Genomic DNA, 121,896 nt, shown 5'->3' with positions numbered 1-121,896 from the left:
ACCAAAAAAGTAAAGGACCTATTCTCAGAAAATTACAGGTACCTGAGAAAAGAAATAGAGGAAGATATAAAAAGTGGAAGCATATACTTTGTTCATGGATTGGAAGAATTAACATCATTAAAATGTCCATACTACCCAAAGCAATCTATTGATCCAATGCAATCCCCATCAAAATACTAACAACATATTTCACAGAACTAGAACAAATATTTCAAAAGTTCATATGGAATCAAAAAAGACCACAAACAGCTACACCAATCTTAAAAAAACAAAAATACAAAGTAGGAGGGATCACTACACCCGATATTAGGTTATACTACAAAGCCAGAGTACTCAAAACTGCCTGGTAGTGGCACAAGAACAGGCATATAAATTAAGAGAACAGAACAGCAAACCCAGAAATTTACCCAAGACATTATGCTAAAGTAATATTTGACAAAGTTGGCAAGAGCATACAATGAAATATAGACAGCCTCTTCAATAAATGGTTTTGCAAAAATTGGACAACTACATGCAAAAAATTGAAGCTAGACCACCAACTTACACCATACACAAGAACAAACTCAAAATGGATAAAAGACTTAAATGTGATTTGAAAATCTATAAAAATCCTAGAAGAAAATGCAGGCAACAAAATTTCAGACATCACATGCAGCAGAATTTTCATTGACACAAGTACTAAGGCAATAGAAACAAAGGAAAATAAAAATGAACACATGAGACTACATCAAACTAAAAAGCTTCTTCAAAGCAAAAGAAACAAGCATCAAAATGGAAAGAGAATCCACTCTATGGGAGAGCATAATTGCCAATGATACATCAGATAAGGGGTTAATTTCCAAAATATGTAGAATACTCATACTACTCAACAAAAGAAAGACAAAGAACCCAATTAAAAAATAGGCAAAGGACCTAAATAGACACCTCTCCAAACAGGACACACAAATGGACAAGAGACATACAAAGAAATGCTCAACATCAGTAATCATCAGAGAGATCCAAATTAAAACAACTATGAGGCATCACCTCACACCTGTCAGAATGGTTGCCATCAACAAATCATCAAACAAGTGTTGGCAAGGGTGTGGAGAAAAGGGGACTCTAGTACACTGCTGGTGGGAATGCAGACTGTTGCAGCCACGATGGAAAAAAAATAAGTGGTTTTCTTCAAAAATTAAAAACTGATCTGCTATTTGACCCACTGATTTCACTTCTAGGCATATATCCTAAGAGGCCTAACACACCAATAAGAAAGAATGAATATACCCCTATGTTTATAGCAGCACTATTTACAATAAATAGCTAAGATCTGGAAACAGCCCAAGTGTCCATCAGTAGATGAGTGGATAAAAAAAGCTGTGGTACATATACACCATGGAACACTATGTAGGTGTAAGAAAGAGAGATCTCTTATTTTTTAGGATGACATGGAGGGACCTGGAGAGCATTATGCTAATGGAAATAAGCCAATCAGAGAAACAAAAATGCCACATGAGCTTACTTATTTGTAAAATAGAATGAACAAAATAGATCCAGAGACATAGAAAGGAGTACGGTTCAGACTGGCAAACCTCAGAGCAGGGGGGCTGGGAAGGAATGGATGAGAGAAATCAAAGAACATATATGCACATATGCATAACCAATGGACATAAATAGCAATGCAGGAAGGGGAGGGGTAGGAGGTGGATGTCCGGGGGGGGGGGGGATGAACATCTGTAACAAAAATAAATTAACAAAAATCGCAAAACATTTTTAAGGTCATTTTCAAAAAATGATTATGTACAACTAGTGAATAAACACTAGAAAAATTGTTCAACATAATCACAGAAATGTACATTAAAACTACATGAGATATCAGTACACACACACCAGAGTGGCTGAAATGAACATGACTGACACCACCAAATGTTGACCAGAATGAGAAACAACTGGAACTCACAGTGCTGGTGGGGTATAAAATGTTACAATCACTCTGGAAAATGTCCAGTAGTTTCTTATAAAAGTAAACATACACTTAACCTATGACCCAGCAATTTCTTTCCAAGAGTAATAGAAACAAATGCTCACCAAAACAACTTCTACAAATATGTTCATAGTAGCTTTATTTGTGTCTAAAAACTGGAAATGGCCTAGGTGTCCATCAACAGGGGAATGAATAAACAAACAATGGCATATCTATAGAATGAAATGCTGCTCAGCCATAAAAAAAAAAAAAAAAAATCGACACACACCATAGATGGATCCCAAATACACAATGCTGAAAAAAGTCTCAGAAAAGAGCACATAGTTTGAAAAACAGAAACTTATATATTACTGGGAGAAGTCAGAAGAACAGTAGTTGCCCAGGGAACTGGAATGGGGAAGCAGGGATTGACTGGGAAGGAGCATGAGGGAATCTTCTGGGGTGAAAATGTTATCTCAATAAGCCTGAGTTTCACATATATAATTTTTCAAAATGCACTGAATCAAACACTTAAGATTTGTGCATTTCATTGCATGTACACTTTATCTCAAAAGGAAAAAAATAACCTTTAACAAGTACTGAACTCTAACAATATGGATGCTGAAATGTTTAGGGGTAAGAGGTGTACTTAAGTTCACCTTTTTTGCCCTGTATTAAAAAATAAGGATGTATTGATGGATATGTGAAAATGCAAGTTAGTAAACTGTTAATTGTGGAATCTTGGTGGTGGATATATAAATATTGCAAAATTATTTCCACTTTCTATGTTTAAAATTTTTCACAGTGAGAAGGCAAGCCAGGTGCAGCCCCTTAAGCAGTGCAGAGATCCAGCCCTTGGCTTTTGTAATTCCCTTACATCCACCAATCGCCTAAACTACAGCAGAAGTAGAAAGCCCCAAATACCTGGAGTCTTATGTATAAAAAGGGAGCTGGAACCCGGGCTCAAGGCTCAGGGCCCAGCATTAGGAGGTGAATCCACTGGGGCAGCACCAGTGCACATCAAAGAGTCCTTTTCTAATCCTCCAAGTGTGTGCGTGTCTCTTCCTGCTGACCAAATTTCTGCCACATTTTGGTACATTGGCTGGGAAGCGGACAGCCGCGCTGGCCCCTTGAGCTACCGTTGTCGTTGTCGGAAGCCAGTGGGAAGGAGCCACTAATTTTGGGCCACCAAGACAGAAAGAAAGGCGTGCCATTGGTGATTTTACTGGACCCTGATCCTTGCTGGGCCTGACTTTAGTCGGCCTCCACTGCACTCCAATGGACTCTGGGAAGATAGAAAAGCCTGCCAGGACATTGGATCTCTAAGTGTCCTTGGGGTGGGGACCAAGGCCCAAGTTCAGGCCTGCCTCTAAGGCAAAAGGGAAGCTGGATCACCTCCCAAGTGGCACAGACAGCTGCACAGGATAGGGAATTCCTGGGTGGAAGTGTAAATGCTGTGTGATTGTGTATGTGAGTGATTGTGCTCCACAATGCCTGTTACGAAGCCTGTGTGAGTCCCAACCTGTGCAGCCGTGGCGACCTCATAAGGCTAAGGGCAGTATCAGGTTCTTGGGAATATTTGTCTCCACCGGCAAGCCTGATCTGAGTCAGGGGCTCCTACTGACCTGCCAATGCCAAGAGGTGCCTACGTTCCCCAAGGGGAGTGGCCAGGTGGACAAAACAAGAGTTTCCTCATTTGTCTCATGACAACATTCACTGGGAGATTTGCTTAACCACCTTTGATATCATTAAGGGGAAATGTTCCTCTAAACCCACTGTTTTGGAATGTATGATAAAGAATTTTAACAAGGAATTATCAAGAGATTATGGGGTCAAATTGACCCCCAGAAAATTGTGCATTAGACCCTCTGAAGGCACCCTTGATGTCCCCACAGTCCAGGTCGTGTATAAGGTAGTCACCGGAAACTCCAGCCATTTGACCAATTTCCCTACAAAGACCAGTGGTAGAAAAATAGCCCAAATCAAGCCTCCTTGGGTCCAATTCTGTTACTAGTCAGGGAGAGTGTAAGGTCCTCATGGCACAAGGTTAAAGGAAGACTTCATGGCAAATTTAGCGGCCTCCTATATTGCAAGGGAATTCAGAAGAGGCCCCTCCACTGCCATTGCCATACACCCTGCTACCTAAGAATGGGGAACCTCACCTGCCCGACAGCCCAGCTCCACCCATCTCTCCCCCACAACCAGCCACTGTGTCACTGGTTCCAGGGTCACCAGAGCCAGTGTGAAGATGTCTCAGGTCAGTAACCCAGGGACCAAAACCCCCAGCAACAATGAAGTTACCACTGCAGGAGACAAGGGGTCCACAGAGAATGGGCCTTGACAGGACCCTACAAGAAAGGGGAGCAGTCTTCCAGACTAATCACCCCACCTGGGTCAGCTGTAGTGGACTGTCACAGAAGCCAGAAAGTGGCTCCAGACCCTGGTGCCAGCTGAACATCTAGACATAGAAGCCTGGGCATGAGAGGCCTTACCTGATGGAGAGGGCACGAGAAGACAGACAAAGGCACCTTGGCAAAGCCAGAGTTTGGGGTGGAAAACAGAGGTAGCGAGAGACAAAGACACAGGAGAGGAGGGTTTGCAGGAGTGAGGCCACTAGGCACCTCTCCCAAGCCAAGGGGCAAGTTTTCTCCATCTCATCTGAAGGTCCCCAGCCCCTCTCAAACTCTGCCTCTGATCCTGGTGCTTGTTCGAGCCCCAGACTAGAGACGAGCTTTCCACAAAACCAGGGTGTGAAGGATGTGGTGCTCAGATGGCTTCAATCCCTGTCAGCTTTAGCATCCTGCCATGTCCTAGCTGGACCCATATCCCAGGAGGGCCTGGATGAACAGCTGGCTGTAGGGAGCCCAACCCCGTCTGCTGCTCCTCACTGTGATCTTCCCTGCCTGGGCTAGTGTGGCTGCTCCTGTTACTGCTGGCCTCTCTCCTTCCCTCAGCCTGGCTAGTGTGGCTCAGTGGTTCAGCATCGACCCATGAACCAAGAAGTTTGATTCCCAGTCACGGCACATGCCCAGGTTGTAAGCCCCATCCCCAATGGGGAGCATGCAGGCAGCGAAAAAATGAATGCCCCAAATGCCAGCGAGAAAAACGAGGAACTTCTGCTCCACCCAGTCACTATAAGCCAGACTTAGCTTTCAAGATCACCCAAGAAAACAAAGGCTAGGGGCCAAAATAAAACAGGTAGTCTGTGCTATTCCGGTTCCCACTTTCTGTCAACAGATTCAAGAATTCCTGGGAGCAGCAGGGTTCTATCAAATATGGATACCCAGATTTTCTGAACTGGCAGAACCCTTATATGAGGCCCTAAAAGAAGAAAGGGCACTCCATGTCTGGGGCCCCAATCAAGAGAAAGCATTTACAATTATAAAGACCAAGCTCATGGAGGCACCAGCCTTAGGACTTCCAGATATATTACTGAACTTCAACTTGTTCGTGCATGAAAAAAACATAATAGCCCTGGGAGTCCTAACACAGGAATTTGGGCCTTGGAAGAGACCTGTAGATTACCTTTCAAAGCAAATTTACCTGGTTGAGGCAGGCTGGTCGGCACCCTCCCCCAGGAGGAGGAGATAGTGTTTCCAGAGAAACTCAACAGCAGCATCCTGCCTGGTTTTAACATCCCTGCTAGGCTGTGGTACCTTTTGCCTGCCTTGGGGGAGACACTGCTGCTAGAGTTGGGGCAAGACCCTGGCATGTGGGTCAAGGGGCTGACAGTGCAGTACCTGGGCCAGGCGCCTGAGCTGCTGGGTGGGGCAAAGCTGGGCATCTACCTCACTGGCACCATCAAAGGAGATCCAGAGTCAGTGGCATCTCTTCACTGGAATGAGGGAGCCCTGTTAGGGGTGCTGCAGTATCGGGGGACCAAACTCCACATCCAGCCCCCGGAAGGAGGCACCCTTAATTCTGCAGGGGGCACTTGGGCTCACATCCTACACCAGAAGAGTGCCTCCAGCGGCCAGGGCCCCATGTGTAGCATCAAGACTCCTCCTGGGAACCCCAGGCCCAGCCCCCGAAGAGCCAAGCACTTTGCTTCCCTGAGTAGATTCGTGAAGACCCTGGAGGTAGCAGTTGACAAGATGGCAGCATTTCACAGCACACTGCTGAAGCACTACCTGCTCATGGTCAAGCATCCAAGCATCCACAACCCTGTCAGCTTGGTGTGACTTGGCTAGTGGTTCTAGGGCCAGGAGAGGAAGGGCCTCAGGTGAGACCCAGTGCCGCCCAGACCCTACACAGCTTCTGTGCCTGGCAACAAAAACTCAACACCCCTAAGGACTCAAACCCAAATCACTTTGCTGTTTACCCATCAGGACCTGTGTGGGGTCTCTACCTGTGGCACCCTGGGCATGGCTGACGTGAGCACCATGTGTGACCTCGCTCAGAGCTGTGCTACATGTGTTGGTCTGAACGGGCCTGGGAGCGCCTCTCGTCATGTCATGGCTCCTGTGATGACTCACATGGATCCCAAGGAGCTCTGGCCCCCTGCAGTGCCCACTTTATCTCAAACTTCCTGGACAATGGCCACAGGCACTGTTTCTTAGACAAGCCAGAGGCTCCCCAGCATCTGCCTACAACTTTCCCTGGCAAAGTCTATGATGCAGACCACCAGTGCCAGCTGACCTTTGGGCCTGATTCACAATACTGTCTGCAGCTGCTACCACCCTGTGCTGCCCTCTGGTGCTCTGGGCATCTCAGTGGTCATGCCATGTGCCAAACCAATCATTCACTGTGGGCCGATGACACCCCATGTAGGCCTTCACAGGCCTGCACGGGTGGCCGCTGGCTCCATGTGGACCAGCTCCAGGGCTTTAAGATCCCATAGGCTGGTGGCTGGGGTCCTTAGGGATGCTGGGGCAACTGCTCTCTGAGCTGTGGGGGCAGTGTGCAGTTCTCCGCCTGGGACAGCACACGGCCTAGAAAGAAAAATGGGCACAACAGAGGGAGGAAATATAATGAAGAATGGTGGATACTCCCAGCCACAGAATCTACATGACAGAATAATTAACCCATCACTTAGCCCTCCAACATGAACTCACCCATCTGTAAAAAATAAACACCACCACCCTAGAAGCTTTATTAAGCCAGTACTACCTGATTGCTCGACTTCCATCCCTCTGTGCCTCAGTCTCACAGCGCTGTCTCCTCTGTGTTCAAAATAATGCCAGACAATGCCCCACCAGGATCCAGCGCTGCGGCCAAGCACCCTTTGAAGATCTAGAGGTAGACTTCTTAGAAATGGGACCCAATGGAGGAAATAAATATCTCCTGGTTTTCATCTGTACTTTCTTGGGCTAGGTTGAAGCTTACTCTACACGTATGAAAAAGGCAAGAGAACCAAAGCTCTACTAAGAGACATCATCCCGAGATATGGAATACCACTGACAATGGCCCAGCCTTTGTAGCAGAAATAGTACAGCAAGTAGTAAAACTTTAGGCATCCAATGGAATTTGCACACGGTCTATCGGCCGTAGAGCTCAGGAAAAGTAGAACATGTGAATCAGACCCCTAGGCAGAATATGGAAAAACTATGTCAAGAAACCAACCTGCCCTGGACTGATATACTGCCCCTAGCTCTCCTGCGAGTATGCTGTACCCCTAGGGCAAAGATAGGGTTCCCTTCTTTTGAAATCTCATACGGGAGACCTCCCGCACTGACTAGAAAAAAAAAACATTCTTGAGGTACATAAGTGGGTAACCGATAGAATACCCATTTCCCTGGGAATAACTGTATACCCCCACAGACCAAGGGACAAGTTTGGATAAAAGACTGAAAAAGGGAACCCCTCAAACCAACCTGGAAAGGGCGACAACTCAAGATTGCAGGTCTGAATACCTGGGTGAAGGCAGCTCACCTGCCACATGACAACCAACCTGCTTGGAGACTGACCACCAGCCAGGACAATCCTCTGCAGGTCACCCTTAAGAGGACAGTGAAACCCACTGATTGGTCTATGGTAAGCGCCTGAGGACTCTGCCAGTAGAATGGATGGTCATCACCTGCTGGACTGATCCCAGCACTGGACTCTGTATCCTTAGTAGCCTTACAGGATCAAATAGACTCCTTAGAAGCAATAGTATTACAAAATAGAAGGGGGTTATACCTACTGACTGCTGAAAAGGGTGAAGTATACCTCTTCTTAAACGAGGAATGTTGCTTTTATGTTAATCAGGAATAGTTAGAGACACGACCCAGCAGTTAAAGAAACAAATTACAAAAGACAGGAATTTTCAGCATCTTGAAATTCCTGGAGTAACATATGGAACTGGGCATCTTGGGTACTTCCATTAGCTGGTCCTCTCTTAATGGTTTTTATAGTGCTCCTGTTTGGCCCTTGTATTCTCAACATGCTAAACCGTTTCATTTCCTCTCAATTAGAAACAATAAAGCTCCAAATGATGTTTCAAATAAGGACCCCCAACTACTCTCCTCTGGATGGTGAAGAACTCTAGTTGCTGCATCCCTCCCCTTCAATGCCCCTATTCAGCAGGAAGCAGAGAGATCTTAGCCTCTCTTCTTCAAGCAGGCACTAGGGGAATTCTCTGTCCAAGAAGTTCTCTAAGTCTGAAGCTGAGAATCAAGAGGCAGGGATGGGGGGGGGATGAGAAGGCAAGCCAGGTGCAGCCCCTTAAGCAGTGCAGAGACCCCACCCTTGGTTTATGTAATTCCCTTACATCCACCAACTGCCTAAACTACAGCATAAATAGAAAGCCCCAAATACCGGAGGCTTATGTATAAAAAGGGAGCTGGAACCCAGGCTCGGGGCTCAGCCTGTGGAGGTGACTCCACTGGGACAGCGCTAGTGCACATCAAACAGCCCTTTTCTAATCTTCAGAGCTTGTGCATCTGTCTCCTCCCACCGACCAAATTTCTGCCACAACGATAGTAACACACTGAAAAAAAATAAGCATGGTGTAACGCAAAAGAACTAGGCTAACAAAAGCAAATCTGTACCATGCTTCAAAACAACTAGGAGGAAAACTTCTTGGGTAGTTGAAGCTGTTTCGGCAGATCTAAAGGAATGAAAGAAAATTAAAACAAAATTTTAGTGAAGCAAGCATGAAAAAAACCCTAAATATAATTTTTTTTTGTTTTTAAGGGCCATACATGTGGTAGAACTTTTTATAAATTTTATTGTGGTAAGAACCCTTACATGAGATCTACCTTTTAAGATTTTGTTTTTATCCTCACCCGAGGACATTTTCCCATTTTTAAGGAGAGAGAAACATTGACGTGAAAGGGACACATCGAGTGGCTGCCACCCGCACGACCCAACCAGGGCCAGGGACAAACTGCAACTGAGGTATGTGCCCTTAGCGGGAACCGAACCCAGGTCTCTCTGGATCTCAGGCCGACGCTCTAACCGCTGAGCTAAACCTACCAGGGTTAAGATTTGTAAGTATACAATACAGTACTGTTGTCTACAGGCACAATGTTGTACAGCTGAGTTCTACAACTTATTCACATCTTGCATAATTAAAATTTATCAAGATGAAAATAGTCACTTTGATCTGGCTAATATAGTAGCAAGGAAATAGTTTTTTTTTTTTTTCTATAATTTTAGTACCCCAATATCAGGATACTTTTTTTCTACAATTCTGCAAAAGATTTGAAAAACCAGTATTATATAGTTTGGAAAAAAGCTATAAGGTTTGCAAGAAAAGATTTACTAGTTGATTAAGTGAAGGTACTAACCACCCATATAACACCAATAAATCACTACTATTAATCAATAATATTTGGCCAAAATCTTAACATTTTTATTCGTTGACTGGACTGAATTAATAATAAATGATTTGGTTTAACCTTAGTATTGTTGAATCAACTCCATCCCCAAATGTTTAGCCAGTGGCAAGAGCCACCTACGGGGGGGGGGGGGGGGGGCAAGAAAAAAAAACAATAAATACCTGTTTAACAGTAATTTACTGATTTCCAAGCTTCCCTCTGGCGGCCATAAAAAGAAAATTCAACTCAAATGCGGTGGTGATTATTAGGGAAACAGTGAAGTAGTAAAACCTAAAATTATTCATTTACCTTAATTAGTTTCAACTACGAGTAAATTTCATGGTTTAATAAAATTTAGTTTTACATGTAGAGAATATTCTTGAGAATTACAGAATTTTAAGAATCAGTTGCCTATATTATAGGCTTTCTAAACCTCCAGATATCTTAACAAGTTACCTATGGACCCTTTGAGATGTTGTAACGTGTCAGCAAGATAACCAGAGACACACAGCCGAATTATAAAGGAGCACTTTATTACACTGGTGGGTTGGGGGGCTCTCCCCAAATCCCAGCCCCGGGCTTCCTTTGTTCTTTACTTATATAGGAACAAAAAAACAGAAAAAACTACATTCAAAGCAAAAAAAAATCTACATTCCTCCTGGTTCCACTTAATTGGTGCAGGAGCTGATACAGAATGCTCTAGAGGAGAAGGGGAGGGGGTCAGTTGCAGGGGTCAGGGCAATCATTAATCTCTTTCTTTTTATGGTCCCTCCAAATTCCCCAAGGCCATCATTAACCCCTTATCTTTATGGTTCCTCTGGGTGTCAGTCCTAGGTTTTTTTAGAAAACTGCTCGGGTTTTTACATGCAGGAATAACTGATCAGAATGGAGTTTCATTTTAAAATAGTCCAGTTCAGAGACAGCCTCTATAAAACCTTGTGTTTAATTCTTTCCAGGATTCAAAACTTTAAAAAAAAACCTGCACTCTTACTAACTTCATAAACAAACATTTACTCTACAGATGGCCAGTTACAAATGGAGTTTTTAACTATATTGAAAATTTTCACACAAAAAAATAGAATAGCATAATGAATCCAAGTTTCAACAGTTATAAAATTCAAGTTATTAACATGCAGCTAATCTTTCATTTATAAACCTCACACCCCCTCCCAGATTATTCTGAGGCATAATACCCAGGTTTTTCATTCTAATGCAGTTTTATTCCCACAGTAGTTAAGTACCTAAAGTCCGGTCCAACTGAAGCTTCCTGAACCTACATCTCGCCACACATCCCTGAAACTGCCTTTGATAATTGAGGCAGGGGAAGACAAGTGTTCTGAATCAAGTTGCTCCAACTGAAGCTTACCATTCTAGGTAAGATGGAGAGAAACAAGAGGTTGTCTTTTGCTATATTAATTCTCCTGAATTCTTAGTTATAAATGGAAATGTAAATGGCTCTGCAAAGAGGTTTCATGTAAAATAAATAAAGTCTGTCCCAGATTTAAAGTATAGATTAGATTAAGTACACACACCACTCTTCTCCAATGGACTATTTCAATATTCATGGAGATTTATGTTTGAATTAAGTTCTGAATGTCTGGTGTTCACATAAAAATCCTGGTTTGTTTTTACTTTTATTTCCAATGCTAATTAAAAGGTTATGCCTTGATTATAGGCTGCAAAGAAATGAAGGATGTTTTAAATGCACAGGTATTGAATTTCAACAGTAAAACAGATTCAATATTTTCATCTGTTCTTAATCAAGGAAAAAAAAACACAATTAGTTTTGAGAATAAATATACATGGCATAAAAATGAATTCTAATAGTTTTCCTTCACTATGGAAACAATTCAGCTTTCTACCTTTACTGTGCCCAAATTTATCTCAGAAAGGGGGTGTAAAGGGTCCAGAACTAACCACAGTGCCTTTATACTGTAACTTCTTTCCCCCAACAATTCTAAATAGATGAAATTTGGTTATAACATCAGAGGAAAGGCAAGTTTGTCTTTTGTAACATCAAGGTCAAATAAAGAGGTAATATGTAAAAAGAAGTCCAGCACTGTGTTTACAAAATAGGTTGATAAACATGTTAAATCTTAAGCTTTTCATTATTACCAGAAAAAACCACTTCCTTTTTATCTGGAAGATGACTTCAAAAGACAATGTAAACTTCTGCAGCAGAACAGGTTAACTTCACCAGTCCAACCCCCAAAACAATAGCAGATCAGGGTACATTCCTTGATTATTTCTTAGAGAATATTGTTAGCAATACATGAATAAGTAGACTATACCTGTATGATTTAAACAGACCATAAATACTGGTGACTTCAACACCAGTAACAATGACAATTAGGTTGATCATTAATCTCAGTTTAAGTTAATAACAAGCATCTCATTGAACTGAATTAGTAATGGAACTCAAGGGAAGGCAGCAACTTACAAATTTAAAATAAAAACAAATCAACTAGAAACCTAAGGCAAATGTGCTTGTCTCAAAACCAGACAATTTCTAGACCCACATTCTCAAGATAGACTACAATCTTCTAAAACACCACTTAGAAGCTATTTAGTCAACCACTGACAAGGGTTGAAGATACAGAAGTATCACTTGCTGTGAGTTACATATATTTCAGAAATGTTAGCAAGTTTGAAAAATGTTGCATAAGGTAGGTTTGCTCCATGTTTTAAGCTAGACTGAAATAAATCTTTACTTAAAACATAAAACAATTTGTAGACTGCACAAACTGAAAACCTAGGAGGTTAGTAGAGAAGATAAAACATTAACACATAGAGTTAAGTTGTTAGAAAGATCAGCACACCATTGTTCATCTCTTTCTACTAAAGTTGTCAGGTGCAAACTTGTAGAGCAAGCACTTAGAAAACCAGTTCGGTGTCTATTATGAAGCAGAAGCCTTAAATAGTGCAATGATTTGGAACTCATTAATATAAACCATTTTGAGAAGAGTACTTTGAAGACAGAATGTCTTCTTTTACAATGGATGACATTCCAATTCTTTCAACTGTTCAAATACTTCCTGTTCTGAGGTATTTTGGCCTGGAGTATAGCTGAAGGTCAGAGAGGACAAACTGATTCACACACATGAATAACCAATTAAAAAGGCAATATAGCCCAGCCAGTGTGGCTCAGTGGTTGAGTGCTAATGCGTACACCAAGAGGTTACCGGTTCAATTCCTGGTCAGGGCTAATGCCCAGGTTGTGGGCCCGATACCCAGTGCGGGGCATGCAGGAGGAAGCTAATCGATGTTCTCTCTCATCGATGTTTCTCTCTCCCTCTTCCTTCCTCTCTCTCTAAAATCAATAAAGAAAAATATTTAAAAAAAACAAAAAGGTAATATAGATAGGTTTTGTGGCAATGAAAGAACACTTTAAAAATAGTTGTTTGTCAGTTGAGCTACAACAAAGCATTCATGATGAATTACCCCTCAGAGGAGAACTGATGAATACAGAAAATCTTGTATTCTTTAGGTAGATGAAAGGGAGAAGATAGAAACGCTGATGAAATATGTCTCACAGAAAGTTAGAGACCAGGCGGGCCTGGAGAGATACAAGGTAAGTCTAAAAACAAAAAGGGAAAGATTTGACAACTACCGGAAGTATAGACAATGAGAAAGTAAGTCTAGATTCAAGTTCCATAAGGAAGTGAAGAGATTTAAAGAAAAAAAAACAAATACAACCTAAAAAGGGTCACTCTCAAGGGAAAAGAACTAAATATTGTAGTATGCATTTATAATGCCTTAAGATTAAATAACATTTCAACTGACCTCACCAGTTCATGCTATAAATTCACATGATTTTACAACCAAAATATCAGGGGAAAAACATTAAAACAATCAAATACCTGGTACTCTTTGTTATTATGAAAAAGCAGAAACAAAAAAAAATCCCACTCATTTTAGCAATTTTAAATGCCAATTTTTATTTACCGCTAATTGTGCAAAGGACACCAATGCAATACTGTGCAGTAAGTTACACAAATCCAGTATTAAACAATAGCACAAGGGATAAATCTAAAGCAGAGCACCATGTGCTTTCAAAACTGATTAATATCGCAGAACGCAACTCAGTTCAGTCAGTTCTTAAGAAACCTGAAGAGCTCTCATTTAATATTGTTAGTTAACCAGAAACAAATGCTCTTGGTTTTGTTTTATTTTCTAGAGAAAAGTGAAAGTTAATTGAATTCTGCAGTTTAATGTGATGTGTGACATCTAAACCAAGGAAATAGTTCGTGTGACTTATTCCTTTTATCAACTGACAAACTGGCTGACAGGAAGACAGCTGAATACAACTAAGTATGCTCAACATGGAGCTAGTTGTACAGTCACCTAAATTTCCTTATTCACAACCCAAAATAATATTCCTTTATTTTAAAGTATTATTTTAAACCAAAAGATGAGATAATCTTAAAGATGGATATAACAGTAACCACTCTAACCACCTAAATCACTTAAACAGTAACATAAAACAGTTTTTAAAAAATCAAAACAGCAAGAAAAATGGCAGTGCAAGAATATATATTACTGCTGAATCTTACATATTCCGAGGTGCATAATGAGAAGCTGAGGGAGGTGAAGCAATATAGCCAACTGGCCCAGGATTCATAGCACCATGAATTTGTGGAGAACCACCATATGCTGCACCAATGGGGTGCCAGGGGGCAACATAGGAATACTCGGGCACAATGGGAAGGCAGGAATCAAAACCCGGCAAAGGTGGCTGCCCACAGGGATCTGACATAACTGGATAATAAACTGCTCCATGAGGGACAGATGCAGGGTCAGCATTTGGAAAAGTACCTGAAACAAAGAATGCATGTCGTACACGTTATATACAAAGATTCACTAAACACCAATATAAATGAATGTTTTTACAGGTAAAAATGAAATTAGCACTAACTATAGGAAAGATCAGAGCAATTGCAGTAGAAATACTTTATGTATGAAATGTGACTAAAACAGAATACTAAAAGATTATATGAACATTTACTAATTTAAAAAAATTATACACATACATGTGCATGTGTATCAAATGTTTTCTACTTAGTGATAGCTATCTTTCTGAGATGATTTTGGCACCAATTGACTAAATACATAAAGAAACATTCATGAGAATCCTTCTAAGTCAGTTAAGTTCTAATAAGAGTTGGTCACAATTAAGTTATCCAATAGTTTTTCAATATAACACATACCATCCAAATAACTAGTTTGTTTTACTTTAGCAATTAAGTCAGTGTCTATTCAGCCTGGTCTACACTTGAAGGTATAGTTCTGAAGAGCATTTAAACATGTAAGTGTCATCTCTTGAATGACAATAATATCCTAGCATAATTTTAACAGCAGTTTTGCTACCAGGAGTCTGTTTCAGTGAAAATAGATGCTGTTGTGACCTTGCTATAGTGACTATATAAATGTAAACAAAAAGGAGTCCTTAGATTAGCTCATTCTGAAATTAAGACCGCCAGTGTATCGTGGTTTACTACAAATAAAAGGTATCTGGTACAAAAATGCAATAAAGGTTGATACATTAATTGTTATTACCAGGGGCCACATCACACCACCATACTAGGAGTAAGATTCTATTGTGCTAATATTCCAAAACCACTAATATGCTTTAAAAAGGGGAGGCGAGATTAGGAAATTCACATTCTTCACATGCACCAGGCACAGGATACTTATATGTAACGTCTCTTTTAGTTCTTATAACAACCCTGGCAAGTCAGATATTTCTTATTTTACTGATAATCAGACTTAGGGAGGATAAGTAACTTAGCCAAGATCACAACCATCAAGTAGCAGTGCTGGAAAGGGAAAAAAATTGGTAAGGCTAGTCCACATCATTTCTTCTTACCCCCTGCTAATTCTTTCTAAGAACGGTCGTCCAAAGATCCTATTCCAAATCTTTCAAAATGCTCCCCATCTATATTATACTGTGAACTCATAGACAAAAGCAACCATCCTTATGGTCTCAAACTTTCTGGTGTTGAGATCTCTTTACACTCTTAAGGACTGAGGATCCCAAATAGCTTTTGTTTATGTGGCTTATATCTATCAATATTCACCATATTAGGAATTAAACTGAGAAATATTAATTCATGTGAAAATAAGCCCTTTATGTTAACACAAAATCTTTATGCAAAATGAGTTTATTTTTCCAAACAAAAGAAAACTGTCACTGTTTTCACACTTGTGGCACTGTTTCACACTTGTACAAATCTCTACTGTGTGCCTTAATAGAAAACAGATGGATTCTCATATCTGCCTCTGTATTTAATCTATTATGACTTGTTGTTTTGATTGAAGTATATGAAGAAAATCTGGCTTCATACAGATATGTATTTGGAAAAGAGAGAAATTTTTTAATAACTAGCCTTTTCCGATAATTGTAGATCTTTGATGCTACAACAAAACTAGGTAAGTAGTAGTTTCTTAAATATCAATAGCAATGTAAATTTCTCATGCTTTGTTAATATTAAAATACAGTTTTATCTTGTATTCTGAATAGATCTTTTATAAAATCATACACAGGTAACTGGGAAAATATTATTTCACTGAGTTATGCAGTTTGAGACCATAAGAATGGTTGCTTTGTCTATGAGTTTCCAAATACCAACGCATTTCATTACACAATGTAGAAAACCACATTCATTAACAGTCTCATTTAAATATTGGAAAGTTGTTAAGGTCAGGGTGGCAGATACAAGTTTTCCAAAATTTTAACTTTTATTTGAAAGCTGAAATTTTTATCTTTGACAACAAATATTACCAGTTGTTTTTCTTGAAGTGGCAGGCTCATGTTGTTCATTTGAGAAAATGTGCCAGATCACCCAGTTTGAATAACCATTGTTTGTCTATTATTCTTTCAAGCAAAAATATTGTTACATGAAAAAAATTAGCTAGTTTATCTCGGAAGTCAACCTCAAAAATCATTTTTTCTAAGTTAATCAACATATTTCAGTATGCAAAGTGTCTAATGAATGCTTCCCACAGTTTTGTCACACAGAAAATTAAGTACAATTATTCAAAGACAAATATTTAGTAAAACAAAAAAAAGAACATCTTTGATGAAACAAAAAAGTAAATAAAATTGGCATTTTTCTATTATGAGTGTGTGGCAGTAAGGAAGTCATTGATTACTAACATAGTTTGGTGCCCCTGCCTTGACTTGTGATTACGTGTCAGCAGTTTTACCCACCTCTGATTTTTGCACTCTCAATGCAGATGTAACACAGTGAAAGGGACAAAGTAAATCTACATAATATGATGAATAGTTCTGGCCTCATGGATCCCTTCAGAAGTTCTGAGGGACACCGTGGCCTACCCTTTGAGAAACATTGGTCTAGTATTTGGCACTAATACAATATTTGAAGGCCATTATTAAACACACAAAAAATCCAACTGTCTTTCTTGCAGGCAATCTCATTACATACTCACCATTTGCTGATGCTTCTGCCTGTGTGCCATCTTGTCTCTCTACCTCACTGTACAACTGAGGAATGGTCTGATCTACCAGAGTAGGTGTCTCACTACAGATGGGATAATTCTCTACATGAAGCTGCTGCTGATGTATCTGTGGCACACAGACCATGGAGTGCCAGTAGTTGTGGTGATAGCACTTGGGCAAGAAAGGGAAAAAATAAACAAACACTTAAAAAAAAATAAAAGTTGGGCCATAATTTTCAAGTAAGGTAACAATGATTTTTGTGACCTAAAAGATACATTTAGAAAACCTATTGTCTATTACACTTTCAAGATCTTCTGCAGCATCTGTATTTCATATTTTAACTTCAAAATTCTTTTAGGAGAGCACCTGAAGGAAATTAGAGATATACGCAATGACATGTATACAGAGATGCCTTTTATAGCATTATTTTATTTATTTATTTTTATCCTCACCCGAGGACATTTTTCCATTTTTTGTTCAGATAGAGTGGGAAGGAGAGAGAGGAAGGAAGAGAGAGAGAAAGAGAGAGAGAGAGAGAGACAGAGACAGAGACATCGACGTGAAAGGGACACATCGAGTGGCTGCCAGACGCACAACCACCCAGGGCCGGGACAAACTGCAACCGAGGTACACACCCTTAGCGGGAACCGAACCCGGGTCTCTCTAGACCACAGGCCGACGCTCCAACCACTGAGCCAAACCGGCCAGGGCTTATAGCATTATTTTAAAACACATTAAACAACATAAATATTTATCAACAGAGAACTAGATGAATGAATTATGATATATCCATGATGAAACAAAATACAGGCAACAATAAAAAATCAAGCTATCAAATATTTTTTAAAATGTTCATATTATTAACTTAAAAATTTACAAAATTACATAGCATAGTTCATATTTTGTAAAATAAACTGAAAAAAAAAATGTACCAAAGTATAAAATGGATGTACAGGTGATTTTGGTTTTCTTTAAAATATTCTTTTGCATTTCCTTGTATTCCCATGATGTTAAAAATGCAGGAGGAGCCCTGGCCGGTTTGGCTCAGCGGTTAGAGCATTGGCCTGCGGTCCTGAGAGACCCGGGTTCGGTTCCCGCTAAGGGCATGTACCTCGGTTGCAGTTTGTCCCCGGCCCTGGTCGGTTGTGCGGGTGGCAGCCACTCGATGTGTCCCTTTCACGTCGATGTTTCTCTCTCTCTCTCTGTTCCTCTCTCTCCCTCCCACTCTACCTGAACAAAAAATGGAAAAGTGTCCTCTGGTGAGGAAAAAAAAAAATGCAGGAGGAATACTTTTAAATGCCTCAGCCTTAATTAGAACGTTTCCACATGTGACTAAAATAAACTAACATCACTGAAGGGGCAAGAAATTTATTTTTTCAATTCTTGAAATTGCTTTTATGAAATATAGTCTCAATGAATAAAAACCCACTCCACTAATCTTAATTTATAAATGTGTGGCAGTTAGGGAAGATAATTTTCTGGAAACTGTATGTCCAAGGTTTTAAGGAAATCAGTGTCTGGGAATATGAACTGATCTGAGCATTACCCAGGAGACTATCTAGTTTACTATCTGCCAAATATTAAGATGAATCATTACTTTTCAGAAAATATACCATTTTGTTACATCAGAAGACTAGTGTATTTCTGGGTGAAAATGATGCCTGAGGAAAAAAAAAAGGGCTTCTACCTGAAATCCGAGACATCTTTAAGTGATATTAAGGTACTTGTCAATATCCACCTTATACAACTCAGGGAAGTGGCAAAATTCAAGTGCTTAGCAAATATCTATGAACACATGAATGCTTAAAAATAATACAGATCTCTAAATGTCTGAATTTGTCAAATTACTTTTCACATGGAATGCAGAAATGGCCATAAAAATGTTCTAAATGGCCCTGGCCGATTTGGCTCGGCTATTGGAGCATCGGCCAGTGGACCAGAGAGTCCCAAGTTTGGTTCCAGCAAGGAGCACATACCAAAAAAAAAAAGGAAAAGAAAAACTTTTGCAACACGCAAAGATGATGGCTGGCAGGACGAAAGGTAGGGTGAGTGTGAGAGAGAGTGTGAGTGGACGTGAAGGTAGACAACAAAATTTGTGCAGTGCAGAGACACTGAGCAGAAGGTTCCTGTGCTGTACACAGGAGCAGCCAGCTATGGCTGTAAGCAGATCTTCAGGCCACTTCTCCCTGTGCTGCGGGGAGGTCCCACCATTTTGGAAGATCCCTGGTCTTCCCTGGGAGGAGGCAGTGTGAGCGGCTAGGGCCCAGCAAACTGAGCCCACCAGCACACCTGGCACCATCGCACCAGTGGATACTCTGTCAACACAGACCTGTGCACAGTAGTGGAGCTCCCAAGGTGCCGGTCTCCGAAGTCGCGGACAGCCTGGAGCCCAGCACCATCCCCTATAGTAGCAGCCCCATCAGAGTCCAGATATACCCCCAGCAACAGAGCAGACATCCATTCCCAGGAAAGAGAAGCACAGACTAGCAGCAGAGACCCATCCCCAAAAACTACAGCAAAAGCTGAGCAGGAGTTGAGGCCCATGGGGCAGCAGCACTCCCTAGCTGCCAGCGGCTGGACCTGGGGATCCACAGACACCTGTGTGGTTCAGCAGCTCACAAGAGCAGTGGGAAGCCAGAGCCCAAGAGAGACCGGTGCCATCCAGCTGCCTACCCACGGAAGCTGCAGAGTGTGGGGGGCACCAGCAAGGCCTGTGCAACCCAGCAGCAACTGTGTGATCCAGTTACTCGCGGTACCTGCGGGGTGCTGAAGCACCAGAGAGGCCATCGCGACGCAGCAGGGACTGTGCCATACAGTTTCCCTCCGAACCTGCAGGTGCTGAAGCATCAGAGAGGCCTGTGCGACCCAGCAGACCATAAGAGACATATAGCCGGGTCCCCAGAGGGACTGGATGATCCAGTTATCCAAGGGACCTGCAGGTTGCAGGAGCACCAGAAAGGCCTGTGCCACCCAGCTGCGCACAAGATAGGCTTAGGGGATGTGAAAAAGGAGGCGGAGTGAATACAAGCCAGGCAGATGATCTTCCAGGACCAAAAGGGAATTACAACTAACATAAAGACAAATCCTAAGAAAAAAGCAACAGAAAAGTAGCAGGACGGGACCATATAACCAGGGACTCTGGTAGCATCTGCAGAGGCATGAAAATGTGGCAGGCTAGGAGCCCAAGGAAAGCAGCAGTCTTAGCTGTGAGCAGCGCCCTTGGGGAATAAAGACCAAGCCCACTCCACAGCACAGAGAGCCATGAGCGAGCACTAAAATAGCCACAGCCACTCACCTGGGGGCTACGGTAGAGGGAAGGCGGACTGGGCTGGAACTCGGTGGGGACACCTGGGATTTGGAGGGCACTCAGAGTTTTTCCTGAGTTTCAGCCACAAAGGACGGCGACCAGTGTGCTCCTTCCCTGAGCTGTGGGAAAAAGCAGCAGCTGCCCCCCCTCAAACATTCAGCTTTTCCCAGGTGAGGCAAAGAAATTAAAAATTGAGGCTCATTAACAACCAGGATCTATCCCATACTCTGGAAATCCTCTTAGGAAGAACACCAGGGCTACATTCCAAGGCATTGAGTAACTGAGACTACTAGCTACCAGGAAAAAGCTAGAGAAAAACGGAACCTTTCCTGGGCATGCAAATCGACCTAGGAAAGCAAGACCTCACAGTGATGTTTTAACTTGGGCCCACCCAGGCTCATGCAAACCCAGTAGAGGGAGCCACAAACAGCAGAACACTAACACCCACAGGGAAAATTTGGCAGGCTCCAAAACCCACTGAGATAGCCAAAATGGTGAAACAAAGAAACAAATCCCCCCAAAAAGAACAAGAGAACTCTATCAAAGATGAAATCAATGAAATGCAGCTAAGGAAATTATCAGAGGTAGAGTTCAGAGCCATGATCTTGAAGAAGGTATACAACATGAGTAAGGATATCACCACCATCAGTAAAGATATAGAAACATTAAAAACCAGCCAAGTGGATAGGAAGAATGACATAGCAGAAATTAAGAACACATTGGAAGGACTAACCAGCAGAGTAGAGGAAGCTGAGGACAGGATCAGTGAATTAGAAGACAGGGTAGAAAAAAAATCAACCAATCAGAAAACCAAAAGGAAAAAATAATTAAAAAGCAGAAAGATAGCTTAACAGAACAGTGAGACAACTGGAAACGTAATAACATTTGCATCGTAGGAGTCCCCGAAGAAGAAGAAAATGGGCAAGGGTTAGAGAATATATTTGAAGAAATAGTGAGAGAAAACTTTCCTAATTTGGGGAGGGAAGAAGGCATTCAAGTTAAAGAAGCACAGAGAGCCCCAAGTAAGAAGAACCAAAACAGGCCCACACCAAGACACATAGTAATCACACTGCCAAAAATTAAAGACAAAGAGAGAATCCTAAAAGCAGCAAGAGAAAAGCAACAGGTTACCTACAAAGGAAACCCCATAAGGCTCTCAGCTGACTTCTCAACAGAAACACTACAGGCCAGAAGGGAGTGGCATGAAGTAATCAAGGTCATGAAAAACAAGGATCTGAATCCAAGACTACTCTACCCAGCAAGGCTATCATTCAAAATAGAAGGTAAAATAAAGAGCTTTCCAGACAAACCAAGGCTAAGGGAATATATTAACACCAAACCAGCACTGTAAGATATGCTAAAAGGACTGCTGTAATGAGTAGAAGAAATAGGAAGAAAAATAGAACCACACTAAACAAAAATGACAATCAATAAGTACATATCAATAATCACCTTAAATGTAAATGGTTGAATGCTCCGATAAAAACACACAGAGTGGCTGACTGGATAAGAAAGCATGACTCACATATATGTTGTTTACAAGAGACCCACCTCACAACAAAATATGCACATATGTTGAAAGAAAGGGAAGGAAAAATATCTTTCAAGCAAATGGAAAGCAAAAAAAAAGCTGGGGTAGCAATAATCATATCTGATAAAGTAGATTTCAAAATGAAGACCATAACTAGAGACAAAGAAGGCCACTACATAATATTGAAAGGATCTGTCCAACAGGAAGATATAACCTTGGTAAACATATATGCACCCAATATAGGAGCACCAACATATATTAAAAATCTGGAGGACTTCAAAGGAGAAATCGACAGCGATACAAGCGTAGCAGGGGATTCAACACCCCACTGACATCACTGGATATATCTTCTACATAAAAAATTAACAAGGAAACACAGACTCTAAATGAAGCACTAGAGCAAAAGAATTTAATAGATATCAAAAGAGAATTACACCCCAAAACTGCAGAATTAACATGCTTCTCAAGTGCATATGGGACATTCTCAAAGATAGACCACATGTCGGGAAACAAACTAAGTCTCTAAAAGTTCAAGAAGATTGAAATCATATCAACCATCTTCTCAGATCACAATGGCATGCAACTAGAAATCAACTGCAACAAGAACATGCCAAGACATTTGAAAAGATGGAGGCTAAATAGCATGTTATTGAATAATGAATGGGTTACCATGGAGATCAAGGAAGAAATTACAGAGTTCCTGGAATCCAATGAAAATAAACACAAAACAACACAAAATCTATGGGAATGCAGTGAAAACAGTTCCCAGAGGGAAGTTCAATAGCACTATAGCCATACCTCAAGAAACAAGAAAAATTTCTCATAGATCATCAAACCACAACTGTTGGCGAGGGTGTGGAGAACAGGGGACTCTAATACACTGCTGGTGGGAATGCAGACTGGTGCAGCCACTGTGGAAAACACTATGATATTACCTCAAAAAATTAAAATTGAACTGTCAAAATCCAGTGATCCCACTTCTAGGAATATACCTTAAGAAACACCAGTCAGAAAAAAATATATGTACCCCCATGTTTGTAGCAGCACTCTCTATAATAGCTAAGATCTGGAAACAGCCCAAATGTCCATCAGTACATGAATGGATAAAAAAGCTGTGGTACATGTACACAATGGTGTACTATGCAGGTGTAAGAAAGAAAGATCTCTTATCCTTTGTGACAACATGGAGGGACCTGGAAAGTATTATCCTAAGCGAAACAAGCCAAGCAGAGAAAGACAAATATCACATGATCTCACTTATTTGTGGAATATAATGAACATAACAGTCTGAGGAAGGGTTAGTTCCAGAGTTGTGGAAGTAGGGTACAGACTGACAATCCCCAGAAGAGAGGGTTGGGGGGGAGATAAAGCAGAGAATTTATGTGCATGTATGCATGAACAATGGACATGGACAACAAAGCTGGGGACAGGACGGGAAGGGTGGGGAAGGGGGTTATCAGTGGGGAAAAAGGAGAAGCATCTGTAACAAAAATAAATAAATTAAATGAAAAAAAGTTCTAAATAAGCAGGATAAATAATCCAATTATTTCGAGAAAGAAAAACTGAAGTGTTGGTACATGATGTTAAATATGGAGGCCAATATGTGCTAAAGTTGTGCTGCTTAGCGTCTCCATCCACCACAATTTAAAAACTATTTTACAACAGTAACTGAAGTACTGCGAGATTAATGCTGAAAAGTGACCTATATCATCTTCAGAGATATTTTATAAAGACAGAAATAAAACTTTTAAGGCGCTCACAATATTCTTGACTCTGAAAGTTCAAGAATCTGATTGTGAAAATAGCTTATACTGTATTTTGAATAAAGAGTTTATCAAAGCATTTTTAACAGGACTCTTACCTGCAATCCCAGATTGAAATAGTACTGCAAAACTTTTGTATCTAAAATTAAAAATTTGAATTTTAGTGACTAGATGATATAAACAATTAGAACTACCACTTAAAAGCTTTGCTGTGTAAGTATTAAGGTAGATAACTAATGTAGTCTTCCCTCATCAACACCTTGCTAAATTCTACCTTACAGTAAATGACCATTTATCTACCACTACAGATAAGATCATTTTCTGATACAAGGTTTAATCACCAAATATATACTTTACTTCTTTTCTTAATATTAGCAAATGTTACAGGAATGCCACTCTGTTAATATTTAAGAAGAATCCTGTAAAGGCATTTTTCTTGTTCGTCATGACTAAAATTTTACTTTAATATAGTTAATGGAGCTACTACATAGTACCACCTAAATGCTCTACTAATACTGAAATAAGTGATGCCTATTGAGATTACTAGCACTTATGAAATAATTCATTTCATTTTTAGTTAACATGACTAACCACCAGTAAAACTCCAAAAAGAGGAGGTAATGAGCAGGGTAACTCCAAATAAGTTAAATCCTAAGGTGATAAAAATTTCTCCAGATATAGAACTTATTTAAAATATTTCACAAATGAACATAAACTACATGTATGGGGGAAGAGGGAATAGTCTTAGTATTCCAAATGTATCTCTAAATATATTTTTACTGATTGACCTGGGATCCATATATACTCTTATTTATAAATAATATAATTTGAGTTCCTCTAACAAATTAACTATCAGAAAACTCTCCCTTCTTAAGTTGGAGACTTCTGATACATATATTTATTGCCACTTTAAATAATATGGGGATTCCATTCCTTGGCATATACATACATGTATACAAAACTTGCATAAATATATCCATAGTAGTATTATTCACAATAGCAAAAAAATGGAAACAACCCAAATTTCTATCAACTAACAGATAATAAAATGTGGTGTGTCCATACAATGGAATATTATTCAGCCAGAAAAAGAAATGAAGTACTTATACATGATATACTGTTAACAAATAGGAAATCAAAAGAGTTAGTATTTTGCATGGTCTGGAGAAAAGAAAGGAGATAAAGACGAGGACTTTCATTCTAGTCAGATTGGGTTCTAAGTGAAAGTAAGAAAGCCAAGTGAAAATGTCTACCAAGTAGCTAGAGACAAGAATCTGAAACTTCTAAGGCCAGGGTTAGATAGATTTATGAATCATCTACATAAAGGTGATAGTGAAATTTTAAGGTAGACAAAAAGAACAGAATGGAGTTTAAGATGATCTTGGTGACTACCTTAGGAGTGGCTGGAAAAAAAAACAACCAACAAAATAAAAGAGAAGCAGCTAGAAAAAATCAAGAGACTGTTCCAGCAAAGAAAGTATGAATAAGCTACAAACAACTTGCAACTACAATTGCCACTTTAAATAGCATGGGGATTTAAAGAAACACTGCCACACAGAGGGATAAAAAGAACAGTCAGTGGAAAGCTACTTAGTTTAATTATGAAAAAAAAACACATGGCTGGGAAAACAAAAAACAAAAAACTTCTTGCAAGTCTTCAAAATTTAGTTGGAATCCTAAATATTAAATGTCAAAGATTGTATCAATTTCATATATTTGTGGTAAGAATTTAAGAAAATGGAGAAAATTTTGTATTGGCTCCTGCATTTCAAGAAGAATAGTTGGGAGATGAAAGAGATCCAGTTGAGAATTTCCTCCAAGGCAGACATGTAGCTACCAAAAATCAGCAGCATGAGTCAGCTCAACCATCCACTTCTTGATTATGTAGAAGATATTCTCAGCTTTCAGTTGCTCCTTTCCTTACTTGCTTACTTAGCAGTATGCTCTCAAGTCAATTTCCATTTGGTCCCCCACTTTGCTCCTATTGGTTAACCAGAGTTATGCTCTAAAAAAAAAAAAAAAAAAAAAAAAAATTTCCCAGACCTAAATAATCCTCACCCAAATCTTAAAATCCACTCACCTTGAGGCAAATCACTGCCACTTGGATCACAGGAATAAGGTGGAGGTGGTGGTGGTAAGTTTGAAGCATCTCCCACCTCAATAGGAAAAGGAGGGAGAGGAGGAGGTGGTGGTGGTGGTGGCAGAGAAGCAGCGACAGCAGGCACGTGAGCAGAGAGGTATGGATAGGATGGTGAAACAATCACTAAAGAAACAAAACATAAAGTAACAATGCATAACTTAAGTAGTTCATCTTCTACTTCTTTTGTGTTCCAAACATGGTCAAATGATTCAAATTCTTTCGGTTTGACTTAAAAACAGAAATTTGGAAGATAAACTGCTCCACATTCTCTTAGACATGATGGCTGAAAACTAGTTCATTACAGGTTATTTTGAATTATTTAAATTACTTGAAATTAGAAGGAAAAACTGAAGTTTCAGAGCTTTGCCTATCAAGACTTGGAATATCAGCTAACAGGTACATAAATAAAATACTATCAAAGAAAAAGTTTTACTTTAGTTTAATACAAAGTTAAAGATGTTTTCCGCCATCTGAAACTCTAGCCAAATCACAAGATGAAGAAGCTAATAAGAGAGACTATATATTTATATAGTCCATATATTTAGGCAATCTTTGAAGGTTTCTATTGCATAGCATCAGAGGAGTATCAGAAAACTCTAAATCATGACAGTTACACTTCTAAGGATGCACAGAATCTAAAACAGATAGGCTAGGTAAAATATGTTATCCCTTTACCTTTTTATATCTGTTACTATAGTTTAAAAACAATACTCCCTTAGAAGTTTCACAGTTTTTGACACAAGAAGTTCAAATATGTTTAAATATTAATACATTTCTATATTATAAAAAAGAAAACATGGTACCAACCTAGTAAAAAACAAGTATCTCCATATATACACAGTATGCCAGATAAATCTGTTACATTTTTTGACAAAAGATGAATGATGTCAGCCACCCCTTCAAGTTTAATTGAACATTTTAACTGACTTAGAAATTCAAGTACTTCCTTCTAGTCATTTCTTTTTTTAAAAACATAACATAGAAACTTAGGCACTTTGCTGCCTTTAATTCTTTTCTAAATTATCAAAACTGTAGCCACTTGAAAAGCCTAATATTGATTTGTATGTCAATATTTTCCAATTGATTCCCTATACAGAATTTTAAAACTTGAAACCTTCTAGACTTAACCAACTTATGAATAACATATTTCTTCAGACTAACTTCCTTAAACACTGACCTCTCGAAGGTATTTACTGTGCAATACCTGACTCATTTTTTGAGAGCCTGAAGCAACCAATGATTTTTCCTCTACTTCTGTTAAGTGTCACTTCCAAGAAGAACTGTTCTGTTGTGAAACTGCTCTTGATTTGTTTTGTTTTTTTAATTTTATTTTTTTCATCATCATTTTTCCCCTCTATGTCCTCTTCCACCTCCACCTACCCCTGTTGTCTAGGTCCATGAGTTCTTTTATTTGGCTATTTTGCTCAATCCCTTCACTGCCCTTCCCAACATCCCCCTCCACACCAGAGAGCTGTATACCTGCTCTCTATCTGTAAGTCTGTCTCTATTTTGCTTGTTAGTTCAATTTGTTCATTAAATTCCACACATAAGTAAAATCATATAGTACTTGTCTTTCTCTGGCTAATTTCACTTATAAACTGTACTTAATTCTTGAGGAGGTTACTAATGGCAGGATAGAATTATATGAGATTACTTATAACTACTTAATGTTCTTACACTGTAAGAATTGTTACTTTACCCAAGACAAATGCAATTTTACTATAGCTTGCATAGTATTTTTCTTTTGAAAATAAACCCAAGAACTTATATGCATATATGCGTAACCAATGGACATAGGACAACAATGCTGGGGAAGGTAGGGGATAGCATGGGGAGGAGGGTGTCTGGCAGGGGGAAGGAGAAACATCTGTAACAAAAAAAAATTAATAAAAATGGAAAACCAAAAAAAGAAAATGTACCTTATTTTAAATACCCTGTACTTTTTGCAATGTCGACTTCTTTATTATAAAGAGATAGTTCTGTCTTTTAGACTAAATAGTAGAGTATTGCCAAAATAATGGGGCCTGTGACTTAAATGGGTAGAAATAACAGCTGGTTTTGTTTTTTTCAAAATGAAAGTAATTTAGATTTCTTCATAATAAATGATTTTAATTCAGTTTTATCCTTTCAGAACTGTTTGTTTTTGTGAAGAAAATGAAGATGATTTCCTATTTGGTTGCATATGTCTTAAATAAATATTTATGTCAAGTAACCACTGTTACTAGAATTACTCCTTTAGTATTTATAGTTTTCAACTACTATATTTATTTGTGTGAAATTTTAGTCAAATGTGGTCAAGATGTTGCCCTGGCCAGTTTTGCTCAGTGGTTAGAGCGTTGGCTCGCGGACCCTAGAGTCCTGGGTTCATTTCCCGCTAAGGGCACGTACCTCGGATGCAGTGTGTCTCTGCCCTGGTTGGGGTTGTGTGGGTGGCAACCACTCGATGTGTCTCTCTCACCTCGATGTTTCTCTTTCTCTTCCCCCCTCTCTATCTGAAGATAAATGCAAAAATGTCCTTGGGTGAGGATAAAAAGAAAAAAAAAAAGTGGTCAAGATGTTAAGATGCTTTGAAAGGCTATCTAAAAGGTTTATAAGTTTAAGTTATCACACAAAAGCTGATTTGTAAAAAAATAAAACAGTAAAATCTTTATTTGGCCTAAAAAAGAAAAAAAGAAATTCAAGTACTTTTATCATTGTGTCACCTACACTATCATTTTAACCCTGAGAATTATATAAAGTTTAGTCTCATTGTTCAGTAAAAGTTTAAATTCAGAATTTTAAAAACTTAGTTTAGTACAGCAACAGTTCACACAAGCTGAATTTGTTATTCTGGCAATTTAGCTAAATATATTTCAGGCCAAGTATTAGGAATAATCCACACTGTTTTCACTCACTGATATAAATATTAATGGTACAATGATCTATACCTTTTATATAGTTAGAGGCTCATAGTAATAGACATAGATGTGTCTTAGGGTGATTTAAAACTTGATAAACAGCTCTCTGGGGGTGATGAAACAGTGGTTATACAATGCTATGTATTGTCAAAACACAGAACTGAGCCCCCTAGAATAAAATTAAACAGTAAATTTTAAAATCTTGCTCTAACTCTTCTAAAGTTTTGTCATACATGTGTAAGTCTCCACTTTTACAGTTTTGGAAGAGAAATTTAACTTCTAGAATATGCTCTAAAGGCTGTATAGATTTGCTTTCTATAAAACAATGATTTCTTCAACAAAGTTCCACTCTTTTTTTTTTCCTTTTAAACTATCATTCAAATAATATCATTTTAAAAAGCAAATGAAACAAAGCAACAAATGAACAAACAAAACTGACTCTCAGACACAGACAATATGGTGGTTACCAGAGGCAAAGGGGAATGGGGGGAGGATGAATAGGGTAAAGCAAGTCAAATATATGGTGATCAAAGAGACTAGACTTTGGGTGGTGAGCACACAATGCAATATGCAAATGATGTATTATGGACCTGTACAGCTCAAACTTATACAATGTTAGTAACCTATGTTACCTCAATTAATTTAATTTTTTAAAAAAGCTAAGGGGGTAAATTCAATTAGCTAAAGATAGTAGAATACAATTATGATCACTAGGTAAAAACCAACTACTAGCCCTGGCCAGTTTAGTTCAATGGTTAGAGCATTGGCCTGTGGACATAAGGATTGTGGGTTTGATTCCCCCGGTCAAGGGCATGTACCTGGGTTACAGGTTCAATCCCTAGCCCTGGTCAGGGTCTCTCACATCGATGTTTCTCTCTCTCCCCCCCACCTCCCTCTCTTCCATTCCATTTAAAATAAATCAATGTAAAAATATCCTCAGGTGAGGATGTACACACATACATACATGAATAAATAAATAAAGGCAGAAAACCATTTGGAGGTTCCTTTGTCTGAATTCACCTTCCTTGTAAATGCATATTACAATAAGCCTCATAATAATAATTTCCAGTTTTTCTAGTGATGTATGAGCATTTCATATGCAGGCTTAATAGGGCTTTATTAATAGGTATAGCCCTTAACAGGTATAGTTCAGGAGATGGTTCCAGAACATTGGAAGCAAACTTTTCTAAAATATTGATAGAAACCAACATAATGCACTCTAAATGTTTATTGCCCCCTGTCCATGTATATGCAGTCTGCTTCAGGATATTTTAGAAGAAAACTTAAATAATATATAGCAAAACCTGGCTTCTTTAGAGATCAAAGGGCATGGCCAAGACTAAGGTACAGTGAAGTGTAAAATTTAAGTGGTCACCAACTTAATGCAAAAAAATCCACAATGAATAAAATATCAAATTCTAAAAATCAGGCCCCGGCCAGGTTGCTCAGTTGATTGGAGCGTTGCCCCCCTCCACACCAGAGGTGGGTTTGATTCCAAGTCAGGGAGCATACCTATGTTTCTCTCTTTTATTTATTTATTTATTTATTTATTTATTTATTTATTTATTTATTTATTTATTTATTGTTTGATCACAATTTTTTTACACAGTTTTTAAAATTTTATTCATTAATTTATTTTTGTTACAGATGTTTCTCCTCCCCCCCATACCCCTCCTCCCGATCCCCCCCAACATTGTTGTTTATGTCCATTGGTTAGTCATACATGCATATAAGTTCTTGATGTTTCTCTCACTTTAATGTCCATCTCTTTCCCCCACCTTCCTGTCTCTCTAAAAATCAATGAAAACATATCCTGTGGTGAGGATTTAAAAAAAAATTCTAAAAGACAGGATACAAGCAAGACATAACCTCAAGAATGAATGCCTTCCTCAGCTCATCCTAAGCCTGGCCCACAGAACCTGGCTTTAGGACAAGTCACTAGTCCTGGCCCTGACAACAGTTACCAAATCTCAGTTATAACAGGATTTGATGCCTACGAGGAGTCTCATATTAAAGGCAATTATGGCATCTAGTTACCTGGCAGATGACTAACAGGAGAATGGGATGGGGCTGCCAGACAGTCACATGAATAACAACAGAAAATATAAGTTGTTTCATCCAGAGGAATGATAAAGAGCTACTATAAAACAGCCATGGCCTGGTAGAATTACAGGTTAAGTTCATAAGAGACTTAAAGAACAAAAAGTAACATAAATGAAGTCAGTATACAGTTTTAGAAATACCTATATAGAACACAAATTTGGCATTTAAAAAGTTAAACATTCAATGACTCTATATAAATGAGGCAGTCCAATGCTTGATTTCACCTGCCATTTGATTTTTCAAAGTTCAGACATCTGCTGGACGCCGACAGCCAACACATTCCCCAAAAATTAGTCCCAAAGTAGTAAAACCAGGGTCTACATTAGCATTTACAATGAAAATTTTCTATGGTCATTAATTAACACATATTGCATGTTTTTGTTTCAGGCACTAGGCTAATAAGCACTTAATTTTTAAATTTTAAGTAAAACAAATAGAGAAAATAAATCAAATGAATTATTTTAAGGTAGACACTACTGTCAATAAATAAAACGTTACCAGCCACTCCAGAAAACATCCATGCCCCTTATCCCAACTACAAACCCTCTCCCTCCCACCATAATTAACCATTACCATGACTTTCACAGAAATCACTTTCTGTGGTTTCCTTTTTAAGAGTTCTGTCACTCAAAGGTCCATCCCTAGACAGTTTTTTTAAAGTTGATGTCTTGAATTTCTTTTAATCTATTGCTCCTTTCTCCATCCCTGTAATTTTGTTTGTTTTTCTTTGGAAGAATCTGGGCCCTTTGACCTGTTGAATTTCCCACAGTCTGAATTTTGCTGAATACCCACTCATGGTGCATTTCAACATGTTATTCTGTTTCCTAAAAATAGGCAGCTCAATCCAGGAGGCTGGATCAAACTCAGAATTGATACCTTTGGCACATCTATAGGTAATGTCTTGTTATCTTTGCAATCTTAGCAGCTACTGCTGTTTAATACCCATCCATTTAATAAGGATTGCAAAATTATTATATTCTGCCACTTCTTTTTCAATGATTAGAATACTAATATATAGAAACATTTTCCTTCATCTATTTGGTTATCTAGTAATACAGTTCATATAAGAAAGGAAAAATAAACACTTGATTTCTTTCACTCTATTTTTCAGTTTTCAAGAAAATAAACTAGTTTCTTATCCTTTTAAGGTGACCAATTTTAAAGTATCATTAGGAACTTTTAAATTAAACATATTTAATATGTTCTTGCAATTATCACTGTTGAGGCTCAAATTGTTCCATCTTAAGCCAGTGGGAACCTCTTCAAAATGGCTCCTGAGTCCTTTTGACATGACCCTAGTAGTCTTTGATAGCTTCCTTGCTATTTGGCATGACAAGATGGTCCAGGCTCAAATTGAACACTTCCTTCACAGACCTCCAGACCTGGAATCAGCAATTCTTTGACAAAGCTGTTTGCTTTTTTAAAAAGTGAGAAATGTGCCCTGGCCGGTTTGGCTCAGCGGTTAGAGCGTCGGCCTACGGTCCTGAGAGACCTGGGTTTGGTTCCCGCTAAGGGCACGTACCTCGGTTGCAGTTTGTCCCCAGCCCTGGTTGGGTCGTGTGGGTGGCGACCACTCGATGTGTCCCTTTCACATCGATGTTTCTCTCTCTCTCTCTCTCCCTCCCTCCCACTCTATCTGAACAAAAAAATGGAAAAATGTCCTCGGGTGAGGATAAAAAAAATAAATAAATAAATAAATAAATAAAAAGTGAGAAATGTGATTTCAATACCACAAACTGAGTGCTAAGGATATACACTGTAGGCCTTTTCAGTGAACAGAGCTAGGAAATACAAAAATGTATTTAAAGACAAGATACCTCAAGTTCATATTGATAATTCCAATTCAAACTTGAGACCATAAAAGCTTTTCCCTAGCCTCTTTATTACATCTGTAGTACTTTTCTTCCATACTGAGACTCCTGATTTGCAAGGACACAGGATAAAATTAGAATATCCAATATTAATTTGTTTTAGCCAACACTACATAGTCTCAGAATAACAATCTGAGTATTTAGATAAGAGAGTCTGAAATGTGATTGAGAACAATAAAAAATGCTTGACACATGGTCTCTCACTTCTCCAATTTTTAAAAACAGCTATACTATATCCACATTGTCCAAACATAGGGCTATTACATAGCATATTCTCAACCTCCCAGCCCTCATTTTGTCTTAATTCTATAGGTAAATGTATATTTAATACTTACCATGAGGTCTTATGTTGATGTGCCTAATTATTTTAGCAATCTAAAAAGTCTAAACTCATTCCCTAATACACTGTTGATCATCCAATACAACTTCCTGCAATGGCAGAAATATTTTCTATCTGTCTTTCCTATATGTAACCACCAGCCACATGTGGCTTTGAGCACTTGGAATGTCATTAATGTGACCAAGTAACTGAAGATTTATTTTATTTAGTTACAATTAATTGCAATTTTAATAGTCACATGTAGCTAGTGATTGATTACCTGGCTTGACAGATTAGCTTTAGTAGATTCCTCAGGAAGGGCTCATGTGAATAATATTCTCTGAATTCTTATATTGCCCATTAAGCTAAAAAATCAGTTTAGTTGACTATAAAATCTTTGGTTCACACATTATTTAATTATCTAAAATGCTACTCCATTTTCTTCTAGCATGAAGCATTGCTGTAAATTTTGATGATTATTTTATTTATTTTATACTCCATAGGCTCTTTTACACAGATAATCAAAAGTCCTTCTATTTCTTTAAGGTCTAGTCATTTTACTAGAATATCCTGGTGTTGGTTGTTCTGGGTCAACAGTCTTGGGTAAGCAGAGTGGTATTTCAGTAGGTAGTTTTAAAGCTTTATTAATTTCAGGGAAGTCTTCTGAATTAGTTTTTAGTATTTATTCCTTTCCTTTTCAGGAATTTGTCAGTGTTTGATCTCCTTTACCTAACTTTAGTATGTCAATTTTGAATCTTTATCTTCATTTTCTTCACTTTAGATTTCCAACTTTCTTAACACCTTTCTCTTAAAGCATTAACTATTGTATATATTTGGTTATGTTCTTTATAGTTTAGTCTTCATTACTGAAATGACTTTCTTCCATTTCAAATGCTTTCTAGAATTCTGTCACATCTGAGTTTTTCTGATTCTGATTTGTTATTCTTTAATGTCATATTATTTTATTAATGTCTTTAGCTCATTCTGAAATAGTTTACTTTTAGTTTGTTTACTTCTGTTTAGTGAACAAATTTCTGATATGCCTTTACTGTCTATAAGGATGTTACTCTTTTTCCTTAAAACATCTTTGTATAGGATTTGACGTTAGCACTTTTCATCCGTTCATTTTTATGTGAAATTATTTTTCATAAACTTTAGAATGAGGTGGAGTATAGGAAAGCTTCTCTAGTGTCATAGGGCTCTTTGCTATTGTTTTTATGTAGTGTTAAAAAAATATAACTGCTTTCTAGGATTCACAGCTCTGTTGTCTTCCTCAACTTTAGTCTGGATCTGTTCATTTCCCTATCCTGATCTTTTTTTTTTTTTATTCTGCTACCAGCAGTTTCTGCCCATTAAAGAATACTATTCTAAAAAGACCTGGAAGGTCAGTTTTGAGAGTTCTTAGGGGCTAAACTTCTCCAAGACCTTCAGTCCCATTACCATGTACCCAATGCACTCATCTCATGTTGGACAGGTGAAATCCCTTCCCATTCTTAGCTGCTCCTTCCAAATTAGCCACCCCACTTTCCACTGAATTCTTATTAGCTCTTTTTGGGGTTCTTCTGATCTCAGGTCCATTAGGCAACATCTTCAATGCTTCTGTCTTCTTGCTCTCACATAAACCCTGATAGCATGCAGATCCTGTGACTGGTGGTTTGTTCCTACCTGCTTACATTTTGTGGTTCATGGGGACAACTTACCATCTAGTTTTTTTTTGTTTTGTTTTTTGTTTTTCCAAATCTTTATTGTTGGATGTAAAATGTATTACACATGTTCCACATTTTTCCCCCATTGACCCCCTCCTCCCCACTCCCGCCCCCCTCCCACCTTTTCCCACACTATTGTCTGTGTCCATTGGTTATGCATATAAGTTCTTTGGTTCATCTCTTCCCACCCCCCAACCCCTTTCCCTTTGAGGTTTGTCAGTCTAGCAATGAATTTGTGCTTCTTAATCCCTTCATCTTTTTCACCCATTCCCCTAACCCCCTTCCCAACTGGCAACCAACAAAATGTTCTCTGTATCTATGAGAATGTTTCTGTTCTTCCTGTTCATTTTGTTTGTAGATTCCATTGTTGATAGATATGTATTCATTGCCATTTTGTTTGTTCATACATTTCATCTTTTTCTTCAAAAAGACCCTTCATCATTTCATATAATAACGGTTTGGTAGTGATGAACTCCTTTAACTTTTTCTTGTTTGGGAAAGTTTTTATATGTCCATCGATTCTAAATGACAGCTTTGCAGGATAGAGTAATTTTGGTTGTAGGTTCTTGGTTTTCATCACTCTGAATATTCCTTGCCACTCCCTTCTGGCCTGCAAAGTTTCTTTTGAGAAATCAGCTGACAGCCAAATGGGAACTCCCTTGTAGGTAACTAGCTGCCTTTCTCTTGCTGCTTTTAAGATTCTCTCTTTGAATCTTAATTCAAAGACACAAAGATGATGTGTCTTGGTGTGGGCCTCTTGGGGTTCATCTTGTTTGGGACTCTCTGTGCTTCCTGGACTTGTATGTCTGTTTCCTTCACCAAGTTAGGAAAGTTTTCTGCCATTATTGTTTCAAACAGGTTTTCGATTTCTTGTTCTCTCTCTTCTCCTTCTGGCACCCCCAAGATGCGAATGTTGGCACGCTTGAAGTTGTCTCAGAGGCTCCTTACACTATCCTCATTATTTTGGATTCTTTTTTCTTTTTGCTGTTCTGATTGGGGATTTTTTGCTTCCTTATATTCCAAATCGATGGTTTGCTCCTTGGATTTACATACTCTATTATTGAAGCTGTGTTTTAAGTGTTGTCCATGGGTTTTGGTTTTGCAATTTTTTTTTTTTATTGGGGGGACTCAGACTGAAAAGCTATGCCACCACCTTCCTAGAGTTATGAGAATTTTAAATCATATTATCTCATTGGAATTCCACAACCACTCCATAAATTGGTACTATCAGTACAGCTCATAGATAAGAAATTACTTAGCTAGTTAAGTTGTAAAACCAAGATCCTAAGTTAAATCTCTCAAATTCTAGCATCTATATTCTTTATAACATTCATGGAAAACGATTCATTATACAGAAATGTATTTTGTAGCAAACTTGTCAGGAGTTAATTGTGTGAAGTGTGCAAACACTTGTACCTTAATTCCTGTATAATAAAACTTAACTTGAAGTTTGAGAAACTAGTACAAGTCCTTTAAATTTTCAGCAAATAGCAAAATGATAGCTATAAAATCATATCAAAGCCAAACTTGCCAAGGGAAAAAAATGAAACCCCGGATCTCTCAAATCTCATAGATTCCTCAACTGCAGAAAATAGTTTAAGTAGGTTAAATAATGGTAATTCTAGAAATTAAAGTAATCCTATCTAATCACTAGAACTATTGTATGTGTATGTTCATCAATAGGAAAAGAGGCTTCCAAAGTAAGCAATCACTAATAACCTACCTGGCCTGCCTTGTATAGGTGAAGATACAAATAAAGGCTGTATAGCCTTCTGTGAGGAAACTGAAGTGGTACTACTAGGTTGATTAGCTGCTGCACTGTTAGATAAGACTTGAGCTGGAACATTATTGGCACAGGAAGCTGCAATTGCTGCAGAATTTACCATCACCTGTAAGTGTGAAAGAAAGTTTAGAATTCTTTTCTTTTTAAAAAAATTTTATTAACATTTTTTATTACAGATGTCCCTCCTTTTTCCCCTTTGACATCCTCCTCCCTGCCCCACCCCCCACCTTCACCATACTGTTGTTTATGTCTATTGGTTATGCATATATGCATATAAGTTCTTTGGTTTATCTCTGCCTGTCCACCCCCATTCCCCTTCCCTCTGAGGTCTATCAGTCTGTTCCCTACTTCCATGTTTCTGGATCTATTTTGTTCATCAGCTTGTTTTTTCATTATATTCCACAAATAAGTGAGATCATGTGATATTTGTCTTTCTCTGATTAGCTTATTTTACTTAGCATAATACTCGCCAAGTCCCTCCATGTCATCTCAAGGTTTAAGAGATCCTTCTCTCTTATGGCTGCATAGTATTCCATTGTATAAATGTATCATAGCTTTTTAATTGACTCATTTACTGATGGGCACTTGGGATGTTTCCAGATCTTAGCTATTATAAATATTGCTGCTATGAGCATAGGGGTGCATATATTCTTTCTCATTGGTGTTTCGGGCTTCTTAAGATATATTCCTAGAAGTGGAATCACTGGGTCAAATGGCAGCTCAATTTTTAATTTTTTGAGGAAACACCATATTGTTTTCCATAGTGGCTGCACCAGTATGCATTTCCACTAGTAGGGTACTAGAAGAGTACCCTTTTCTCCACACCCTTGCCAGCACCTGTTGTTTGATGATTTGTTGATGGCAGCCATTCTAGTGAAAGTTTAGAACTCTAAGTTTGGTTCCTCAAACAATATTAGTCTCCTATCTGATCCCAAATTTCAGGAAATAGCATTTTGATAACTAAAACAATATTCATGTAAACCCTGTATAGGCAGGTTAAGTTGTTTCTTTTAGAAGATCCCAGATTACTTTGAGAGCTTTAATTTTTTAATTTATTATTTTTTCTGAAAAGGTAATTCATTAATATGATTAAAAAATCAAGTATAAAAATGTGTAACAATGAAGTTTCCCTCCAATCTCTATCCTCCATCTGCCTTGTTCCCCTCTGTCCAAGCAGGTAATCTTTGTATTTCCTACATATTACGCAAAGATTTATACACACTTTAAAACAAAAACAGAAAAGGTGTTTTGTATTTTTTAAACTCATGAGACTACAAACTGTATTTCTGATTAGACCACAGCACCCAATACAGACTATTCTTAAATATACTGTCCTCACTGCAGTCTCCATTTCCTTACCACCCACTGAAGTATGGCTGCTACCCTCTCTGTTCCTCATAAACTGTATTCAAAGTCACCAGTGGTCTCCATGGCAAAAAATCCCAGTAGACTCATTAGTCCTTATGTTGCTTTAGCTCCTGGGAACAATTAACACTGGACTGCTCCTTGAAACAGCCTCTTCTTGGGGTTTCCATAATATACTCTCATGTCCCCCCCCCCCGCCTTGGCTGTTCCTTCCCTAAAATTTGGTGATCCTCAGGCTCTGTTCTAGATGCTCTTCTCAATTTCTTCCTTTTCCCAGGATGATCTTATTCACCCTTACAGTTTTAGCTCATTCTACAGAAGAGCATTACATTTACGTTTCAGTAAAGGACATTGACTTGACAGGTAATTTATATTAACTAACTCATTGCATAAGAGGTTCAGAATAGACTATGAGTAGTCTAATGCCAGTACATAGAACAGTGTCTGGAACACAGTAGGTGCTCAATTTGTTGAATGAATTTACCAATTATTGCACAAGGCACCATGAGGTATAATAATACTTAAGATAGGGATATAAGCTGCTTCTCTGAAGTATGATGAGTGAAGAGAAAAGAAAATATTAATTTTCCTCCATTCAGACCACTGTAACTGGCCGCTTAATAACACTTAAATGATTACCTCCTGGGGGTAGATGCATGAGGTAACTGTGTCCTGAGGAGACATAGAACATGGTCCTCTGTCCTGAAGAGACTTTAGTGAATACAGAAATACAGTTAAGTAAGGGGAAATCAAGAAATCAAACAACACATCAGTAAAATATCTGCTTTGTTTCAACATTTCCTAAAATTAATAAAGGTAATCTGTTCTGAAAGTATTCAAATTTGGAAGTGCCTAATAAGATAATGCTCCAAAAGGTATCACTGTAATACCTGATTTAGGTGACTGCTCTATTTCCTGTCTACATACAACTCTAGTCCCAATGCAAGCACTAAAATATAACAGAGGACTGTAATTTAAGCACTTTCTCAGTGGCCTTTCGTGCTTTAAATGCTTCAAAATCAGTAGGACCCACAATGGTTTTGCTAAAAGAAAGCATTCCATCTAAAGATGTAGCTTGGGACAAAGGTGGATAATTGTTTATTCAGCTGCATCCTATCTAAGCAGGATGTAGTATAATCCAAACACTATTCCCTCTGGCTCAAGACTTTGTCTTTGTGAAAGCAAAAATGATTATTTTATTTTTTTTAATCCTCACCCGAGGACATTTTTCGATATTTTGTTCAGATAGAATGGGAGGGAGAGAGAGCGAGAGAAACATCGACGTGAAAGGGACTTCGAGTGGTTGCCACCCACACGAACCAACCAGGGCTGGGAACAAACTGCAACCGAGGTACGTGCCCTTAGCAGGAACCAAACCCGGGTCTCTCCAGACCGCAGGCAAAGGCTCTAACTGCTGAGCCAAACCTGCCAGGGCCAAAAATGATTTTAAAAGGCTCAGAATTATGTATGACATTGTCATGACAGGAAAAACAACCAAGCAAACAAAAGCAATAAAACTAGCAGCAAAAATTGGTAATAATGGTAAGAACAGGGGGAATCAGGGGAAGTAATCACAGAAACAAAGGGAACCATACTGTAACAAATATGAGCCCAATTTAACATGGACTTAAGATCGCATGTTTCTAAAATTTGTGTTCAAGTACAGCCAAAGTATCTGCCAAAAAGCAAACTTTAGCCCTGACTCAGAATGCCCAGTGTGAATGCAAAATTCTAGAGGAGGATTTGGTTGAGAGCTGGGCATGGAAATAAGTAGGAATATATGTTCATGGTTTCTTTGAAGGCTCTGTGCCTGGAAATCTTTAAGTCATGCATTTGTCCTCTGCCCCCAGAATGCTATGAGAAAATTACTTAGAAACTTGTTATGAATTTGGTGACTAGGGGGTGGGAATGGAACAAAACATGAAAAGATTGAAAGCTATTGGGGTATATGATAAATAAAGTGAAGAACAAAAAGAGACATGTGACAAGTGAAATTAAAGGGTCTACTCTTGTCATATCTGATGGTGAAATTTTTACTTGCTTTTTCAGTTGGGTGACTATTTCAAAAGTGGTATAAAAAGCATGTGATATGAGAATAGTAATAGAAGAAAGGATAACTATTTCTCTAGAAGGGGCAAAGGAAGTAAAGGAAAAATAGGGGAGAGAATTACATATCAGTTTTTGTCACCTTCCTAAGATGTATTGCCTAAACAATGAAAACAAAAATTTAGTACATGAAGCTACCAAAGTTAAGATTAATCACGGTTAGGGTATAGAGGGTAGTTATTCAAGTTTTTCACAAATATTCCAGTTCTCCTCCTGGGTATATGGTAGGTTGCTCTTCCTGGGCTCATCTAAAGTTAGGTATGGCTATGAGCCATGTTTGGCCAATGAAATATGAGCAGAAATATTAAGAGCCAGTATTCAATTTTCCTATTTTTAGCCCTGTGTCAAGGTGATTCTGAAAGCTCATGTCTATCAGCCTGAGTTCCTGAGTAACTATGATGAAAAAAGGCCTGCATTGGACATGTAACATTAGCGATAACAACTGTCCTTTGTTAGGCTGCTGAAATTTTGGAGAGTTGTTACTGCAGCCTAACCTAGCTTGATTAAAACAGTAATTGGTAACCAGAAGTAGGGTGTTGCTCTAAGAAAAACTTAGGACATAGATTATGAACTTGTAGCTCTTAATGGAAGAGGCAACAACTTCAATCCCAAACTGTAGAAGGTAAATTGATAAATGCTTTGAACAAAGAACAGTTAAAGCTCAGCCTCAAAGCCAGAATCACTGTTGTTAAAATCTGACTTCATTAAGATATGTCAAAGCAAGAGTCCAACTAAGGATATAACACCCAGTGAATATGTGTACTTAGACAAAGTGGCTCATGGTAAAGCATCCAAAGGTATGGTTCTTACATCAACACCTGATAAATTCATGATACTTGCAATCAAGTAGAGAGAAACAGATAAGAAAGCAAGGCATTATAACAAATCTAAATAGTGTATTATTAAAAAGAATTGTCAGTAGGAATATTGACACATGAAACTAATAGGAATCAAACAGAGAAGCAGCATAATAAATTAATCACACATCCAGAGAAATCATGAGCAGAACTAAAACCATCCAGCTAAGATAAAACAACCCTTGGACTCCCAGTTTTCTATGAGTAAAAAGCAGGCTGAGAAAGCTGCTAAGGAAAGAAGGGACCTGGAATATCCAAGAGGCCCAGAAAACAATGAACCAGGTGCCTCCAGGGAATAGTCCCAGGCCTAGGTTGGAGGCCCTCACAATTGCCTGTCCATCATGATGTCAGAATTGCTACAGGCAAATAACTGTTTCTCCCATTTCCTCCCTCTAGGAGTGGAAATTTTTCAGTCCCTGCTCTACCACTACAAACTGGGTTTGTAGGGGGGTGAAAACTTTATACTGTTGGTTTTAGGCTTCCAGATCAATATAGAGTGCCGCACATTTCCCAGAAACCTTGGGCGCTAAGTTTAATTACCCTGAATGGAATTTTTAGGTTGCCTCCCCTGAGGTGAAAGCAAGTATTTTGGCTGTGAGAGGAAGTTTGAGTTGAATACTGCAGTCCTTAGTGCTGTTAAAATATTTCCAACTTTTTGACTTCCAGGCAGAGATAAATTAGATTCTTCAGTGGGACATGCTATGGCCAATGAAAAAGAAAAGAAAGTGACATGTGTCATCTCCAGGTGGAAGCTGTAACAGCCAGTGTTTCCTGCCTTGGCAATCATGGATGGAGCTTGTATCAGCTTGAGTCCCTGACCTGGGCTCTCCTGTACAGCTCCACTGGACAGGTAGCATAACCAAAAAGCAAATTTATTTATGGCCTATTCTTACTGATAGGAAAAAAATCTTAATAAAATCCTCTAAAAAAATAATCAGTGCCAATGTTCAAACTATCTCATGTATCAACACATGTAGGAAATATCTCTATATAGATAAATTTCAGAAAGGAGTGTGATCTTGGATGAGTTACTTAATTTCTGGATTTAATTTCATCTACAAAATGAAAATGATACTCTGATTAACTCATAGCACTGTTCTGATTTAAGTACATTTATATGCATATTTCTTAGAAGAGTGCACTAGTGCACAGCAGGAGCTATAAGTGCTTGCTGTTATTATTAAATACCTACCAAGTTTGCTGTAGATTCAGTTGTGCTATAAACACCTGAAGTTTCATAGTCTGGTTCTAAAGGATATTGCCAAAGTAAAAAGTGAGCATTATTTTATAGTTTGAAATTTTATAAACAATGATGAATGTCATAGATTCTATCTAGATCTCACTGACCTGAAGGATAAATATATTCTTCATGATATCCCCCTAGAAAAAAAGACAGAAGTATGTTTATGTAGAGCTTTTTAGCTCAGCACAGCCAGATGGCCAGCACTTGCTTTCTTCTCAAGTTTTGTGGATATATATGTTCAAAACTAAAATGTATACATCCTTACAAGTAATTTGAACTTTCATATTAGTCAAAAGATCCTGAAGCCAGAGATTGGCTATAAACAGTACAAATTTCCCCTCTGAAAATTCCATTCGTTTTTCAAGTTCAGGCAGAATTGAAAAATCCAGCTGTGTCCAATTTCCAGTCAGGCAGTAAGTACACTATGGTGATTTAAGTTTACTGGCTCTGGAGTTAGGACTAGATTTTAATCAATTAACTGTATCACTCTTTGTGCCTCACTTTCTTTACTATAAGACAGGGATAACAATACCTAGGGGAGTGAAAATATAGCAAGATGCTTGATATACAGTAAATGGTGACTATAATCTGAGTATAACCCATAGTTTGCTTCGGTGGACACCAAAGTGAGATAGCATGCTTCATTTGTTTTTTAGCCTGTCAGGTAAATGATATATTTAAAATTGGTCTGTTCTTAGAGGATGGCTTAGTGGACTGACATACTTTGCTTTAAAACTGCTATACCATTGAAAGGCAGAGAAAGTCAATCTTACATTGAATAGTTTTTTACCAAATAAAATTCATAGATCAAAACTAGATTTGATTCTTAAACATGTTACTTATCACACACATGCATTAACCCCTCCAGACAACAGGATTTAAAGGTGAGAACAAAGATTTGGTTATTTTGAATATGCCACCACAGGTGAGCAATACTATCTGAATATATCCACTGTGCTAAAGGGAAAAGACAAAGGGGTCATGTTGAGTAAAAAAGCAGAGCATGTACATCCTTTACATGCATGCACATGCACGTTCTTCATAGATTATCCTTGTGCTAGACTTTTTCCTAGAAATACCTATTTTCTTCTATATAAGTAGCAGACAGGAAAATAAGGAACTTGACTGGTAAGTTGAGTCATTCAGAATACCTTAATAAACCCAACTCCTCTAAAATTGTTTAAATAGGCATATATGATTTTACAGTAAAAATAAGCATTCCCCATGGTAAGAGGCATTATAACAACTGCTGAGGGCACACATATAGGCTTTAGAGTCATAGAAACCCAAATTCAAAACTGATCTCTGCCAGTCACAAACGATCACATATTACATTAGTCCCATTTATATACAATGTCCAGAATAGTCAAATCCAGGAAGACAGAAAACAGATTGGTCGTTGCATAGGATGGGGGAGGGCAAAGGGAATGGAGAGTGGCTGCTAATGGCACAGGATTTTTTCGGGGGGGGGGATAAAAATGTTCTAAAATTGATTGTGGTGATGATTATACAATCCTGTGACTATGCTGAAAACCACTGAGTTGTTTAAATAGATGAACTGTGTGGTATGTAAAGCACATTCAAATAAAGCTGTTATAAAAAATTAAATCTTTGCCACTTACCAAGTATGTCTTTGGCTATGTCATTTATCCTTCAAATCTCAATTTCCTTATATATAAAATAAGGATACCACATTCCTCAGAGGTATATAGTTTAAGTATTATAAATATAATTATTTAGTAGACAGAATTCAATGAATAGTAATATTTATAGATTAAGTAGACTTCTTCAGGCAATGAAGTTATTTCATAGCAATCTTGTAAAATAATAGCCAGTCACATGAAAAGCCTAAAGTAGTTATTAGAAATGGTGAGGACAACATGAATAGTATCTTATTAATAAGGAATAAATGTTTTCCATACAGAAATCTCACCAAATCCCCAAATTACAGTAAACTCTTGATTCTGTGGACCTTAATTTAATGGAATTCAGATTTAACAGACAAAATTTCCTGTGCATATGTGGTATGTAAAAATTAACATCCTATTAATTTTAAAATGCTTTTAACTGAGATTTGTTTATAATTAACAGGTTCTTTTTTTGTTATTAATTCACTTATTTCTAACAAATTTTAGTGAATAGGCCATATATATGTTTGAAAAAACACTGTAGTAATTTCACAATGTTGGTGAATGATTAGCACTTAATCACACCGCATCACACATGGTAATTGCCTCTATTGTCACTTGGCATGACTTTCTGCATCAGTGTTAACGGACACCTGCTGATGTTCTAAGATGTGCTAAGCCACGCCCCACCTGTGACCATTTACTAGACCTCTTCAGTATAAATTTAAAATTACAGTATTACATATGGAAATAGTTTCTGTGAAATTAAACTTTTCATACATTCTTAATCTTAATTACACAAACGTGTCTACAAAACTAAAAACAGGTAAAGTAACTAATTTGTCAATTTTTAAACATATGCATTCTTAAAACCTACTTTATTATATAACAGACTTTCGGCTTTAATGGACACACCCTCACCCGAATTAGTCCATAATATTGAGGTTTTACTGTATAAACCTATGCAAAGAGCTGAAAATAAGTTATAACAAAGTAGAGGGCCTACAGAAATAGAAGTCTATCCTTCTGACAAATACCAAGATATCTTCAAAAACCTAGCAAGCTCTGAGACAAAAACTGAGAACACTTTCAAAACAAGCTATCAGAACAGAATGAGACCCCTAACAAAAACTTCAGGTCTACTACACAGCCTTGATGTTCCAATGCCATAAGAATCATCTTTTAAAAAAACATTTAACTGTAATTGACTCACCATTGTCACACTGGCCATTGCCCTCCTCTGAACTCAAAGTCTGTTTGCCTGAGCTATGTCCTCGCCTTGCAACACAGTATGACGAAGTAGGAGGAACCATTGTAGAGGGCCTTCCATGATTCTGTACCAAAGAGACACATTCATACATGCAGTTCTCCCTCTATGGACGGAAATACACACACACACTCACACACACTTTAACATGTTTTAGAATTAAATGTGAGGCGATAATGATCAAGAAAACAAAATATTAGCCCATACTATATAGGCAAAATTATTTGTCCACCTTTACCTCCTTCTCTAAGAACTAAAAAAAAAAAGCTCTCTTCTCCCACCTTAAAAGTTCTAAGATGAAGTCATGTTTTCCACAAAGGGTTTTATTTGGGCATTTGTGCAAAAAGCTAAAATTTATCCACATGCCTTTACTTAAAAAAAGAGAAAAGTAAACAGTTTTTGAATCAATTTTTAAACTACTTACAGGTAAAGCTGGATAAGCAGTCTCATCCCCTTCTTCAATTTCATAAAAAGTAATGGTTTCTTCTAAGCCTCTGGGCATCTGTCCATTTTCTGGGGCAAAGCTATATTGGCACTCTTTATTCACACAATGCATCTGGCGGTGACTACGTCTAAAGGAACTTAAGTAGTTTGAAAAATGAAGGGGGGTGGAAAGGATAAAATATGGTAGTAAGTTTCTAATTTTTAAATAACAGTTCAAACATCACAATGTTGACAGTTAAAAAATTAAATATACACATTTGCTGCTCAGCAATGAAGACAGACTTACCCATTTTCTGACTTTTGACACTTAAAATTCACTTACCGAGATCTATAGGAGAAGTTATCATAGCTCTGACAGCACTTTTTCCCTGGGCCAGGGTAAAAACCAATTTTAGGATCCACCATGTTAGGCCTGTTAATAAAGCGAGATGAGTCCCTAAGAATAAAGGCAAAGGAGAACAGAATTCTTTATTCACTAGTGTTTGAATGGTCAGTCTTCATAGTTAAATAAAATTAACACATCTTTCCCCAAACATCCACACACAAAGAGCTTTGCTACCCTTACTACTGGCATTAGGCCTATCCATTATAAATAGATACAGGGCCATATATACATGGCACTCATATTTTGATGGCATTCTACCTTCTAGCATCTCTTCAACTGTTCCATAGTCCCCTAGACTAGAATATGAATCTTCCAATAAATTCATTTGACAAGAATTTAAGTGTACATAAGTTTCATCCTCTATCTCTCTATAGGTAGGAATAAGAAATCTAAACTATTTAGATATTTCTAAATTCTACATTAATACCTCCAATATCTAAACAGAGAAGTACATTATCTTGAAAGTTAATTAAGCCTTACCTGGGCATCCCATATCCCCGAACTTGTCTCTGAGATGAATGTTGAGGATAAAAATGTTCATTAGCCATAAAATTGCCAGCAGACTGTGAGTAGTGCATTGGAGGGTCATGCCCATAATGCATACTATGCTGAAGCCTGGATGGGGGAAGGGTATCTCCCCTGCTGTAAGCCACAGACATATAAATTTCTTTCCCTCTAACTTTCCTGAACATCTTCTTCTGTTGCTTCATGTCCATCTCTGACATAACTTTCAGGCAAACAAAGAAGTAGCAAATAAGCTTCATAACAAAAGCAAATAATCCAGTGTCTCCCAACCACACTCACAAATTCCTAAAACTTCCAAATGTTATTCTTAGGAATAAACAAAAATGCAAGGAGGAAATTTTAATATATTTTAAGGATGTACTAGATCTTCCATATGGAAGGGCAAAACCAGTAACTAATTTCTGTATCAATGGACACCTCAGCACTATCTTTAGGATAGGCGGCTTTGGTTATCAAAATGTAGAGTTAATGCCTAGGCTGCTTCTGTGAGGTGTTTTCCTAGTTCTGGGAGCAATCTTTTCCCTTCAAGTTTTAGAATCCACTCCAGCCTAAGTTTACACAAAATATCTTAGAGCAGTGGTTCTCAGCCAGGGACAATTTTGCCCCTCCTCCCAAATTGGGGAACCCGTGGGAATATCTGAAGACATTTTTAGTTATCAAAACTGGGGAAAGGATGTTACTGGCATCTAGTGGATAAAGGTCAGGTACACTGCTAAGCATCCTACAGTGCACAGGACAGCTCCCCATAAAGTATTATCCATCACAAAATGTCAGTAGTGCCAAAGTTGAAAAAATCTACCCTAGAAAATGACTTATGTATACTTTTAAAAAAATTACAATGTAGGGGAAGATAATAAAAACTTTCAGTATACAAACCCATTTCTGGGAAATAGCCCCCAGAAATTTTCTGGTAACCTCTTCCTTTCCGACTAGGCACAGCATTCCAGGCAGGAACAGATGTCACTTGAGTAACTGGTTTTAAGTTAGCCAGTGGAACAACATGCCTTCAAGTTAAAAGATACTACCATGAAACCACTGCAACACAGACTTAGTTCTCATTTGATAGACATACCCCACCCCTTCTGCTTCATTTTCCAGTGTATTCTCCTTAAGCCTATTGACACCAGTTTCTCTATTAAGGTCCTCTTTTTAAGTTTAGAATACCTAAAAGTAGTTTGTACAATTTCACAGATGTTTGTAGTACAAATCACATTCCAGAGGAAAGATTGTGGTAGGCTAGTTTACAAATATTTGTTGCCTCTCCTTGGAGGATTATATTTTTCCCACCTCATTGTCTTCAGGCTCAGTTACATTTCCCACCCCACTGACATCAGGCTCGGTTACAGATTAAGGAATTTTGTGGTATTCATTATATAACTGAGCCAGCACAAGGTTTGTCATGATATAATTTTTTCTCTGTCTGTAATAGAGCCTTGTTGATCAGGGTCCCCTTTGCTGTCCCACTATGACACTGATAAATGAACAAGAAGCTACTTTATTGTTTTAAGCTGAGATTTTTTGATTAGGGAAGTATAATCTAGCTTAATGGTTCTCAAAGTAGACCAATACCATCAGTATCACCTGGAAACTTGTTAGAAGTTCAAAATTTTGGGCCCCACCACAGACTTACTAAATAAAAAACTCTGGAGATGGAGCTCATCAATCTGTGTTTTAACATGTTCTGGAGCATGTTAAAAGATTAAGAATGACTGGACTAGCTGAGGTGCTGTGATATTGGCAAAGACTCAGTTGGCAAATCAGCTTTCCAATCAGTATGAACAGTTTTTAACAGAATTCTGTTATATTTAATATTTGAATTTGTAATAAGTTGCTAGTGCCTAGGATTTATAAACTTTTATACATAGGTATACAGTCATGTGTTGCTTATCAAAAAGGTACGTTCTAAGAAATGCATCGTTAGGAAATTTCATCATTGTGTGATCAAGAGTGAATTCAACACAAAGCTAGATGGTCTAGCCTATTACATACCTAGGCTAGATGGTATAGACTACTGCTCCTAGGGTATAAGCCTGTACAACATGTTACTGTACTGAATACTGTAGGCAACTGTAACACAATGATATCTGTGTATCAAAACACAGAAAACTACAATAAATATGGTATAAAAGATAAAAAATGGTACAGTCGTGTAGGGCACTTACCAGGAATGGAGCTTGCAGGACTGGAAGTTGCTCTGGGTGATTCAGTGAATGAATGTTAAAGCAGGAACATTACTGCACTCTACTGTGGACTTTATAAACATTGTCCCGCAAGCCCCCCTCCCCTGCTTCCTTTGTACAGGGTCAGAAATAGCTCCATGAACACTGTGGGCTGGATGAACATGAAGCTTGATGTGGGATGGATTTATTGGAAATACTGAAGAGAAACTGGCTGGGTAAGGTGTAGATGACTACAATAGGAAGAAATCATCAAAATGGAGAGATAAAGGAACATAAGCATTGTCATGGCAATGTGGTTTGGGCAATTGCACGTTTGTACGAAACTCCGTGATATTCATAAAAAAAAAGTATTCAACATGGAGAGTGGATAGAACTGGAGACTCAGTATTTTTACTTTGGAAATTTGTTTTTGGTTCCACTGACACTACCTGGTACAAAGGCTCTCTCTGGCATTGAATTGATTAAATAAAATGTATCTATTTTACATATAGCAACCTGAACATATTTCTAAAGTATAGGGACAAGCTGGCTCCATACTATCACAGAAAGCTTTTACTGAATTGTCAGTTGCACTTAATACCTGTTAAAGTAGCTCCTGTGGACCTGTGTCCTTATACAGACTGTTTTGTCCTCAACAAAGAATTTATAGCAGTGTACTTTGAAGACCATCAAGCTCAATCTGAGAGGGCTGTAGCACCTTCTGAATATGTAGTGATGTGGGGACAGGCTCCTGTGTTGAATCAGGTCAATGGCTGACTGATGGGAATGTGATCTGTGCACTCACAACTGAGATGCTGAGAGTGAGAGGACTCAATCTATTGCCATACTCCATAGATATTGCTCCCATCAGAGGAAAAAAGAATTCCTCCTGAACTACATATCCTTCCATTTCTTACAGAAAATTCAGCTCCATTATAATCTTATGGAACCACTGTCATAGACTAAAATGTCATTATGCAGCACATGACTGTATTAAGATTTCATACGTTAACCTATATTTTTACAATTCAAGATAAGTCATCTTAGGCTAGTACCAGATACAAATATGGTTCTCTTACTAGCATCCTGGTAATTCTCAATTTAATATTACAAAAAGGTACCAGGAGCAAAGATTTTAGTAATTCAACACATTACTATATTCTTACTTTTCAGCCAATTCTTCAATGAAAACTGTTACTGAATTGTTCTCATTTCCAACTTCCTGAATATGAGCATTATAATATCTTCCATCTGATTCCAAGCGAACCTGAAAGAGGGGAAGAGACAATTAGAATACATGCAGTTTCAAGTCTGTTGGCAGATCTGACTTCTGACAAACAAAAATAACAAATGGAATTCAGTGTCTACTTATTAAAGCAGTTGACAATAAGCAATGCCAGTGTGGTTTATTGGAGGCAGTACATGCTGAAAAAGCCTTACATCTAACCACAAATGTTTGTAATTAAAATTGAACGTAAACATTTAAAAATGTTTTCTAGAGTTATGTAAATTAGTTTTGTTGAACTCACATTAATGACTAAAACCACAATCTTGGAAAAACAAATTACTGATTCTTTAAAGAAGAAACTAACCTGACACTTGTCTCCCAAATAGTAATGTCTCCCAGCATACTCCATATAATCAGCTTTTTGAAGTTCTATTTAAGAAAAATAAAGGATCAAGCTCAATTTAACTGTTTCCTTTCCTATTTTACATTATTTAATTTTCTAATTTACTTTTACCATGGTATTTTTTTTTTTTTAATCCTCATCCAAGGACATTTTTCCATTTTTTGTACAGACAGAGTAGGAGGGAGAGAGAGGAAGAGAGAGAGAGAGGGAAACATCGATGTGAAAGGGACACATCGAGTGGTCGCCACCCGCACGACCAACCAGGGCCGGGGACAAACTGCAACCGAGGTACATGCCCTTAGTGGGAACCGAACCCGGGTCTCTCCGGACCGCAGGCGGACGCTCTAACCGCTGAGCCAAACTGGCCAGGGCTACCATGGTATTTTTACAATGCTGCCACCATGAGCTAAAATGGGGCAGGGGGCGGGGAGGACAGTTCTAAACGGTTATTCTATCACTGCTGATGGGTTATTTCTGTGGTTAGTTTAAGAAGACTTGCAAATATGGTTTTGTGCTACAGAACACAAATAAGTGGGAATTAGAAGGTTGGCATCTTAGAGTTGGCCAAGTAACAGTAAGATAAAATTTGAAAGGAACATACCTCAATTAAAATAAAAACAGAAATACAGCTTCTTCAAAGCAACCTATTATTTTTAACAGCTTATTGTGTTCCACTAAGTCTTAACCTTATTCTATATTGTTAACGCTACCTAGGTTCACATGGTTCAAGGAGTTGAACATGAAACATTAAAGGCTACTTGTAAGGTAGAACTTTAAGGCCTACTTTGACCAACTTAGTATCTAATAAAGGAGAGATAAACAATTACCTATTTTGAGAGTTGGCAAACTACTCAACTCTCACAAAACTTTACTTATGGACACTAAAATTTGAATTTCACATAATACACTGTTCCTTTCACTTTTTTCTGCCATTCAAAAATTTAAAGACTATTCTTAGCTCATATACCATACAAACAGGTGGCAAGTCAAATTCGGTCTACAGGCCATAGTTTACGAAAACCTATTTATTTATTAATGAGAGCAGTCTTACCCCTTTGAATTTAAGATGTGCTTATTTCTAGTTACTACAAGTTTCTGGTATTTAGTTATCTAAAGGCTGTCTCCACACAGTCTTTGCAAAGTTGAAATCCCAGATAAACATCAGACTCTAAGAGATCCCACACCACTTCTAAATCCATTCGTTTCCTCCTTTGAATTTAAATCATGTATTCAGTAAGGTAAAAAGTAAGTACCTGACTACTTTTCATAACAGTACATTGGAAATGTCTCTTATTATAAATAATTTGCAAAATTATTCTCCTGGATCTGTCAGGATTCAAAAGTATCCTATTGGTATTTCATTACCTTTTCTGCTGTCCAACCAAACATCAAATTCTACATTACGATAGATTTCTGGATCCAGAGCTTTGAGCACCTTATAGGGGAAGAGCATCTTTGATGGATTTTCTGGAGACTAAAACAAAAATAATCATGCTACACACTTATCACCTTTAGCTAAATTCTTCCTTCTATAAAGAAGGAAGCATTAAGGTTCTTTTATTTAAAAAAAAACTGTGTACATAAACCTTCATTTCCTTCTTTATTAAAACAAGAAATTGCATAATAAATTTTACTGTATATTTTAAAAATTAGAAAACTATAGAAGCAATAGGCAAATAATCTAAAAGGTTTTGGATGGCAGAAGTGAAATATTGTCTCAAGCAGCCAACAACTCAGGACACGTCATATATAAATCAATGCAACATAGACCAGGATTAAAGATTCAGTCAGAGCTCTTTAATAAGTCTTCTCTTGATATGCACATAGAGATGCAAGTGTTTCCGTACCCTAAAATCAACTGGAAAAATCTGAAAAGTTTATTTCATTTTGCTTAAAAGTTGTGGTAATTTCCAAAGTAATTACCTTTTTCTTCTGCTTTCTTAGAATTTTACCATATTCAGTACTGTTTCCAAATTACCGACACTTGGGACATACACAGAGATTGTTATAATAGCATTTGCCCTATTTAGCTAGCCTCAAAGTTAACATCTGCTTAATTTTTTAACCTATACAGATGACAAAATTTCTCCAACTAAGATTATTACCCACTTTCTTTGAGTAGATAAGAATAAGCATTATATTCTTCAATGACAAAAAGAAACCTTAGTGTCATAAGATTAATTACAAACTAAATATCTATTGGGTTTGTAGTATTAGTTTAACTTGAAAATACCTTTTAAAATTTCTCAAGTACAGTTTGCTTTGAAAAAAATCTACAATTCCATAAGAATAAAAATTCAGAGAACACCAAGGAAACATTTTACATTTTCAGATTAAGACTTCCACAAAGGTAAACATCAAATTCTCCCCCACCCCATATTACTAGAATGGACCATGTGACCTTGAGTAGTTTAAGTTATAATGCTGCAAACCAAGGTTATGAAAAGTCTTCGCCCTAGAAAATCTCAAACCTTTGCTTCTTCAGTTCGTTCGTTGTACCCCTCTGGTATATTTTCAACATTGCAGCAAGCACCCCACTCTTCAGTCCTATTTGAAAAGATTTAGAACAAAGAGCTTTATATAAATGTAATAGCTAAGAAAATATTAAATCTAATGACTATTCTACCACCTAGTGGTACTTAAGTAGCTCAGTTCTAAAAATGGGACAAATATTTTTCCACTCAACATTTAAATTTATGCCTCCTTTGTATAAGTATGTGCTACAATATACTGAGCAGATTACTTCCTATATTTCATAACTCCTGTGGGGACATATTCTTAAGATGGTCCCATGATCCTCACCCTCCTAGTGTTCACACCCTTCTTTGATACCCCTCACCTTAAGTTTGTTTCTAACCAATAAACAGGATGTAGATCATCACATTGTGTAAAAATGTAGTGCTTGTTTTGCTGGTCTCTCTCTTGCTTAAGCAAGCAAGCAGCCATGTTCACTAATCTGTGGCAAGGAACTGAGGATTATCTCTGGGAATTTTAGCCCTATAGCTGCAAGAAACTGAATGCTACCAAAAACCATGTGAGTGCAGAGGCAGATCCTTCCCCAAAGCTCAGGAAATAGTTCAATCCTGGACAACACCAGTGTTGTAGTCTTTTGAGATCCTAAGCAAAAGATCCAGCTAAGCTGTACCCAGATTCCTAACCCATATAAATTGTGGGATATGTGTGTTGTATTAAGCTGCCAAGTTTGTGGTAATATTACATAGCAATAGGTAATTAATACACTCTGCTTTCCTAATACTTTAATTTCTGTAAGCCTGAATCTTTTAATAAAATAATCAGTGATGCCCGGCCAGTGTGACTCAGTGGACTGAGTGTTGTCCCATGGACTGAGAGGTCCCAGTTCAATTCCCGGTCAGGCACATGCTCGGGTTGCAGGCGCGATCCCCATTAGGGGATCAGCAGGCAACTGATAGATGTTTCTCTCTCACATTGATGTTTCTATCTCTCTCTCCCTTCCTTTCTCGAAAAAAAAATCAATAAACACATATTTAAAAAATTAACAATAATCAGTGAAGAATGAAGCAACTTTTACCTTGGTATATAGTTGCTGACCCTGGCATGCCCAAGTAAGTTAAAAAAAAAAAAATCCCTGTTCTTTCTATAAAGAAAGGAAGGAAGAAGAGAGGGAGGAAGAGAGGAAAGAAAAGAAAGGAAAGAAAAAAAAAAAAACTGCCTTGGCCGATGTGGCTCAGTTGGATGAACATCATCCCATGCACCAAAAGATTGCCGGTTCGATTCCCAGTTGGAATACATGCTTAGGTTTCAGACTTAATCCTCAGTGGGGGATGTGCAGGAGGCAGCTGACTCATGTTTCTTTCTCTCTCTTCCTCTACCTTCCCCTCTAAAATCAATAAAAAAATATCTAAAACATTGCCTGGCCATTATGGCTCAGTGGTTGAGTGTTGACCCATGCACCAAGAGGTCACCAGTTTGATTCCTGGTCAGGACACATGCCCAGATTGTGGGCCAAATCCCCAGTGGGGGGCATGCAGGAGACAGCCAATTGATGTTCTCTCTCATCGATGTTTCTATCTCTCTCCCTCTCTCTCTCAAATCAATAAAGAAAAAAAATTTTTTTTAAATATTTACAACAAAATTCAAAGCATTAAATATCCAAGAAATACAATCACAAGGCTAAAAGAGAAGGTCACACCTGACTGGCACCAAACCTATCTGAATTTCCAGACAGAACTAAAAATCAGGAAGAAATATTATCTCAAACACAAAGTTTTTGACTAAAGGTGTTTAATAATACCTGCTTCTTCAGAGGCCACCATCTGTACTCCTAGTAAGTACAAAAGGCAGACACTCAGCCCTTAAAATTCCCATTAGCTTGAGAGAGACTTTCTTCCAGCTGGATGTGTGTGTCAAGTAACCAAGCTGAACCTCAGTTACCATGTATAAAATTATGGTGCTAGTTTAGAATCAGATTTTTTTTTTCCTTCAAAGTATGGTCCATGGCCAATCTACATTAGAATACTTGAGTATATTTTTGTTAAAAAGCACTTTCCTGGCCTTACTTCAACCTGAAATTTTGTGAAGGCAGGTCCAAGAATCTGCCCTTCTTAAAAGCACCCTAAGTAATTTGTACACAACTAAAGTTGAGAGTCACGAGATTAGACAGTTCTGAAGTCTCTTCTAGCAATAAAAAAGCTGATTCTGATTTGGCCCCAAACCCCCAAAACCTGAGCATCTCACAACACTCACAATACAACACATCTTTTTGGCAAAACTTCTCTATCTCCATTAACAAATGTATATCTCTACACATACATACATGTGACCGAGTGTGTGTGTGTGTGAGTGTGAGAATGTGTGTGTGTGTGTGTGTGTGTGTGTGTGGTCTAAGTCATAAAAGCTTTCCAGGTCTCTTCCATTTTCAAATGATGACACATAGAAACATGATGATCTTGTAGTTGATATCTCCTTTCCCTTTATTACCTATCCTGAGTTAAATTCTTGTAGGCAACATGGGCATCCTCACTGCAAGTGACAGCACTGTTTCTGTTCTTCTTGGAACCACTTCGAAACAATTCAACTGCAGTCTTCAATGCTTCTTCATCCACAACAAACACATCTTTATAGAGAATTTCATACAATACAGCTAAAGAAAAAAATGGTCAAAATGATACTTTTTAAAATAACAATATGAAAATAGCCATACCCAGTATACAAATTCAACAGGTACCAACGCGGTTTTAAAAGAGCTATTTACGGCAGGTTCCTCAATTTAAAGACTGGCAATAAATCACACCCAAACATTTATAAAGCTTTTACATACCTTGACAAACAGCTGCACTTGATTGAAATTGTTTTGAGTATACTGAATCATAATGACCATTACTTGAATAGCAGAGTAGAATCTGAGGAAAAACACACAGAGCAATTAAGTGAATGTTACACATCTAGCACCATGAGATACTTAAAATTAGGTTAGGAATCAGAAAATTGATGAAATAAATGAATTTGTTTTGTTTTAAAAACTGACTTATAGCACTGGCAAGGTAGCTCAGCTGGTTAGAGTTTCGTCCATACACATCATGTAGCATAATGTGTCAATTTTCTCTTGATAAAGCTGAAGAAAAAGTGATTTTTAAAATCTAAATATAGCTAAATGCAAGCTACACCTCATAAAGAGATTTTCTTAACAGTGACTTTTAAATGCCAAAATCGAAATCACTACTAAGGCTAAAATGTGAGCTTCAATCACATTCAGGTTAATATACCAAACAAATACTAATTTATAAATTTGAAAAGATAGGAACTTTTATAAACTGAATGAGTGAATATAATGGAAATCCTAACAGAAGTCAAAAGACCCAACTTAACTTAGAAAAATGACTGGAAAAATCAGGTCAAACACCCAAATACTCCAAACTCAAATTGTGGGAGAATATATTCAAATTGTTATCCACTATACTGAATAGCAATATATAAATATACTACATAGGAGCAATACTGCTAAAGAGACTTCCTTAGAGGAAGAAATAATGGCGGTGGAGTGAATGGAATCTCCCAGGATGAAACTGGAATTACAACTAAATTAAAGAAAAGTCATCTAGAATAAACAACTGAAGACCAGCTGGAGAGAACCCTTATAAGCAGACACTTAAAGTGGAGTCCAAATCAAGTTTGGTAGAGGTGCAGAGGTGCGAGAGGGATGGCCGGGCTCTCATATGCAGCAGCTGAGGGCTATCATAGCTGGGAGAAGTATCCTCAGCACCCTGTGGTTTAAGCCCCAACCAGGGCTCTCTAGCACAGAGTGGCAGAACAGGAAAAGTACCCAGATAACACCTAGCTGTGAAAAACACCACAGCAGAGGTCCTGTCCAGCAGGGAGAATCACTGGGAACATGGGCACCTACCTGAAGGGCCAGCTAACTAAATTTTAGCTACAGCCACTCACCTTGGGCTTCGGCAGAGGGAGGGCTGATTGGACTGGAGTTGCATGAGAAGAGACAGGGGTTCATGGCACTGGGAAAAGAGCTGGAAAGGAGGCCATCAGGACACCTATGCTGAGTCAAACCTACAGCCATCATCATTATCAATGGACAAAAACTAAAAGCGTTTCCCTTAAGAAGAGGAATAAGACAGGAATGTCTACTTTTGCCGCTATTATTCAATATAGTACTGGGAAGTCTTAGCCATAGAAATAAGACAAGAAGAAACAAATAAAAGGCATCCAAATGCAAAGGAGGAAGTGAAACTGTCATTTATTCGCAGATGACATGATATTATACATAGAAAACCCTAAAGAATCCACCAAAAAAATACTAGCTTTAAAAAAGAAATTTGTCAAAGTAGAAGATACAAAATTAACATCCAGAAATTGATGGCATTCTTATACACCAATAATGAACACTCAGAAAGGAAAACTAAAAAATAATCCCATGTACCATTACAACAAAAAAAAATTAAGATACCTAGGAATAAACTTAACCAAGGAGGTAAAAGACCTGTTCTCAAAAAATTACAGGACATTGAAAAAAGAAATAGAGGAAGATATAAAAAAATGGAAGCATGTATTGTTTTCGTGGATTAGAAGAATCGACATCACTAAAATGTCCACACTACCCAAAGCAATCTATAGAGTCAATGCAATCCATATTTAAAGGACCAACGGCATATTTCACAGAACTAGAATAAATACTTCAAAAGTTTATATGGAACCAAAAAAGACCTCAAATAGCCACAGCAATCTTGAAAAAGAAGAACAAAGTTGGAGAATCACAATACCAGATATCAGGTTAAGCTACAAAGCTACTGTAATCTAAACAGCCAGGTACTGGCACAAGATCAGGCATATAGATCAATGGAACAGAACAGAGCACCTAGAAATGGACCCAAGATATTATGTGCAATTTATATTCGACAAAGGAGTTAAGAGCATACAATGGAGAAAAGACAGTCTCTTCAATAAATGGTGTTGGAAAAATTGGACAGATAAATGCAAAAAAAAAATGAAACAAGACCACCAACTTATAGCCTACAAAAGAATAAACTGCAAATGGATAAAAGACATAAATGAAATCATAAAAATCCTAGAAGAAAATGTAGGCAGCAAAAATCTCAGACATCACATGTTGCATACTTTTCACCGATACATTGCCTAGGGCAAGAGAAACAAAGGAAAAAAACTAATAAATGGGACTACATCAAATTAAAAAGCTTCTTCACAGCAAAAGAAACCAGCATCAAAATAAAAAGGGAACCCACTGTATGGAAGAACACATTTACCAATGATATATCAAATAAGGGGTTAATATCCAAAATATATAGAGTTATACTAAAAAGCCACTGTAATCAAAACAGCCTGGTACTGGCACAAGAACAGGCATATAGACCAGTGGAACAGAAAAGAGAACCCAGAAATGGACGCAAGGCGATATGCTCAATTAATATTTGACAAAGGTGGCAAGAACATACAGTGGAGTAAAGACAGCCACTTTAATAAATGGTGTTGGGAAAATTGGACAGCTACATGCAAAAAAAAAAAAAAAAAAATGAAACTAGACCATCAACTTACACCATACACAAGAATAAACTCTAAATGGATAAAAGACTTAAATGTGACTCATAAATCCATTAAAATCTTAGAAGAAACTGTAGGCAACAAAATTTCAGACATCATACACAGCAGAACTTTCACTGATACATCACCTAAGGCAACAGAAACAAAGGAGAAAATTAATATATGGGACTACATCAAACTCAAAAGCTTCTGCACAGCAAAAGATACAATCATTAAAATGGAAAGGCAACGCACTGTATGGGAGAGCATAACTGCCAATGAAATATCAGATAAGGGGTTAATTTCCAAAATAAATAGTGCTCATACAATTCAACAAAAAGAAGACAAAAAAAAAAAAAACAATTAAAAAATGGGCAGAGGAACTAAATAGTCACCTCTCCGAAAAGGACATACAAATGGCCAAGAGACATATGAAGAAATGCTTAACATCACTAATCATCAGAGATATGCAAATTAAGAACTATGAGGTATTACCTCACCCCTGCCAGAATGGTTGTCATCAACAAATCATCAAACAAGTGCTGGGAAGAATGTGGAGAAAAGGGGACTCTAGTTTCCTGCTGATGGGAATGTAGACTGGTGCAGCCACTATGGAAAACAATATGGTGTTTCCTCAAAAAATTAAAAATTAAACTGCCATTTGACCTAGTGATCCCACTTCTAAGAATATATCCTAAGAAGCCAGAGACACCAATCAGAAAGAATATATGCATCCTTATGTTCATAGCAGCACTATGTACAATAGCTAAGATCTGGAAACAGCACAAGTGCCCATCAGTAGATGAGTGGATAAAAAAGCTGTGGTATATATACAAAATGGAATACTATGCAGCTGTAAAGAAAAAAGATCTCTCACCCTTTGAGATGACATGGAGGGACCTGGCGAGTATTATGCTAAGCAAAATAAGCCATTCAGAGAAAGACAAGTACCACATGATCCCACTTATTTACGGAATATAATGAACTAAATAAGCTGACAGTCAAAACAGATCCAAAGACATGGAAGTAGGGAACAGACTGACAAACCTCAGAGGGAAGCAGGCTGGGGGGTGGGGGGGCGAGAAGAGATAAATCAAAGAATTTGTATGCATAAATGTGTAACCAATGAACACAGACAAGTGTGGGGAAGGCAGGAGGGGGTGGGAGCAAGGAGGAGGAGGTCAATGGAGGAAAAAGGGGAGACATGTAAAATACTTTCAACAATAAAGATAAAAAAAGACTTCCTTGATGAATTAAGGTATGAGATGGCTACAAAATGATTTAATTTCTTAACTAATTCCTTTGATCAGTAGTTTTTTCAAATAATTCAAAGGCCATGAATGCTTACTATATGAATTATTTCAGTAAAAATGCTACTTGGCTCCATGTCGTAAAATTTGTTTAAATAACTGCTCTAAAACCTTTTCGAACTTTTGTTTGATGATTCTCTACGATCTATGGGAAGATGTTGCCACAAAGTTTCCTTGGCAGAAGATTATATCACGCACTCTTTTTTATTACCTACCTACAGTACCATAGGATAACTTCTGCCAATAATCAAGTTCTCTGATGCAAGGCGTACCATTCTGATACCAGGTATATTATTCTCCCTGAAGCCCCCCCCTTTTTTTTTTGAAATCACAATTCCAACTCCAACAGTATAAGCCGTTTCAAAGCACTGAGGGCAAGCTAAGGTTTACTCACAGTAAAGTTTAAGTTATGAAGTTACACCCATCCCAAGGAGTACTTGCTTTTAAGAGGAGTTTATTAATCCCACAGGACAGTGAGTAGATTTTGAACAGAGAAGCCCTTTGCACTTCAGACTATAAGAACTGGGAACTCCGACTAAGAAAGGTTAATAACTGGAGGTGTTGTTAAGTAGTTAAAGGAACTCAGCTAACCAGAACTGATAAATAAGTAGGAAAGAAAATAGAGATGACCATACAAATTCTCTATTCCAGTGACAATTAGATCTGTTTTGATTGGGAGAGGCAAAATTAGGCATGACAGCTTTTATGTTCCCGGTGGTATCCCAACATTAAATAGTAAGTCTCTCATACATTGTGGGTGGTGTGTTTGTTAGGGGTGCCCGGTGGGATGCAATGGCAGTAAACTAGTGAAAAACTGAAGTAGATCTATATTACTGATGAGGATAGTTATCTAAAAAGAATAAGTAACAGGATGTTAAGTATGAATAAGCCTATCTACATTTAAATAATGCAAAGAAAATAATATGGAAGGATACCCACCAAAACTTAATAGTTGTTACTATGAAGCACATGAGATGGAAGAACATGAATAGAGACTTGACGTTTTACTTCATTTTTCCAGATTTAAGTTTTATTTTGTTTTTAATAAGTATGCATTTCTATTCTTTCTAGACAGAGCAAATGGGCTGAGTAAAGATGGCTAGCATCCAGTAGCATTCACTTTGACATTGGATAACTGCAAAATGCAGAGGTAACAGTCAGCACAGAAGGTGAAAGGTACTAAGGTGAACATTAGGCATTTATTTCTTTGAAAATTGGTTCCCAAATATATTTTATGGAAGGCTCATAAATAATTTTCACTGTTTTTAATAAAGTTATTTTTGAAAACACAAACAACTCAAATATAAATTTTATGACCTGAACTGAGACATAGCAACTTTGTTTTAGGCAAAGCAAAGTGTCACATAAGGAAAGTACCTTACTGCTACCTTCCTTTTCCATACTTAAATTTAAATATGATCAAACATACTCACTTTAAATAATCCCAAATCAGACATATATACACTATCCTGTGCATGCAAATACCCAACTGCTGATAAGTACTGGCTCTGTATATATGTATGTATGATAATTATGATATTCTCATGGTTGCACACACTCAAAAAGTTTTAGCTCACTATCTCTGGGATATACAAGACTCATTTGAAAATGGGGCTGTATAATTTGTAGAAACTAGGAAGCGGGTATATGAAGGTTCATTATAAAGTCTTTTAACTTTTCTCTTTATAAAAATTTTAAGAATAAAATGTCGGGGTAAAACAATCAACTGTAGTTTTAAAAGAGTCCTGGTAAGATCTAAATGTCTAAATATCATCTCAGGCAATGCTGTGTACAATGCTAAAACAAAGGTTAACATTCCTCTTCCTCAAACAATTCTGATTATATCACACCTTTGTTTAAAAACTCTGAATGAGTGTTTAAAGGCAATTGTTCTGATATCTGAAATTTACTTTGAAATAAAATAAAAAATTAAGATGGATTAATGACTGGACAGAAGGATGAATATGTATGTGATAAAACAAGGATCTAAAATACTAACAGTAAACTCTAAGTGGTGGGTCTATGGATGCTGACTGTAAAATTCTTTTAGCTTTTCTTTATGTTTAAAAATTTTCAAGATAAACTATTGGAAAATGGCTTTAATGAACTATCCTGTACAATGAAAAGCCAAATTGTTGCCATGGTCTACTACACCCCTCATTATATAACTCTAGCCTATCTTTTTAACAATGCCCTCCCTCCACCCAACTACTTGAGTCCCAAAGGGTCTCCTGCTTCCATGTCTTTTTATATAATGTTTTCTCTGAGTAGAGTGTCCTTCATACTTGTTGGACTCATTTTTATGATAGTCCACTTAAATGTCACTATCACCACGAAACTTTCTAAATTCCCTCAAGCTCTTCGCACACATTTCTATTGTAAAATTTATCATTCACAGACACTTAAATGTGTGTATTCATAGCCCCTTAAACAGTAAAGTGCCTGGTACACTACAGGAGCTTAATGTTTGCTACACAAATTAGAAGGTGGTACCATTGGTAAAACAATTAGTGTGCCCCAATTTATATTTATCTTCTAAGTTATCTCTTGCATCCTACTCGGTCTTCTCTATTCCTAATGCCACTTGCTTTGTTTAGGTCTTTTGTCTAGATTACTATAACATCCTAACAGTGCTCTCAGTGTCTATTCTTACTTTACCATCATCAAAATGTTGCCTGAATTTTGCTCTACAATGTGAAACAAGATTTACAAAAGTCAAATATTGTACAATCTGTATTCAGTAATCAAATAATCAGTATAAAAGGGTTTTCTTAAAACTTTTTGGAAGAAAAATCATATGCTAAAGAACAATTGTTCACCTGCTGAGAGTTCTAAACCTCCTACTATCTGTACCTTATTTAGGTAGTAGCAGCACACTGCCTTGTCCTCAAGAAACTTTCAGACTAATGAGACAAAACAGACATGAAAACAAATACAATGTGATAAATACCATGACTTGGGTGATGCTAGGGTAATACAGAGGAAAGAAATAATTCTAGCGGGGCTGGGAAAGTTTTACAGAACTGACACATTTGATATACAAAGGAAAGAAAAACATACAAAAGTCAGACTATCTAGAAGCATGGTACAGTAATATTGAAGGAAAATGAATCTGGAAAGAAGTGCTGGAACCCTTTAGGGCACTGAATACCTAGCTTCAGAGTCTGAACCTTATCTTCTTATCAATGAGGAGCCAATTAGGATTTTCTATTACAGACAAGTGACAAGATCAGGTCTGTTCAGAAGGGTAGCTAACAACACTGACTGAGGAGGAAAAGGCTGATGGGAGAAAAGCTTATTTGGAATGCGCTTAATTTTTTTATTAAGAAGGTAAAAAATAATGATTCTTAATATCCTGGTAAGCCCTGAGCATCATTCAATTTATTTTTTTATTTTAGTAAACATTCACTTATCTTCTTACCTTGTCATCATAGCCATTATCTGTGACATAAGTTGGAGGCTTTCCAGGACTGCGATACAGAACGAAATCTCGACTATGCGGATAGAAAACAAAGGTGGATGAAAAAAGATAATTTAGCATGTGCAAGAGATAGTTATGAGTATTTGTGCTTTTAAACTACTAACCTTATTCATATAAAATAATCCATATGTTTATGAGGCTAAATAATGTTAATTCAAGGTAGACAAGCTAATGGCCTGTAATGTTCTATGGATATTTAAAAAATGTATGTTGCCCTGGCCGGTATGGCTCAGCGGTTAAAGTGTCGGCCTGTGGTCCAGAGAGACCCAGGTTCGGTTCCCGCTAAGGGCATGTACCTTGGTTGCAGTTTGTCCCCAGCCCTGGTTGGGTCGTGCGGGTGGCAGCCACTCAATGTATCCCTTTCACGTCGATCTCTCTCTCTCTCTCTCTCTCTCTCTCCCTCCCTCCCTCCCTCCCTCCCTCCCTCCCACTCTATTTGAACAAAAACAAACAAAAAAAATGTCCTCAGGTGAGGATAAAAATAAAAATAAAATGTATCTTAATTTACAAGAAAGTGGAATAAAGAAGACAGATTACCAATTGTATATAAATTTGTTAAATTTTTTAGAGGCTCCCATTTATTCAAAGCAGGGGTTGACAAATTTTTCATGATAAATGACCAGATAATAAACATTTCAGCTTTTGCATGCCATATTTTATTCAACTTTCATTTTGTAGCATGAAAGCAACCATAGACAATGCAAAACAAATGCACATGACTGTGTTCTAATAAAACTTTATAGGCACTGAAATTTGAATTTCATATAATTTTCATATGCCATGAAACATTACCCTTCTCTTGATTTTTTAACCATTTAAAAACTTTTAAAAAGTATTCTCAGCTTGAGGGCTATATAGAAGCAGACAGCAGGCCAATTTAAGAGTTGGCCCATGACTTCAAAGCCAGCTGCCCAATGACTCTGCTAAACTACCTCTTGCTGGATTTAGTGAGAAAAGAGCAGACTGAAAAACACTAACTTGAACAAGTCCCCATAACAAGAAAGTTCCGACTCTACCAAGGTATATGCCATCTCACCATCCTCAGAATTGTGAAGAAGTCTTACGCAGATCAACCTTCTCAAATGAACAAGATTCCCATGAGCCTCTAACCTATATCATATAGCTTTTTCAAAACCCTAAGGATTAGCCACAGAACACATATGCATAACCCATAGACACCAACAACAGTGTGGTGTTGGCCAGAAAGAAGGCAGTGGGGAGGCAAGGACTAGGTAGAGGTGGACAAGGGGGGGGGGCATCTGTAATAGTGTCAACAATAAAAATAAAGTTAAAAAAAACTTATAGCTTTCAGAAATGCTACCTTTGCAGTTTCAAAGACCAAAGCAAAACTTCCAAAGCATTACAGCACTGTTTATCAAAATTTCCCCCATTATCGCCTCCCTAAAGAGATGCTTCAGACTTTTCTTAATTTCTCTATGAAATTTTAATACCACAGTTACACTGTAAACCACTGTAATCTCTAATTTTCTTGTCCTCAAGAATCAATTTCAACACTCTTGGAAGCAGTATGGCCCCATTGAGGATGCATGCAAGAGGTAAAAAGTTAAACAAAATTCTAAGATAATTATTCTGATTTTCCACAGGAATAATAGCAGTTCTTAAAGTCCTTTATTCTTCCATCCAAATGGACACAAATGCTAGAGATTCTCCAACTAAAAATTACACTAATTGACTTTGCTTAGACCTCTTCATTCTACACATCAATACATCAAATCTAAAAATTTCCCAAACCTAAAAGGACTTTAATAGAAACTGTGCGTGAGCGCTGACGCGCGCATGCACACACATACACCCACACACCCACACACAAACTTTTTTTAAAAAAAGATATTCAACTTACTTATAAATTAGAGAAAGAGCTCTTATTTCCAGCTGGCCAGCACTTTCCTAAACATAAATAGTTTTTAAAAACATTGAGCAGCTAGAAAGTACAAGTTTTTGCAAGTTTATCAATTTTTTAGATGAAGAATTTGTAGAACATAATATAACTTGCTTTGAAAATTGCGATACTATGATAGTTACTCATTAAAAAACTTATTCTGAAAAAAAAGGACCCAAAACCTTAGCCATTAAGTAACAGAGACAGTTAATATGGGAGATTTAAAGGGCACAATGAAAATGGAATTAGTGTAAGAATACAAAGTTAGCTGGGTATTTAGCACATGTGTTTTAAACCCAAACTATGAAATTAATTTAATCACATGAAATGTTTAATTAAATATGTGTTTATGGATCTTACTCCCACTTAAAAGAATAACTACAAATCAGGAGAATTGTTCAATAAAAAATAATAATGACCTCCTAATAACATTCTTACCACCTCCCTCTCTCATTAAAAGCTTAAGCTTGTCCTGTTACCAAGCAGCATGTACTCTTTCACTAGTCTATGGATGATAAAATTGTTAAACACACAATTCTCAATATTTAACACAAAACAACAGGTCAACTGCCAGCCTCTAAACTTTTGCAACAACTATTTGATACAACACAGCTAGCTACTTAAGAAAACAGATTGGCTCTAGCTAAAGCAACAAACAAACTGAATAATTATTTAGGTTATTATTCCAAATACTCTGAAAAGATTGAACCCCCATATTTGATCTTACCTTGGGATCTCCCAACCGTTCCAGGTATTTCTCAAAAGATCCCTCCACATACTTCAAAAATAAAACAAACTTGACTTAACCATAATACACAGCATTACTGAAATCTGATTATATTCTGCAATATTATCCTCCAACAGGTTTTCATTCAGCTCAATAATTATGGTATTAAATTACTACTTTGCACAGCACCTCAAGAAGATTTGCAGATACAAAAAAAGCTATGGGTGGAAAAAAGCTAGACTAGAAAAGTATGTTAGGAATTGGTCCTGGCTTATCCACATACCACTGAATTTCCTCAAATGCTATGCCTATGAGTTTCTTGTGAAATGCCAACTTAAATTGACAATTTTCATAAATCAAGCAGGCCTAATAATTATAAGCCCTATATTTTAAATTTTACAGGAGACATCCATTTACAAAATTAAACTGAAGAACTTTAAAGGAAATTTCATTAGGTTCAAAAAAGCCCAGGCACAAGGAAACTTTTTGGGGCAATAGAAATGTTCTACATCTTGATTGCAGTGACAGCTGTATGACTATATATTATTGCCCAAACTGAAATTACTAAAGTTAAAGTGATGAATTTTATGTAAAATATACTTCAATAAAAATAAAATCAGATTAAACTCAGGAAATAACATTCCATGCATATATATCTAGCATTAAATAGAACTAGAATTTTAAAAAATCAATTTTTAATTCTTCTCAATCCCTTTTTTAATCAGCTTAATTGAAGTGTAATTGACATACAATAAACTGCATGTATTTAAATGGCACAAACAGATTTTGACATATGTATCCACCCATGAAACCATTATGATAATGGTGATGGTGAATACATATATCCATTATTCCCATAAGTTTCCTTGTGCTCCTCTCTAACTCTACTGACCACCCCCCAAGCAATCACTGACCTGCCTTAATCACAACAGATTGGTTTGTATTGTCTAGAGTTTTATATAAAAGAAATCATACAGTATGTATTATTTTGGGGTAGTCTCGCTTCTTTTACACAGCAAAATTATTCTGAGATTCATCCATCCAGTTCTAAAATTTTACACACATATATTTGTTATTCAAAATATAGTCCACAAACAATAGCAAGCATCACTTGGGAGTTTGCTAACAATGCAGAAATCTTGGTCCCTAGCTCAGACCCACTAAATCAGAATCTGTAGTTTAACAAGATCTCCAGGTGATTTGTATGCACAAAAATACTTGAGATGCACTGCTTTACACATGGTCTTTCATTTGAAGTAATTCATGAATAATAGCTTCCCCAGGTGTGGTCAAGATTATAATTAACTTTACGGTAATAAGCTTAAAAATCAAAAAACCTTCACAGTTTTAAAATTTAATGAAACCTGTTGAGAAAATTAAGAGTAAACCTTGAACAGCAGGCACATATCCATAACATACAAGCAGAAGAAAAATAGTACTGGAAGAGCTAGGGGTATAATAAAAAATTAACAGACACATGAAAGGATACCTCATATCAGACCTTCATAAAACCTTGCTTTGTTACCAAAAATTCAAATACTTCAATGTTAGATGCCTTCTAAAAGTTGTTTCAAAGTTAATCTTTGGTGGCAGAGCTCCAATTACCACAGTTTGTCAGAAGAAAAGACGGATGTTTAGGACTAATTTGTTTCTTTACAATTAAATATTAGAAGATTCTTCAAGTATTGTGCACAAAATTAAGCAAGAGAACGGGGGGGGGGGAGTTCTCATGTGCATATATTTTTAAATATATACATTTTAAAATATTGACATAGCCAAGCCTTTCATGGACTATGATTAATTGTTCAAGGAAAAAAAAAAAAAAACAACAGTGGTATAAATAGTACAAAACAGAAGTCAAACTGTTAACTTTTTAGGGTTTGAAGGTTTTTTGTTTGTTTGTTTGTTTGTTTTTGTTTCTGTTTTTTTTGGTGTATGGGAGGAAGAAAGTAGTGGGAAGAATACCAATTTTTTTCTTTATTTTTAGAGTACCAAACAATTTAATTCTGGAAGGAGGTCCAGAAGTATGCGAGCTAGTTGGAGGGAAGCTAGCAGAAAAGTACATATTTGCTACTGAGAGTACACGATATAATTTTCACATGTAGGTGCTCAAATTTCATTTCCCATCTGCTACATACATTAATGAAAGCTCTTCCTTGGGTATGTATTCTACTTACAGACTCAAAAGTTTGTTGATTTTCTCTCATATATGAGACACAAGCCTTCCTGATTTCCAAATGATGGACCTGGCTGCAAAACAACTAAAAAGAGAAAAACCAGCTCACTGTCAGCAGTTATTTGAAATAGAAGCTTCTATTAAGACTATGAACTGGACACTTCCAGTCCCCCTTATTCAAAACATATGTAGGAAATTGGGAAATTAAGTCCTGATATTACTAAAATCTGTTTTTGTTACACTTAGTGAGATTGGGGAGAGATTATTCTATTAACTCCCCCTTTTCTACTCTTTATGGGCACAGCCTGAATATTTTTCCTTAGCATAAAACATACAGAAAGCAGGGGCTGCTTATAAACAATCAAGATAAGTTTCAATTTTTCCTTTAACCCTATTATCTTATCTCTCATGCATTCCAAAGTAGTATTTAGAAAACAGAAAAGATAACAAAGGCACAGCAATATATTTGGACTAATCAGCAAAGGTATGCACCAAACTAATTAGCAGACAGACCTGGATGATTTTACTAGGAAAGAAAAAAGAACATTTTTCGTTTGTTTTCGTGGGCTACAGGTCGTCTAGCTACAGTACCATGCCACATCACAAACTCTGAAATCTCAGTATAGGGAAGATATATTTGCTTTTCTTTTACCTGCTCCGAAATAGCCCGAAAGAGGCAAGAGGCATCCTTGGCAGTCAGCTTTCGAAACAGCCCTAAGCTGCCTAAATATTCATCCATTGTTGCCTCACTCAGAGACTTTTGGCCGCAGTACTTTTTCCATCCTTTATGCATTGTGCATGAAGGGTGGAGGTGGGGAAGGAGAGAAAGGAACACAAGTGTAGCCAGAAGGAAAAAGCAGGGTTCAAGTAGGAGTGGGTAGTAGTGACAAGGGCTTGCTTATGCAGGTATCCGGAAAGCAGCCCAAAGTCTAGGCACGAGAGGGCAGTTGGAGTCAGCGTTGCAGAATCTTGGCACTTCTCAGGAGCAGAAGCAAAGAGCTGGCTTGCCCAGGACAAGTCGAGATCCTGTGAAAAGAGGAAGAACCAATGCTCCTAGGAATAGAGAACTCAACTAGAAAAAGACATGGCAAGGAGAAGGGTATTTGCAGAGCTACCTTGTTGAGGAAGGGTGGAATTAACCCAATCAGCCCAAAGTTGAGAGAAGTATGCACAAGCAGCTGAGCTTTGTGACCAAAGGGAAGCTGAATTTGCAGCTTAACTCAGGGCAACTGCTGCACGAGGCTGCAAAGGGACTGCAATAACACTCAGGTGTATATGATGCAGCCTGGGCCACATCTGATGAGACCTCTGCCTAAATTTTCAACTACAGTCTCTGCCCAAGTTCTCTGCTCCTTTCATAGTTTCATGAAGATGAGAGGAAAAATCTGAACCTAATTAACTAGTAAGTTTTTGTATTAAGAATATCTTTAAAAAACAAAAGGCGGTGCCCTAGCCGGTTTGGCTCAGCAGTTGGAGAGTCCCAGGTTCGGTTCCCGTTAAGGGCACCCTTAATATATAGGTACAGAGACCACAGTTCAAGCAATGTAAAGTGCCAAAGCAGTTATCTGGATACATCAGGTATGGGGTTTAAGTGATCTTCTCATTCAGTTCTCCTAGGTAGTAATAACCCTCTGCTAAGATCACAGAAATTAAATCCATTAGCTATGCTAGGAAACAGTGATACAATACTTGACTAGTGTTTCCAAACTACTGTATAGCATTAACAAAAATACGCAAAAAGTGTTCTTAAAAAATGAAAATAGCCCTGGCCAGTTTGACTCAGCGGTTGGAGCATCACCCTGAGAACCGAGGGGTTGTGGGTTTGATCTCCGGTCAAGAGCACATACCTGGGTGGCAGGTTTGATCCCGGGCCCCAGAGGGGGTCGTGCAGGAGGCAATTGGTGTCTCTCTCTCACATCGATGTTTCTCTCTCTCTCCCTTCCACTCTATCTAGAAAGCAATGGAAAAATATCCTCATACGAGGATTTAAAAAAAAATGAAAATAAAAATTTAAACTGGCCCAGCTGGTGTGGCTCAGTGGTTGAGCATCAACTCCATGCACCAAGAGGTCACTGGTTCAATTCCCAGTCAGAGCACATGCCCAGGTTGTGGGCCTGATCCATAGTGGGTGGCATGCAGGAGGTGACCAATCGATGTCCTCTCTCATCGATGTTTATATCTCTCTCCCTCTCCCTTCCTCTCTCTAAAATTCAATAAAGAAAAAACAATTTAAAAATTTAAATTGAAGCAGCATGAAAGGAATAACTTAGCCACAAACTTTCTAAGACAAATTAAAATCCTGTGGCACAGCATGAGAGGTGTTGGATGAGAGGTATATGTTTCAATGTATTATTAGGACACTGTCCTAGAAAAGCTACTCTGGAGTCTGAGAAAACCAAAGTAATATAAGACTGTGCGGTTCAAAGACAAGACTGATCACTTGTATTACTTGAGTCCATGGTCAAGTGTCTCATTTTTATTTCAATGACACAGTATGATTCCCTTCTTAATTTTCTAAATGTTTAAAAAAATAGATCAAAATCTGGCTTTGGAGAAGTTGCAAAATTCAGCTGCTTTGAAAATTGTTTTTCTTATATCTGTGGGATCCAGTAGTAATCATGACAGCACCCTATGGGGAAAGCATCAACAATCAATTTTATTATTTAGGAATGAAATAAAAGCACGGTAGAAAAAAGAATAAAATCTTGACATCCTTTTTAACATGCCAATTGAAAATTACCTTAACTAATTTATTTTTAAAAAGCCATAACACTAGGGAAATTATTCCTTTTGTAAAAGTTCTGAAACATGGTTTGGGAAGAGGAATCACCATCTTTAAATCCACATATTCATTGAAAAAAAATAAGGGTTTTAATAGAAAATACAAATTCTTCATATTTATTGCTATTTAAACTAAAAATAACATATTTAAACTTAAAGTAATACTAATCTATACACTTAATTTTGAGGAATAAAGGAAGGAAAAACTGGGAGAAGAGGGAGAATCAAAAATAGAAGAATGGGATATGAAGAAAAATTAAGACAGGAAGACAAAAAGAGATAGAGGAAAGGGAAGGTAACACAGAGAGCATATGAGACTCACACAAATATGGTAAATTGATTTTTGACAGAAGGTACAATGGCAGTTCAAAAGAGAAAAACAGTATTTTCATCAAATGATGCTAGAACAATTACCAGCCATATGCAAAAGAAAAAAATGATCCTTAACCTATACCTCACGTCTTGTACAGTAATTAATTCAAAATAGATCAAAGACACAAATGTAGACCAAAACTTCAAAACTTTTAGAAGAAAGCATAGGCAAAGAGTTCTTAGATGTAATATAAGAAAAAAAAGTAATTGAAATTTACCAAAATTAAAAACTGTTGCTCTGCAGATACACTGTTAGAAGAAATATAATACAAGCCAGACTGAAAGAAAATGTGTATTATCTCATATCTGACAAAAAACAAACAAACCTTTTTATAGAAATATATGAAGAACTCTCAAAAGTCAACTGTAAGAAAACAATACAATTTAAAAATGGGCAAAAGGTTATCTACACGTTTCAAAGATATAATAGTTAATGAGCACATAAAAGATGTTCAACCACTATGCTGTACACCTGAAACTAATATAAAATATTGAACGTCAAAAATTTTTTAAAAGATGTTCAACATCATTAGTCATTAGAAAAATGCAAATTCCAACCACAATGAAATATCACTACACACCTACTAAGGATGGCTATAATAAAAAAGTCAATAACAAGTATTAGCAAAAAATGTGGAAACTGGAACCTAAGTAAAAGAAGCCAGACACAAAAAGAGTACTATTCCAAAAGATACATGACTCCATTTATATGATATACCATAAAGGCAAATCTATAGAGGTTAATAGTTGCCTAGCGTTGGGGTGGGAATACGTCTTAACTGTAAACAGGTACAAAGGATCTTTCTGGTGTGACAAAGGTGTTCTAAAATTGACCTGTGATGTTTGAACAATGTCTGTATATTCACTAAAAATGATTGAATTGTACACTTAAAAACTGTTGATTATTAAACAGCTTTAATGAACATTTCAATTGATTGTGGATTCATCACCAAAATCCACCAAATCAAGGCAACCACTAATCTACTTTCTGTCTCTATATAATATTTGCCTATTCTGGACAATTCAACTAAATAAAATTGTACAATATATAGTTATGTGTAACAGATTTCCCTCACTTAACATGAAGTTTTCAAGATTCAGCCATGTTGTAGCATGTATCAATCAGTATTTCAAGTCTTTGTATAGTTAAACTATATTTTACTAACCCATTCTTCAGTTGATGAATATTTGGATTGTTTCCACTTTTGGGCTACTATGGTCAATGCTGTTAATAAACATTCACATGCAGGTTTTTGTTTGAACATAGTTTCTATACTATTGGGTAATACCAGAGAATGCAGTTGTTGGATCATATGGTAAATGATGTTTAACTGTTTGAGGACTTGTCAGACCATTTTCCATAGTAACTGCACCATTTTACATTCTCATCAGTAGTGTATAAGGGTTCCCATTTCTCCATATGCTATCAATACTTACTCTCCATCTCTTGATTATAGCCATCCTGGTGGGAGTGAATTGGTATCTCTCTGTGGTTGTTTTGCATTTCCCTGATGGCTAATAATGTTGAGCATCTTTTTCATGTGCCTATTGGCCATTTGTACTTTAATGAAATACCACTACATACATCTTAAAATAACTAACTTTTTTTAAACTGACAATACCAAGTGTTGACAAGGATGAAGAGCAACTGGAACTCTCATATGTTGCTGGTGGGAATATAAAATAGTAAAGCCACTTTGGAAAAATAGTTTAGCAGTTTCTTATAAACACAGCAATCCGTTTTGGGGTATCTTTCCAAAAGAAATGAAAATTTAAGTTCATACAAAAACCTGTACATAAATGTGCACAGCAACTTTTATCATAATCATGATTCACCTAAAACTGAAAACAATCCAAACACCCTTCAACTGCTGAACAAACTGTGGTACATCTATATCACAGAATACTCCTCAGCAATAAAAACAAAATGAAGTACTGATAGATACAGAACATGGACGAATCTCAAATGTATTGTGTTAAGTGAAAGAAGACAGATTCAGTGGCTACATACTGTACGACTGTATTTATATGTCATACTGAAAAGGCAAAACTATAGGAAGGGAAAACAGTAAGTTGCTGCCAGTAGTTAGGGTTGCAGAGAAGGGTTAACTACAAAGGTATGGCACAAGGGATGTAGGGGGGTGTCAGAAGTGTTCTCTATTTTGATTGTGATAGTGGTTACATGATTATGAATGATTATGCATTTGTCAAAACTTATAGAACTGTACAAAATAACGCTAATTTTGCTGTATTTAAATTTTAAAATAAAACAAAAAGCAGTAGAAGTAATAGAATTTAGAGTTGAGAAGCTCACAGAACAGATAAGATTGGAGATTAAAAACAAGCAAATTAGAGGATCAATCCAGGAAAGCCAACACTAACCAACAGGAGGCTCAAGAGATAAAGAAATGATGGTAGTGATGATGATATAAGGAAACTTCTAGCACTGCAGGATATGATATCTATATTTAGATTGAAAGGGTCCATGAAGTACCCAGAACAGTGAAAGCAAAAAAAGATGACCAGCAATGCACAAAACAATTCTAAAGTCAGGGGATAAAGAAAAGTTTTCACAGAGGGAAAAAAAGGTCACATAAAAAAAATCAGACAAATGCATAGCAATAAACTTCTCAATAGAACTAGAAACTAGAAAACAATAAAGTTCAATACATGAAGGAAAAGTATTTCCAATCTTGAATTCCGTATCATGCTATCAATCATATAGGAGAGTAGGAGTTTTGAAACATGAACGAATAAAATAATTTAGTATATTTTCTCAGAAAGCTACTGAAGAAATATTTGAAACCAAAATTAAAAAATACAAAAAAAAAGTAGAAGGGCACATAGTGTCCTGAAAACAGAAGAGTCAACACAAGAGAGAGGCAAAGGAATTTCCATGATAAGGATGAAGGGGAACTCCCAGGACAAACATTTAGGAGGACTAAAGAGAAAACAACCAGTTCAGGTAGAAGGACGGAAAACTCCAGTGCAGACATTTCAAACGGACAAAAAACTCCAGTGCAGACATTTCAAAAACACCTTGTAAAAATAAGTAATGTAAGGTATAAATAACCTAATGTGTTTAGACATAATAGGATATATACCTCTGTGGGAGAATTTGAGGATGTTTCTACAGAAAACTGAGCAAGTAAACAAAAGCGAGGTAAAAGAGTTTTACAGAAAAGGAAATGTAATCAATGAACACATACTATATGGCTCAGATGTAATCAATATTTTACTTAAGTAATTGTAATAATGGCAATACTGAAAACATCCCATAGGAACTAATAAACTAAATTTGTTTTTGTTTTTTTAATTTAAATATCATCTTTAAACTTTCTACTGTGGAAGGGAGAGAGACAAAGCCTCTTCTTCCCCAGTAGAAAGTCTATAAATATTTAAAATTAAAAAAACAAAAACAAATTTGAATATATCAGTTGTAAAACATTCAAATAGCATAATATGGTCACCTATAGGAAGTAGGATCAGACATGGAGTGGGACATAAAACTGCTGTTTCTTGTTATCAGCCTTTTAAAACTAGTTAATATTTTATATTATTTACATGTATTAGTTTAAGAAATAAAAAATGTAAAAATTCTTCAGTATGCAAAAAACAGAACAGCAAAATAACTGAAAAAATAAGTAGCATTTTATAGCTACAAGGGATCTCTTATTTTACAGATGAAAAAATTGAGTTTCAAATAATTATGACTTGTCCAAGTTTTTACTTCCATTCAGTAATATTACTAGGGCTAGAACTATATATTGTCACACAATTATCATAAAGATGAATTGGATACCAAAGAAAAGGTGAACAAAGGCTCAGAGGTGATTAAGTACAGGTTGTTCCCCAAATTAGTACAATAGGAATTTATTTAATAATGTCCTTTGAAATATCTATTGCACCCGAAATCCCAATTAGCTGACTATTCTCCCATGGCAAACTAATTCTATAAACCTCTAGAACAGTGGTTCTCAAATAAAGGGCTTGATAAAACACAGATTACCCCACAGTCAGAGATTCTGTTTCAGGTCTGGGTTGGGTCCCAAGAATTACATTTCTAACAAGTTTTTAGTGTTGCTGATGCTCCTGGTCCAGGACCACACTTTTGAATACCAGTGCTCTAGAACTATGTGTTCCACAAGTTATTAGTTAAGTGTTGTTAAAATGAGTTTCAAGGCCAAAATTTCAGCACCACTGCATACTACAATCCTATCTTTGAGGTTCGTCATGCCCATTAGCAATATCAAAGGATCTAAGAATGCTAAAGTTATTTGCTTGACTTTGACCTGGCCTTTCCCATGAGTAAAAAAGGTTTGGAAAAAGCCAGGTTAAAGTTAAGCCAGTAACTTAATCCATTCAAGTTACTAATGGTGTTTAATGCACTATAGCTTTTGCTTTTAAATTGTTTCAAAGTTTGAGAAATGTTGCTCTAGAAATTTTTGTGACCTTGTTGGGATAATTACATAAGACACTGAAAATCAAGTGTGTAATAAATGCTTATTTAAGTATTGACTAATGTTAACTGCCAAGTAAATCAGTTCATTAAGAAATTCTTTGGTCAAAAAAGAGATAAGAACCAAACAATTTCACCTAAATTCTACTGGAAATCAAATCAAAGCTCAAATATAGCTCCACAAAAAAATTTTCCCCAACCCTGATGGAATTTCTCCATTCAACATTAGAAAATAATGGGGATAAAAATGACTGCCTTAAAGACTTTTTAGGCATTGTACTCTAGACACCGATTAAAATAAAACAAATTGAAGAAAAAAAATAACTTAAAATAATTATATGACCTGTCAGGAAAATGATGTGCTTTAACTTTATAATTAACTACATAGATTTTATGAGTAGAAATCAGTATGCTTTTAAATAGCAACATAAAAACTGAAAACGGTTATATACCTGTAGGCTACCATATAATCTAAATTTCTTGGAACATTCCCAATTTCAAATATTTTGTCTTCCTGTTCCCATAAATGATGGAAATACACTGGAATTTAGTGTTCCAATTACAATTCCCTGACCATCTTTTGGAAGCTAAAGTAGCATAAAAGTCCTTTGTTACACTATGCTCTGGGCCCAGTTTCCTCAGTTGCAAAACGAGACAGTAACAGCACCTATTTCATAGGGTGACTGTAAAGGTGAAATGAGTTCACACTTACAAAGTGTTTTGAATAGTACCTGATATATACACATTGTTGACCGCTCGCGAGTTAACTTGTGTTTTCCTGCCCAAACATTGCTGATGGCTCACGAATTAACTCGTGTTTGCACTTGCATTAGCTATTTCAATTTTTGAAACTCAGGGAAATACAGGATTATTGTATTTGTGACTCTTCGCCCTGAGGGTTCGAAAAACAGCACACGGTTCTATATTCTTGAAGTAGGTAGGGAATGGATATCTGCTGGTTCAAATGAGTGCAGCTCAGAACCTAACACTGCTTCTGGTACTACTAAAAGAACTCCTTACATTGATTCACCTTTTAAGCTTTCAGGGCAACTAAAAGACCACGTTTTAGAAATAATGGTCACTGGTATAAAAAAAATCCAACTAGAACGTGTAAAGTGTGTGTTTCAAAAGGTGACTGCTATACAGTATACCACACCAAAAAAATTACTAAAATATATATGTATAAAATATAATATGTAGCAGATCTGTACAAAGTTTCATTTAAATTCATTATGTATAAATAAAGTATACTGAAGTTTATTTCTATTGTTTCACTTTCATAGGCAATTACAAAAAAATAGCCGGTGACATGAGTTAACTTCTGTGTAAAATTGCCGGTCAACAATGTGTTCAGAATGCAACAGGTGTTAACTGTTCTTATAATTCCGCATGCCCCCATAAAAATGTATACTAACTGTACAGCAGAAAATCAATTAGTGCATAGCTATCAGGACCACCAATTCCAAATCTTTCCCCAAAATCAACTTCAAATAATCTTCCTATACATCTCATTTCTTAGACTATATGCAGATTTTTCATTATCTCTGAAAATTTTATATTTTGGACAAATCAGAGGGATTAAATGCTTAGACCGTAATAAAGGGCCAAGAAAATATTTACATTACTGCTAGTCATTCCTAATTTTCAGTCTTGGAAAATTTTCCCAAACTACCAAATAAGCAGTACAAATTTTTATATTGCCCTTTGTGCCTATATTTGCTTTTAAAAGCACACAAAAAAGTGCTCTAAGGTTATCTAAAATCAGACACCTGACAGTACTTTCAGATGACTTTTAAATGTTCCAGAACCCCACATCAAGTTCATCAGTTGTACTCTTACCTATCACCAAATACTTCTAGCTCTTATCTTTTCTCCCAGATTATAAGCACACAGTAATCTAAAAATCCTTACTTCCCAAGGTCATCCCCTTCCTCACATTTTTGATCTACTCAAATTAACAAATTTCTGTTGTCTACTTGTGAACCTATGCACAATGTGAATTTCTCAAAGTACTAAACTTTCTCTTTTGCTTCGTTATTCTTAGAAATCCAAATACTTCTAACAGAGAACTGCTCAAAAAATTGCATTCCACTTACTCAGTAATTTCAAGAACCTGAATCCCTGCTATGTAAAAAAAAACAAATTTTACTTTTTCGAGCAAATATTTTAATAGAATTTTGATTATTCTTCATTTTTTCATAAGAATAAGATGTAAACGTGGCAATGAATTTATCTTAGCTTCTTTCCTCATCTGTAAAATGAGTTTCACTAAAATACTCTTCCGACTCCAAAAATCTACAATTCTTTTAGTCTTCATTCAATGTGTTATCAATTCTACCTATGACATTTAGATTCTAAAAACTCAGGAATCACAGGTTTCTAAGTCTGAATTAAGGTTGTCAAAAATCAAAGGAAAACTCAAAAAGTGTGAAATTCCTAGTAAAATAAAGTAATTAAACAGCTTCTGGAAATGAATAAAACTTTCCTTGGGAGGGATTAAAGTAACTAAAGGAAATACTAGTCAAACAAATATAAAGAAAAAGCTTACAATATATGTTATCGTATGGTAGAAAAAGAGCACAGGACTGGGAGTCAAGGAGCTGCTTCTAGTGGCAGCTCTGCCCAAGGCTATCATTTCAGACAAGTCCTCACCTCTGGAACTTCTTTTTCATCTGCGAAATTATGGGATTGGACTAGATGATCTTGCGGATTCCTGTCAAATCAAAATGATTCTAAGATATCTTTGATTTTTTTAAAAAATTATCTTATCCTTTGATTTTTAATCCCATTTCATAAAGGTATAGTCAAAAGATGTCACTACACACAGTTGACACCATTGGCTTAAGTCTCTGCTAAATGAAATAATAGAATCTGGCTTTTGTATTCTAGTGGGAAAGAAGCATGGGATTTGGGGTTCTATATTGCTTTTTAGTTCTCTGAAGTTTGAGTAGACCCTTTCATTTGTTTCTGAATCTCTATGGTTAGTCCTTCTTGACATAAAATAACGAAAGACTGAGTGATCAACATAAATTTTAAGCCACAGATTTTCTCAAATTAGAGAAACACATTTAGAAAAAGAGCCCAGAAAAGTCAAATTCTCTCCATGGATTTCAATAGGGCTTAAACTACAACTTTAGTATTAATGTACAGTTTTGATTATGGTGCTGTGAATTCTCAACTATGTAGATTACTTTTTTTAGTTTATCCTCAGCAAAATTTTAATCCAACTTGGTTTCTTCCTGCTACCCAGAGTACTTCTCAGCTACCACCTCCTGCCATTACTAAGAATTTACTTTAATATTAGCCTAAGTAAAACACAATCAGGAAAATAAATATACAGAAATATTATATAATGTATCTCACACAAAATATTTAGAGTATTCAACATTTTGGGATAGTGTAATGGAAAGCAGGTATTTCCAGTGAATGTTCTATTTTCACAGATGAACTCTATCTAAACTTTCTACCAGAAAACTATAAACTCTTAAGAAAAATCAAATTTATTTTATAGGTCTTGAAACCACTTATGCTAATCATAATTTCCTAATATAGGGTGGGCAAAAGTTGGTTTACAGTTGTTTATATGAAAAACAATAATAAATACAAAAATAAACTCCCATACTCACAACTGTAAACCTACTTTTGCCCCACACTATGAGTTATGTGAATTGTAAAACCATATATTTAGGCCACACACATCATTTATTTGTAAAACTAAGAAGTACATAAATTACAAGTTCTTCTATGATGTTACAGTAAATGTTTCAATACCACTGTGAGAGGTTTCTTTAGAAAAACAGCAAATCCTATTGGCTTAAGTCCTTTTGGTTTACTCTGTTCAAACCAGTAAAGTTCTGACATTGGGCAAGATTATTTTGTCACTATATTTTACAGGAAAAAAGTGAACACATCCACTCCAATCTAATCTTCAGGATAAAAGTAGTTTCTGTTTCTCCAAGTGCAGTGGATCAACTGACTTGACAGTTCATCATTTTAAAGTAATCATTGAGCTTTTTATTTCACAGAACATAATCCACTATTTTTGTTTTTTAAAATTTGGTTCCTTGGATTATGAAGCTAAAGATGCTGACTCTCAAATTTTCTTTTTACAAATTTGTTCCTGTTTCATTCTTACTCTAAGAAAAATCAAACTAACTAGGTTTGAGATTCTTGTCAAAGTTTTCAAATTTAATTCAAGATTCCAATTCCACTTGGGATTCCAGGATAAAACCTGTAAATGTTCACTACATACTTCTAATACTAAAAAAGAAAGATAAGGGGAGAAATCTAATAAATTTACTAAACTGTAATTATTATTTGAACCCAAATGTTTATATTCACATCATAAAATTTTCTAACATTCTATAGATGTAAGAAGTTTATCAATTTATATTACTCTGCAAATATACATTATGTATTTAATTTGATTAAACCACATTCCATAGGTTGGATTTGGGGGGATGTTTTTAAAGTGTTGAGAGTTTAGTATTTATTTTTGTAATCCAACAACTTTATCCAAAAATGCAGAAAATTTTTCTGGCTGGCCAGGAGGAAAACATTTCAGTGTTGATAAGTCCATTGACTGTAACAGCCCAGGAAGCGTGCTAAAACAAAAGAAGAAAAATATTAGGTAACATGGGAGAAAATTCCAGAATTTATCTGCTTCCCATTTGATGAATGGATATAACTTCCAAGAATACAGTGAAGTTTCTCAAACTATACATGTAAGTTTTAATGTGTTTTAGTATTATAAATATATATACATGTAGATTAAAGCAATACAAAGAGCACTACATGTATCAATTCAAAAGATACTTTATTTCTTATGTCAACTGAAATATTTCAGAAATGTTATTTCATGAGAGATGTGGTCACATGGCTTTGAAACACTTCTCAAGACTGGGCAGATATAAATCAAAGCAAAATTAATTTATGAAAAGAATAAATGAAACCAAAAATAAAAACTGCCAGACAACAATAAGCTGGGGAGACTCCTACACCATGCATGAAGATTGTGAAATAACTTTTTTTGCTGGTAATTTACTATCATAAATCCGATGTAAATTAAGCAATGTACAATCACCATGCATGTTGGAAATAAGGTTCCAAACCACAATATAAAACTATTACTTCAGGAATATAATTAAACTAGCCACTTACATTAGAACATATAACCACCTAGCTTAGATTTGAGGCAAATAAGTAATATACCTATGATGAAAATACAACCAATTATTGATTCTTATGGCATTCATGAGTATGACTTTCTTGAAATTAATGTAAGAAAAAAAGACTTCTAAAACTTTAATAAATTAATGTTAAGGACTTGTGCAGCTTCCTTTTCAGCCTGAATAGTCAGGATGTGTTTATGAAATCAGTGTTTTCCCTTTTTGGATGTACTGACATAAAATCAAAGCTGATTTAACATTTAAAATGAAAATACTCATCGAAAATGTCTGGAAAAACTGACTTTCATAAAACAAGAAGATTAGAGTTTATTCCTCTTATAAAAATGACTGTAACCCCCAACAATGTCAACTACCCAAGGACAGATAGGCCCATTATCTGAGGCCCACATAATTTTCATTATCTAGACTCTCCCTGACTTACAATACTTTAAAGAATGGCTTCTATATTACAAAGCCACCCTGATATTCCCTCTCCTCCATCATTATAGGGATTAGGACATCAACATTTTCTCCTGAAACAATCAATGAATCTGTCTCCTCTCAATGAGAGCAGGAATCTGTTTTGTTTACTGAAGAATGCTTAGTACCTAGAATAATGCCAGGCATACAGTAGGTACGCAATAAATATTTAATGAATGAACAAGTATTTACTGAATGCCTAAGAGACAGACACAGTAAAGTTAAAAGAAAAGCTTACTACATTCTAACCTGTTTCTTCTAAAGTTTATTTTTTATTTTCAAATCGACTTCAATTTATTATAGCATAAAAATACAGGATGGGGAAAAGTAGGTTTACAGTTGTGAGTATGCAAAAGAGTATATCCTTGTATTATTATTAATTATTGTATTACTTTTTGTATTACAACTATAAACCTAATTTTGCCTACCCCTATATGTATTTTGCAATACTTTTATCAGGTATTTGCTTTTTAAAACATCAAATTAGGATAGCTCTTCAAGTCAAATAATTGGAAATTACTGACCTGACCCTTTGGCAAGCTTCTAGTGTCTCAAGAAGAGTTAATAGAAAACAAAGCAGCAATTTTCTTCATCCTTCTATTGTGATGTTGATCAGTTCCTGTTGAATTCTAATGTACTTCTAGAAAATAATACTCCTTACTATAAAGTAATTTCCTTCCTTAAAATACTCCAGTGACTTCTCACTAGACACAGAATAAAATCAGAATTCTTACACGAGTATCCTGGCCCAGCATCATCTTATACTACGTTCTCCCTGCTCACTATACTCCTGCCACACTAACCATCCCTCTTTTGCTCAAACACACCAAACTCAAAGCTCATTCCTAACTTAGGGCCTCTGAAACTGCTGCTATTCCTTCTGGCTCTAGAGGTTCATGTGACTGGCTCTTCCTTTTTATTCAGGTCTCAGTTCAGATGTCATATACCGTCATGCCTTCCCTAACCATCTTATCTAATTAATCTTCAAACAAGCTATCACATGACCCTGCCTTATTTTCTTCATAATACATTTCACCATGTGAAAATTGTTGTGTACTTATGAACTGTTTACTATGTCCCACCACTAGAACACAAGCACCATGGGACTTTTCTCATGTTTACCACTGTATACACAGTAACTAAAACAATGCCTGCCATGTATTAGGTATACTTGAATTAATGAATGAGAAAATTTAGAGATTCCAGTGGATTTACTGAACACAACACCAGAATTAAAAATAAGCAAATACCTTCCTTGAATAGTGGAAATCTAAATAATGAATTAAAAAATTATATTCTCAGAGATTTAGGCACCCAAATGGACATACATTACATGCACACACACACTCAGATATTTACATGATACAGGCATAGATCACAATCAGAGTGAAAGACAAACAAATGGGAGGGTTCAACAGGTGAGAAAAATCAAAGAATGTTTAATACATGGGAGAAAGTAAGAGGTAGAAGAGACAAATGGTATAAGTAGGTGGGTAAGAATAGCTAGGGAGGAATCAAGAGGTCAAATAATCAGTCTCTAGTATACCTGCAGGTACAGTAGAAGAGATGCCCGTCTTTGTGCAGCTGCTTTGCCAATTCCAGCTGATGATTATTCATCAATTTTTCATTTATAACCACTACAAGAGGCTTTCTTTTTTCCAGAGTCTCCAAACAGCTTCCTGCACCTACAAAAAAACATCAAATTTGTTAATAAAGTTTTTTTTTAAGTTAAACCAACAGGTATATAAAAAGATGTTCAACTTTATTAGCTATTAGGGAAATGCAAATCAAGCTACAGTGAGATACCACCTTACACCTGTTAGAATGGCTGTTATCAACAAGACAGGTAATAACAAGTGTTGGAGAGGTTGTGGAGAAAAAGAAACCCTCATTCACTGCTGGTGGCAATATAAACTGGCATAGCCACTATGGAAAACAGTATGGCAGTTCCTCCAAAAATTAAGAATAGAGTTATCATATGACCCAGCAATCCCTCTTCTGAGTATCTACCCAAAAAACTCGAAAACATTTATTCACAAAGATATATACACCCCTATGTTCACTGCAGCATTATTCTCAGTGGCTAAGAAATGGAGACAACTGAAGTGTTATTAGATAGAGGATTGGATAAAGATGTGGTACATATATAGCATGGAATACTACTCAGTCATAAGATAAAATACTGCCATTTGCGACAACATAGATAGACCTTGAGAATATTATACTAAGCAAAATAAGTCCGTCAGAAAAAGCTAAGAACTGTAAGATTTCACTCATATGTGGGATATAAAACAGAAACTCAGACACAGACAACAGTATGGTAGTTATCAGAGGGAAGGGGGTGGGAGTAGAAGTAGTAGGGTAATTAATGGGGGCCAAATATATGGTGATGGAAGATTTGACTTTGGGTGGTAGGTACCGAATGTAATATACAAATCATGTATCCTAGAACTATACACTTGAAACCTATATGATCCTATTAACCAATGTCATCCCAATAAATTTAATTTTTTTTTTAAGTTAGTGTTGCCCTGGCCGGTTTGGCTCAGCAGTTAGAGCGTCGGCCTGCGGTCCAGAGAGACCCAGGTTCGGTTCCCACTAAGGGCACCTACCTTGGCTGCAGTTTGTCCATGGCCGTGGTTGGGTCATGTGGGAGGCAGCTACTCGATGTGTCCCCTTCACATTGATGTTTGTCTCTCTCTCTTCCTCTCTCCCTCCCACTCTATCTGAACAAAAAATGGAAAAACGTCCTCAGGTGAGGATAAAAAAATAAATAAATAAATAAATAAATAAATAAATAAAGTTAGTGTTCCCATGCCCAGGTTGTGGGCCAAATCCCTAGTTGGGGGGCATGCTAGAGGCGACCAATCGATGTTCTCTCTCATCAATGTTTCTATCTCTCTCTCCCTCTCCCTTCCTCTCTCTCTAAAAATCAATGAAGAAAAAAAATTTTTTTAATAAAAAATGAAAAGTTAGTGTCCCACCAAGTTTTGTGGTAGAACTCAAAACATGAAAAACTTAGTTGGCAGAACTACAAACCAGGATTTTAAATTATACATTCAAAATACTAAAAGTATAGTTACAGTTGCTCTCTAGTACATGTTATAAACCTAACTTGAAAAATACTTTTTTTGACACTGACAACAAAGTATAAGTGCTTTGCCACTTGTAGAATCCTCTAGAACAGCGGTTCTCAACCTGTGGGTCACAACCCCTTTGGGGGTCCAACGACAGGGGTCGCCTAAGACCATCACAAAACACATATTTCCGATGGTCTTAGGAACCAAGACACCGCTCCTCTATCCATCTCCAGGCGGGTCCGCTCACATGCAGATACTCTCACATACAACATGAGGAACTGTATTAAAGGGTCGCAGCATTAGGAAGGTTGAGAACTACTGCTCTAGAAGGATTCTCTGGGCATAGGTCTCAAACCCAAATAAAATTCAGGTTCAACATACTGTACATAAAACTGTACTGTACATCTACTAAAAAAAATAGAAAAAGCAAGCCTTCAATAGTGACAGGCACCAATAAGGAAAAACTCTGACCACTCCTTATGAGCCTGCCTGCGAGGTACCATCCTGAAAATAATCTCCACAAATTTGCATATACACAATATCTGGATGAATTCAACTTTAAAATCTAAAATCATTTGATATTTTATATGGGAGCGAGAAGACTGATAAATGAGTAAATAAATCGTTTATGGGTAAATAATACTATGGTAGTAGTGGGAACACAGAACCCAGCACCAGACTATTATCTGTCTATCACTTACTAACTGGAAATGTTACTTAACCTCTGTGTCTCAGTTTCTACATCTGCAAAATGGAGACACTAATTAATAGTACTTAGTTCATAGGATTGTCTGGGAGGATTCAATCAGTTATACACACATAGCAGGTATAACAGTACAAAAAGCTGTTAGCTGTTAGCTATTACCCATTTCTAATTACCAATTTGTTAGTGATGTCTACTTATAGTAACTTTTCTCTCTCCAAACTAGGCTTTATAAGAATCACAAAACTTCCTCCCTCAGTTATCCAGCAGTCAAAGTTACAATGCTCCCCAAAAACAGTTCTTCTGAAGGTACAGTTAAGTAGATCAGAATGGTTCTCTGAGAAAGAGGCAATGATATGTAGTTGTTATAGAATAGTTTTCACTTATTTCACATTCATATTTAATAGAAATATATAACATTTTTTAAAGTCAATTTCTCCACGACTAATTCAACCAATTAGATGGCTTAACATTACTGCAGATCTAAGCCCAAATACTAACTTCAATTGACAACTCTTTACACATGTCACTGGGTAAATTATTTTGCCCCCGTGTTTAGAGTTTCTTACTGTAAAGTTGGGCTATGGTGATTAATTTCCCATCATTCTACCACCCAGAAATAGCAAATTCTGTCCAATAATATTCTCAATTGTTATGTTGAAATAACAGTATATTCAAAAGGGCTGCAGTGAGTTACTCTAATGACTTAATTTACCTCCAAATGGTTCAAATGTTCTTACCGCTAAAATTCTAAGGCACTTTACCTGCGTGACTAATAACAAGATCTGCTTTCTCAAGGTCTTCTTTCAATGAATCCTTGTACCTGTAAACATCCAGAGTAAATGACTCAGTACTGAATGGTTCAGGTACGACCTTTCCTCTGCCTATTTGTAGGACGAGTCGGTTGTAACCAAGGCTCTTGATGGTCTGAAGAGAGGCAGAAAAGAAAAAGCGGGACTTTTGAACAGTTACTGTAAAAATAGTAGTAACAACAAATCCCTAAGTCAGTGTTCAGATAGGAGCATGGGCTGCCAAATAGTGTAAATGGAACCGATTTCTCGTAGTTTTCCTGGGCCCTAACAAGGTATGCCCTAATGGATCTCAGCGACCCCGCTCACGGAGTGGTTGAGGAACTCGCGCCACAAGAAATCTGAGACCCGGCAAAGATTCTGAAAACAGGCGCCTAAAACTCGGCCGAAGACCAACTAAGACCTTCGTTCTGCCTCCAAAATCTGGCTGCGCAAACAAGCCCAGAGGAGACGCCGCGCCACCTCAAACTGCCCAAAGGCGGCGAGGGCGCCGGAGACGGAAGGGCAGGTCTGCCGGAGCGCGGCGGGGGCAGGGCCAGGGAGGCGAGCGGAATGGGACTAGCTGGGTCCAGCCGGTAGAATCGAGTCAGAATCGGGCCTGGCGGAGGGAGCACGGGAGCCCAGGTGTCCCGCGCGACCGCATGGCCCACAGCGGCAGGAGAAGCTGGCGAGGAGGGCCTGTAGCCTAGAGGCGGAGCCGCTAGGAGGGGCCAAACAGGAGAACAGAGAGGCAAAGGCGGGGAATCTGAGAAAAGCCAGAGCGAGGAGGAGCCAGAGAAAATATGGGGAGGAGCGGCCCGGGAAGGCGGCTGGGAAGCGGGAAGAGGCGTACCGCTGGGGCTCAGGAAAAAGCCCGCAAAGGGGTGGCGGCACCTGCAGTCGTGTTCAAGGGGTTCTTTCCTAGCGCGGCTGTCGGGCAAAATTACCGCGGATGGCAGCGGCGAGCCCGCGTGCCACCCTCCTTCACTCACTTGCAGACAGTCGCGCGCCAATACACAAGCAATGAGGTCGTCAAAGCTGGTGGTCCCCACAGTAACAAACACGCACTTCATCGCGAGGGTTCTTAGGCCAGAATCGCAAGGACCGGATGTGACGAACGGAAGTCACGTGGGCAGCGGCTGCGCGTTCAATGGGGGAGGCGGAAGTTGGCTTAGGACGCCAATGTGCTGCGGTTTGTGTTGCCCTATGAGGGGGGCGGTGAGCCAAAGACTACTTAAGGGCTGATGTGTCAGCCACCACCTTTGGAAGCCTTTCGCGTGTAGTTCACGGGCGAGGGAAATAACAGGTTTAAGTGTTTTTGTTTTTTTTCAAAAGTAGTGGTTAAAATAATAATGAGCCCGGCGGGTGTCAGCGTGGACCCAAGCACCAGGAGGTCGCTGGTTCGGTTCCTTGTGGGGTCACATGCCCCGGTTGTGGGCCAGATCCTCGGTGGGGCGGGGGGAGGGCCTGCGGGAGGCGGCCTGTTGATGTTCTCTCTCCTCCATGTTTCTACCTCCCTTTCCCTTCCTCTAAAATCAATCAAGAAAAAGTATTTTTACATAATACTAATTATAATTGTGAAACCTCGCACCCTATCCTAGGAGTTGTGTTTGATTTCATTGTTTAGGTACCACAAATCTTAATGGTACAGAAGTTTGGGATTTTTAATTTTCTATCATGTTTTGCCAAGGCATGTACATATGAGCTATGGTTTTACTTAGAGTCTGTTGAGGACCTGTGAAATAAAAAGTGCCTTTAAATCACTCATTACTATATGCTATTGCAACTGTGTTTTCCTGGAAGCAGAGGTCTATGAGGTCTCTGGAAGCTGCAGCAAAACAATTACCTCCATAAGGAAACATTCCATGTAAAATAGAGGTGTTAAGGCCCCAGGCTTACATCTATAAAGCATTGAACCCACCCACTAATCTATTTAAAATGTGAAATATGGTAAATTTAAATTGTGAAATGTACAATTATGCACTAGCATGAATACGACCACAGATAAATTACAATTCGGCAGTCAAGTACAGGAGAGGTGATTTCTCAAGACTCCTTTCTCCTACCACTATTATTAAGATCATTCCCAGTGTGTCTGGTTCTAATGATTTCTGTGTTTCCAACTTAAAATCTCATTTTAGCTCATATTTATACTTTGTCCTACCTGGTTATATACAGAAGAGAATCTGTCAGAAGAAACTATTTTAAAGAGAAAAAGAATTGAAGTTGAATTAGGCCTACACCATAGGCTGAAAAAAAACTCTTTTTACCTGTAAATCTTGTAGCTTGGGTAATTGTATTTCTGAAGAGTGATATGCTGCTGCTACCTCTCCCTTGATAATGAATTTCACAAATTAATGGTGCAGTGAAACGATAGTTTCATTATAACAGTAAATATCAAAAGATACTGGTAAAATAATAAACATAATCATATATTCTGCCCAATAAGAGTAATCAACTATTTATTGGAATACAAGACAAAAATATTTCAAAATACTCTGTAATTCAGTAAGACCTTTACCTCTTATTGTATCTCTGAAATATTTTTCTATGTCAGGAAGATTTTAAATTAAACTAAAGGAGCACTGTTCTGATTATCTCACAGAGACAATAACCACATGTATAAGTTAAATGTTTTTAAATTCCCAGCAAATAAGAAAATTTAACTTCTAATACTTTAAAACTTCTAAGACTTTTTTTTAAACAAAGATTTTTATTGTAATGTTATTTCTAATAGTAAATATTTAAAAGAACCTAAGTTACAACAATAGGGAAATGGGATAAGTGGCAAGGTTTTTTATTGTTTGTTTGTTTGTTTTTAAATTTTATTTTTCTTACAGATGTTTCTCCTTTTTTACCCCATTGAAACCCTCCCCATTACCCTCACCCTGCACCCGGCTTTGTTGTCCATGTCCATTACTTATGCGTACATGCATATAAGTTATGTGGTTTATCTCTTCCTTCTCCCCACAACACCCTCTTCTGAGGGTTGTCAGTCTGTACCCTACTTCCATTTCTCTGGGTCTACCCTATTCCTCAGACTGTTATGTTCATTTTATTCCACAACTAAGTAAGATCATGTGGTATTTGTCTTTTTCTTCTGGCTTGTTTTGCTTAAGATAATGCTTTCCCGGTTCGTCCATGTCATCTAAAAGGATAAAAGATCTTTCTTTCTTACAGCTGCATAGTACTCCACTGTGTATCTGTATCACAGCTTTTTTATACATTCATCTACTGATGGAAACTTGGACTGTTTCCAAATCTTAGCTATTGTAAATAGTGCTGCTATGAACGTGGGGGTACATATATTCTTTCTGATTGGTGTTTCAGGCTTCTTAGGGTGTATTCCTAGAAGTGGGATCACTGGGTCAAATAGCAGTTCAATTTTTAATTTTTTTGAAGTAACACCATATTGTTTTTCACAGTGGCTGCACCAGTCTGCATTCCCACCAGCAGAGTACTAAAGTCCCCTTTTCTCCACACCCTCGCCAACACTTGTTTGATGATTTCTTGATGGCGGCCATTCTCACAGGTGTGAGGTGATACGTCATTGTTGTTTTAAATTGCATCTCTCTGATGATTAGTGATGTTGAGCATTTCTTCATGTCTCTTGGCCATTTGTATGTCCTGTTTGGAGAGGTGTCTATTCAGCTGCTCTGCCCATTTTTTAATTCGGTTCTTTTTCTTATGTGGAGTTGTGTGAGTACTCTATATTTTTTTAAAAAAACCCTTATCTGATGTTATCATTAGCATTGATGCTCTCCCATACAGTGGGTTGCCTTTCCATTTTGATGGTTGTTTCTTTTGAGTTTGATATCATCCCATGTATTCATTGTCTCCTTTGTTTCTCTTGTCTCAGGTGATGTATCAGTGAAAATTCTGCAGCATATGATGTCCAGAATTTTGATGCCTATATTTTCTTCTAGGATTTTTATGGATTCATGAGTCATATTTAAGACTTTTATCCATTTTGAGTTTATTCTTGTGTATGGTGTAAGTTTATTGTCTAGTTTCATTTTTTTGCATGTAGCTGTCCAATTTTCCCAACATCATTTATTAAAGAGGCTGTGTTTACTCCATTGTATGCTCTTGCCACCTTTTTCAAATATTAATTGAGCATAATGTCTTGGTTTCATTTCTGGGTACTCTGTTCTATTCCATGGACTATATGCCTGTTCCTGTGCCAGTACCAGAGTGTTTTGATTACAGTAGCTTTGTAGTATAACCTGATTGTGTTCCCACCTACTTTCTCCTTCTTTTTCAAGATTGCTGTGGCTAATCGGGGTCTTTCTTGGTTCCATATGAACTTTTGAAGTATTTTTTCTAGTTCTGTGAAATATGTCTTTGGTATTTTAATGGGGATTGCATTTAATCTATAGATTGCTTTGGGTAATATGGACGTTTTAATGATGTTAATTCTACCAATCCATGAACAAGGTATGTGTTTCCACTTTTTACATTTTCCTCTATTTCTCTTTTAAATGTCCTGTAGTTTTCTGCAAATGGGTCCTTTACTTCTTTTGTTAAATTTATTCCTAGGTATCCTAATTTTTTTGCCGCAATGGTAAATGGAATTGATTTTTCAGTTTCTCTTTTTGTGAGTTCATCATTGGTGTATAAGAATACCGTCGATTTCTTGACATTACTTTTGTATCTTGCTACTTTGCCAAATTTATTTATTAAGTCAGGTAGATTTTTGGTGGAGTCTTTATGGTTTTCTATGTATAATATTATGTCATCTGCAAATAATGACAGTTTCATTTCCTTCTTTCCAATTTGGATCCCTTTTATTTATACTTCCTGTCTGATTGTTGTGGCTAAGACTTCCAGTACTATGTTAAATAAGAGTGGCAAAAGTGGGCATCCCTTTTTTTTCCAGTTCTTAAGGGAAATGCTTTTAGTTTTTGCCCACTGAGTATGATGTTGGTGGTAGGTCTTTCATATATGGCCTTTATTATGTCGAGATATGATCCCACTCTTCCCACATTGCTGAGCGTTTTTATCAGAAATGGATGCTGGATTTTGTTGAATGCTATGTCAGCATTTATTGACATGATCATGTGGTTTCTATTCTTCATTTAGTTTACGTGGTGTATCACATTTATTGATTGTGAATATTGTACCAGCCCTGCATCCCTGGGATGAATCCCACTTGGTCTTGGTGAATAATTTTTTTGATATATTGCTGGATCCGATTTGCTAGTGTTTTGTTCAGGATTTTGGTGTCAATGTTCATCAGGGATATTGGCCTGTAGTTTTCTTTCTTTGTAGTGTCTTTTTCTCATTTTAGAATTAGAATTACGCTGGCCTCATAAAACGAGTTTGGAAGTCTTCCTTCTTGAATTTTTTGAAATAGTTTGAGGAGAGTTGTTGTTAGTTCTTTTTTGAATTTTCAGTAAAACTACCCCATGAAGCCATCCGGGCCTGGGCTTTTGTTTGCTGTAAGGAAAATAACAACTAATTTCCTTAGTTGTTATTGATCTGTTCAAATTTTCGATCTCTTTCCGGTCCAGTTTTGGGAGATTATGTGTTTCTTGAAATTTGTCCATTTTGCTTAGATTGTCAAATTTGTTGCCATGTAATTGTTCATAGTAGTTGTTAACGATACTTTGTATTTCTGCGGTGTCATTTGTTACTACTCCTCTTTCCTTTCTGATTTTGGGTATTTGGGTTCTCTCTCTTTGTTTCTTGGTGAGTCTAGCTAATGGTCTATTAATCTTGTTTATCTTTTTGAAAAAACAGCTCTTTGTTTCATTGATCCTTGGAATTGTTGTTTTTTTTTTTTTTTTTGGACTCTATGTCATTTATTTCTGCTCTGATTTTTACTATTTTCTTCCTTCTAGTTGTTCTGGGGTTTTCTTTTTGTTTGCTTTCTAATTCTTTAAGTTGTGAGGTTAGATACTCTATTAGAAATTTTTCTTGTTTCTTGAGGTAGGCCTATAGTGCTGTGAACATCCCTCTCAGAACTACTTTCGCTGCATCCCATAGATTTTGTGTTGTTGTGTGTTCATTTTCATTGGTTTCCAGGAAGTTTTTAATTTATTCTTGATCTTCTCTATAACCCATTTATTGTTTAATAGCATGCTATTAAGCCTCCATGTGTTCAAATGTCTTTGCATGTTTTTGTTGCAATTGATTTCTAGTTTCATGCAATTGTGATCTGAAAAGATGCTCGATATGATTTCAGTCTTCTTGAACTTGTAGAGACTTAGTTTGTGTCTATCTCTCCTTTGAAATCCTCCAGACAATTTTTAATATATATTGGTGCTCTTATGTTGGATGCATGTGCGTTTATCAAAGATATATCTTCCTGTTGAATAGATTCTTTCAATATTATGTAGTGGCCTTCTTTGTCTCTAGTTAAGGCCTTCATTTTGAAATCTATTTTATGAGGTATGAGTATTGCTACCCCAGCTTTGTTTTTTCTTTCCGTTTGTTTGGAAGATTTTTTTCCATCCCTTCGCTTATAACCTATGTGAGTGTTTTGTTGTGAGGTGGGTCTCTTGTAAACAACATATAGATGAGTCAAGCTTTCTTATCCAATCAGCTACTCTGACATTCAGTCCATTTACATTTAAGGTGATTATTGATATGTGCTTATTGCCATTTTTGTTTAGTTTGGTTATATTTTTCTTTCTGTTTCTTCTAATTACAGCAGTCCATTTAGCATATCTTGTAGTGCTGGTTTGGTGCTAATGTATTCCCTTATCCTTTTTCTTGTCTGGAAAACTCTTTATTTGATCTTCTATTTTGAATGATAGCCTTGCTGGGTAGAGTAGTCTTGTATTCAGATCCTTGTTTTTCATGACCTTGATTACTTCATACCATTACCTTCTGTCCAGTAATGTTTCTGTTGAGAAGTCAGCTGAGAGCCTTATGTGGGTTCCTTTGTAGGTAACCTGTTGCTTATCTGTTGCAGCTTTTAGGAGTCTCTCTTTCTCTTTAATTTGTGGCATTTTAATTACTATGTGTCTTGGTGTGGGCCTGTTTGGGTTCTTCTTACTTGGGACTCTCTGTGCTTCTTGAACTTGAATGGCTTCTTCTTTCACCAAATTAGGGAAGTTTTCTGTCACCGTTTCTTCAAATATATTCTCTAACCCTTGCTCATTTTCTTCTTCTTCGGGGACTCATATGATATGAATATTATTACGTTTCCAGTTGTCCCACAGTTCTATTAAGCTGTCTTCTTTCTTGTTTTTTAATTGTTTATTTCCTTTTGGTTTTCTGATTAGTTGATTTTTTATTTTTTCTACTCTGTCTTCTAATTCACTGATCCGGTCCTCAACTTCCTCTCCTGTGCTGTTTAGACCTTCCAGTTTGTTCTTTATTTCCGATATGTCATTCTTCCTTTTTCTTGGTGTTTTTTAATTTCCATCTGGTTGATTTTTAACATTTCTATGTCTTTACTCATGGTGTTGATGTCCTTACACATGCTGTTGAGCTTCCTCAAGATCATGGCTCTGAATTCTTGTTCTTTCAACTCGCTTAACTGCACCTCATTTATCTCATCTTTGGTAGAGGTCTGTTGTTCTTTCATTCGGCTTTTGTTTCTTTGTTCCACCATTTTGGCCATCACAGTGGGCTTTGGAGCCTGCCAAATTTTCTCTGTGTGTGTTGGTGTTCTGCTGTTTGTGGCTCCCTCTCTTGTGTTTGGATGAGCGAAGGATGACCCACATTAAACACCACTGTCAAGTCTTACTTTGTTGGGTAAGGTTGCTAGCCCAGGAATGGTACAGTTATCTTCTATATTTTTTCCTGGAGGCTATCATTAGTAGTTTCTTGAAGAGCCTTGGGTTCTCAGTTGAATCAAAAACTCCCTCAGGTGCTTAGTGTAAGGGGATTTCCTGAAAGCGGGGCAGATGCTCGTTGTTATTGAGCCTCAATTTGCATTTTAGTGGCCCACCCGGGTGGGGTTGAATCTCCGAGGGAGGGGCCGCCACCTCTCCCCAGAGCCCTGGGAAGGAGTAAGTTGGCCACTTTCCTGCGTGGCTGCTACTCAGAAAAAGCACTGAGTGCCCTACAAATCCTGAGTGTCCCCACACAGTTCCAGTCCAGTCGGCCATTCCTCTGCTGAAGCCCAAGATGAGTGGCTGTGGCTATTTTAGCGTCTGTCCTGGCTCTGGGCTGAGGAGCCACTTGGGAGTTTGAGTTAAGGGTGCTGCTCACAGCTAAGGCCGCTGCTGTCTGTGGGCTCCCAGCCCCCGTCTCACGCCTTCGCAATCCTACCAGGTTTTAGTCAGAGTCCCTGGTTATATGATCCTCAGAAGATGATTTTCTGTTGCTTTTTTCTGACTATTTGTCTTTATTTTACTTGTAATTGCAGTTTCGTCCTGAAAGACAGTCTGTGTAGCTTCCATTCACTCCGCCGCCATTTTGGAATCTCCAAAACTTCTAAGACTTTAATAAAACATCTTGCAGAAGCTGATTCAGAACTGTTTTAAGAATCCAAGATTACAATTTTGGCAGGTAACTTTCTCTCCGTTTTGTTAGTGTTAAGTATAATACAAGCATGCATTTTATTTATGTGAGTGTATTTTCCCTAAACTTATACAAGCTTGCTGATCAAATAAGTTAACATTACTTTTAAAAATGATCATAATTATGAAAAAGGTAAATTTGTGTGGATGAAAAAGGGGCCACATACTAAACCTGACAAGTTCAAGAGAGGGGCCTGCATGGTGGACCTTACAATCTCAGAGACTGAAAGAAACCACATAGGATGGTCTGAAATTAAAACTTCCTAACTAAAAGTGAGTCATGGCGGGGTAGCCTTATTCTAGGCCAATATTTTCCTTGACAAAGATCAATCTTAACCTTAACTGAGCGTGTCTATTGTCTTTTTGCATCTAAGATACCACACCTTTGGAATATCAGAGTAATCTCCTTTTTCTGGACCCCTCATCACACCCTACCCCTAAATCCACCACACCAGAGCAGGAGACTGTAGCCCCTCATTGTTATCTTGTTCCCTGAATAGCATCTCTATGTGCTGTAAATATTAATTGACTATTTTATACCCACCAATGTAGAAGTATATGTCTTTCTGTTTTACTTTTTATCCAATCTCAGAAATTTCCCAGCTTTGCTTTCTCCCATGTCCCTAAGTTATTACCAATGGATTTCATATAACCCACTTACATTCTTTGATTGTAGTGTATAAAAGAAGCTGCCAAACTGCCATTTTCTGGAGTAATTGTCATCAGTTTGATAAACTGTCATCAGTTAAATAAACTCATAAAAATTCTCTGCAGATTTGGACACGTCTTACGTCAACATTTGTTGTCAACTACATTAAATCAGCATTCTGACAAACTATTTAAACAACTAGGCTTTATGCTATGACAGCTTGAAGATAAATTACAAGATTTTTAAGCAACTTAAAATCATGGACTGATATTAAATTGAGTTAATTAATGGATAATAACTGCACAGCCAGGTACTTTTAAAGTTACATAGAATATATATACATTGGTTTAAATTAAACATAAGTTTATATATAGTTGCTTCTTATTTGAAATGCTGTAGAGAAGCTATGAGTTGTGTAATGAATGTCTTCATTTGTGCCACTTTAGGAGGTTATAAAAGGATTTTTGTGACTGTAGAAAGTTTTGTCATGTCTTAAGTTCTGCTAGTCTGTTAACATGCTTGTATATGCCAGACAGTTCTCAATCATCCACCCTGCACCTTACTCTTTAAATTAGAAATTAGTCACTTTGGTTCAGTGTTTTAATTGCAAGAAATCTTTGATTTTGCAGACCTCGATTTAATAGACTTTGTATTTAACAGACAAAATGTACAGTCTCTATGTTATTTTGAAAATTAACACCCTGAATAAATGCTTTTAACCAAGATTTGCTTATAATTAAATGAACAGGCAGGTTATTTTTTGTTATTAATTTGCTGTTATTTTTAACAAATTTTAGTGAATAGGCCATGTGTTGGAAAAAACACTAGTAATTTCATGGACATAAATAAATATTACATATCTGTGGCTGTAGTCTACATATTTAAATCCAACAGTGACTGCTCATGAACACTGTCTGGGGAATGATTAAAACAAGATTACACCTGAGTGACACGAGATCATACCTCATATTGCGAGGTAATTAGTTCTATTGTCAAGTGACACATGGTTTTCTGTGCAATTAAAGTTTTCATACATACCTAATTTTAATTACACAAATATGTCTACATAAGTGTCTACATAAGTAAAAATAGGTAAATAACTAATTTGAAAACCTTTATTATATAATGGACTTTCAGCTTTAACAGACACTGCCCTCACCTGAATTAGTCCATTATATCGAGGTTTTACTGTAATATGGGTGGTTGAGTCTCTTTAAGGAGTAATAACAGTAATAGAGAATTACAACAGTATGTGTGCTTTTTTTTTCAAGGAAAAATAATAGTTTTTCCCTAAAGTGGCTTTTTGGTTACCAAACCCCCTTATACTCTTAAAAATTATTGAGAACCTCAAAGATATTTTGTTTATGGATGATAATGTAGGTTACAACTGTTAATATTTACCATATTAGAGTTTAATAATGAGAAAATTTTAAAATATTTGTTGATTCATTGGAAAGTAGCAATGATGAGCACATAGCATGTAAGCATAAATAACCTATTTTAATGAAAAAAACTATATTTTTAAAACAAATTTTTCTGAAAAGAACAGATTGTTTCACACTTTCGCCAATCTCTTACTATACAGATGGAAGAAAACTAGATTCTTGTATCTTCTTCATCATTTAATCTATTGCATTATCACATAGCAAATAGCATCTAGAAAGCTTGACTGTATACTCAGGAGAGGATGAGAGTCAAAAGATAATACCTTAATATTATTATAAAAATCATTTTGACCTCACCAATTATCTAAGAGAATATGAGAGACTATAATAAGGACAAAACTTAGAAAGTAAATTTTATGTGCCTTTGGTTTGTAACGTCTGAGTCTGAAAAGAAGCTATGAAATACAGGGATGGGCAAAATAGGTTTGCAGTTGTGAGTACGTGAAACAAAGAGTTTATTCTTGCATTATTATTAATTGACTAACTAGTGTATTATTTACATTTGTAAACCTACTTTTTCCCACCCCTGTATATTAAAATCTTTACAGTACTCTCTCAGTTTAGATGGTCTTGCTTCCTTTATTAAATAATGCTTCCACTTACAATATGAATGGTTATTTTTTACCTTATGTGTAGTCTACCTAGATAGCAGACATTCTGTGTCTTACAAGAATAATTTTCTATGATTTAAGTTTCCTTTATTATGTCTATGATTAAGGGAAAAAAACCCTTAGAACATAGGGTCTTCATTTACAATACTGGTATTGTCTGTGTTTCTTTTCAAATGCTTTATTTTTACTTTGATTAAATTGGTATAGTAGTATTGTTGCTCAGTCATTCAAGATCCTATCTGGCCAAGTGCACAATTCTCTGAAAATTCTGTTTTTTCATTAGTTAATTTTTTTTTGTTACAGATGGTTCTCCTTTTTGCCCCATCGACACCTTCCTCCTGATCCCACCCCCATTCCCAGCATATTTATCTATGTCCATTGGTAACACATACATAAATATAAGTTCTATGGTCCAATTCTTGCCTCCCCCAACCTCCCTCTTCTGAGGTTTGTCATTCTCTACCCCACATCCATGTCTCTGGGTCTATTCTGTTCATCACTTTGTTTTCTTCATTATATTCCACAAATAAGTGAGATCATGTAATATTTGTCTTTCTCTGATTGGCTTACTTCACTTAGCATAATACTCTCCAGGTCCCTCCATGTCATCTCAAAGGATACGAGATCTTTCTTTCTTAGAGTGTAATAGAATTCCACTGTGTATATGTACCACAGCTTTTTTATTCACTCATCTACTGATGGACACTTGGGCTGTTTCCAGATCTTAGCTATTGTAAATAGTGCTGCTATGATCATAGGGGTACATATATTCTTTCTGATTGGTGTTTCAGGCTTCATAGGATATATTCCTAGAAGTGGGATCACTGGGTCAAATGGCAGTTCAATTTTTGTTATTTTAAAACAAAAAACCATATTGTTTTCCATAGTGGTTGCACCAGTCTGCATTCCCACCAACAGTGTACTAGAGTCCCCTTTTCTCCACACCCACGCCAACACTTGTTGTTTGATGATTTGTTGATGGTGGCCATTCTGACAGGTGTGAGGTGATACCTCATAGTCGTTTTAATTTGCCTCTCTGATCATTAGCGACATTGAGCATTTTTTCATATGTCTCTTGGCCATGTGTATGTCCTGTTTGGTGACGTGTCTGTTTAGGTCCCCTGCCCATTTTTTAATTGGGTTCTTTGTCTTTCCTTTGTTGAGTTGTATGAGTACTCTATATATTTGGAGATTAACCCCTTATCTGGTGTATCATTGGCAATGATGTTCTCCCATACAGTGGGTTGCCTTTCCATTTTGATGATTGTTTCTTTTGCTGTGCAGAAGCTTTTTAATTTGATGTAGTCCCATGTGTTCATTTTCTCCTTTATTTCTGTTGCCTTAGGTGATGTATCAGTGAAAATTCTGCTCCGTATGATGTCCGAAATTTTGTTGCCTACATTTTCTTCTAGAATTTTTATGGATTCACGGGTCACATTTAAGTCTTTTATCCATTTTGAGTTTATTTTTGTGTATGGTGTAAGTTTATGGTCTAGTTTCATTTTCTTGCCTATAGCTGTCCAATTTTCCCAACACCATTTATTAAAGAGGCTGTCTTTACTCTACTGTATGCTCTTGCCACCTTTGTCAAATATTAATTGAGCGTATTGCCTTGGGTCCATTTCTGGGTTTTCAGTTCTGTTCCACTGGTCTATATGCCTGTTCTTGTGCCAGTACCAGGCTGTTTTGGATACAGTCGCTTTGTAGTATAACCTGATATCTGGTATTGTGATCCCACCTACTTTGTTCTTCTTTTTCAAGATTGCTGTGGCTTTTCGGGGTGTTTTTTGGTTCCATATGAACTTTTTTTTTTTTTTTTTTTTTTTTTATCCTCACCCGAGGATATTTTTCCATTTTTTGTACAGATAGAGAGGGAGGGAGAGAGAGAAAGGGAGAGAGAGAGGAGAGAGAGAAACATCGACGTGAAGGGACACATCGAGTGGCTGCCACCCGCACGACCAACCAGGGCCGGGGACAAACTGCAACCGAAGTACGTGCCCTTAGCGGGAACCGAACCCGGGTCTCTCCGGACCGCAGGCCGACGCTCTAACCGCTGAGCCAAACCGGCCAGGGCTGGTTCCATATGAACTTTTAAAGTATTTGTTCTAGTTCTATGAAATATGTCGTTGGTATTTTGATGGGGATTGCATTGAATCTATAGATTGCTTGGGTAGTATGGACATTTTAATTATGTTAATTCTTCCAATCCATGAACAGGCTATGTGCTTCCACTTTTTTATATCATCCTCTATTTCTTTTTTCAATGACCTGTAGTTTTCTGCAAATAGGTCCTTCTTTGGTTAAGTTTATTCCTAGGTATCGTAATTTTTTTGGCGCGATATATCACATTTATTGATTTGCAAATATTGTACCATCCTTGTGTGCCTGGAATTAATCTCACTTAGTCATGATGAATAATTTTTTTGATGTAATGCTGTATTTGATTTGCTAATATATTGTTAAAGATTTTGCCCTCTCTGTTCATCAGAGATATTGCCTGTAGTTTTCCTTCTCTGCGGTGTCTACAGAGTTTTGGAATTAGGATTATGCTGGTCTCATAAAATGAGTTTGGAAGTGTTTTGTCTTCTTGGATTTTTTTTGGAATAGTTTTAGGTGAATGGATGTTAAATCTTCTTTGAATGTTCGGAAAAACTTCCCTGTGAAGCCACCTGGGACTGGGCTTTTGTTTACTGGGACTTTCTTAATTACATGTTCAATTTTCTTTGTTGTTATTGGTATGTTCAAGTTTTCTATATCTTCCTGGTTCAGTTTGGGAGGCTGTGTGGTTCTAGAAATTGTCCATTTCTCCTAGATGGTCCAATTTGTTGGCATACAATTGTTCGTAGTATGTTTTCATGATCCTTTGTATTTCTGTGGTGTCAGTTGTTACTCCTCCCTTTGTTTCTGATTTTGTTTATTTGGTTTCATTCTTTTTTTTTCTTGACAAGTCTGGTTAAAGGTCCATCAATCTTGTTTATCTTTGCAAAGAACTAGCTTTTTGTTTCATTGATCTTTTCAATTTTTTTTTGTCTCTATGTCATTTATTTCTGCTCTGACTTTTGCTATTTCCTTCCTCTCACTAGCTCTGAGAATTTCTTTTTGTTTACTTTTTAGTACTTTAAGTTGTATGGTTAGAAAGTCAATTAGGAATTTTTCTTGTTTCTTGAGGTAAGCCTGCACTGCTATAAACTTCCCTCTCAGGACTGCTTTTGCTGTGTCCCATAGATTTTGTGTTGTTGTGTGTTCATTTACATTGTTTTCCAGGAATTTTTAAATTTCTTCTTTGATCTCCTTGGAAACCCATTTGTTGTTTAATAACATGCTATTTAGCCTCCATGTGTTTAAATGTTTTTGCACGTTTTTGTTGTAATTGATTTCTAGTTTCATGCCATTGTGATCTGAGAAGATGCTTGATATGATTTCAGTATTCTAGAACTTATAGAGACTTAGTTTGTGTCTTAACATGTGCTATACCTTTGACAGTGTCCCATGTGCACTTGAGAAGAATGTGCATTCAGCACTTTTGGGGTGTAATTTTTTTGTAGATATCTATTAAATACATTGGATCTAGTGCATCATTTAGAGTCTGTGTTTCCTTGTTAACTTTTTGTTTAGAAGATCTATCCAGTGATGTGAATGAGGTGTTCAAGTTCCCTGCTATGATTGTATTGCTGTCAATTTCTCCTTTGAAGTCCTTGAGAAGGTTTTTAATGTATTTTGGTGATCCTATGTTGGGTCCATATATGTTTACCAAGGTTATATCTTCCTGTTGGAAATCTCCTTTCAATATTAAGTAGTGGCCTTGTTTGTCTCTAGTTATGGCCTTCATTTTGAAGTCTAATTTATTGGATATGAGTATTGCTACCCCAGCCTTTTTTTTTTTTTTTTTTTTTTTTTCATTTTTGTTTGCTTGGAAAATTTACTTCTATCCCTTCACTTTCAACCTATGTGAGTCTTTTGTTGTGAGGTGGGTCTCTTGTAAACAGTTTTTATATGAGTCATGCTTTTTTATCTATTTTGCTACTCTATGTCTTTTGATTGGAGTGTTTAAACCATTTACATTTAAGGTTATTACTGATATGTACTTATGTATTACATTGTTATTTATTGTGGTTCTGTTTTTCTTCCTAATTCTTCTACTAATTACAGCAGTCCTTTTAACATGTCTCACAGTGCTGGTTTGGTGCTAATATATTCCCTTAGCCTTTTGTTGTTGTTGTTGTTTGGGAAGCTTTTTATTTCACCTTCTATTTTAAATTATAGCCTTACTTGATGGAATAGTCTTGGATTCAGATCCTTGTTTTTCATTACTTTGATTACTTCATGTCATTACCTTCTGGCCTGTAGTGTTTATGTTGAGAAGTCAGCTGATAGCATTATGGGGGTTTCTTTGTGGGTGATCTGTTGCTTATATCTTGCTTTGTTTAGGATTCTCTCTTTGTCTTTAATTTTTGGTATTTTAATTATTATGTGCCTTGGTGTAGGCCTCTTTGAGTTCTTCTTACTTGGGGCTCTCTGTGCTTCTAGTATTTGTATGACTTTTTCCTTCACCAAGCTAGGGAAGTTTTCTGTTACTATTTCTTCAAATCTGTTCTCTAACCCTTGCTTATTTTCTTCTGACACACCTATGATATGTATTTTGTTATGCTTTATATTGTCCCACAGTTCTGTTAGGCTGTCTTTCTGTTTATTTATTTATTTTTCCTTTTTGTTTTTTTTTTGATTGGGTGATTTTTTTCTACCCTGTCTTCTGATTCACTGATCCAGTCTTCAGCTTTATTTACTCTGTACGTTATTACTTCCAATGTGTTCTTTATTTCTGTTATGTCATTGTTAATTTTCCATTGTTTTGTTTTTAGTGTTTCTATATCTTCACTCATGTTATTGAGCTCTCCTCATTCTGTTGAGCTTCCTCATGAGTATTGTTCAGAACTCTCCCTCTGATATCTTGCCTAATTCTATGTCATTTATTTCTTCTTCTGTAGAATTTTCTTGTTCTTTTATTTGGGATTTCTTTGTTTCACCATTTTGGGTGTCTCAGTGGGTTTTGGAGCCTGCCAAATTTTCCCTGTGGGTGCTGATGTCCCACTGGTTGTGGCTTGGGTGAGTGTGGGAGGACTCGTGTTAAACATCACTGTCAAATCTTGCTATCCTGGGTACATTTGCAAGCCATGGAAAGGGTCAGTTTTCCTCTAGCTATTTTCCTGGAGGCTATTAGTCTCATGAAATAGACTTACCAATAGATTTATGAAAAAGGTTCATATATACAGTAGTCCTTTTTCTTTTGAATGAATTTGATCTCCATTCTCATTTGCCAATTCAGACCTTTTCCCCATCTCCCTTCATGTTTTGTTGTCACAAATTATCCCTGTTTATTCTGTAAGTTTGTTGGTGGTCTTACTCATAGATTTGTAACCTTTTGTTCTTTGTTTCAGGTAGAATAACGTCCTTGAATATTTCCTTCAATGGAGGCCTTGTGGTAATGACTTCCTTCAGCTTCTGTGTGTCAGAAAAATCTTTATTTCTTCTTCAAATTTAAAAGATAATGTTGCTGGATATGTTATCCTTGGCTGGTAATTTCTTTCATTTAGTAGTTTGAATATTTGGTCCTTCTCTCTTCTGGCTTATAGAGTTTCTGCTGAGAAATCCGATAATAATCTAATGGACTTTCCTTTATAGGTTACTTTCTTCTTTTCTCTGGCTGCCTTAAGATTTCTTTCTCTGCCATTAATTTTTTTTTTATCCTTACCTGAGGACATTTTTCCATTTTTTTGTTCAGATAGAGTAGGAGGGAAAGAGAGGAAGAGAGAGAGAAACATCGATGTGAAAGGGACACCTCGAGTGGCTGCCACCTGCATGACCCAAACAAGGCAGGGGACAAACTGCAACTGAGGTACATGCCCTTAGCGGGAATCGAACTCGGGTTTCTCAGGACCGCAGGCCGATGCTCTAACCATTGAGCAAAACTGGCCAGGGCCCTGCCATTAATTTTTAACACTTTTAATACAATGTGCCTTGGAGAAGACCTCTTTGGATTGAGGTAACTAGGTACTCTGTTTGCTTCTTAGATTTGAGGATCTAGTTCTTTCCATAGGTGTGTGGAAACTTCTCATCAACAATTAGTTTGAATAGGCTCTTTGTTCCTCTGTTCTTGTCTTCCTCTCTTCTTCTGGTATGCCTATTATACTTATATTGCTTTATATTGCTGTTTCTGATGGAGTCAGATAGTCCTAGTACAGCTCTTTTTTTTTTTTTGCATTTATCTTCAGATAGAGCGGGAGCTGGAGGGAGAGAGTTAGGAAGAGAGAGAGAGAAACATCGACCTGAGAGAGACACATTGTCTGGCTGCCACCCACACAACCCCAACCAGAGCCAAGGACAAACTGCAACCCAGGTACATGCCCCTAGTGGGAACCAAACCTGGGTCTCTCTGGTCCATGGGCCGACGCTCTAACCACTGAGCAAAACCAGCCAGGGCTCATTTTTTTTAAATGCTTAGGTCTCTCTCTCATTCCCTCTGCACCATTTCAAATTTCTATCTTTGTTATCACCGATCCTTTCTTCTATTTGGTTTGCTCTATTTTCTGTGCTTGCTGGTACATTCTTTTTTGTTTTTTATCCTCACCTGAGGACATTTTTTTATTTATCTTCAGACAGAGTATGAAGGAGATAAAAAGAAACATTGATGTGAGAGGGACACATTGACTGGCTGCCACCCACACAACCCCAACCAGGGCCAGGGACATACTGCAACCAAGGTATGTGCCCTTAGTGGGAACCGAACCTGGGTCTCTCTGGTTCGCGGGCCAATGCTCTAACCGCTGAGCCAAACCAGCCAGGGTGCTAGTACATTCTTGATTTCTTTTATTGAATTCTTCATGTCCAGAATTTCTTTGTTTTTTTTTAAGCTTCAGTGTCTTTGGTAAAGCACTCATTTTGTTTGTTAAGTTGTTTTCTGAGCTCACTAAATTGCCTGTCTGTATTTTTTCACATCTCGTTGAGTATTTTCAGAATTGCAATCTTGAATTGTCTATCATTAATATAACATATTTCCATGTCTGTAAGTTTGTTTCCTGAAGATTTTTCATTTTCTTTCCAATCTGCCTTGCTACCTCGGTCATTCATGGTATTGGATGGATTCCTTCTCTGTCTAGGCATCAATGTGTGAGTTGCATTTCACTAGCAGATGAATATAAAGAGGTCGCTCTATTATTTTCCAGTAGGTAATGCTTAATCACAGTATGTTTTAGCTCTGTGAAATCCCAGTGCCGACCCATCATCTGTGTCTGCCGTCAATGTGCTTGCTATGCCTGGGGGTTGGGTTGGCTAGGGAAATATGCCAGCGTCTTTGTTGTTTTGCCCTCCTGGTAATGGTGACCTTGGTCCTCTGAGGGGGCACCACCAACAACTGACCCCAGGACCTATCACAGAGTACCCCCTTTGCTTAGGGAGAAATATGATTGTGTAGTACTAGTTTTTAGGTTCACAGATAATGCGCTCTGCAACCTGACACCAAGGGCAAAAGAGGGTGCCCTCTGAGATGTTAAAGGGAGACTAAGGGGAGGCAACCAGGGTCCATGGCTGTTTCTCTGTCTGAAATGTCAACCACTCGACAACAGCAGCCAGACTCCTGTGATGTATGCCCTTGCCCAGGTCTCTTGGCTTAGCCTCAGCTCATACTACTTACCCTGCAGAAGTACCCACTGGGTCTCTTTGCTTCTACTGGCTGAAGGGAGGGTCAGTCACAACTAAATTACTCCTCTCTGCAGCAGAGCTTCACCATGAGCCCTCCGCAGCCAGGCTGCATCCCTGGCTCTTATCAGCCCCTCACCCTTTTTGCCTCACCCTTTTGCTCCACTTGCCCACATTTATATGTTTCAGTGCATGGATCTCACAGGTGTATTTGTGTATTAAGCAGGGAATCTTTTGTTGAGTTATAACTGTTCAAACTGTTGAAACTTCAAGGAAACCAAAGAGATCTCTCATGTTACCATTCTACTGACGTCCCTCCTTCTGTTTCTTCTTGATTCAATCTTCCTAGAAGATTGTATGCTTCTAGGAATTTATCCATTACTTCCAGAGTGTCTGATTTGTTGATAGTGTTTTCTTTTATTTTTTTTCTTAAAAAATTTTTTTTTCTTTATTGATTTTAGAGGGGGGGGAAGGGAGATGGAGAGAGAGAAACATCGATGAGAGAGAACATCGATTGGTCACCTCCTGCATGCCCCCCACTGGGGATTTGGCCCACAACCTGGGCATGTTCCCTGACCAGGAATCGAACTGGCAACCTCTTGGTGCATGGGTCAATGCTCAACCACTGAGCCACACCAGCTGGGCTTTCTTTTTTAAAAAATATTTTTTCTTTATTGACTTTCAGAGAGAGAGGAAATGAAAGAGAGATAGAAACCGATGAACGAGAACATCGATTGGCCGCTTCCTGCATGTCCTCCACTGGGGATGGGGCTCACAACCTGGGCATATGCCCTGACCAATAATCGAACCAGTGACCTCTTGATGCATGGGTCGATGCTCAAACACTGAGCCACGCTGGCTGGGCTGATAGCATTTTCTTATAAGCCTTTATATTTCTGTGGTGTGACTTTTTATTTTTCTTCTTTTATTTCTGATTTTATTTATTTGGGTCATCTGTCTTTTTTCTTGATAAGTCTGGTTACATATTTATCAATCCTATTTATCTTTTCAGAGAACCAGCTCTTGGTTTCATGAATTTTTGTAATTTTTTAGACTCTAATTTATTTATTTTACTCTGGTCTTTATTTTCTTTCCTTATTACTTTGGGCTTTGTTTGTTGTTCTTTTTCTAGTTCCTTTAGGTATCAAATTAGACTGTTTATTTGAGATTTTTCTTGTTTCTTGAGGTAGATCTACAGTGTTAGGAATTCCCTCCTTAGGACTGCTTTCACTGTGTCCCATAGATTTTTGTGTTTTGTGTTATCATTTTCATTTGTCTCAAGTTATATTTTTATTTCTTTCTTGATCTCATTGTTAATCAATTTATTACTTAATAACATATTATTGAGCCTCTGTGTGTTTTTCAGTGTTTTTTGTGTGATTGATTTATTTCATACCCTTTCAGTTACTCATTATTGAGTACTCCCATGTGTGTGCATGATACACATATTAATAAACCTTTTTACTCTTGTTAATCTGGCTTTTATCATTCTAATTTATAAGGCCCCAGCTGGACAATCTAGAATGTTAGAGGGACAAAAATAATTTTCCTCCTCTACAGTTTATAAATCAATATTTTATTTTAATCATGCTTAAAAATTCAGACTATGTTGCCTAGTTTCTTCAAGATCCTTAGTGAGTAAAAAAAGCATTTATTTACCCAAGAGTGTTTAAGAGAGCTAATAACATTATGATTTTAAAAGATACTAAAAAAAAGAAAGATATGAAGAAGCAGAAACTGTGAGTTTAAACAAATCAGATTAAATTTTTAGGCTTAGGTGGAAAAAACAACAGTAAACAAGTATAAAATTGGGGCTTTAATGTACTATAATGAATGAGATTTGGCTGTGTCACTACTTGAGTTATCAGAGGCAAGGAAAAAAACTCATTTCTATTGAACACTCCTAATGTGTCAAACACTGTGGTAGACATATTACGTTTTACCTTTTTTTCTTCAGACTTAAATTGTAAGATTTTTACAAATCCTATCTGTACATGAAGTTGCTGCTTATAAAAATTACACTGTAAATCATATTCAAGGTAAAAGATTACTGAAATAATTTAAATGAACCTTTGTGATTTTCACTTCACATTCCTTTCCAGGACACAAAGACAAAGATCCAAAACCATAAAATGCTTTATTTAAGTAAAATCCAATTGAATATGGAACAAGTCACCTAAATTACATTTAATTCTATTATAGCGACTGTGAGACTAAGTTATACATCTCATTAACAAGTACTTTGAAAAGAAGGAAAATACATTTCTGTTTTTTAGACTCCTATTTATATGAGTATATGCCTCCTGTATAGTTCAATGATCTTGTTAATTAACCCCCTGTTGTGTGAAATTATCATTATTAGCTTAACTACAAATGATAAAATGCTTGATTAAAGAAGACTATATTGGTAAAACAATTGCAGACATTGCTTAGAATTCATTGTATAATAGAAATCTAGTGCTTCATTGAGATTAAAGGTGTTAAAACTTGGATGTTTTTCAAGAACTCAAGTTTTTGAAAAGATAAATTGTACTTTTTTGTTTTTATTTAATCCTATTTATCTAATTTTTGCTAACAAAGCAAAAACTACAGAATACAGCATGCCACTGTTTATCAATGTCAGAGACATGGATAATCACTTAATTAAAAAATAATTCAAAAACATTTATTGAACACTAAATATGTGCAAGCGTCTGCTACACACAGATGCACAAGACTGCTTAGAAAACACACAAACATGTATACAACTATGTTTTTATACAAATTGTGATAAATTACAATAATAAAAAAACAGAACACTGCAGAAGGGAATAACAGGAAGGATGGGATTAAGTGGGGATGTAATTAAAAATGTTCTTTATTGAGTTTAGAGAGAGAGAAAGAGAGAGAGAGAGAGATAGAAACATCGATGTGAGAGAACATCGATTGGCTGCCGCCTACATGCCCCCCACTGGCTATTTGGCCTACAACCGGGGCATGTGCCCTGTTGGGGAATTGAACCAGTGACCTCTTGGTGCACAGGTCAGTGCTCCACCACTTGGTGCATATGGAGACCTACTTTAGATTCAATGGTCAGAGGAAGCTACTCTGTAGAAGTGACATTGATGCTAAGGGTTGATAATTTTTTTTTTTTTATCCTCACCTGACGACATTTTTTGATATTTTGTTCAGATAGAGTGGGAGGGAGAGAGAGAGAAACATCGACGTGAAAGGGACACATCGAGTGGTTGCCACCCACATGACCCAATCAGGGCCAGGGACAAACTGCAACAGAGGTATGTGCCCTTAGCCGGAACCAAACCCGGATCTCTCCAGACCACAGGCCGACGCTCTAACCGCTGAGCAAAACTGGCCAGGGCAAGGCTTGAAAGATAAGAAGCCAACCAGGAGAAAAATAAGGGAATAGCCTTCTAAGCAAAGTGATAGATTTAGGGCATGTCATCAGGAAAAGTGCTTTGATTGGCTGAACAGAGAAATGAAAAACACCAGTGTATGTAGAGCATAATAAGCAAAGATATTGGTGGCATGCAATGAGATTAGAGAACTCAACAAGCCCTACAGGTCATGGTAAGAGTTTTTATTTGTATTCCCCAAGAACTGAGTAAGTAGCAAACTTGCCAACATATGTAAGAATTTATAACTGTCTTTTAAAAAATGTGATTCGAGATTAGAATATACACACAACACATTTCAGAACAATTAAGAATGAAAATGTATTGTTCATGAGAATAACTCATTTTTAAACTAAACTTAATTTTAATAAATTAATACCATGTACATGGATTTTTAAAATATAATACAGTAATGAAATGGTCTCCTATCCCATTCCTGATTCTAAATTCTGAAGGCAATAATTGTAAAAAATTTTAGGTGTCCTCTGTGTTTGTATGTAATGTGCTTATATTGCTGCTTCTTGATTTTTTTCAGCTTTTTAGAGATCTACTAGCTTTCTTTTATGAAAGGTGGCAATTTGTCTCTCTTATGCACCCATAAACACACACTTCCCCTCCTCCCAAAAGTTTTGGTGAAATTAATGTTCAATGGTTAGCATTACTATGACTTTATAAACATTATTCAGAGTTTAGCTATGTATTGAGTATGCTATTCCATTTCCTTTCCTATAAAAATTTTGTTTGGCCACAATTTATTTAATTTTTATTTGCTTAGAATTTTTTAAATGAATCTATTACTTACTCATTTCCAAATATGTCTTCCCAAGAAATATATACATCTCCTTTCTTTTTGTACAAGTATATAAGGTTGTCTATAACTTTCATTTTTTAAATTTAAGATGTCTGTGATGGGGATATTTGTCCTTCTGCTCCAATCTGAACTGGTTTAGTCTTTCCAAATAGCTGTCTTCCTGGGGTATCCCCTCACTCTGATCCTGAAAATTCCTTTTGCCTTTCTCTTATGTTGGATCCCATTTTCTGAGCCCTTTGTTTCAGTCAGTTTTGCTTTAAATTCCTCATTTTGGTGGACAAATATCCTCCAGTAAGTTCTTGGACAAAAAATGTAAATTTCTTTAGATCTTGCATATCTGAAAACACCTCATCTGATTGTGATTTCAATTGATAAAGAATTCTAGGTTGGTGTATTAGTTTCCTACTGCTGCTGGAAAAAATTACCCTAGACTTAGTGGCTCAAATCAATGCAAATGTATTCTCTATCAGAAATATGAATTCAGTTTCAATGGGCTAAAGTCAAGGTGTTGGCAAGGCTGGTTCCTTCTAGAGGCTCTAGGGGAGAATCCTTTTCCTTTCCTCTTCCAGTTTCTACAGGCCACCTGCATTCCTTGGCTCATGAGTCCTTTCCGTATCTTTAAAGCATATCACTCCAACCTAATGCTTCAGTTTTCACATCTTCTTTTTCTTACTTTGATTTTCCTGCATTCCTGTTATAAGAACCCTTTTTATTTCACTGGGCCCACCCAGAAAATCCAGGATAATCTCCCCATCTCTAGATCTTTAACTTAATCACATTTGCAAAATCCCTTTTTTAGAAAAAAAATATCTTCATTGTTGAAAGTATTACAGATGTCCCAGGACCCTTCTTTTTCCCCCATTGACCCCTCCATCCTACTCCTGTCCCTCCCCCAAGCCTTCACCACACTATTGCCTGTATCCATGGGTTATTCACATATGCATGGAAGTTACATGGTTAATGTCTTCCTGCCCACCCTCCCCCCTTCCCTCTGAGATTTGTCAGTCTGTTCCATGCTTACATATCTCTGGATCTATTTTGTTCATCAGTTTATTTTGTTCATTAGATTATACATATAATTGATATCAAGTGATACTTGTTTTTCTCTGACTGGCTTATTTCACTTAGCATAATGATCTCCAGGTCCCTCCATGCTGTCTCAGAGGGTAAGAGATCCTTCCTTTTTACTGCTGTATAATATTCCATTGTGTAAATGTACCACAGCTTTTACATACCAAAAAGAACAAAAAACTAAACCACCAACTTATACCATACACAAGAATAAACTCAAATGGATAAAAGACTTAAATGTAAGTTGTGAAACCATAAAAATTCTAGCAGAAACCATAGGCAGCAAAATCTTAGACATCTCGCATACCAGAATTTTTACTGATACATTACCTAGGGCAAGAGAAACAAAGGAAAAACAAAAAACAAAAAAACAGACAAATGGGACTATGTCAAAATAAAACACTTCTTGCACAGCAAAAGAAACTATCAGCAAAACGAAAAGGGATCCCATTGTATGAGAGAACATATTTCCAATGATACATTTGATAAGGGGTTAATTTTCAAAATATGTAAAGAACTCATACAACTTAACAAAAGTAAGACAAAACAATACAATTTAAAAATGAGCAAAGGACCTAAGTAGATACTTCTCCAAAGAGGACATTCAGATGGCCAAGATACATACGACAAAATGTTCAAAGTCACAATCATCAGAAAGATGTAAATTCAAACAACAATGAGGTATCACCTCACACCTGCTAGAATGGCTACCATCAACAAATCAACAAATAGCAAATGCTTGTGAGGATATAAAGAAAAGGAAATCCTAGTGTACTGCTGGTGGGAATGCAGACTGGTGTAGCCCCTATGGAAAACAATATGGTGTTTCCTCAAAAAATTAGAAATTAAACTGCCATTTGACCCAGTGATCCTACTTCTAGGAATATATCCTACGAATACTACTGAAACACTAATCAGAAAGAATATATGCACCCCTATGTTCATAGCAGCACTATTTACAATAGATAAGATCTGGAAACAGCCCCGGTGCCCATCACTGATGAGTGCAAAAGTCCCTTTTTAAGGTAACATATTCACAAGTCCAAGGATTAGGATAAGAACATCTTTGAGGGGAGGCATTATTAATGCTACCACAGTTGGAAATGATTTTCCCTCTGAACTTGTCTTCTTGATTCTAGGGATGCAGTTTAGCAGTTTGTTCCTAATATTATTTGTGATGTTTTTGTATATGACCTGTTTCTTCCCTCTGGAAGCTTTTTAAAATTATCTCTTTATTTCATCTTCTAAAAATCCACTGTAATGAACATTGCTGAGAATCATTTTCTTATTTATTGAGGTGGATGCTTTGTACACCTATTCAGTCTGTAAACTCATATCCTGCAGTGCTAGGAATTTTTCTTGTATTATTTCTTTAGTAATTTTCTTTCTTTCTGCTTTTTCTGTCCTCTATTTCTGGAAATTCTGTTGGTCTAATTTGGCTCTCCACTACTTGAATTTTTTTTTTCATTTATTTTTATTCTCTCTAGGAAAGCTTCTTAATTTAAATTTTTTATTTTTCTTTATTTTTCAAATTTCTAATACATATAACATTCTTAATTTCTAATAGCTCTTTCTCATTCCTTAAAAGTTCCATTTTTGTAGCATACTGTTCTTGTTCTTGAATGTAGTATCTTTTCACATCTCTGAAGATATCATTAATTATATTTTTTGTTCTTTTTGCTTTGACTTTTGTTGCTATTGTTTTAATCTTTTTTACTTTAGAAACTTCGTGCAGATATCTAGGGATTTGGCCAGCCAAAAATATTTAAGAGTGAGGCACAAAAAAAAAGTTCTGCCTCCATTGTTGGGAATTTTGGATTGTTGAGCTTCACTGGGGGATAACTGGGCATAAATTCAGTCTTTTCAGTGGGAGAACCCCAAATAGCATTGTCTATAGAACATTACACTAGTGCTGGTCAGCTTATCCAGAGTTTTCCAAGCTCTTGCTCAGCTGAAAATATGTTAGAAACTAAGCAGCAGAAACATGACTGAGGGGTACCTTACTATGTAGTATCTAGAGACTCAATCTATGCCTATTGTTTCCAAGACTAGAGCTACTTTTCTGAAAATATGTTTTAGTTATGCCTGAAAATAAAACTTGAATCTTTTATTGGAATGGATAAGGGGCTTTTAGGGTCTAATTTTTACTTTTATATACTTTCAAACAGTCTTCCTCTTTTAGCCTTCACACTATACCTTGGGTATATCCTGTAACTTTAAGAACTGAACCCATGCCCGACCAGTGTGGTTCAGTGGTTAAGTGTCGACTCATCCACCAATAGGTTGCCGCTTTGATTCCCTGCCAGGGCACATGCCCAGGTTGTGGGCCAAATCCCCAATGGGGGGCATGCAGGAGGTGGACAATCGATGTTCTCTCTCATTGATATTTCTATCTCTCTCTCTCTCCTTCTCCCTTCTTTTCTCTCTAAAATCAATAAGGAATAAAAAATGTTTAAAAAAAGAACTGAACCCATTAGGGTTAGCGTTAGGTTTCAGCTTTCTCCAGTTTAAGTTAGCTTAGTACTCACCTCATTCATCGCTTTCCAACTTCAAAATTTTTTCTGCTTCACGAGTCTGCTGTTTTCTTTTTTCTTCTCCACTTATGCCTTTGTTGTCATTTTAGTGAAGCTTCATGAAATAATTGAGATAAATGCATGTGTCTAATCTGCCTTGTTTAACTGGAAGTCTTATAACACATTTTATATTGAGAATCAATGGAGTTCAAAGCTAATAAAGTTAAGGGTGGGAAATTAAGAAGCATGCTTTACAACAAAAAAAAGTAAAAACATGTTTTAGAGGAACATGATATTAATAAGTTTATAATATGTAAACCATATGTATGACTATTCACTGCACCATAAAAAAGGAAAAGGTCTGTTGCTACAGAAAACTGACTTATATCAACTTTCAAATACTTAAAATTATAACTACTTTAAGTGATACATAAACATAAGATATATGACCTTGTCTAGTATTTTTTGGACGTAGCATGCATTTTTATGAAAAATTGCTTGTAGAGATTCATTACCTTAATTGAGGAACCTTAAGAAGCATGCCATTCAGTGACTAATTGGAAAGGTTCCTGACTGGAGGGATGGAGCAGGGAGTTTAATGTTGTAGATTTCATAAAATGGGTGAGTTCATGATACTATTTTTAAAAAATGATTCAGACAGACCTTAAATAGTTTTCAAAAAAGGCTCTGCATGGTCCTCCTCTACTCTAGCCCTACCCACACACCCTGCCTATTTGTAAATTTTGGAAAAGAAGTCAAAGTAAGGGCAAGCAATGGGGTTGCACACCATAATAATAATGAACAATTATAAACCTTTACTGAGTGTTTACTATATGCCAGGAACTGAAAAACACTTTTTGTGAATTATTTCATAGTAAGTGTTTAGTGATTATTTGACAGTAAAGAAAAGGAAGAGCAAAGGGGTGAGGAGGAAGAAAATGGGGAGAGTGCCACCAAAGATTCATAATGTTCTCATTTCCTTTCCCTCTTCCATCCCTACCCTTCTAAAGTATAGCTCTAGATTTATTTGTATTGGCATATTTGAATACTTTTGAATACTATCTCTGCCTTTTGCTCTTCTTTCAGTATGTTAATATTAAATAGTTCATCTTAGATATATGAATTCGATGGTTAATGATGTAGAACTTCAAGCAAGAGTTTTGATTTAAATAGTTCACTGTTTTGCAAAATATACCATCAAATATCTTGTAAGAGTTGAAATGAAAGGAGAGAGAAGAAAGAGAAACTTGCCAAGACATTACTATAACTGTATAACCTCTTTTTGTTGTTGTTAATTCTCACCCCAGGATATTTTTCCACTGATTGTTTTTTTTAATATAGAGTGGAAGGGAGGGAGGTACAGAGAAAGAGAGAGAAAAATCGATGTGAAAGAGACACATTAGTTGCTTCCCGCACTGGGGATCAGAACTGCAACCCAGGTAAGTGCCCTTGACCAGAAATCAAGCTCTAGACACTTTGGTCCACCAGCCAAAGCTCTAACTGCTAAGTGAAACTGGCCAGGGCTAAACCTGTTTTTAAAAACAATATGGCAGATATTTCCAAGTGATCAAACTTTTACAAAGCTCCTAGATAATAGCAACCTGTGATGATTTAATACACATTCAGTCAAACAAATTACTAAGAATTCATAGGTCTGTAATATGTATGAAATTGGTCTAGGATTTTTAAAAAATAATCTAGAGAGGAAATGAGAGTTTAAATAATTTTCCAAATTTTTTTTCTCTCAAAAATACATATTTGAGCCTACATATTATTTTCTATTGAAAATACTGCATATTTTTATTGTTAAAGAACAAGGTAGATTTCTTTCTTTTTTGCTTAAGTAATATTAACTTAGTACCTACTCAGTGCACAAAATTTGATAAGCATATGGAAGAAGTATTATAAAAATGTTTAAGATGCTGTTCATTTTATCAAGAAACTCATAATCTAGTTTCTTTCAGTGCTGATAGAGCTCTCACCAACATGGTAAACATTCTTAAAAACCACCTGACTTTGTGTAAGTAGTGTGGCTTGCATCAACCCCCACAAAGTAACAGTACAAGAAAGGTAAGGATTCTTTGTATGTGCTGGGAAAGTGGTGTTATGACAGGAGGCAAAGTGACTATGGTGGGCAGATTTAAGAGAATGCTGGCTATTCAGGGAGGAGATAAGACGAGAAAGGGCCAAGTGATCCAGTTCTAAGTTTCATATTTTGTTTTATTATGTGACAAATTTTGAGGATATGTTCATTTTAAGTGAAAAAGCAGCTCATAATCTAGTGTTGAAAACAAGATATATGCAAAATAACTAATGTGAATAATACTGTATGAGTGACACAAAATATTTTTAGTTTTCTGTTTCACCAACTTGCAATATAAATAATTATGTAGTTAACATTCCAAATATATGTGTTTCTTTGTATACGATTCATACATGCTAACCTTTGACAATAGCTGCAAAACATCATTAAAACCAGTTCAGGTACAGCAAGTCTAGGAAAAGAGCTGCCAACTATGGAACACTAGGGAAAAAAAATTACTGGTTTTAAAGAGATATGTGTGTATGTGTTTCTTTTAATGGAATAAATAACTTATTGATTATTTACTAGATTCCATTCAGCCAAGTGTACTAGGTATATATTTCATTTAATTTTCACAATAGTCCTATAAGGTCAGTATTATTTTTATCCCCATTTTATAGATGAAGAAACTGAGGCTCAGGGAAACTAAGTAATTGTCCAATGGTACATAGCTGGTAAATAATTGAATTAGGAGTTGAACCCAGTCTATTTAACCACTAGTCTGCATTCTTAAACATTTGGCTCTGCCATTTCTCTTGTGGGACATACTAGTAGAGGTACCTAGGATATATTTAGATATCTGAGAGTCTGGACTTCAAGAAGAAGTGTTGAGGTGCGTTCTCCCTCTCAGGAGCGTGCCCGCACCTTTCCATTACACCTCTTCTTCCTCCCAGGTGCCTTACCTTTGCCTTTCTCTCTCCTAAGCTCTAAGCCTCCCCCCCCCTTTTGGGGGGGTTTAAGCCTCTCCCGAGGATATTTTTCCATTGATTTATAGATAAAGTGGAAGGGAAAGAGGGAGAAAGAGAGAAACATCAATGCAAGAGAGAAACATCAATTGGCTGCCTCTCACACAACTCCAACCAGGGCCGGGGATCCAACCTGCAACCTGCAACCTGTATGTGCCCTTGACTGAGATTAGAACCTGAGACACTTTGGTCCATGGGCCGAATCTCTAATCGCTGAGCCAAAATGGTCAGGGCCAAGGGCCCTTCTTTTTATTCTGTAACATGTTTCCTGAGCCTATGGAGTCCAGCTGGCTCACTTCTATTACCTCTGAAACTTTTAAATAAACTTTCTCTTAAAATTTGAAAGAAAAGAGAAAAAAGCTTAGGCTAGAGGTACAGGTTTAATAGTCATCAGTGTGTGTTATATATACTCAGATATAAGGAGACCTCAATTAAGAAGAAAGAAGAAGAAGGAGGAGGAGAAGGAGGAGGAGGAGGAGGAAAGAAGAGGAGGAAAGAAGAGGAGGAAAGAAGAGGAGGAAAGAAGAAAAGAAAGAAGAGATACTAAAGAGTCCCTGCCAGGTAGCTCACTTGGTTAGAGTGTCATCCTGATACACCAGGGTTTCGGGTTTGATTCTCAGTCAGGGCACATACAAGAATCAACCAATGAATGCTTAAATAAGTGGAACAATAAATCGATATTTCTCTCTCTCTTAAAAAAAAAAAGACACTAAAAAGCTTGTTCTTGTCAATTGGATTATAAGACTTTTAGGGTTATGGGTGAATGAGTCAAATATATGCTAATGGCATTTTTTCAATTTAATAAAATAACTAAAGCTATATTATACAAATATAGTAATTAAGCTGTATTGCTTCACTCCTCATATTTCATGAAATAACTTGAATTCTTTACATGCATTTTCAACATTAGTATCTGCATCATTACCAGGGTCTATTCATGTCATCTAACGGTTTTCCAGAGCTCATTGTCTTCACTTTGGCATACAATTTGTACCATCTTACTATCAGGGAAATTTTATCCCAAGTCATAAATACCCATTTATATAACATTGCACTTGTAGTTGTGATGTTATATCCCTAGGAGAAGTCACTACATTTGTATCAAGTTTGTTTTGACATTTTTATCTATATATGTACATATGCATTTGCTTCTTGATTTATTTTTAGATTAGCTTTGATAGCAAACATGTTAGGGTTAATTGAAACCTTCAGAGTGGAAAGGTAGATAGGGCTCCGGTTATTTTATTTTATTTTTTTGAAATGGTATGGATGAACATGACCACTATACAAAGGCAGCAAAGTGCATACTTTTCTAAAAGAAACGTCTTGTATTTAAATGAAATATGTTAAAAATCTACTATTTGGTAGGTGCTTTCATCCCTACAACAACCCAGTACTATCCCTATAGTGTCATTTTCTCCACTTCATTTTTTTCAGCTGAAGAATGAATATCAGAAAATGATTTAAGGAAAAATGACTTAAAAACAGCAGAGATAGGATTTTAATCCAGATCCAACTCCAAAGCCCATGTTCTTTTTCACTTTCTCTCCTTTATGATCAATAAGTAATATATATTTTGAGATGGCTGGCTAATGTCCATGAGGCAGAATTCAGTTTACTGGCCTATATTTAAAAATGGAGTAAGTAACTGGGTTTATAACACACTTTCCAATAACTGCCATACCTTCCAAAGCATTCATATTTCAATATATGGGAGATCACTTTTTGGAGAGTTCCACTGGAGAAAAGAAAGAGAGAAGAGAAAAATTAGAAGAGGTGGGTAGTGATATCTGAACCAACAGTCATTTTGCAGTGGAGTAGGTTAAAGATGAAACCATTCACAGTGCTGGTATATATCTGACCCTGAATCCCCTTGTAAGGCTGTTAGGTACAGACATACATGACACCAAAAGTCACTTTATCATTTAACACAAAGCCTATGTGATATCACAGGTCTTCTAGATATTTTTAATATTAATGTAACACAATTTTGTTGAGCGAGAACTTGCTAAATTAAAAAAAGTGACATTTATTACCTTTTAAATCCTCTGTTTTTTAACTGATTAGTTTAAAGGTTTGTAAATTTTGTTTACATTTTCAAAAAAAACCAACTCTGTTTTATTATTTTATACTGGCTGTCTACTCTCTATTTCATTTATCCCTGCTATAATCTTTATTATTTCCTTCCTTCTGCTAACATTGGGCTTAGTTTGGTTTTGTTCTTTTAATTCTTTAGGGTGTAGATTTAGGTTATTTATTTGAGATCTTTTTTTCTTAATGTAGACATTTATCACTATAAACCCTTAGAACTGCTTTTGCTGAATCTCACAAATTTTAGTATGGTGTGTTTTTGTTTTCATATGTCTCAAGATACTTTCTGATTTCTCTTTTGATTTCTTCTTTGACCCATTGGTTGTTCAGGAATGTGTTGTTTAATTTCCACATTTTTGTCAAATTTTCAGTTTCCTCCTCTCACTGGTTTCTAGTTGTATACCTTTGTGGTCAGAAAAAAAACTTTTAAAAATTAAATCTTTATTGTTGAGAGTATTACAGATGCCCCCCTTTTTTCCCAATGCTCCCTTCCTCCCAGTTCCATCCCACCCCAGGCCTTTACCACCCTGTACTCTGTGTCCATGGGCAATATATATAAGCATATAAGTTCTTTGGCTAATTTCTTCCTGCCCCACAACCCCCTTTCCTCTGAGGTTTGTCAGTCTGGTCCATGTTTGCATGCCTTTGGTTCTATCTTATTCATCAGTTTATTTTGTTCATTAGATTCCACATATAAGTGATATCATGTGATACTTGTCTTTTTCTGCCTTGCGTATTTCACAAAGCATAATACTCTCCAGGTTCCTCCATGCTGTCTCAAAGGGTAATAGAAAATATATTTGATATGCTTTCAATCTTCTTAAATTTGTTAAGGCTTGCTTTATGGCCCAATATATGATCTATCCTGGAGAATGTTCCATGTGTGCTTGAGAAGAATGTATATTCTGGTGCTGTTGGATGGAATGTTCTATATTTGTCTGTTAGGACCACCTGCTTTATAGTTTTATTTAGGTCTACTGTTTCCTTATTAACTTTCTATTTCGATTATCTATCCAATGTTAAAAGTGTTGTATATAAATCCCTTACTATTATTATATGGTTGTCTATTTCTGAACTGATACCTTTATCACTATATAGTGACTGCCTTATAGCTGACTTTTACTGAAAGTCTATTTTATCTGATACAAGTATAGCCACTCCTGCTCGCTTTTGTTTGTAATTTGCATGGAATATCTTTTTTCATCTACATTTATTACCTTTTAAATCCAAAACTTTAGTATATGTTCTCTCCTTTAGTATATTTAGTATATATTTTTTTCATACTTAAGTTACAAAAAATAGGCAGCCATTCAGTGCAAAGCATAACATGGACATAATAAATATTAAAATAAACTATGTTTTCTAAAAGTGCCAGCATTTGTCAACCTAGACAAGGATTGCTGTGCTTGTACCTATAAATGTTGTTAATGTTTAGTTAGAGAAAATTTACCAGATGGCAACCTCATCTGCATGTGAAACAAGATATACAATTTTCTACCACCCATTACAGGTCCTTTAAACCACATGCTCCCTGATTCATGTCTGATTTCTATAGTGATCCCAGTAAATGGATACTAGGTAGTCACTTGGCAGTGACTGTTGGAAAGTGGGGTATGTGCAAAGTTCAGGTATATTTAGCATCATGTGTGAAATATTTTAGTGACATTTTAAAATTAATTTTGAAAACAAAAAATATCTATTTCCATGTTGCACTCTAAACATATTTCTAAATTGAAGCTAAAAGGAACCATATTCATTTCTCCAGTGTATGAAACTACTGATCATATTATTTCTTCATGAATCACAAGTTATTCTAGTTTGATTCCTTGTATTTAATGGCAATCTAGTAGCTAGTTGGTTTATTGGTTAAAATGAAACTGTCTTCCTTATTTCTAATACAATTCCTACTGTATTTCTAAACTTGACAGTATGCAGATAGTACTGCTGGGATATTTAATGTGTCCTTTATTATTTTCTGTTTATAAACAATCTGCCGTGTGGTATTAATTAGGTGGAAGACATTGTATATGCTTAGCAATTACTATTTGTTTTTCCATAAAAATCAATCTGTGGTCAAGGTTAAAGTCAATGATGAGTTGGTTACATGAGCTGCAAATTTTCTGAAGTATGCATGAGAGTAAATGTTCAAGAGAAAGAAAAAAAAATGAATTTGTTGAAGTTTTTATTACTTAATAGCTGGAGTTCTAATTGCATCTGATATTTCATTAATTAATTCCTTTCTAAAGTGGCATGTTTCACCAACATTAAAATACAATTATAAAGACATTTGTTTGAATTAAATATCTATAATACCTAACACATTGCCTTTTTCTTATGACTGTAATTGACTTTATTTTGCATCAGTATGTTTTCAAAAAGCCATATTTGAAAAACATACTTCTCAGTCTCCTGGGTATTTTAATAACTTTATTAAGGCATATTTTACATACATAATTCACTAATTTCAAGTATAAAATTTAATAATTTTTAGTAAATTTAAGTCTCCCGAATATTTTTTAAATAGTATAGTTGTACCTAGATACCATTTCTCATTACATGACAATATGCATTTTGGCAACACATCTATCTTTGGTTCCCAATATGCCCACTTTTATTTTAATTTTTTTTCCAATCTTTATTGTTTTATTTTTGTTACAGATGTTTCTCCTTTTTCCCCCTAGAAACCTTCCTCCCCATCCCGCCCTCTCCCATCCCCTACCATTGTTGTCTGTGTCCATTGGTTATGCATACATGCATATAAGTTCTTTGGTTCATCTCATCCATCCCCCACCCCCAACCCCCTACTGTGAGGTTTGTCAGTCTGAATCATACACCTTTCTTTGTCTCTGGGTCTATTTCATTCATCAGCCCACCTTGTTCATTATATTCCACAAATAAGTGAGATCACGTGGTATTTGTCTTTCTCTGATTGGCTTATTTCGCTTAGCATAATATTCTCAAGGTCCCTCCATGTTGTCTCAACAGGTAAGAGATCTTTCTTTCCTACAGCTGCATAGTATTCCATTGTGTATATGTACCACAGCTCTTTTATCCACTCATCTACTGATGCACACTTGGGCTGTTTTCATATCTTAGCGATTGTAAATAGTGCTGCTATGAACACAGGGATGCATATATTCTTTCTGATTGGTGCTTCAGTCTTCTTAGGATATATTCCTAGGAGTGGGATCACTGGATCAAATGGCAGTTCAATTTTTAATTTTTGAGGAAACACCATGTTGTTTTTCACAGTGGCTGCACCAGTCTGCATTCCCACCAGCAGTGTATTAGAGTCCCCTTTTGTCTACACCCTTGCCAGCACTTGTTGTTTGATGATTTGTTGATGGCAGCCATTCTGGCAGGTGTGATGTAGTACCTCATAGTTGTTTTAATTTGTAATATGCCCACTTTTAGATATTGTTTACAAAAATGAAGGTCAGAAAATATTGTTCTTATATGTCTGCAATTTTAAAAGTGTCAGTGTCTCAGTGTCCCACCTTCTAGGACACACTTATATTACTTTACAGAAATGGCATTTTGGCTTTATTGTTATGTAATACTAGCAAACCTAACTGACAGTACTACCCAGAAAATTCGAACTAATGCTATTATTTTAAACACATGTGTAGTACCGACATTACATTACAGTATTTTGCCACACATAAAAGACTCTTCTTGCTCTTGAAGGATTTATAAAATAATTCATAAGTTTATCTGGTATAAAGAACCCTTTAGAATGATCATTAGACTCCATTCATATTCTACTCTATCCCTTTCTTTCCAAATTTCACTTTCTCATTTCCCCAGACACATGACCTTCTATTCCATTGTTCTGCTATCTAGATTTGCTCACATGACTCCAACTTCAAATTATATCAGTAAAATGTTCATCAAAACTTACATCTACTATTGCATATTACTTGCCTTCTTCATATCTTTGAGTCAAAGGCTGTATTGTAAAGCAGTATAAAAATCTCCAAGTCAGTATTACTGTTGTTTTTTGCATTGATGGTAGTCAAGGATTGATATCTCCCTCATTTGGAAGAGTTTCTTTGACCTTGATGGAGGAAATCCTACTGTATTTCAGTATCTTCCTGAGTTTGGGTAATTTATGCTTATGTGTATAACGACTAAAAAGCTGAACAAATTGTCAAAAACTATCATTTCAACACTTTGGATACAACAGAGAACTGAACTTGAACTTCAGGTAAGAACAGACCAAGTCTATGGTTTTCTTATATATACACTCTCTTGGTTCTGTTTCTCTGGAGAATCCTGACTCATACACTGGACTTGCTCCAACTTCCCACTCACCACTACGACCACCCCGACCCAGCTCTGTTGGCATAGTAGTGCGACCAAGGTGAGTCAGGCTATAAAATAAAATCCAGAAGCATTGCTCTTGCTACTTCAGAAAGGAACTCACTTGATTTAGAGTAGTGATCTCAATGGCAAATGGACAAGAAGGGC

The 121,896-nt window shown here is 36.8% G+C and overlaps 2 protein-coding genes and 1 pseudogene across 4 annotated transcripts; 1 reads left to right on the top strand and 2 right to left on the bottom strand.

Moving 5' to 3' along the window:
- Positions 1 to 4,783: 4,783 nt before the first annotated feature.
- LOC118635274 lies at positions 4,784 to 6,953 on the top strand (annotated as a pseudogene).
- A 1,805-nt stretch (positions 6,954 to 8,758) lies between these two features.
- Positions 8,759 to 69,109, bottom strand: LOC118635273 (putative bifunctional UDP-N-acetylglucosamine transferase and deubiquitinase ALG13). The gene is made up of 26 exons (XM_036270055.1): positions 68,448 to 69,109; positions 67,797 to 67,880; positions 65,620 to 65,670; positions 64,854 to 64,900; positions 62,933 to 63,005; positions 55,473 to 55,554; positions 55,133 to 55,295; positions 52,645 to 52,720; positions 51,539 to 51,647; positions 50,135 to 50,199; positions 49,709 to 49,809; positions 47,260 to 47,387; positions 46,339 to 46,585; positions 45,796 to 45,909; positions 45,454 to 45,610; positions 44,976 to 45,096; positions 42,239 to 42,271; positions 42,084 to 42,139; positions 38,568 to 38,639; positions 36,504 to 36,669; positions 25,825 to 26,007; positions 23,843 to 23,883; positions 17,134 to 17,314; positions 14,238 to 14,499; positions 9,886 to 9,975; positions 8,759 to 8,852 (listed from the first exon to the last, which is right to left on the bottom strand). Exons 1-26 carry the CDS (start codon positions 68,586 to 68,588, stop codon positions 8,759 to 8,761), a joined length of 2,937 nt encoding a protein of 978 aa, XP_036125948.1. The 5' UTR covers positions 68,589 to 69,109.
- A 9,902-nt stretch (positions 69,110 to 79,011) lies between these two features.
- Positions 79,012 to 86,730, bottom strand: LOC118635652 (UDP-N-acetylglucosamine transferase subunit ALG13 homolog). 3 transcript variants are annotated; one of them, XM_036270355.1, is made up of 4 exons: positions 86,619 to 86,730; positions 85,603 to 85,765; positions 82,602 to 82,740; positions 79,012 to 80,011 (listed from the first exon to the last, which is right to left on the bottom strand). In XM_036270355.1, the coding sequence occupies exons 1-4, from the start codon at positions 86,697 to 86,699 to the stop codon at positions 79,897 to 79,899; spliced, it is 498 nt and encodes a 165-aa protein (XP_036126248.1). In that variant the 5' UTR covers positions 86,700 to 86,730; the 3' UTR covers positions 79,012 to 79,896. The 3 variants fall into 3 exon arrangements, with proteins under 3 accessions (XP_036126248.1, XP_036126250.1, XP_036126249.1); XM_036270357.1 differs by lacking the exon at positions 86,619 to 86,730 and adding an exon at positions 86,521 to 86,541 and having other exon boundaries at positions 85,603 to 85,661; XM_036270356.1 differs by lacking the exon at positions 85,603 to 85,765 and having other exon boundaries at positions 86,619 to 86,716.
- Between the last annotated feature and the right edge of the window lie 35,166 nt (positions 86,731 to 121,896).

The sequence above is a fragment of the Molossus molossus genome, unplaced genomic scaffold, assembly GCF_014108415.1.
Source record: "Molossus molossus isolate mMolMol1 unplaced genomic scaffold, mMolMol1.p scaffold_m16_p_2, whole genome shotgun sequence".
NCBI lineage: Eukaryota > Metazoa > Chordata > Mammalia > Chiroptera > Molossidae > Molossus > Molossus molossus.
This window is presented reverse-complemented; position numbering and strand designations above follow the sequence as displayed.

Excerpts from the sequence above, each read along its gene's own strand:
- LOC118635273 (XM_036270055.1), bottom strand. The coding sequence starts at position 68,588 with ATGCATAAAGGATGGAAAAAGTACTGCGGCCAAAAGTCTCTGAGTGAG. Across the intron at positions 45,097-45,453 it reads CTGCTTATCCAGCTTTACCT|AATCATGGAAGGCCCTCTAC; the intron begins GTAAGTAGTTTA and ends TCTTTGGTACAG. Across the intron at positions 36,670-38,567 it reads CATGCATCTACCCCCAGGAG|GTGATGGTAAATTCTGCAGC; the intron begins GTAATCATTTAA and ends TCACACTTACAG.
- LOC118635652 (XM_036270355.1), bottom strand. The coding sequence starts at position 86,699 with ATGAAGTGCGTGTTTGTTACTGTGGGGACCACCAGCTTTGACGACCTC. Across the intron at positions 82,741-85,602 it reads TCTTGTTATTAGTCACGCAG|GTGCAGGAAGCTGTTTGGAG; the intron begins GTAAAGTGCCTT and ends GTTTTTTTGTAG. Across the intron at positions 80,012-82,601 it reads CTCTTCTACTGTACCTGCAG|CACGCTTCCTGGGCTGTTAC; the intron begins GTATACTAGAGA and ends CTTTTGTTTTAG.